Source organism: Lithobates pipiens, unplaced genomic scaffold, assembly GCF_037356315.1.
Source record: "Lithobates pipiens isolate NorthernLeopardFrog02 unplaced genomic scaffold, aLitPip1_a1.2 Scaffold_3, whole genome shotgun sequence".
Taxonomy (NCBI): Eukaryota; Metazoa; Chordata; class Amphibia; order Anura; family Ranidae; genus Lithobates; species Lithobates pipiens.
In genome coordinates this window covers 98753196-98897374 of record NW_027507790.1, presented here as the reverse complement: position 1 = coordinate 98897374, position 144179 = coordinate 98753196, and the positions used below count along the sequence as shown (strand labels likewise).

The following is a 144179-nucleotide window of genomic DNA, read 5'->3' as shown; positions in this document are numbered from 1 at the left end:
TACTTGCGTAGCCCCTGGAACGCCTACGGAGCACCGCTGGTTCTGAGGACAGAGCACTGGAAGAGGCCATGGAGGAAGAAGAAGAGTAGGGGGTGGAGGAGAGAGGTGTGTCACAACCAATAGTAGCATTTTGGAGGCGTGGTGGCGGAACAACCTCCAACACTACTGCACCTTGTCCTGCATCCTTCCCAGCTGCCAGAAGAGTGAGTCGTGAAAGACAGGTAACGTCCCTGTCCATGCCTGCTGGACCATGAGTCAGCGGTAATATGCACCTTACCGCTGACCGCCCTGTCCAGCGAGGCAAGGACATTGCCTTCCACATGCCGGTAGAGAGCCGGAATTGCCTTCCGTGAGAAAAAGTGGCGTTTGGGGACCTGCCACTGAGGAACCGCACATTGTACAAACTCACGGAAGGGAGCCGAGTCTACCAACTGAAAAGGCAGCAGTTGAAGTGCTAGCAATTTAGCCAAGCTAGCATTCAATCGCTGGGCATGTGGATGGCTGGGAGTGAACTTCTTTCGCCGGTCCAGCAGCTCGGGCAGGGACATTTGCCTGCTATAATCGGACGTGGGTGTACCACTAGCAGAGTTCCCGGAAGCACTGGGCTGTGACACACCTAATTCTACACCTTCATTCCTCTCAGAGCAGGTTTCAGAGAGGACTGAAGGTCTAGTGGGGTTGGAGATGCCAGCTGATGAGGAGCAAGGAGAGGTCCGCTTTGTTCTTTGGTGTGGGTCTTTGAGGTACGCTTGCCAACGAGCTGCATGGCAGGTCAACATATGTCTGGTCAAGCATGTGGTGCCCAAGCGGCTGATGTTTTGGCCACGTGAGATACGCTTGAGACATATGTTGCAAATAGCAGCGGTGCGATCTGATGCACTCGTCTCAAAAAAGGCCCACACCAAAGAACTTTTAGAATAACGCGCAGAGGCAGCGCTCTGCACAGGCGGAGCTCTGCGGTGTGATTCAGTCGGTGTGCTGCCCCTAAGCTGGCCCCCGGAGGGCATCCTGCCTCGTTTGACATGTGCCTCCTCCTCCTCCTCCTCCTCCTCTCTCTAGGCACCCACGTGGAGTCAGTGCCCTCATCATCCCCTCCCTCTTAATCGCTGTAGCAAACCTGGCAGTATGCTGCAGCTTGTGGAACATGACTGCCAGATTGCTGTCCTTCTTGAGCATCCCCTCTCTCTGCGCTCACGCTCTAGCTGAGTGTCATCATCAGACCCCACAAAACACTGGGCATCCTCCTGGAGCATGTACCCAACACTGTGCTCAAAGAGTTCAGGAGACACCTCAGGAGGATGTGGTGGGTCTAGGGAAGGAGTCACTGATGATGACATTGAGAGGAGGGAAGACGATGCGTTGGCAGCTGCTTTGCTAGTACCCTGAGACTGGGTGAGAGAGGATGAGGAGGATGAAGAGGGCTTGGTCATCCACTCTACCAAGTCGTTGGCATGTTGCGGTTCAACATGTCCAGCTGCCGAAAAGAAGGACAAGCGTGTCCCATGGCCACGTGCTGATGACAATGCACCGCGTCCACGACCAGCACTGTTGTCTCTAGACACAGAGCCTGCTTGCCCTCTTTTATTTATCGGCTCGCGCCTGTCTGCCTCTCCTTGCTGGCCTTCCAGACATGGTAATGGCCTGAAGGGAGTTGGGTAAAAAAGCAGTTGGGTAGTGTATATTGTGCTAGAGGCACACAACACCCCCTAACTCCTGCAGATGCCTTTATTATAGAACAACCGAGATAAAGGGGTATATACAGATGTATACTGTGCTGTGCTGGAGGCACACACAACTTCCAATAACTCCTGTAGATGGCAAGTGGTCTCAAATAGAGAAGAGCTATGTAGGTGGATATAGCGGTATGTACTGGGTACAGAGCACGCAGACAGCACGCACTATCTCCTAACACTACTGACTGCAAGCTCTATTATAAAAGATAGATCACTAGCTATATAGGTGAGGTGAATATAGCGGTGTATACTGCGGTCAGGGCACGCAGACAACAACCACTACACAACAGCAAGATCAAAAATCGTCCGAAAACGATCAGTGTGTACTGTGTTGAAGGTACACAGAACACCCACTAACTCCTGCAGATGCCTTTATTATAGAACACCAGAGATAAAGGGGTATATACAGATGTATACTGTGCTGTGCTGGAAGCACACACAACTTCCAATAACTCCTGCAGATGGCAAGTGGGCTCAAATAGAGAACAGCTATGTAGGTGGATATAGCGGTATGTACTGGGTACAGAGCACGCAGACAGCACGCACTATCTCCTAACACTACTGACTGCAAGCTCTATTATAAAAGATAGATCACTAGCTATATAGGTGAGGTGAATATAGCGGTGTATACTGTGGTCAGGGCACGCAGACAATAACCACTACACAACAGCAAGATCGAAAATCGGACGAAAACGATCGTGTGTACTGTGTTGAAGGTACACAGAACACCCACTGCTTCAGACGCCAACACACTACACAAGGCGGCCGCGCTGGCGGCCTTATATAGTGTGGGGCGTGCACTACACAGCCTGAGCTGTGATTGGCCACAGGCATCCTGCCTGTGGCCAATCATGGCTCTCCTCGCTGCTGGCGCTGCGATTGGCCAAGCATGCGGGGTCACAGTGCATGCTTGGCCAATCATGAGCCAGCAATGCACTGCGCCATCGCAGTGCATTGTGGGCCGTGAGCGCCACACGAATTTGGCGCGAACGGACCAAAATGTTCGGACTTTGCCGAACGGACGAACAGCCAATGTTCGAATCGAACGTATGTTCGACTCGAACACGAAGCTCATCCCTACTAGACGGTAAACAGAGCACACGTAGTCAAAATATAGCCAGAGTCCGGCAACCGGAATGGATAGCCAGACAAGCCAGGACATCAGGGAGCCAGGGATCAGCGTACTTCAGGACAAGCCAGGAAATCAGAAAACTGGAGAATCAGCGTAGTGGAACAGCAACCAGGATCAGCAACCAGAAGGGACGTCAGCCAAGCAATTTTTTCACAGGAACACAGGAAAAGGTCTCTGATATTTTGATCAGGCGAAGGCAGAGAGGATCTGGATTGAACAGCTTAAGTAGCCAGCAGGATTGATGAGCAGGATATCCTCACAGTGAGTCACTGTGGAAAAATTACAGCTGGCAATTAACCGACAGCTGAGCAACCATCTCTGAAAAGGAAGAGCTGAGCCCAGCCCTGACACTGGGTCATTCTAACACACAATCTAAACCATTTCATTGTAGCTCTGGCTTTATATTTAGGTTTGTTATCCTGCTAGAAGAAGGTGAACCTCCGTCCCAGTCTCAAGTCTTTTGCAGACTCTAATAGGTTTTTGTCTAAGATTGCCCTGTATTTGACTCTATCCATCTTCCCATAAACTCTGACTAGTTTAACCACTACAGCCCCGGACCAATAAACACCTTAAGGACCAGAGGTCTTTTTCCAATTTCGCACTGCGCTGCTTTAACTGGTAATTGCGCAGTCATGCAATATTGCACCCAAACAAAATTTGCATCCTTTTCTTCCCACAAATAGAGCTTTCTTTTGATGGTATTTGATTGCCTCTGCGATTTTTATTTTTTGCGATATAAATGGAAAAAGAGCGAAAATTTTGAAAAAAAAAGATATTTTCTTCTTTTTGTTATAAGAAAAATCGAATAAACTAAATTTTAGTCATACATTGAGGGCAAAATTTATTCAGCTACATGTTTTTAGTAAAAAAAATTTCAATAAGCGTATATTTTTTGGTTTGCGCAAAAGTTATAGCGTCTACAAACTAGAGTACATTTTCTGGAATTTACACAGCTTTTAATTTATGACTGCCTATCTCATTTCTTGAGGTGCTAAAATGGCAGGGCAGTACAAACCCCCCCCCCAAATGACCCCATTTTGGAAAGTAGACACCCCAAGGAAATTGCTGATGGGTATGTTGAGCCCATTGAATATTTATTTATTTTTGTCCTAAGGGATTGAATAATGACAAAAAAATAAAAAAAATGTACAAAAAGTTGTCACTAAATGATATATTGCTCACACATGCCATGGTTATATGTGGAATTGCACCCCAAAATATATTCCGCTACTTCTCCCGAGTATGGGGATACCACATGTGTGGGACTTTTTGGGAGTCTAGTCGCGCACGGCACCCCGAAAACCAATCACCACCTTCAGGATTTCTAAGGGTGCAAATTTTTGATTTCACTCCTCACTACCTATCACAGTTTCGAAGGCCATAAAATGCCAAAATAGCACAAAACCCCCCAAAATTACCCCATTTTGGAAAGTAGATACCCCAAGCTATTTACTGAGAGGCATGTTGAGTCCATGGAATATTTTATATTTTGCCACAAGTTGCGGGAATATTACAAACTTTTTTTTTTTTGCACAAAGTTGTCACTAAATGATATATTGCTCACACATGCTATGGGCATAAGTCAAATTACACCCCAAAATAAATTCTGCTGCTTCTCCCGAGTACGGGGATACCACATGTGGGGGACTTTTTGGGAGCCTAGCCACGTACGGGACCCCAAAAACCAAGCACTGCCTTCCGGATTTAAATATAAAATGCTACCAAAAAACTGTTAGCAATCGCAGGGATCAGGCCTGACTCTGCGATCGCTGCAGTTATGTGTTTAGTGTTTTGTAAGTGACAGTGATCGATCGATACTGCACTTGGGTGGGCTGGGCAGAGGGGCAAAACGCAGGTGCTAGCAGTTATCTGGGCTGATCCCGCTAACAATGCGTTTTTTTTGGAACCCTGAACTGCTGGGGACGCTAGTATAGATCTGATCAGATCAGATATTGATCTGTTCAGATTCTATACCACTACAGGAGGTTTATGCTTTGCGTGTGGGTGTTAGCGGTACTGGCACTAACCTAGCGCTGCCTGGGGCGACGCAGACCCTGACCCTAAAACCTAATTGATATCACCCGCCGGGTGATCAGGGGGTTAAACCTTTATTGGGTAATAAATGGTGGGTGCCCCGATGCTATAAAAAGCAAACTAACCAGAGTCACCCGTAACACTTATACGGTGATCAGTGGTGAAAGGGTTAACTAGGGGCAATCAGGGGGTTCAAATTTTTATTAGGTAGTATATGGGGGTCCCTGGCACTATATAAAAACCTGACGGGGAACCCAAATAACTAACTGGCTAACCAGCGTCACCAGTGACACTTATACTGTGATCGCTGGTGAAAGGGTTAACTAGGGGCAATCAGGGGGTTAAAACCATTATTGGGTAGTATATGGGGGTACCTAACGCTATAAAAACCTGGCGGTGAACCTAAAAAAATAACTAGCTACCTAACGGCACTAGTGACACTAATGCAGCGATCAGAAAAACGATCGCTTAGTGACACTGGCAAAAGGGGGTGAAAGGGTTAACTAGGGGCAATCAGGGGGTTAAAACCATTATTGGGTAGTATATCGGGGTACCTAGCGCTATAAAAACCTGGTGGTGAACCTAAAAAAAAACTAGCTACCTAGCGACACTAGCCACACTAATGCAGCGATCAGAAAAATGATCGCTTAGTGACAGTGGCAAAAGGGGGTGAAAGGGTTAACTAGGGGCAATCAGGGGCTTAATACCATTATTGGGTAGTATATCAGGGTACCTACCGCTATAAAAACCTAGCGGTGAACCTAAAAAAATAACTAGCTACCTAGCGACAGTAGCGCAGCGATCAGAAAAATGATCGCTTAGTGACAGTGGCAAAAGGGGGTGAAAGGGTTAACTAGGGGCAATCAGGGGGTTAAAACCATTATTGGGTAGTATATCGGGGTACCTATCGCTATAAAAACCTGGCGGTGAACCTAAAAAAATAACTAGCTACCTAGCGACACTGATGCAGCGATCAGAAATATTATCGCTTAGTGACACTGGCAAAAGGGGGTGAAAGGGTTAACTAGGGGCAATCAGGGGGTTAAAACCATTATTGGGTAGTATATCGGGGTACCTAGCGATATAAAAACCTGGCGATGAACCTAAAAAAATAACTAGCTACCTAGCGACAGTAGCGACACTGATGCAGCGATCAGAAAAATGATCGCTTAGTGACACTGGCAAAAGGGGGTGAAAGGGTTAACTAGGGGCAATCAGGGGGTTAAAACCATTATTGGGTAGTATATCGGGGTACCTAGCGATATAAAAACCTGGCGGTGAACCTAAAAAAATAACTAGCTACCTAGCGACAGTAGCGACACTGATGTAGCGATCAGAAAAATGATCGCTTAGTGACACTGGCAAAAGGGGATGAAAGGGTTAACTCTAGGGGCAATCAGGGGGTTAAATCTTTATTGGGGGGTGATAGGGGGCTACCCTGGACCTAACACTAACTGCCCTGACAGTTTTAACTGTTACAACTGACACTGAATGCATTGATCAGTAAAGAAATGATCAATGCAATCAGTGACACTGTGACTGGGGGGGGAGGGGGGCGGGGGGGATCGGGGAGCGATCAGGGGGGGGATCGGGGGGGGGGGGTTTGTGTACCTATGTGTACCTATGTGTCAGTGTAGTGTTTTGGTGCACTTACTTTTAGTCTTCTCCTCGTAGTCCGGTCAAAAAGACCGCCCCGAGGAGAATGACATCACTTCCTCCTTCCTGTGTAAACAATACACAGTGGGAGGAAGCTCGTCATTGGCCAGGAGCGATCCAGAGGGGGTGGCCAGAAACCAACGGCCATCCCCTCATCACGGATCGCTCCTGGAGGGAAACGGACTGCCGTATCCAGTGGGAGGGGGTCCGATCGGACCCCCCACCCGCTGGAAGGCAGGCACGTACATCTACGTGCTTGTGCCTGCCTGTGCCATTGCGATGACGTATAATGGCAATACGGCGGTCCTTAAGTGGTTAACTGTCCCTGCTGAAGAAAAGCATTCCCACAAAGTTATGTTGCCACCACTATGTTTCACAGTGGGGATGGTGTGCTCAGGGTGATGTGCAGTGTTAGCATTTGCTTTTAGGACGAAAAGTTCAATTTTGGTCTCATCTGACCAAAGCACCTTTTTCCACATGTTTGCTGTGTCCTCCACATGGCTTCTCGCAAACTGCAAATGGGACTTCTTATGGCTTTCTTTCAACAATGGCTGTCTTCTTGCCACTCCTCCATAAAAGCCAGATTTGCAGAGTGCACAATTAAAAAAATTGTCCTGTGGACAGATTCTCCAACCTGAGCTGCGGATCTCTGCAGCTCCTGCAGAGTTACCATGAGCCTTTTGGCTTCTTCACTGATTAATGCTCTCCTTGCCCGGGCTGTCAGTTTAGGTGGACTGCCATGTCTTGGTAGGTTTGCAGTTGTGTCATACTCTTTCCTCTTTCGAATAATGGATTGAACAGTACTCTGTGAGATGTTCAAAGCTTGGGATATTTTTTTATAACCTAACCCTGCTTTAAACTTCTCCACAACTTTATTCTTGACCTGTCTGATGTGTTCTTTGGCATTCATGATGCTGTTTGTTCACTAAGGTTCTTTAAAAAATCTCTGAGGTCTTCACATAAGAGCTGTATTTATACTGAAATTAAATTGCACACAGGTGGACTCTATTTACTAATTAGGTGCGTTCTGAAGGCAATTGGTTCCACTATAATTAAGTTAAGCTACTTTCACACTGAGGTGCTTTGCAGGCGTTATAGTGCTAAAAATAGTTCCTGCAAAGCGCCCTGAAAGAGCCGCTCAATTCACTCCAAAGTGAAAGCCCAAGGGCTTTCACACTGGAGCGGTGCACTTGCAGGACTGTCAAAAAAGTCCTGCAAGCCGCATGTTTGCCGCACTATAGGAGTGGTGCATTCACCGCTCCTAAAGCACCCCTTCCCATTGAAAACAATGGGGCAGCGCCACAAATCTACCGGCAAAGTGCCGCTGCAGCAGCACTTTGCTGGTGGTTTTAACCCTTTTTCAGCCGATACCGGGGGTTAAAACCACACTGCTAGCAGGCGAATAGTGGCGATAAAATGATGGCAAAGCGGCGCTAAAAATTTACCACCAGCACCTGTCCCAGTGTGAAAGTAGCCTTAGGGCTATCAGTGTATGGGAGGCTGAACACAAATGCATGCCACACTTTGCAGATATTTATTTGTAAAAGATTTCGAAAATCATTTATCATTTTCCTTCCACTTCACAATTCTGTTCCACTTTGTGTTGGTCTATCACAAAATCCCAATAAAATACATTTACGTATTTGGTTGTAAGATGACAAAATGTGGAAAATTTCAGAGGGTATGAATACTTTTTCAAGACGCTGTACATAGCTCAATCGCATTGTTTGCTGATGATACAAAGCTAAGCATGGCAATAAGTTTACAGCAGAATATAGAAACTTTTCAAGATCTCAATAACCTAAAGGGATGGGCAACAACATAGAAAATTAAGTTTAATGTTGAAAATTTAAAGTAATGTACTTGAGGACTTAAAGTATGACCGCAAGTTACTCTCTAGGGCAGTGGTTCTCAACTCCTGTCCTCAGGACCAACTAACAGGCCAGGTTTGCAAGATAACTGAAATACATCACACAGGTGATACCATTTGCTGCTCAGTGATTGCAGTATTCTAGTCTGCATCTCCCCAAGGTAATATTTAAAATCTGGCTTATTAGTGGGTCCTGAGGACAGGAGTTGAGAATCACTGCTCTATGACATGAACCTTTGGAGGAATTCAGTATGGAAAAATATCAGGGGGTCCTAGTAGACCATAGTAGACCATAGGTTCAACAATCGCATGCAGTGCCAGGCTTCAGCAAGAAAAGCTAGTATACTATTAGTGTGCATGAAAATGGTATTTACTCAAGAGATCAGACCATGATTCTACTACTTTACAAAACTCTGGTCTGGCCACATGTTGAGCATGCCATCCAGTTCTGGTCATCAGTGCTCAGTAAGGATGTGCTAGAGCTGGAGAGAGTCCAGAGAGAAGCAACAAAGTTAAAAAGGCAGTGGAGGTCCTCAGTTATGAGAAACAACTACAATAATTAAACTTAATCACCTGGGAGAAAAGATGTTTAAAATGAGATATGATAACAATATAAAAATATCTCAATAAGGATTCTAGCACAGGGAGAAAACTAGTCAGTCTTAGTGAGCTTAAGAAGACACAAGGCCGCTCAATAAAGTTGGAGGAGAAGCCATTTAACCTTAAACTTCATAGGGTGTCCATTACTGTCAGAGCAGTAAGGATGCGAAACTCCCTTCCACAATCGGTGGCGTCAGCAGGAAGTGTTGATAATTTCAAAAAACTCAATATACATGGATATGGGAAGTGGTATTGACATAAACACCCACACAATTTGAACTGAATGGAGTACTGTCTTTAATTAACCTTATTAACTACATAACTATCTGCTGGATTTAAGAGAAGGGATCCAAGACCGCATCCTGCATCTAAAAGGAATGGCATGGGAGTGTCTACTGCCAGCTCTGGCTAAGTTAAGACTTTGGCAACCCTTGTGATAATGTCACAGGGGCAAAGAAGAGAATTTAGGTGATATCAGAAGAAAGTAAGATACAAAAAGAAGAGAGGCTGAAGCTACAAGGGAAAATAGACAGATAAAAATTACAGAGATAAAAACAAGAATGTTTTTATCTATTTTATAAAGCTCAGCTCTAAAATAAGCTAATATTGTCTAAATTCAAGAGGGATGTGTATCTCTACTTAGATTGGGGTGTGCTTATTGTTGTCTGTTTTCCTGGTGCATATTCCCTCCGTTTCTGTCTAGTACGGAAACTAGAAAATACAGAAAATACTGCCCCTTACACATAAAGGAGAAATGTATCTAATAGAGCCCCATACAGAAGTGAACCTTGACAAGGTTTACATCCATAGTGAATCTAGGGCTCTGTTACACTGATAGTCAGTGTAATGTCCTTTTACATTTAGGTCAGTGGAAAAGTGACATTGGATATTGGATTGGATTTCCAGTAGTGGGACTTTATATTAGTAGTCAGTATTACCTCATCACATTTATAGTCAGTGGAGAAAAAAAAAACATAATTTGGATTTTAGTGGAAAACTGTCCCCTTATGTTGGGGGTCAATGCTCAGGGATGCCCTAGTGACCTCTAGAGGAAACCTGGCTGAGAGGACTTTTCATCTGTCATTAGATGCTGGAAAGTCAATTCATGTTTAACCTATTTATTAAAATATAGTAAAATATATAAATGCTGCATGTATTCATTTACCACTGACTCAATTGCTGTCATTGCCATTCTTTGCGTCCTCTTGTTTGGTGAACAATACAGTTTAACCAGTTTAAAGGTAGTTTCCTCCAGCAGCACATTCTAGCAGCCTGGGGACGAAACATGTACAAGGGCATTATTATTTAGGTGTGCCTAAGGAAGCATGGCATCCAATATGGTCTATTAGGGACACACTCAGCAATAAAACCGCCAATGGAAGTTCTAAGCCTTCCACACTTTATCAAAACTAAAGTTGTCCTTTAAGGGATTATTCCAGGGCTAAGCAACCTTTTGAGAACAGTGTGCCGAAAAATGTTTTCAAAGAAATTGAGCGTGCTGATTTTATAACAAAAAAATGTCAACTGCACACTCTTAATCACCTACCTCAATCAAGTACCTCCTTACACATTTGCCCCACTGCTGTACCCCCCTGCTCTTCTGTCCCACCACTGAACCCCCTTCTCCTCTGCCCCAACACTGAAACTCCCTGCTCATCTTTCCTACCACTGTAACCTCCTGCTCTTCTGCCCAATTGCTGAACACCCTTCTCATCCCTCCCACCACTTTACCCCCTGCACATCTGTCCCACCACTGTACCCCCTTGCTCTTCTGTTCCACCACTGTAACCCCGCTGTTCATCTGCCACATCAATGTACCCCCTTTTCTCATCTGCCTCACCACTGTACCTCCCTGCACATCTGCTCCACTTCCGTAACCCCATGGTCTTCTGTCTCACTACTAAATCACCTTCTGGTCTGTCCTAACACTGAACCCATATGCTCATCTGCCCCACCATTGTAACCTGCTTTCTCATATGCCCACCAATGTACCTCCTGCACATCAGTCTCACCTCTGTATACCCCCCCCCCCCCCCGCTCTCCTTCCACACCACTGTAACCAACTGCTCACCTGTCCCACCAATACAACGTCTTTCTCATCTGCCCCAACACTAAACCCCCTGCTTTTCCACCCCCCACCAATGAACTCCCTTCTCATCTGCCCCAACACTGAACCCCCTGTCTTACCATCACTCACCACTGAACCCCCTTCTCATCTGCCCCAACACTGAAAGCCCCGGCTTTTCTGTCCCACCACTGAACTCCCTTCTCATCTGCCCCAACACTGAACCCCCTTCTCATCTTACCCACCACTGTAACAGCCCTGCTTTTCTATCCCACTGCTGAACCCCCTTCTCATCTCTTCCACCTCTGTATCCCCCTGCACATCTGCCCCAATGCTGTACCCTCCTGCTCTTCTGTCCCACCTCTGAACCCCTCCTGCTCATTTCCCCCACTGCTGTACCCTGCACCCCGCACCCGCTCATCTGCACCCCGCTGTACCCTCTTCTCATCTATGATATGCAGAGTGGTGAAAGAATGCAGAGATGAGGCATCTATCTGTCCTAGCACACTCATCCTGCTGATCCACCTCTTGCATCCAGACCATGTGCTTGTATGTGATGTATGTGGTGTCACATACAAGCATCTGCAATGGATGTGCAATGATGAGCTCAGGCCAGGGGCATTTTCTGAAAAAAAGTGTAGTGCTCGGCGCCACAGCAAAAGTTGTGGGCGGTTTTCATTGCGCTGAATACTGGCTGTGGCTTAAAGGGACACAGAGTGCAGGGATTCAGTAGTAAGTGATGCATAGGTTCAGGAATAATTTCAACAAAGTTTCCAGAAGCTCAACAGTAATTCCACAAACTGCCACCTGATTGTGTTTTTCTCAATCACAGTGAAATCCGTTCTTTCTGAAATTGGTAGTGACAACCAAGTGAGTCATCTTCCTCCAGATGGTGGACAGGGCTAGCAGGACTTTGATTGGCTTTATCAGTGGCCAAGACAGTCCTCCTCCTCCTGGAAACAGGAACCACCACCCCCCCTGCACCCTATCTCTTCCCCATCACAAAAGATAACGATCGCAGCTACAGCAAAGTTAGAGAACCAATGTTTCCCATCTTTTACAATGTGTGGGGGCACAGTGCCTCCCGCTCAGTGCAGGGGCGGCATGGGGAACTCTGAAATTGGAATGCATGGAATGTCTCACTGACACTTCCCTGCACTGCTCTGCTGATGGGGAGGGAGTCGAGTGTCGGCAAAAGAGGTTTTGAGTACCACTTGCTTCACCCATGCCGGAGGTTGCCTACCCCTGGATTATTCCATCATACAAGTATCAATAAATACACTAACCAGCTAAGGTTTAGAATTTTGCAGTTAGGAATTATGTAACAATTATCCAATGCTTACTTTAGTAATCACTTTGAATATTATAACTTTCAGTTGACAATAAATGTAACATTCTGTCACAAACACTTTAGCAAGACCTTCTATTTTCCATAAAAATAAGAAACTATCTGTGCAGTTCTCTACAGTGCTTCCAAGCTGAGCTTTGTCAGCAGTACACAATGTATATTTATTAATCTAAAATTTCTGTATCAGAATACTGAATCACTGACACAAATATTTTGTGCCTCCTTTGTCCTGTGAAAAGAATACATGAATACAGAATTAATGGGTGTTTTTTTATAATGGCTTCTTGGAAAATGTTCCAAATAATTGGTTCAATCTGTACTGCTTATAGTTACTATAATGGTTGTTGCAGAAGTCATGTACCCTAAGTATTGTAAAGGGACACACACTTTTTCTATAGAAATATCTAAATCAGTTTATCTTGGATCTGAGATCTTTGCTGCATGCTTTTGATTCCTGAACATCATGCTATTAGCACAGAGGCTTTTAACGAGATGCGTATGCAGTGGTACAGGGCTTATTTAGTCTCAAGGCTTAGCTCAGATTAGTGTTACACTTAGGCCCCTTTCACACATGCTGTCAGATCAGGTCTGCCTATCTGTTTTTCAGGCAGACCTGATTGGAATCTGCAGTCTATCCTTTGGAGCAGCAGATTTCAGCAGACATCTGTCTCCATCTGATCTGATCCTGGTCACCAAAAACAGAGAGATAGTGGTCCTATTCCCCATACAGCCTGGCGGATAGGATGACATCAGATGGAAATGGTCAGGATGTCCATTTCCATCCAATTGCCCCATAGAGGAGAGTGGGACTGTGTCTGTGTCTGCTCTGCATAGCGGAGCAGGAATGGACCTGTCATCTGCCTGCTCAGTAGGTATCAGCGGAGAGATCCCCCAATGAGAAAGTGGATTCTTTACTAAAAAAAGTGCCTGTTGTTACTCAAGTTCATGTTAAAATTACACACTTAACCAAATGAATCACTTCCACTTCTCCTCTTCTTCCCTGCCTGCTTCTGAAGGCAAAAATATTCGTGCTGTCTCTATAGAAAATCCACAATGCTCTGTGAATACAGTGTCACAAGTGCACCCTGAATTAAATATTTTTCTGTAAAGCAAATATTACATATAAATCAAAAAAATATAGTGAATAAAGTGAAAAAAACTATAACTTTCACCTATAAGTTATTCTAAAGTAAAAACAAAAAGTGATTAAAGCAATGATGTGGGTGGCTCCCTATTTATTAATTTGATGTACAATGATACAGTGAGTACTTCTATTTTGAGTTGTTTCTGAGGATCTCAGACCATTATTAAAGCAACACTGTGTACATGCTGTGCTCCTTTCACTCCTATCCTTCTCACTCCTCTATTGGTGCTAATCGTAGTAGGTGGCCTCATAGGCTAATAAAGGGACAAGAGTGGGAGCTATGGACCTCAGCATGACGATGTAAGGTCTGGTTGCTATTTGCAAGTAGCACCCTCCTAGAAAGGTGTTAGGATTGGGTACATTGGAACATTGTCGCCAAGTGAACTACTGTTTTGATGTTAGGTAAATTTAGTGTTGCTTACTATAATGAATGTAGCTATGCTGATTATTCTGGTTTGTTTAGTGTCTCACTTGTAGGTTTGATTGTTCTCTCTGTTTTTTAGAGAACCATGGATCTCTTTGAAACATAGGTGTGGAGCAAGGCTAATGGGCATCATGAATATTTATACAATCCTAGCCAATCTCAGGGAGGGTGGTCCCGGAGGCTGCTGGGAGTCTGTATAAATACTATGAGACTCAGAGCTTCCAGGTCTTTTCCTGTAGCAGAGGAACACAGCCTAAGTGCGCTGGTGACCCTGTTAGGCAACCCTGCCATGTGGTTGCTCTTTGCAAGACCTCAGCTGGTCTACCTGAGGGCCTACAGTGCTGAAGTTTCAGCTGACTGAGGGGCTGTCTTCTGAAGATCTAGTCTGGTATACCAGGAAAAATGTTACATAGTTCAATAGTTAGTCAGGTTTAAAAAAAATACACAAATCCATCTAGTTCAACCAATAATAAAAAAAGGTGTTGCATGGATGTTGGAAAGAGGCAACCAACTTTCCAAAGACATTTATGAGTACAGACTGTGGGTTGCTGCTATCCATCTGGTGCTAGAGAGTCAGCTGTGTGTGTCAGAGGTGTAAGAGGTGTAACTAGAACCTTTAGGGCCCAGGTGCAAGAAACCATGATCCCAGGCTCTTTACTCCCATCTTGGGACCCTATAATATGGTTCTGCAGCAGGCCACCTTCCTGCCATCTTTGGGTCCCCCAAGTTGGTGGAATGCCAGAGTCCAGTTGCAAGTGTAACCTTTGCCACCCTGGTAGTTTCACCACAGGTGTCAGTAGTTTTTTTTTTTTTTACATTTTTGTTATTTTATTTTTTTACTATTTCATTTTATTTCTTATAATTTTAGTCATTTCTTTATTTTTATCTGACCCCCATTGGGGGGCTTTGGTGAAATATCAGGGTAGACCCCTGATGTCTCACTTTGCAGAGAAAGGGACTGAGGACAGATTCATCAGTCCCTTTCTCCGCAGCCTCAGCAAATGAAAATATCTCCGGTGGGAGGTGGGAGGGGGAAACCAGGCAGCACTGCAGAGGGGGGAGCAAAGGGGGGGACAGAGAAAAAAACAGGACTCTGGGCCAGCAGGACACCAATAGAGAGGTGGATGTGGGAGCGGCATCTGCTGGAACCGATGCCCAACAATTCCCTCCTGCAGCCGCTGTGGGAGGGAGAGGAGGGTAAACTCAATTCAGCAGCTACATGGAAGGATCAGTTCTTCTACATGCCGCTGGTCTCCTACCCAGGCATATGGGGGGGCGCATGGCCCCTGGAGAATGGGGATGGGTCACAATGGTGACCCTTGTACATACACCCCTGGTGAGTGTGTAAAGGAGACATCGCCTGGTTTCCTATAAAACTCAGTATATTTCTCTGTGACAGGACTCTGCTTTAAAGAAAAATCGTTTGTGTTTTTAACTGCTTCTACTACAAGGCCAAGTCCATGGTTTGCTTTTGCAAGAACTTTTGCTTCAGTTCTACAGAAGGAAATTTACTGTCCTCATTTTGTACATATTTCTTTTTGGAGCATCCCACTGAGTTTCTCCAACCCTATCCAAGTTTCTCAAAAAAAAAAAAAAAAAAACACCAAAAGAACAACCTCTAGACTGCTTATATGACTAAAGAGTGATTGTGACTATGTGCCTGGCTGCAGGGCAATTACTGGGTAAAGAACCCGGGCATATGTCCAGCAACTCAGATGGACTGTAGTGCTACATACTGTATATAACAGAGCTTGTCAGGATTTTGGGGTCCAGGAGTGCTATGAAAGGTAAATAAATTTGCATTCTGCAGCCAGGTATACTTTAAACTTCATTCATCTTAGCATTATATACAGTTTGTCACACACTATAACAGAATAATCAGAAAATAAAGCATACAGACTGCACACCTCCCAACATTTTACAATAGGAACGAGGTACACTGATTAACAAAAGTATGTAGGCATAGGACACCCCCATTGCCACGCCCCCTTAAAGAAGAATTATACAAAAATCTAAATGATTAGTTAAACCTACATGTGTGTTGTTTTTTTTAACCACTGCTATTCCTTTATACTGGCCTTTTAAATTTACCAACGCAGAGATTTAAACACTGGATGAATGGTCTAGCAATGGAATATAAATATATAGATCAGATCAAAATGAGGGACAAAGGTAGAGGAAAGGGGGACAGAGGGACTTTGTTCCAATCAGGGACAATCCCTCCAAATCAGGGACAGTTGGGAACTATGAGACTATATTTCCAGTTAAAACTGCATGTGTATGAAAGCACCTTAACATTCACTACACTTTCTTTTCACTTAAATACTAATTTCTTTACTACTTTCAAAACATTTTCTAACAACATAAAATACAGCATTTAAAGAAATGTATTTCAAAAGAGCTTTAAGCAATCTAGTTAATAGCAGCAGCTTGCCTTGATTTTGGCATTATTCATTTCTATACAGGATGTTCACTGCATTAGATGCTAGAGTGCATAACTGGAACAAACTCCTGCATATACAATGACTGAGCAGTTCCATGAAGCAGCACTAATATCGTTTTTACTGTTATTCTCTATATAAGTTACGGGACAAAAAAATAAATAATAACAATCAGCTACAGATAATACATTTAAATATTTTTGCAGAATATCCAAAAAGTCCATATTCTCCTTTTGTTAGCTGTACATATTTGCAGATTATCTGCATGCTAAACAGTACAGTCAGCAGCCTCACTGAATACCTGCAAAAAAAAAAAAAAAACAATTGAAGAATAATCCACCTAGCAATTGTGAGGATATTCAAACATGGCTTTCATTTTCTCTACATGCACCTTTGAACTAAAAGATCCCTTCTTGTTCAGGATTTCATACAGTTCATAAATGAAGAAGTGAAAATAGTTCAAATTCTGAATCCTAAAGTGACACTTAAGAATATCCTTATTTTCTAGAAAAAATTTCATAAACCTTCAATAGGGATGGTCCGGATGTTCAAAACGAACGTAAGTTCGACTCGAATATTGGGTGTTCATTTGTCCTTATTTTCCAAAAAATAATTCATAAACCTCCACTAGGGATAGTCCCGATCATCGGGTGTTCATTTGTCCACAAACTTATCAAACATGTGGAGTGTTTGCGGCAATTTTGAGCGAGTCCCCCCAACATGGGTAGAGGGGGAAGTGAGTGCCCTCAACATGGGGAGGGTGCTTTGGGGTCCCCCCCCAAGGCACCTTGTCCTCATGATGATGGGGACAAGGACCCTTTCCCGACAACCCTGGGCATTGTTTGTCTGGGGCTGCCGGGTGGGGGCTTGTTGTGAAAAAATAAAATGTCCAACGATGTTCATCCATCTTCAATCACACCACTCTACGGACCCGAAAGATACATGGGGGGCGGGATCTGGGGTACCCATGTTAAAGAGGGCTTCCAGATTCCAATAAGTCCCCCTACCCGCAGACCCCGACAACCAATGACCAGGGTTGTTGGGAAGAGGTCCTTGTCCCAATCAACATGGGGACAAGGTGCTTTGGGGAGACCCCAAAGCACTCTCCCCATGTTGAGGGCATGTAGCCTGGTATGGACTGGGGGGAAGCCACGCTTATTTTTTTCCTTGATTTTTCATCTATATTGCTGGGAGCCGGCAATACATTACAGCCGCGAGCAAGTTTACATTCATTTTTTTCATTTATAAATGTAATTTTGCTGCAGCACTGTTCTACACATCACACATATGTGCCACTTTACAGACTAAGGGGACCCCCCCCCCCGGCAAGATATTTAAAGAAATATTTACTTCTTATTGTTTTACTTTAACCACTTCAATACCAGGCACTTTCGCCCCTCCCTGCCCAGGACAATTTTGAGCTTTCAGTGCTGTCACACTTTGAATGACAATTTCATGGTCGTACAACACTGTACCCAAACTACAATTTTATTCCCACAAATAGAGCATTTTTTTGGTGGTATTTTTTGCTAAACAAACTAAAAAAGACCGACATTTTTGAAAAAAAATATGTTTTTCTTTGTTTCTGTTATAAAATTTTGTTTTCTCCTTCATTGATAGGCACTGATGAGTCAGGACTGATGGGCACTGATGAGGCGGCACCAATGGGCAAAGATAAGGTGCTACTGATGGGCACTGATGAGGAAGCACTGATATGTAGAATTGATGGGCATTGATAGGTGGCACTGATATGCAGTACTGATGGGCACCGATAGGTGGCACTGATATGCAGCACTGATGGGTATTTACAGGTTGCACTGATGGGCACTGACAGGCGGCACTGAGGAGCACTGGCAAGCGGCATTGATGAGCACTAGCAGGCTGCACTGATTGGTACTGATAGGCGGCACTGATTGGCACTGACATGTGGCATTGATGAACACTAATAGGTGGCACTGATGGGCAGCACTGATTGGGCAGGTACTGACAGGTGTTAATGCTGGGCACTGAGATGGACGCTGATTGACACTGTGGTGGGCACTGATTGGCACTGTGATGGGCACTGATTGGCACTTTATTGGGCACTGGCATGGGGTTATGATGGGGCACTGACTGGACACCAATTGTCAGCTTATGGGTACATTTGATGGATGCAGTGCTGATAATCAGTGTGCTGATTATCAGCACAGACCCCCCCCCCCCCCGACAGGGAGAGCCACTGATCAGCTCTCCCTGTCAGTGCGAACCAAGGAATGACGTTTAACGGCACTTCCTGGTTCACGAGATGGTCGGCTGTGATTGGACACAGCTGATCATGTGGTAAGAAGCCTCTGTGATTTGACGCCTCTGTGGTCAGACTGACATGCCACACTTGCGATCGCCACACTGCGCCCCCCCCCACTGTCACGCGCCAGTATGTTATCCTGCTGGACATCATATGACACCCAGTCAGGATAACAGAACCACTTCCCAGACGTCAATCTGTTATGGGCCAGGTGGGAAGTGGTTAAACATTATTAAAATCACTGATCCTGAAAAAACTGTTGTTATAAAAATGTTTTTTTTGCATTGATACAAGTCCCCTAGGGCAGTACCCGGGTCCCCATACACGTTTTATGGCAATAACTTGCATTTAAGCCTTTAAAATTAGCACTTTTGATTTTTCATGTTCGTGTCCCATAGACTTTAATAGGGTTCGCATGTTCGCTCAAACTTTTTGCCTGTTCGCATGTTCTGGTGCGAACTGAACCGGAGTGGAGGGTATTCGGCCTATCCCTAACCTCCCCTACTTAATAGCCCTATAAGCTATTTTCCATAATCATGATCATCATATCTTACTGTGTATTTCTGCCTTGTTGTAATGTCCTCCGCAAACTCCCAGATTTCTCCTTTTCTTCGTCCCATAATCCATAATTCCTAATTTATCTTGGGAACAAGCAAGAGACGGTGGATATGTTCCTACATAGAGCGGGATCATGGAGAACAATTGTAGCCAACCAATAATTGTAGCCAAGGAATTTGGAGATCTAGAGGAGGTTGAGTGCAATAGAAGGTACTTTTTAAAGTTACAAATGCATACTTTAATCAATAAAAGGGTGCTATACCACCCTAAAGTGAATGTAATTATAATGTGAAATGAGGACTGCAGAGATTAACCAAGTGATATAAACCAGGTAACATACATAAACAAAATAAAATCACGCTAGTCTAGGATTATTAATAAATAATACTTAATGTGCTATGACACACTAAATGTATTAAAAAAATCATAAAGTGCAAAATGCAAATGGGAAAAAAATATTGAAAACACTTCAAAGTCTGTGTATAAATTGAATCCTTTAATTGACAAAAAAAAAAAGTCCAAGAATAAAAAACAGATGTTCCACCACCAAGTGACATGATGCAAAGCCTTCTGTGGCACCCCACAGGGACTCCTACCAAATAGCTGGGACCACCTATTGCTACGATGGTCAAACAAGCAGGCAGAATAACATCTGCTATTGGCAATCTTATGGTAGATGGGTACTTCAAGGTAATCTCCCCTCACAGCGGAACATTCAAATCATCCAGAAACAGGAGATGAACCATATAAAGGAAAAGCTCCAATAGTGTAATACTATTAAGGTGATTTTATTGAGAGTAAAGCCAAATGGCTACTTACAATGAATACAATTTTAACATGCATAGAATAAAATTGTTTGCCAGCAAATAAAAGCAATCACCCGCACTTCCAAGGTCACGTGGGGTGCGACGACGTCAGCGTGTAGCTCCGCCCGACATGTTTCGTAACATGTGACATCTTCCTGGGATGCCTGCCTGTTTTTTATTCTTGGACTTTTTTAATCAATTAAAAGGATTCACTTTATAGACAGACTTTGAAGTGTTTTCAATATAATTTGTTCTTTTGCACTTTATGTTGCATTTTATATACATTTAATTTGTCATAGCACATTAAGTATTAGTTGTTAATAATCTCAGACTACCGCAATTTTATTTTGTTTACGAAAGCATACTTGAATAAAATATTTTCTTTTTAAACATGAGTTTAGCATCACTTTAAATGAGTTATAAGCTAACTGGATGACATTTAGTTTGCTAAAGCACTGTATCCTAAAATACTTGTTTACATCAGTTTTTTTTATTCATGGTTGCATCTCAGTGCTGCTCATCTCCTGTACCCTTTTTGCAGCCACTACCTATCTACAAGCATGCATTTCAGCAATGACTGCATATAGTTTTTCAGGGAGGGTTTCCAAATAGTGTCAACAGTGGGCCATGTCTCCATAATGTATGTTAAAATGGCCACTTCTCCTCTCCTTTGGAAGCCTGTGTGACAGAGGGAAAACACAGGAGGACAAATGGGATACATGGACAGAGCATGATCACCCTAAACTAGAAATTGCCTGAACTGGTGGTGAGTGCAGATTACTGCGCATTAGTTTAATGAAACCTGCCAATTTAAAAATGTTGAATGCCTTTAAACATTATTATGTTAAATCTTATATGAAAATTTAAATAATGTATAAACCCAACATTTCATATTCCTGACATGTGCCTGCTGTACCACATACTTGTATGACAAATAATTTTGTTTATTGCTTTCTTTGTGACCACACTAAGTAGGATAGCACAGCGTGGTCGGTAATCTAGCTGTGCTAGTATCCCAGTGTGCTCTCCTCCAGTGTTCAGGCTTGTCCTGACCCCCCCTTCACAGCTGTTCACTGGGAAATTCAGTGTGCTGCTGCTTCTCCTTTCCCCAGCTCTTGTGCTGCTGAGAACAGAGGATATGGGATCACTTAGCAAAAAGAAGAAAAAAAGAGTATTTATAATGTTTTTGTATCTATACAGAAATGTTTTGCCTTTCTGGCTACAACTGGTAGACCGCGGCCCATGGGTTGCTGACCCGGGCCATAGAGGCACTAGGTTCCTCTCAACTTCCTCCCCATCTGCATTGCCACTGTGGATGACTGCCACCTGCAGTGAAGAATATAGACTGCACCTGCCAACAATCTCATTCTATGGTTGCTGGCCAATGCTTTCTGCCACTCATGGGTGTTGTGGCAATGGTATAAATGTGGGTGGAGCCCCTGAACAGAGATGTATGAACCTTTCAGTGCTGAGGAAGAGAACAGAGGATGTTATTCCTTTTTAAATGAGCTCCACTCAGGAATTACAATGAAGGGTCAGAGAAATGTGGGGACTGCTCATGCTTGGGAGGTAAGACTTACATATAGCACCCCTCCACAATAGGATGGCTTGGACACATTCTGTTGGTAATGTGATGCAGGTCTTCTCATCGTTCTCCTCCAAGCATTGTTGTAACTAATCTAGTTTCCTTATTAAAAGACATATTGGAAGCTTATATTTTGTTAAGTATGGTGCCTCCATTAGTCTATATGGTTGACTATGAAGTAATTTTGTTAGGGAGCCTGATGTTGACTCTGTTTATTCAGTTCCAACTGGGGGCTACTTTTGGACATGGGCTTGTGCGCAGGAGGAATCAAAGCAGGTTGGATGCGACAGCAAACTAGAGTTTTTTACCCAGCTACTATGGGAAGCCTAGTGGGCCCCATGACAAGAAACCTCAGCGTACCCATGAATCACCAAAGCCACAAGAGAAAGGGTTAAAACATTCTACATGTGGTTCCGATACACTACAGCTTGGACTGAGTTTATTTTTCTTTTATAGTGGTTATAGAAGCATGCAAATGCCAGTCAACTGATTGGCAGCTAAAATTTCCCTTCAATGATTTCAGTCACTGACTTAAAGCAACTATGCAGATAAGGACTTCTTACTTTTTTGACATGCCCTTGTACTGGATCAGTGATTTGGAAAGTATTGATGCCAGTGGGTCCTGCCACTGCTACTGGGTAACTTGCTTTTACAGAAGGTCAGCAATTGCAACTTCTGCATTTTTCTTGAGAGAGGTTTACTTGAATATGATTATTTTATGTCTGCCCACAGCATTATTTTCACTAGTTTCCTAGAAAAGTTTACATTTCTGAAGCATTTTGCTGAATATTCTTGTTATATCATTTTGGGGATAGTGACATATGACAAAGTTATATGGAAATGAAAGATTTAGAAACCCCTGTGGGCTTTATTTGCAGTAAAATCTCCACATTGCTATTCTGACAAGAATAATTAATGTAAGTAATCATGTTTATAATTAGAGTTTTTGCAGCCTTCGGCTATTGCAAATCAATGTTTACAAAGTTAGAATTGTATGACCCTCTTACTGAAGACACATTACCCCAAATGCTTCCCCTTCATTGTCTTTTCTGGATTAACAAATAGCTGATACAAATTAAATATACATTTAGTATAATTAGTAGTCAAAAAACAGCATCATTGGTGATGTCATAGATGTAGCTTTGCTGAGCTTGATATAAATAAAGTCTTTTTAGTTACTCGAATAAAATCGAGCATGAAATAAGTAATTTGAAACAGAATGGCCTAGAAGTAAAATGGCAAACTCATGTTTAATTTAATATGAGATCCAGAACTGCTGGCAGTGGAGTTGAAAAATCAATGTACAGAAGCAGCCGTAGAGACTTCAAGTGAACAGAATGTGGGAGGGTCATTGTTTGTATGTGTACAGTGCACTGACAAGCTGGTGTCTATATTGCTCCCAACAAAGCTGGTACTGACAGATGTTAAAGCTGCTACTAGCTAAAACTTGGCATAGAATAGCACTTATTTGTTCTATAGGTAGATTAAAAAAAAAGAAAAAAAAGCTGACGCAGTCTAATGCCATGTATAGTGATGGACGAACTTCCGACGGGATGTTTCGGGAAAGCGGACCGCGAACGTTCGTGGCGGGCCCCATTGACTTCAATGGAAGGCAAACTTTGCAAACCTACAGGTCAAATTTGCAGCCATAAAATAATTAATAGCTGTGCAAACATAGTCCCACCACATGGCCAATGACATAACACATGTATGATGTGAATCTGGGACGAGGGGCAAGCCAACAGTTCGATTGCAAATTGGGCAAGCTCTGGCCAGAGGTCAAGCCTGCCCACCCAGTAGTCCAGGGGTCCATCACTCCTCAGAGCGACTACATCGGCCGTTAACCCGATGTAGTCGGACACCTGGCGGTCTAGGCTTTCCCTGATGCTGGATCCGGATGACACCTGTCGATGGGTCGGCTGAAAGAATGACCTCATATCCGAAGTCACCAACACATCTTCAAACCGGCCTCTTCTTGCAGGCGCTGTTGGATTGGTACCCGCAACTACTTCTCTGGGAGTGGGAATTGCTCCTCTGCCAGCGCACGCAAAAGCAGAATGCAGCATTTCTCGAAGCAAGGCCTGGAAGTGCTGCATTCTGACAGCCGTCTGTGACGGCGGTAGCATTTCCACCATTTTGTGTTTGTACCGGGGGTCTAAGTACGTTGCCACCCAGTACTGATCCTTGACCCTTATGCTTTTTATACGGGGGTCCCTATTAAAACACTGGAGCATGAAGGCCCCCATTTGCACTAAAGTGGAAGCGGTGTGGTAGCCTGGCTCCTGCTCATCATCCAGGATAATGTCGTCCTCTTCATTCTCCTCTCCCCATCCACGCACAACAACACGGGTCCCAGAAAGGTTTAAAGCATGCTCTTCTTGCTCCTCCTCATCCGCCCCGGCACCATCCTCCTCTGACTCCTCTTCAGACTCCTGTTGTTGACTTGTCTCAGATAGAGTAGCCCCCCCTGGGAATTCATCCAGCATTGCGACTTCCTCATCTTCCGGCTCCTGCTCCTCCACAGCTTGATCAATGACACGCCGCAATGAAGGCTCCATAAAGAAGGCATAAGGTACCATGTCATTGATGGTGCCATGGCTGCGACTGACCATTTTGGCGATCTCCTCAAATGGCCACAGAAGTCTGCATGCGTCGCGCATAAGCAGCCACTGGCGCAGTGAAAAAAAACCCAGCTCCCCAGAACCTGTCCTGCCGCAGAATTCATACAGGTAGACGTTAACTGCACGTTTCTGCTGGAGCAGCCTATCAAGCATATAGAAGGTTGAGTTCCATCGCGTCGGGCAATCGCAAATAAGACATCTGACCGGCAGATTGTGTCGCCGCTGAATGTGAGCAAGGCGAGCCATGGCCGTGTAAGATCTTCTGAAATGGGCCGAGATTTTCCTTGCCTGCCGCAAGATGTCCTGGACCCCAGGGTATTTGACAACTACAAGCATTCTTTTTTTATATGGGAAATTGTTGTGACAATTCAGGACTGTGGAGCGCATGAAGGCAATGGAGGAGAGGGAAGGTCAGGGTAGGCAAAGAAGAGGGTGCAGGAGATGATCACCAGCAGCGTGACATACAGCAATGACACCTGCACCGTGATAGAGTCATCTGACACCAGCACCGTGATAGAGAGCACTGACATCAGCAGCGTGACATAAAGCACTAACACCAGCACCATGATATAGAGCACTGACAGCAGCACCGTGATAGAGAGCACTGACATCAGCAGCGTGACATACAGCAATGACACCTGCACCGTGATAGAGTGATCTGACAACAGCACCGTGATAGAGAGCACTGACATCAGCAGCGTGACATAAAGCACTAACACCAGCACCGTGATATACAGCACTGACAGCAGCACCGTGATAGAGATCACTGACATCAGCAGCGTGACATACAGCAATGACACCTGCACCATGATAGAGTCATCTGACACCAGCACCGTGATAGAGAGCACTGACATCAGCAGGGTGACATAAAGCACTAACACCAGCACCGTGATATACAGCAATGACAGCAGCACCGTGATAGAGAGTACTGACATCAGCACCGTGATATACAGCACTGACACCTGCACCGTAAGCAGCCCCAGGAGGAAGTCAGCATAGCACAGGGATGGTGGGAGCCCCTCATAATGAGCATAGCATCGGGATGGTGGGAGCCCCTCATAATGAGCATAGCACAGGGCTGGTGGGAGCCCCTCATAATATGCACAGCAGAGGTACAGCCCCAGGAGGAAGTCAGCACAGCACAGGGATGGTGGGAGCCCCTCATAATAAGCAGCCCCAGGAGGATGTCAGCATAGCACAGGGATAGTGGGAGCCCCTCATAATAAGCAGCCCCAGAAGGATGTCAGCATAGCACAGGGATGGTGGGAGCCCCTCATAATAAGCAGCCCCAGGAGGAAGTCAGCACAGCACAGGGATGGTGGTAGCCCCTAATAATAAGCAGCCCCCGGAGGAAGTCAGCACAGCACAGGGATGGTGGGAGCCCCTCATAATAAGCATAGCAGAGGTACAGCCCCAGGAGGAAGTCAGCACAGCACAGGGATGGTGGGAGCCCCTCATAATAAGCAGCCCCAGGAGGAAGTCAGCACAGCACAGGGATGGTGGGAGCCCCTCATAATAAGCTGCCCCAGTAGAAATATGACACCGCTCAACCTCTTCAAACAGGAGGGTACGGGCATATAGTACGGTGTGCTTTTTTTGGACAAGGAAGTGAGCCAAATGAAGAAAGAAGGTCTGTGTGCTCGATTAAAAAAATTGTTTATAGACATATACATGGTCTACTGGTCACATGTGTTGAATTCCTCCGAGATCCATGCCTCATTCATTTTTAGAAATGTGAGGTAGTTAACACTGTCGTGAGCTAGGCGAGTATGCTTATCGGTCACGATCCCCCCTGCTGCGCTGAACGTCCTTTCGGACAGGACACTGGACGAGGGGCAAGCCAACAGTTCGATTGCAAATTGGGCAAGCTCTGGCCAGAGGTCAAGCCTGCCCACCCAGTAGTCCAGGGGTCCATCACTCCTCAGAGCATCCACATCGGCCGTTAACCCGATGTAGTCGGACACCTGGCGGTCTAGGCGTTCCCTGATGCTGGATCCGGATGACACCTGTCGATGGGTCGGCTGAAAGAATGACCTCATATCCGAAGTCACCAACACATCTTCAAACCGGCCTCTTCTTGCAGGCGCTGTTGGATTGGTACCCGCAACTACTTCTCTGGGAGTGGGAATTGCTCCTCTGCCAGCGCACGCAAAAGCAGAATGCAGCATTTCTCGAAGCAAGGCCTGGAAGTGCTGCATTCTGACAGCCGTCTGTGACGGCGGTAGCATTTCCACCATTTTGTGTTTGTACCGGGGGTCTAAGTACGTTGCCACCCAGTACTGGTCCTTGACCCTTATGCTTTTTATACGGGGGTCCCTATTAAAACACTGGAGCATGAAGGCCCCCATTTGCACTAAAGTGGAAGCGGTGTGGTAGCCTGGCTCCTGCTCATCATCCAGGATAATGTCGTCCTCTTCATTCTCCTCTCCCCATCCACGCACAACAACACGGGTCCCAGAAAGGTTTAAAGCATGCTCTTCTTGCTCCTCCTCATCCGCCCCGGCACCATCCTCCTCTGACTCCTCTTCAGACTCCTGTTGTTGACTTGTCTCAGATAGAGTAGCCCCCCCTGGGAATTCATCCAGCATTGCGACTTCCTCATCTTCCCGCTCCTGCTCCTCCACAGCTTGATCAATGACACGCCGCAATGAAGGCTCCATAAAGAAGGCATAAGGTACCATGTCACTGATGGCGCCATGGCTGCGACTGACCATTTTGGTGATCTCCTCAAATGGCCACAGAAGTCTGCATGCGTCGCGCATAAGCAGCCACTGGCGCAGTGAAAAAAAACCCAGCTCCCCAGAACCTGTTCTGCCGCAGAATTCATACAGGTAGACGTTAACTGCACGTTTCTGCTGGAGCAGCCTATCAAGCATATAGAAGGTTGAGTTCCATCGCGTCGGGCAATCGCAAATAAGACATCTGACCGGCAGATTGTGTCGCCGCTGAATGTGAGCAAGGCGAGCCATGGCCGTGTAAGATCTTCTGAAATGGGCCGAGATTTTCCTTGCCTGCCGCAAGATGTCCTGGACCCCAGGGTATTTGACAATGAATCGCTGCACGACCAAGTTTAAGACATGTGCCATGCATGGCACGTGCGTGATTTTGCCCTGTTTCAATGCGCTAAGCAGATTGGCACCGTTGTCACACACCACTTTACCAACTGTCAAATTGAGCAGTGTTAGCCACTGATCTGCCTGTGAACGCAAAGCTGAAAGGAGTGCCGGGCCAGTGTGGCTCTTGGCTTCCAGGCACAACAGATGCAGCACGGCATGGCAACGTCTCACCTGGCATGTCGAATAGGTTCTGGGGAGCTTGGGCGGCGCAGCGGTAGAGACGCTAGCAGCAGAAAAGGAGGAGTCAGCCGAGGAGGAGAGGGAGGAGGATGGAGTAGGAGGAGGAGAAGAAGAAGAGCCAGGCCTGCATGCAATCCGTAGCGGTAAAACCAAATCTACATGGGTGCCACGGGTTACATGCTTGACGGCCGTCAGAAGGTTCACCCAGTGGGCAGTAAAAGTGATATACCTTCCCTGCCCGTGTTTGCTAGACCACGTGTCTGTGGTCAGATGTATCTTGGCACCGACACTGTGTGCCAAAGATACATTCACTTGCCGCTGAACATGGCCATATAGCTCTGGGATGCCCTTCTGTGAGAAATACTTCCTTCCTGGGACCTTCCATTGTGGTGTTCCAATGGCCACAAATTTTCGAAAGGCCTCTGAGTCCACCAGTTTATATGGCTGTAGTTGGCGGGCTAAGCCAGCCGTCAACCGTTGGGCAAGAGGGTTATCCGGCGTCATCATTTTTTTACGCTCGAACATTAGGCCCACGGAAGCCTGCCTTTTTGCAGAAAAACGTGAGCTTGGCGTGATGGAAGGTGGAGTGGAGGACAATTGTGAGGAGAGAGGAGAAGGAGAAGTAGAAGACGAGGCTGGACGGTGAGAGCCTGCAGTGTGGCTTTGTGTGTTCTGTTGCTCCCACTGGGCTCGGTGATGGCAGCTCATGTGCCTTCTTAAGGCGGTCCTCCCTAGATGAGTGTTGGGCTTACCGCGACTAGATTGCAGATGGCAACGATATTGTTAGCAGCGGACACGTTAAAAAAAGCCCACACTGCGGAGCCATGTGCCGGTGTCCTGGGAGCGCCAGATGTGACCGTACATGGTCGATGACTGGCTCTTGATACATTTGCAGTCTGCTTTGTCCCTCCTGTGTAATGTAAGTTATTCCTGCTTCTCCTTCCTATCTGCTGGTCCATATCTCCCTCTGAACTCCCCTCCTCTTCCTCTCTTGTGGGCACCCACGTGACATCACTAGACACGTCATCATCGACGTCACCTTCCCCACCGCTATAAGTAGAGATCTCGGAGTAGGCAGCAACACCGGGGACCAACCTCCTCCTTGGGCTGATCTGGGTACTGTCGTCAGACTGCTGAGTAGCGGTTGTTGCCACCTCCTCTTCCTGATCCAATACCAAGAGTGGCTGCAAATCAGAAATGTCTTGATATGGATCGGAAAATAATTCCTATGACTCAAGCGGAAGGTATGTGGTGGTGTTGTTGGTGGTAGTGTCTTTGGGGGTGCACATAGCAGAGAGTGAAGAAGAGGGTGCAGATCGAGAGGATGAGGAGGGTGCAGAAGAGTAAGGCTGAGTGAGCCACTCAACCAAGTCTGGTGCATCCTTTAAAGTAATTGAACGCACCTTCTGCAACTTCCCACTTTGGCTCAAGCCTGTTGCTCCTGCCCTACCCCTACCACCCCTGCGGAAGGGCCTGCCTCTTCCTCTGCCTGTCATTTTTTAAATGACCCTGTGAAAAAACTCTCAGTCCCTATACTGATGAAGGACTGCTGCAGTATAGGGCAGCGGTCAGCAGTAGTGCACCTCAACCCTATGTATTATGGACCTATACCAGTCCTTATAGAATAGCAGACTGTACCTCACTCAACCCTATGTACTGTAGCACCCTACACCAGGTTACTAGTCCTTATAAGGACCTTTGTGGAACAAGTAGGTTGTGTGTGACTGATTAGCAGACTGTACGTCAGTCAATATACTGATGAAGGACTGCTGCAGTATAGGGCAGCGGTCAGCAGTAGTGCGCCTCAACCCTATGTATTGTGGACCTATACCAGTCCTTATAGAATAGCAGACTGTACCTCACTCAACCCTATGTACTGTAGCACCCTACACCAGGTTACCAGTCCTTATAAGGACCTTTGTGGAACAAGTAGGTTGTGTGTGACTGATTAGCAGACTGTACGTCAGTCCCTATACTGATGAAGGACTGCTGCAGTATAGGGCAGCGGTCAGCAGTAGTGCACCTCAACCCTATGTATTGTGGACCTATACCAGTCCTTACAGAATAGCAGACTGTACCTCACTCAACCCTATGTACTGTAGCACCCTACACCAGGTTACCAGTCCTCATAAGGACCTTTGTGGAACAAGTAGGTTGTGTGTGACTGATTAGCAGACTGTACGTCAGTCCCTATACTGATGAAGGACTGCTGCAGTATAGGGCAGCGGTCAGCAGTAGTGCACCTCAACCCTATGTATTGTGGACCTATACCAGTCCTTGCGGAATAGCAGACTGTACCTCACTCAACCCTATGTACTGTAGCACCCTACACCAGGTTACCAGTCCTTATAACGACCTTTGTGGAACAAGTAGGTTGTGTGTGACTGATTAGCAGACTGCAGCAGAAGGGCAGCAGTCAAGTATAATATTCTTTCTATATTTGGAAGAAAGAATATTATACGTGTACAAGCCTATTACCATACCACTGATACCAGTCCTGAAAAGAACCTTTGTGGACCTAATATAGTAACAGCTACTGATTAAACTGACCCTCACTGCCTCACACACAGCTTCCTGCCTGTCCCTATATAAACTGACAAAACAGAGGCTGCTGGAACAATAACTGGAATAGCACTTTTGTGGACCTGATAGTAACAGCTTCCATTGCTTCTCAGGCCACCTCATTGGACAGAGCATCAGCATTATTTGTCCATTATTTTGAAATAAGGTGAAATACCATGATCCAGTTCTGAACCCAGGACCTCTTCATTGTCTGGCTGTGGCTCTTCTCATTGTACTACCTGAAATAACCCGGTCCGGTGGACATTCCTGCTTTATACCTCATCAATGTTAAATCTTGAACTCTTTCCTCCCATGAGCTTCCCTTTTAAGCCATGTCCTGTGATATTGGAGTAATCAGTGGCGGTGAGCAGTTTCAATGAGTTGTGTCGGTCCAAACTTGTGTTTTGAGGCTTTCTGTCATACTTTCAAACAAAGAGAAAAGTTCAACACCTCAGTTGACCATGCAGGGGATTCCAGTTTCACTCAGAAAAAAAGTGAACTCTTTCCAGCAGCACCCGCGCTCTTGTCCCTGGCCTCTCAGATTTGGCTCTCTGGGTTTTCCTGGCTCAGCCTTTAGTTACAGCCCCCAGCTATACAGGAAAACTCCTGGGCAGGAAGGTTCTTCTAAGACCCAAGCTCTCTTACTCTTCTGAGACTTACAGACTCCCTCCAGTATCCTAGACTCACTAGTTGCATCAGCTTTTTCAGTCTCCCCAGACTTATGCAGCTGTCCTGACTCTCCCAGGGCTGTGGGCAAGGAATACCTGCAACATGAGGTGAAGGCTCTTGGCAGGAACACACATCAATGGCTGAAACACAACACTCTCTCTTGACAGGGTTCTGTCTCCAAATGGAAGCCCTAAGTATAGCTTGGTTTATAAATAATCTGCACAACTGTACACTCTCATGGCCTGCAGGTCCCCAGCAAGACCTGGACACAGGATTGAAGGCTACATCCCACCCAAGACATTTTGAAGACTTCAAGCTCCAGTCCCTGTTTTGGCACTGCCAATCCTGATAAGCCAGTCTTCTCTACTCAAAAATATTTCTCTGAAGCTTTGTACTCTGTCGTAATGTGAATCCTGAGTGAATGTTCCTATATTCACACCATGCACTTCCGATTTGCCAGATTATTGTGCTCTCTCCAGCCGATATCTTGCTCCTTGAATACCTGCTGCTGTCCTGTTTTGGCTACCACTGATTAGAAACACCTTTTTGTTCATCAACTATGCTTCTGCCTGATCCCATTCAGTTGCTACTGGTAATGACCTTTTGGCTTGGTTATCAACTATACTATAGCTGGTTCCCTATCTGCTTCATCCACTACCTGACCCTCACTTGCTATCTTTCTGCTGGTGCAATCCAGAGGGCTGCGACTCAGCAATAGCATGCAGTGAAACCCATCTCCGCCATCAGAAATTCTGGGGAAGAACAACTAGTGCTTAGACCCCACACCTAGAGTGAGCCCACGTCATTCACTAGGGGGATCTGCTTGTGTATTCTTCCAGCTGACTACTGAGTGAACCTCACTACTGGTACAGCCACTGTCCTCCATGACTGATTCCAGATCGTGACACTAAATAAAAGCAGAGTGACCTTAATGACTATTACAATAATTTATGAAATTATGAATAATTTATGAATAGGATTACAGGGATCATGTCAAATAACAAAATTCCTTAATTGAATTAGCCTATTTTGGTATTTGATCTATGTAAAGTTTAAATTTTATTAAACGAATGCCAATTTTCTCAAACCCCTAATTACCATTAGGACTTTGTTATTTCCTGCTCATTTTAAAGCAGAATTGAAGTTTAAAAACATAATGTGAGTCAGGATATAAAGGGTTATGATTGGGCCAAGTTGAACATTAGCAAAGTATAAAATTATATTTACAAATTTATGAGTGGCATTAGGTTAAGTTCTTGCTGTAAGTAAGGCCTAAGCATCATGACCATATACATTCACCTTAAAATTCTAAGCACCAATAAGTGTGTGGTAAGGGAAATAGGAAACTATAAAATGTAATACGAATTTACTCATAAAAACCCCACAATAACAGCTGTATACCCATAAAGCGTAATGTAATTGACACAGAACTCATTATCACTCCTTGATAAGATTTCAGTCCGCGCTTTTATTTCAAGCTGAAGAAACACGACAAACAAAAGTTTAATTTAGCCCAAAGCAAAATATTGAGTTGCTCATTAAACAGGGGGAAATTAAGTGATTGATGTCATCTCTGATGATATGATTATAAATTATTTGCATGTTACTCAATTCAATTTGTAGTAACCTGTATGGAAGAGGTCATCTCTACCTACCACAATGGTATAAAATATATTGGTAGCATGGAGTGACAATCAAAAAAAGTCATTTAAAGTGAGTTCCGGGTTACTGGGCCACATTCATAAACAGATTATGAGATCTACTTCTTTATTTAGCTTCAAGTGAAAATAAAACAATGTTCTAAGAAACAAAAAGATGGGTCTGTGCTCCATGTCTGGCTGAGCCGTGGTATGCGTCATTGTGTAGGTCTCACTGTAGTTCTCAAAAGATGGTACAAGTGATCATTGACCCTATATAAGCATTACACAGGCCATTTGCATGTCCATTTAGGAAAAATTAGTTCATGTTTTCTGAAGTAAAGTCATATAGATGTAGGAAACCTCATCTCTGTTCGGCTGAGCGCTCCACTAAATTTCCTCTTTGGCTGCATTCATCTGTACAGTCATCCAGTACATACAGTAGGCATTATAATTTCTTAATGTGACCTAATATTAGTTATCATGTATTTAACTATTGCACTACGACATCAGAAATGAAAGTGTGTATATCCAAAACCTAATTTTTAGGTATAGAGTAGGGAATGGACAAAACCTAATTTTTTATTTTTTTTTGCTCTCTGCATCTCTTGGTGGAGTTTTCTTTTCAATCTCTGTCCTAGACACAAAGTAAGTGGGAGAAAATCTGTACAAAGTGAGGTAACACCCATCTTGGAGAACTGGCACTGGAAGAGGTGTTTTTGTTGAAAGATTTCCTCTTACATTATTTTATTTTTTTGTTCTAGTGACAGCTGTAAAATATTGGATTTTCTCTCACTTTCTGTCTCTATGACAATGGTCACCAGAAAAATATAGAGGTTGAATCTACCTAGTGAGGGGACAACAATAAAAGCTTGATTGGATCCATCCCTATTCCACCCTAAATAGAAGAAAAATTTTTGACTATGCACACACTATCATGGAAACCAGTAATGAAAGAAATATGTAGCCTGCTGTTGCTGATCTTATTCTAAAAATGCAGACTGTATGGCTGTCTTTTATATTTAATATTTCTACAGTCACTGACCCAGAACAAGCAGCAGATTAAATCAAAACACCTTATCTTCATATTTGGTATTGGTCAGTAACCCTAAAGTATTGGAGCCATTGGACCAGAATGACAGCCAAGCTTTTCATAAGGACAGGCCAGCTATGCCAGCCTGTGCATTTCTGTTTTCCCTTTTATTCCGAATTTGAAACATATACATCTGCTCTGCAGAAGCAGTCAATCTTTTCAACAGAAACCTCCCTGCCCCACCTTTAATTGAGATTGTGACAAAAGTACACACCTCACATTTTTGTATGTAGCTCCGGTACTCCTATTGAGTACGCGCTATGTTCGTAAACTTAGTTTTTGTCCAAAACTATAGTTAAGTTTTGGGGTTAATTGTGCTAAATTGTGCTTTGGCATCAGTTTGGCTGGGCTTTATTAAGGTTCTGCCTGATCATAGGTGGGGTTCGCACCTGTGAGAGGCCTTAGAACGCAGTCTGGTTGGACACATTAAGTACCAATCTCTCTCTCTGAGCCAATCAGTGGGAGTTTGTCTCGCTTTGTATTCCGGGAGAGGGTACTAAAGGTGCTGAAGTCACGTGGTTCGGGTTCTGGTTCAGAAGTTGTTGCTCACTCCGTGGTCGTGGTCCTCCTGACATGCCACCAGGGGTCCTCATGGCCTGGGGAGGGGATCCATCCGTTTCCAAGCCTCTGAACTGGCTAGTCCAAGGCGCAGTAACTGGAAGGAGGATTCTAAAGTGTTCCAGTGCCATCTCGGGTTTGTAGAGGCCCAGCAACTCTACATGTGACCAGGGGAGGACTCTTCAGTAAGAGGGCCACGCACAAGGCTGAAGGCTGAGCTGCCTTGGACATTGATTGAATCCACAATTCTTACGGCATCGCCGGACCGGTTGAAAGATTCTGGTACAGTAAGAAAAGTTCCCAATTCTATGCTTCCAGTTACAACTACGTTTTTCAACCAAGTCTGTGAGAGAGACTTTGCAAAGCTAGAATTACCTGTTGGCTGCTAAACCCAAACTCAAGGATTTATCCAACAGTTAAAGAGTCCAGTTGCGAGTGGCCATTCCCTGGATTATGTACAGAGAGAGACTTTTATTGAAGTCAGCAGTTCCAAGCACCTGAGCTAAACTTTATCCTGATACCCTCTATTCCCAACTTAGAGACTGAGTTATTTCAACTGTTTTATGCAAACAAAAATCCTAACAAGGAATTCAAGTGTTGGTCTCTACAATTACTGGGTTATCAATCCTGGGAACCCCTAGACAAGGACAATGAGTATGAACTGGTAGTAGTAATCGGTAAGCCCAGGAAGCCCAGGAAAAATTCAGCAGCTCCTTCGGGGGTTAGTGCTACATGTAAATATTTTCTTATATCTTTTCATGTGACAACACTGAAGAACTGACACTTTGCTACATTGTAAAGTAGTGAGTGTACAGCTTGTATAACAGTTTAAATTTGCTGTCCCCTCAAAATAACTCAACACACATCCATTAATGTCTAAACTGCTGGCAGCAAAAGTGAAAATGTAAAAAATTGGGCCCAATTAACCATTTTTCCTCCCCGATGTCATGTGACTCGTTGGTGTTACAAGGTCTCGGGTATGAATGGGGAGCAGGTGTGTTAAATTTGGTGTTATTGCTCTCACTCTGTCATACTGGTCACTGGAAGTTCAACATGGCACCTCATGGCAAAGAACACTCTGAGGATCTGAAAAAAGAATTGTTGCTCTACATAAAGATGGCCTAGGCTATAAGATTACCAAGACCCTGAAACTGAGCTGCAGCATGGTGGCCAAGACCATACAGCAGTTTAACAGGACAGGTTCCACTCAGAACAGGCCTCACCATGGTCGGACAAAGAGTTGAGTGCACGTGCTCAGCGTCATATCCAGAGGTTGTCTTTAGGAAATAAATATATGAGTGCTGCCAGAATTGCTGCAGAGGTTGAAGGGGTGGGGGGTAAGCCTGTCAGTGATCAGACCATATGCCGCACACTGCATCAAATTGGTCTGCAAGGCTGTTGTCCCAGAAGGAAGCCTCTTCTAAATATGATGCAAAAGAAAGCCCTCAAACAGTTTGCTGAAGACAAGCAGACTAAGGACTGGAACCATGTCCTGTGGTCTGATGGGACCAAAATAAACTTATTTGGTTCAGAAGGTGTCAAGCGTGTGCGGTGGCAATAAGGTGAGGAGTAAAAAGTCAAATGTTTCTTGCTTACAGTCAAGCATGGTGGTGGGAGTGTCATGGTCTGGGGCTGCATGAGTGCTTCCAGGACTGGGGAGCTACAGTTCATTGAGTGAACTATGAATGCCAACATGTACTGTGACATACTGAAGCAGAGCATGATCCTTTCTCTTTCGGGGACTGGGCCGCAGGGCAGTATTCCAACATGATAATGACCCCAAACACGCCTCCAAGAAGACCCCTGCCTTGCTAAAGTAAAGGTGATGGACAAGCCAAGCATGTCTCCAGCCCCAAACCCTGTTGAGCATCTGTGGGGCATCCTCAAAATGAAGGTGGAGGAGCTCAAGGCATCTAACATCCACCAGCTCTGTGATGTTGTCATGGAGAAATGGAAGGACTCCAGTGGCAACCTGTTAAGCTCTACTGAACTTTATGCCCAAGAGGGTTAAGGCAATGCTGGAAAATAACGGTGGCCACACAAAATATTGACACTTTTGGCCCAATTTGGACATTTTCACTTAGGGGTGTACTCAATTTTGTTGCCAGTGGTTTAAACATTAATGGCTGTGTGTTAAGTTATTTTGAGGGGACAACAAATTGACACTGTTATACAAGCTGTACACTCACTACATTGTAGCAAAGTGCAATTTCTTCAGTGTTGTCACATGAAAAGATAGAATAAAGTATTTACAAAAATGTGAGGGTTGTACTCACTTTTGTGAGATACTGTATATACTGAAGAAATTACACTTTACATTGTAGCAAAGTAGTGAGTGTACAGCTTGTATAATTGTGTACATTTGCTATCCCCGCAAAATAACTCAATAACACACAGCAAATTGATGTCTAAACCGCTGGCAACAAAAGTGAGTACACCCCCTAAGTGAAAATGTTCAAATTGGGCCCAAAGTGTCAATATTTTGTGTGGCCACCATTATTTTCCAGTGCTGCCTTAACCCTCCCGCATGGAGTTCACCAGAGCTTTACAGGTTGCCAGTCCCCCATGACAACATCACGGAGTTGGTGGATGTTATAGACCTTGCGCTCCTCCTCCTATCATTTGAGGATGCCCCACAGAATAGGGTTTAGGTCTAGAGATATGCTTGGCCAGTCCATCACCTTTACTCTCAGCTTCTTTAGCAAGGCAGAGGTCGTCTTTGAGGTGTTTTGAGTCGTTATTATGTTGGAATACTACCCTGTGCCCAAAGGGATGGGATTATGCTCTGCTTCATTATGCCACAGTACATGTTGGCATTCATGGTTCCCTCAGTGAACATTTGCTCCCCAGTGCCAGCAGCACTCGTGTAGCCCCAGACCATGACACTCCCACCACCATGCTTGACTGTAGGCAAGACACACTTGTCTTTGTATTGCTCACCTGGTTGCCACCACACACGTTTGACACCCTCTTTTTTTTTTATATTCTTTATTTTCTCATTTTAATTTTGTTATACATACATTACACTTGTACATTTATAGTTCATCATACAATTATTTCCACCTTATCCCTACCCCTTCCCCCCCCCCTCCCCTAAAGGAAAAAAATAATTATTGGGGTGGATGGACCTACCCAGTCTTGCTCACTTCTTCTATTTCCTTTAGGTCTCTCTTTCCAGCATCCTAAGGTATCTCTCCATTTTCCTAAACTCACCCCATTGCTTTCATATCCTTTGGTGTTTCCTCTCAATATCTTCTATCTGAATCGACTCTTCCATAGTTCCTGTCCACTCCACCCTCTCTATCCATTCTTTCATGGATGGGGCATTCAGGCATTTCCACCAACAGGGGAACAGGGCCTTCGCTAAGTCCAATAGATAGGGGGATAAGGTAGACCGATATTGTCTCACTCCCATCTCTGTATCATGAAACAGGCATGCCAATGGTTGTTTTCTGACCCTTTCTCCTGTTATATACCAAATTAGTTCTATTACTTGGTCCCAATAGTTTTGTATTTCGGCACACTCCCACCACAAATGTGAGAAGGTTCCAACTACAGGACAGCCTCGCCAACAAGTTGGGGAATTATCTCCACTGTAGGCATTCGCTCTCTGTGGGGTTACATACCACCTCACTAAAAGCTTATACGACATTTCAACTGTTTGTGTATCTTTTGCCACCAAGTGGACAAGCCTTATTATCTTATCTCTATGTAGTTTGACACCTTCTGAACCAAATAAGTTTATCTTGGTCTCATCAGACCAGAGGACATGGTTCCAGTAATCCATGTCCTTAGTCTGCTTGTCTTCAGCAAACTGTTTGCGGGCTTTCTTGTGCATCATCTTTAGAAGATGCTTCCTTCTGGGATGACAGCCATGCAGACCACTTTGATGCCGTGTGCAGCATATGGTATAAGCACTGACAGGCTGAGCTCCCACCCCTTCAAGCTCTGCAGCAATGCTGGCAGAACTCATACATCTATTTCCCAAAGACAACCTCTGGATATGATGCTGAGCACGTGCACGCAACTTCTTTGGTCGAAAATGGCGAGGACTAGTCTGAGTGGAACATGTCCTGTTAAATCGCAGTATGGTCTTGGCCACAAAACCGTAAAGTTAGCCCAAATTTTTTGCATAATGTGAAAGATGAAGTTACGCTGAGTAAATCAATACCGAACATGTCACGCTTCAAAATTGCACATGCTCGTGGAATGGCACCAAACTTTGGTACTTAAAAATCCCCATAGGCGACACTTTAAATTTTTTTACTGGTTACGTGTTTTGAGTTACAGAGGAGGTCTAGGGCTAGAATTATTCCTCTCGCTCTACCAATCGCGGCAACACCTCACATGTGTGCTTTGAACAACGTTTTCATATTTGGGCGGGACTTACGTATGCGTTCGCTTCTGCGAACATAGGGACAGGGGCGCTTTAAAAAAATATATATATTTTTAATTTTGCATAATAATTTTAATTTTTACATAAAAAAACAAAAAAAGTGATCACTTTTATTCCTATTACAAGGAATGTAAACATCCCTTGTAATATAAATATGACATGACAGGACCTCTTTACAGTGAGATGTAGGGTCAATAAGACCCCATATCTCACCACTAGGCTGGGAAGCCGGAAATAAAAAAAAATATGTTTTTTGAACGCAGAGGCTGGGCGTGACGCCATAACATCGCGCCCGGCCTCCGACGATCATAGAGACTCCAGCGACAGATCTCTATGATCAACATCCGGGGGCCGACGGATCCTCTGTCCGACTCACTGATCGCTGCGGTGAGTCAGTAGAAGCACCGGAGGGCGGCGGGAGGGGGACGTCTCCTTTTGCCGCCCGTAAGAATGATCAAGCGGCGGAACAGCCACTATGATTATTCTAATGGTGTAGAGAATCTCTGGTTGAAAATTCCGATATTTGAATGATGTCTGTAGCCTCAGGCATCATTCAGATATAACCCCACAAAGCCGTCAACGTCATATGAGGGCATGCGGATACCAAGTGGTTAAAGGGGTTGTAAACCTACATGTTTTTTTAACCTTAATGCATCCTATGCCCAAAAGTGGGTGCAAATACCTGTCTTAGAAAGGTATCTGCACCCCCCTCCCACCTGAAAGGTGCCAAATGTGACACCAAAGGGGGGGGGGTTCCGAAAAGCGGAGGTTCAATTTTTGTGTGAACCTCCGCTTTAAGCTACTGGCCCCCCAAGCCTGACTCCAGACCATAACACAAGCTTTAAGTTCCAGTGCTTTGGGGCTCCATCTGGAAATGTTTTTCTAGACTTTACACCACCACCACGGGCACGGGGGGGGGGGGGGGGTGGCAGGATGGAGGAGGAGGGAGTGACAGTGTGATCGTAAGCTAAGGTGCCTCTCTCTTGCTTACCTCCATTCCCCACGATGATGGCTTGACCTGGGCGCCTGAAAGCCGAGTCTGTGTGCCTGCCCCGTCTGTGCAATCCTGCTGTGGGAGATGGGCATTTGAGCCCTTCGGTGAGCAGCTCAGTGGTTTCTTTTTGGTCTCGTCTTCTCCTGCTGGTCATGTGACGAGCTCTCTGACTCTGGAGAGTCAGTTGGTTCACCAAGCGGTGCCAGACTTTCCCGAAGCCTGAAGCCGGCGGGAGCAGCTGAATGGCACTCATCCTTCCTGTCCATCATGAGCATCAGGACCCATTTGATGGAGAAGCGCGCTCTTGGTTGTGTGGAGGAAGCTGACTGCTCTACCTCAGCAAGCCATCAGGTTTGATAGTCTCGGCAAGGAGCTTCAGGAGCCAATGCTCCCCGGTTCCATTAGCTGTGAACAGTAAAGGGGTGTGGGGAAGGAAGGGGGAATAAAGGACTGGAAATAAGATGTTGTAAGCGGCCAGTGGTAGTGTGCTTCCCCCCCCCCCCCATCCCATTAGCAGCACCAGCAGCATTAGTAGCCACCTGTACTGTGGTTAGAGTTTTGTATTTGGGGAGCACCAGAAATCAGGACTATAAATTATAATTACAATTACAAAAGATTTTTGGCTGAACGCTTGAAGGGAGTTGGCGAGTACTGGAGGGTAGTGCGGCTTTGGCACCCCTTTTTTTTTTAAAAAGAGAAGAAAAATTCTAAAGCAAAATTAGCCTTATTAGCCTTATTTGTTGGATAAACCCCCCTGCTTGGCTTGTACTTGGCTTGTACGACATAAAGGGACACTCAACCGGCCAGTCGGTATAAATTCTATGTACATCTGTAATGTAATCTAAGTAAAAGGGCCATTAAGGATATGCCGCACCATGAGGGGAGTCAAAAGACACGCTCGGCGAAAGAGAAAGAAAAATTAAGCCAGGGAGCTTTGGCAGCTGCGGCCACAAAGCTCGAACGCTTTGCCCATGCAACATTCAGCAGGGCAAGTCAAGCAGTCAGGTGTAGCATTAGATAGGAGAAGTGCCACTCATTTAGCAGCAAATCCTGCCACTGTGCCTACGACAGATAAATTGGATAAATTAGCCGTGGGGGAGGGTAGAACATCACACATTGTCACAAGCTTAGTTAGCCCAGGAGATAGCCTTTTGGCAGCAGAAGGCGAACCCACATTACGGGATATCCTGCTCGCAGTGAATGAATGCAAAGACTCTAGTCAGGCCTTGATAGTAGGCTGAATACCATTAATAAGGAATTACATTCATTGAGCCTAGTGTTGGGCAACACAGTGGAAAGAACATCTGCGCTTGAGGGGAGATTAAGCTTGGTTGAGGATGAGCTTTCTCCATTGCAACAAAAAATTATAGGATTACAGAAACAGTTTGCTTTGCAAGCAGCAAAAATTGACGAAATGGACAATAAAAGTCGCAGGAATAATGTACGCCTGATTGGTTTGCCAGAGGGGAGTGAGGGCCCGGATCCAATAGCGTTTTTGGAAACTTGGTTTAAAGAGATCTTTGGCAATACTGTTTTTACTTCATTATTCGCTATAGAAATGGCCCACAGAGTCCCCATTAGGCCTCGACAGTCTGAGGATCATTTAGGCCAGTATTATTGAAACTTGTTAACCATAATGATCGGATGATTCTGCTGCAAAAGGCCAGAGAATTGGGTGATATTTTCTATAAGGGGGCTAGAGTGTCATTTTACTCAGATTTTTCACCGGACCTACAGAAGCAGAGGGCAGAATTTATTCCTATTAAGCGCACTCTCCAAAAGTATAAAATTGACTATGCATTATTATATCCTGCTCGGCTCCGAATGACTGCTATGGGCTCAACTATGTTCTTCAATTCCCAGTCTGAGGTTGAAAAGTGACTGGAGGATCACAAAAGAGACTTGAAGGAACATTAAGTTGTGGAGTAATCTATATGATGAGGAGGGAATTGGTATAGGGGCTTGTGATTGTGGGGTATAGGTGGGGTGTTCAACCTCATCTTCCCCCCCCCCTTTTTTCCCCTTTTCCCTTGTCACTGCATGCACAGGAATATTGGGGTATAGCATGAGTTGAAGTATTCCTTATATATGTAGTAGCACTTTTTTTTGCACAGGAATGTTAGGGTACCAATGGTATAGATCGGGGTGATATTTCCCTTATATATATATATATATATATATATATATATATATATATATATATGTGTAGCAGAATACTGCATTAGAATATATGATTGGGTGTTACATAATTTTTTTTAGAGTGTTTACATGGGGAGAATAAATGGTTTATAAGGGGGACTGGTTCCCTCTTATTTTTTATTTTCTTTATTTTTTTTCCTTTTTTCTCTCTCTCCTTGTCACCGCATGCACAGGAATATTGGGGGTATAGCACGAGTTGAAGTATTCCTTATATATGTGGTAGTACCCCTTTTTTTGTTTTTCTTCTGCACAGGAATATCAAGGCACCAATGGTATAGATTGGGGTGATATTTTTTCTATATATATGTGTCGCAAAATTCTGCGTGGGAACATGTTTGGGTGTTACATTCTTTTGGGGAGAGAAAAAAAAATAGAAAATATATATTTTTTTTCTCTTCGATAGATTGGGGTATAGAATGGGGTGAGGTTCTCCCTATATATGTAGTAGAATTCTGTGCTGGAATATATTTTGGGTGTTACATCTTTTGGGTATTTCAGGGTACAACCCCCCTAATTGAGTGATAGTAGTTTGCATGAATGGGGAAATTATACATTGTATTTATATGGGTGTTAGGAGCGGGCGGGATTGGATCCCCCCTCTCTTTACAATTCCTTTTTTTTTTCTCTTTCCTTGTCACTGCACGCACAGGAACATTGAGGTACAGCATGAGTTGAAGTATTCCTTATATATGTAGAAGCACTTTTTGCACAGGAATATTAAGGCACCAATGGTATAGATTGGGACGATATCTTATATATGCAGCAGAATTCTGCATTGGAATATATGTTTGGGGGTTACCCTTTTTTTTTTTTCTTCCCTCTCTCTCCTCCTCGCTCTATAAGCTGCTGAGTTCCGAGAGAGGAATATACGCCTCGGGGCTATACCCTTTGGTATTAGTTATTAATTTTGCTTTTTTTTGGCCAGCATGGGGAGATTAAATTGTTTACAAGTGGGTGGTATGGGAACGGGGGGACTGGTTCCCTCCTTACCATTTTTTTTTCTTTCTCTCTCTTTCTTTTCTTTCTCCTTCTTCTCTTCTCTTCCCGACCATCCTGCTTTTAGCGCGGTGGAGGTAGGAGAGGAGATTTCTTGCATGCCTCTGGATTAACCCAACGTGAATATTATTCTTGAATTAAAGCCTGATAGTGGTTTAATGGGATTAGGCACGCAGTTGATTTTGATAATTAGTACGGGGCGGGGGGTAGTAGGGAAGGGCACCTTGGCGATTGTGGAAGATGAGTATGTATGAGCCACAAGAGAGCTACCTTGGGGTAGCTCAAACGGGCAAGTGTGGGTGGGTTAGGGAGGGGGGGTGTGTTTAGTTGGGGGGATAAAGCACACTGTTGGTACGAGGAGCACTGGGGCACTGCGGGGCCCGGGGGTGGGGGAAGGGGCAGGACTGCCAATGGGCGGTGGTGCCGCTCCCCCGGGCCCCTTTCTCTCTGGTATTGTATGCATTAGATTTATTATTAATTAAGCAAATAAATGGAATAAGCATCACCTCGTGGAATGTCAGGGGCTTGGGTAATCTAATTAAAAGAGCTACGGTCCTGTCAGTAATGGACAAGAGAGGACCTGGGGTATTGTTCTTGCAGGAAACACATTTAGTTCCAAGTTCAGCTGGATAGTTAGCTAGCCGCAAGTTCCAGGCTTCTTACCACTCTTTTCATTTCTCCTGTTCAAGAGGAGTGAGTGCTTTGGTTGGGAGGGGATTGGACTTTTCTTGCATTGAGTCCGTCATTGACCCTGAAGGAAGGTATATCTTTTTTTATTGTACAATTGGTAAACAATCCTATATCTTGGCAAATATTTATATCCCTCCCTCTTTTAAGTTGGAAGTTATGTACAGACTGCTCGAGTTCAGCTTGGCCAACCCTGGGATCCCAATATTAGCATTAGGTGACTTCAATTAAGTTTTAGATAGGAGTCTGGATAGGTTTCCTAGACCAGCCGCGCCAAGAGCAGAGGGTGAGACCCGTCTTCGGCGTTTTTTGTTGGATTACTATGAAATATAATATGAAATTGGATTATATGATCTCTGGCGGACTCGGTATCCACAAGAAAGTCAGTATTCCTGTCTCTCAAGCTCGTATGGCACTCTCTCAAGAATAGACACGGCCTTGGGGAACGAGGAGGCAATCCCGTTAGTACAAGGTATAGAATATGGTCCAAGAGGGGTTTCAGACCATTCTCCCCTCACCATAATTATAAGTGTAGGGAATAGATCTTACCCTAGGGAGTGAATCCCTGCTGGTTGGAACTGATTGAGAATCCAAATGTATTGACTGATAGGATAAAAGAATTTCTGCAACTCAATGGGAGCTCAGCCACACAGGGGGTTGTTTGGGACTCCTTAAAGGCTTACATTAGAGGATTGCTAATACAACAAGTGGCAATAATTAAGAGGAAGTCGAGGGAGCAGGAAAGAGCAGCAAGCAACAGAGTAGCCCAATCTCAGAGCGAGTATATAGCCGACCCGACCTCCGAAAAACAGGAGCTATGGTTAAAACATCAACAAGCCTATAAAGTGTTACTTATTAAGAAGGCCGAGAATAGGCGGATATTTCAACGTCAACATTATTTTGGTGAAGGGGAGAGGGTGGGGCGCACCCTCTCCCTCTTGATCAAAACCATTAACTCCCCTGTTGGGATCCAGGTGATTAAGGAACCTAACAGGGATCTCACTTCTAATCTATCTGAGATAATGATGGTGCTTGGTAATTATTACGAGGCTTTATATATATCAACCGAAAGAAGGAGCGCCCCAGCAATAGCGGAATTTCTGCACCAGTTGAAAATCCCGACCCTATCACAACATGATAAAATAGATCTTGCGTCACCATTAACGCTGGAAGAGTTAAGAAGAACAGTTGCGGGAATGTATAACCGGAAAGCTCCGGGACTGGACGGGCTGCCAATGGAAATTTACAAGCGATACAGTGAAGTTCTCCTGCCTGAGCTTTTGGAAACATTTAAATGGGCATTGGAAGTGGGCAAACTCCCCTCCTCAATGCTGGAAGCTAATATTACCTTAATTTTAAAGGAGGGTAAAGTCCAACAGGAAGTCTCTTCGTATCGCCCCATCTCTTTATTATGCTCTGATGTGAAATTCCTAGCCAAAGTGATGGCGACTCATCTAAATAAATACATCCAGAAATTGATACATCCAAATCAGTCTGGGTTTATCCCGGGTAGAACAACTAGCACTAACATTAGAAGGGTGTATTTAAATGTCCAAATTCCAACTGATAACGACACTCCCAAGGCTATTATGGCCCTGGATGCCATGAAGGCCTTTGATAGCTTGGAATGGGATTATTTATGGGAAGTGTTGTAGAGATTTGGCTTTGGTCCCTCCTTTATTGGATGGGTAAAATTACTTTATAGGGAACCCAGGGCTAAGATCAAGATGGGTACAGCTTTCTCCCAGATAATTCAGTTAGAGAGGGGGACGAGACAGGGCTGTCCCCTGTCCCCCCTCTTGTTTGTTTTAGCTATGGAACCCCTGACGATCCTGACGAGGTCTCATGTGGATATCCAGGGATTCCGACGCAGGTCAGGGGAGGAAAAAATTGCCCTGTATGCGGATGATGTCCTGTTTTTTATTGGGGACGTAAATTGTGCCCTAAATAAAGTAATATCTTTAGTGGGGGAGTTTGGACAACAATCTGGATTTGCAATTAATTGGAACAAATCAGCCTTACTCCCATTGTATAATACAGCGGATCAACCATTGCCTAGAATTATGGGCCTAGAAGTGGTGACTAAGTTGAAATATCTGGGTGTCTAGATCTCTGGTGATGTTAACTAGTATGTCAGCGATAATTTAATCCCATTATTGGGAAAATTTAGGAAAAAAGCTGATATTTGGTGTCGTCTCCCTCTCTCTGTGGCGGGACGCTGTAATTTGATTAAGATGATTTGGCAGATATTATATATTTTGCATAATTCCCCAATTTGGATTAACCAAAAATGGTTTAAGAGCCTTTAATCTTTATTTTGGGCTTTAATCTGGAAGAAGGGTCAAGCGTGGATTGGTTTGCATACATTGCAGCATCCCGTCAGGAGATGTGGGTTAGCAGTCCCAAACCCGAGATTATATTTCCTGGCAGCACAACTTCAGCATCTGGCTGGAGGCGGGATCCACGGGAGCGAGAACGTTAGCTTTAAAATGGAGATTGAGAGCGCATCCCATAAACTGCTCGTGGAGGTGCTGGAGGCTGAATAATTCGCCCATAGGTGCCCCACCAGCGACCTGATGAGAAGAGTGTGGTATGTAACAAAGTCGCTGTTGGGATACTTGGGTGTGACTCATTATACTCCTTTATGGAATAATAAGAACTTGGTTGAGATAACAGAAAGACCCCGGGAATGGGAAATGCAGGGGATTAATAGGGTGGCCCAATTATTTGAAGGTAATTATATAAAGCCATGAATTTAGCATATCAAGCAGGGTGTTTTATAAGTACCTACAGATCAGACATGGAATTCAGTCTCAATTCAGGTCTCTGACTATAGACAGGGTTAAAACACCCTTACTTGAAGGAATTGTTGAATGTGTGCAAAGGAAAGGTTTGATCTCCAAATTATATATCAAATTAGGAGAGAAGCTCCTGTGTGGAAAAGGGCCCGATAAGAGCAGGGAGGGTTGGGCCAGGGATATAGGGCCAATAACCCAGGAACAATTGGGGAAAATTATAGAGCAGGGGAGCCTGGTCTCAATATCTCCATCACAAAGGGTGTCCCACTTGCTCTTTATGTACAGGGCCTACTATACTCCCCAAAAAATGTTTAAATTTGGTAAGATATCTAGGGATGAATGCCCTAGGTGTAAAGCCCCAGGGGATCTCCTCCATATGGTATGGAAATGTCCAAAACTTTTTACATATGGTACTGGATGGAGATAGTCGAGAGGATAAATAGGACTTTTAAAACTACTTTGAAACCTGAAGCTAAGATATGTCTTTTAGGAATCTTGGAGGAGGGTAGAGCTTCTGTCCGGGTTAAGACCGTAGTATTGAGATGTCTATATGAAGTGAGATGGCTGATAGCCATGAATTGGCAGTCTAGGATCCCTCCCTCCCCAGAAGCATGGGCTGAAACCATCAGCTAAATGATCTGGTGTGAGAGGGCGATGTATGTCAGGCAAAATAATTTAAGGAAATTTGAGGATTTGTGGAGACCCTGTCTAAATGAGGTGGGCTGAAACCTTTGTATAGGGTCTGGGGGCGGCTGGACGGGTGGTAGAGTGCGGGGAGGGTATCCCCGCGGCTCCTTTTTTCAAACTGCCTTTCCTGGCTTAGGTAATGTGGGGGTCTGGGGGCGTCCATCCCTTTGGGCCCGGCGGCGTCTCCGTTACCTTGTTTAACTGATAGACTTTTTTTTTTTGTGTGTAGGGTACCAGCAGCGTGCATATGGGGGTGGGTTAGGGAAGGGTATGGGTTTGAAAAAGGGGTAGCGTTATTGGAATCTTGCGAGTTACTTCTTTGTATATTGCCGCTATGAAAAGCTGTATAATGTGCTTGTTTTGTGGCTGTGTAATTTGAAGCTTGAAATTTAATAAAAAGTAAATAATTAAAAAAAAGACTTCACACCATAGCAGAGATAGAAGAAGAAATGTTCTCTATATTTCACAAGAACCATTAAAAATTTACAAAGATTTGTTCTTGCTTACTTTACCTACTGTACAAACTGTCATGGAATATCCATGACTAATGGACATCTCCCCTTAAAACTAATCCTAACTTAACCCTCACCCCGTTTTTTTTCCTTTTCTTCTCACGCTCCTGCCCTAGTGACCTTAACCCCCCCCCCCCTTCCCCCCCTTTCTTCTCTTGTTTTCCACATCTCTTTCCCTTGACTTTATCTCTCCCTGGTAAACACCTTTAGTGGACTATCTGCCGGATTGCTAGTTCTACCATATTCAGTGTCCTGCCCGACTGACATTTACTATCAACTTATACCTATGAGCCATCTTGCCTCAAGGCTGACACCCTTTCTGTAGCATCAGGAATTTATACTCAGTACACCCTATTCGTTACATTCTGTAATCACTCTTAGTATTGAGCAGAGAAGTTTTCAGATGACAATGCACTGAAAGCATGCATTGCATTTTGAGAACTGAGCTCTATGTCTTGGTTCAGACCTTTTAGCTTTGACACACAATAAAGAAGAGGCCATAAACAGGAACACAATTTCATTTTTTTTTCATGTTTTTTCAGTTAACTTATGCAATGTGGCCAAGTTTAAAGTCAAGTATTGCTTAACAGAATCTTTAAGAAGTTTACTGGTTAATTATCATTTAAGTCAAATTAAATAAAAAACACAGACACATCCCATTAAAGTTTATAAATATTTAATCTCCATAGTTTTAGCATGACAAACAAATGAAAAAGAACACCCCTTAAAATCGAATATACATACAGACCTAGTTTATTTCACACACTAGGTAAGCTAATTGTATATGTCATTCCACAGTGCACAATGGAAAAGCTCAGCTTTTGTGATCACAAGTAAAGTATACCAACAAAAGTTAAAGAGCATGTAAGACCTCAAGAATATGCATTTGTGCTGCAAATTGGTCTGCTATTTTCTGAAATTATGACTTGAGTGGCTTATTGTAATCATTGTTTACCTGTAAACTGCTTGTATAGGCCTTGCTTCACAACTTGACATGTTGTTGGGAACAGACCTATATTTAAATGCCCTTGTGACTGTTGCTTTTCTTCAATAATGTTTAAATTAATTTGTAGTCTTGTATGATAATTTTGATCTTGAAGTCATGAAATAATACAATATTACTTCTTAAAAAATGTAAACTTAAAGAACTTCTTTCTATTCATTTTTTTTCAGCATCAGACTTCGCATTTGCAGAGTTAGGATTATGTGGTTTAGTGGGTTCCTGCTTTAGAATATGTAATCACCTGCATACCTAGCATGGTTTGTTCATATAAATAATAATGAACCTATCCTCTACTTCTATTTAGGATTAGATTTGTCTCCAGTCAATCACAGACAGCCTTTTTGTAAAAATGGCACACCTATTTCATAAAAAATATGTTCAGTATACAGATAAAACTAATGTATTTCTTTTTTTATATTGGTAATTGTTCATGTGTGCCTACATATAAAACACCAATCCATATTACCAATTAATCAAAACAGACCTGCCGTTACTACAGCTAAAGCCTATCTAGTGCATTTTGTTCCAGATGTTGTCTATAGTTGTGGAGATCCAAAAAATGGTTTATATTGTAAAAGGAAACATATGAAATCAAATCCACTGGGTCACTAATGCAACTGTGTATGGAATACTAGAGAGACTCTCCAGAGAATATTTCAGATGACAAAGTTTAGGAAGAAGCGACTTCTTGGGGGTCAAGAGACAGCTCATAGGTATATGTGTCATCTCCTTGCTGGTGGTACGGAGGGACCAGAGGAGCCTCAATAATAAGAAGACCTTCTGGAGAAAGTGAGGCAAATACTGTCAGAGGATCCACTTCTGGAGGCAACCTGGAAGAGAAGATACAGAATATGCAACTTAGTAGTATTCCTATAACAAAAATACAAACATTGTATAGCATTGAAAGAAATACTTAGTGGTGTATTTTAGCTGCCTATAAACAGTTTTTAAGAAAATGTAATAATAATTTTTCAAACTAAAAATATGTAACCAATGACGTAAATTAGCAGTGAACATACAGTATTTATATGATGAAATAGGGCAAGATATGTAGAGGCTTACGAGATTCCTTCAGTGATACTATATTTTGTAACTGTTTGCATAAAGCACACCTGTCAGTAACAGGCTGCGTTTACAGACTAAGCAGTTCCTGTAAATACTTTTTGTTGCTTTCCTCTGAAAACCTTTCCTAAAATCCAAGGTTAGGAACTTAGAACCAGAATCCCAGGATGCTCTAATCTGGTTTGCCTCTGCTATGAGATTGTAATCATTAAACCTTAATGCTCTTGCCTTCTCCATGCTCTGAAAATCACAGTAATGGACCAATTGAATCAAGAAGAAGGTAGGAAAGGTAGAGCCAACAATCAATTCTGCCAGAAGTTATTGAATCTTGCAGATTACAGTGGCCTATGATTTAAGGCCCCACCCTTCATAATAAAAAAAACAACTAGTTGTGTGGTGCCTACTTTGCAATGCTCAAGTCTGAGGGTACCCAAAGGCTAGAGGCTACACTAGTTCTTTTGTTTCTTAATGATCTTTGCTATTCCCCATAGATGTGTCTTCAGAATAGCCTATAGCAGAAGTGCGTGCAACAGGTACAGCTGTTGCTGTAGATCTGAGGGGGGACATGCAAAGAAAATAAAAAACAGCAGTTTTGCTTGTACATGATTGGATGATAAAATCAGTAGAGCTTCCCCTCATTTCAGATCTTCCTCTCAGATCTAAAACTATTGCACTTCCAAGTGCACTTGCAATGCACTTGCAGTGCAAAGTGGATTTGCCTTTATTAAATCAACCCCATTGTTTCCACTAGAGGTACTATAACATTTTACCAGGTTTTAAAATAAGAGCTTTGTAAATTATATCTAGAGCATTGTATACAAATCCATAAATTGGGTTGCAATTTTATTTTGCCTTATTATGGGGAGAACAGATGGGGACACTTACTATGTAGCTGATGTTATTAGTTTTCTTTGCTTTACATTGCTTTGGACAACACTTTTGTACTAAAAGATTTTCATCAAAAAATTGTTTCCATGTCCAGTAGTAAGATATTTTTAGTCTTTCCACACAGACATTTTTAGTTTAGTTGATGGAGTATTGACATTGCATTATCAGCCCTTTTTATTTTAATATATTACAATTATTTTTGCATTTTTGATATTTTATATTATCATTGTAATTTATAGCTAAAGACTGCCACAGAGAGACAGCTTTTTTAATTTGGCGAATGGAATTCAATGCCTCCCCTTTTTCTTGTAGATACGATACAAGGAAGTGGATACGATACGAGGAAGTGGATACGATACGAGGAAGTGGATACGATACGAGGAAGTAAAGGAAACGGTTCCAAAAGTGAGTCTATGCATTAAGTTTTGAAGTACACATTCTACTTAAGAACAAACTCCACCATATGCACGTAATTACTTTCATTACCCAGAAAAGGCTCATCTGTTCTCCTTTCCAGCTGTACTTTGTTACTGGGGCTTGACCTCCTTTGACTTCATGTTTAAGTTCTGCCAGTTGCCCTCCCAGGGACCCATATGAGTTTCTAATTGGCCAGTAAATGCTGGACCATATGGGGAGCTTAGGTATGAAATCCAGCCCAGTAACAAAGTGAAACTAAGATAATGAAGGCAATAGTAGGCATTGTATAGTGTACATTCACAGGCAGGACATTTACTATTAAGATTTTAAACTTGAGTAAGCTTATTTATATTTTAAGTGGACTCTCAGGGAGGAAAAAGTGGCTAATGACACTATGGGGGTTATTTACGAAAGGCAAATCCACTTTGCACTACAAGTATGCTGCAAGTGCACTTGGAAGTGCAGTCGCTCTAAATCTAAGGGGTAGATCTGGAATGAGTGGAAGCTCTGCTGATTTTATCATCCAATCATGTGCAAGCTAAAATGCTGTTTTTTATTTTCATTGCATACCCCTCTCAGATCTACAGCAACTTTCCTTCCAAGTGCACTTTCAGTGCACTTGCAGTGCAAAGTGGATTTTCCTTTAGTAAATAACCCCCATAGTCTCCAGTGCAGCCCCTCCTTCTCCCAGTCTGAGAGTTACTGTAAAGAGGATTACAAGAGTTTGATACCAAGTTGACTTGCATTACTGCATTATGCTACATATGTACAAATGCTACATACAAAACCAATGTCTTTAATAAATGAATTCCCTACAAATCAGCAATTTTTTTTTGTTTTTCCTTGCATCTCCCCCTCGGATATACAGCGATTTTACTTCCAAGTGCACTTTCAGTGCAAAGTGGATTTTCCTTTAGTAAATAAGCCCCAGAAACTGAACTATGTGTGGCTAGGCCAGGCCTGTATTGAACTATGAACATTTGTATGGCTGTGTGATTGTTAGATTATGTGTATTCATCTGTCATGACATAATGGACTGTTCTAAATCACACAATGAGCCCTATGTATAACTACAGCAATAATAATGTGTCTTGCCACATTAATATGTCTCTCTTACTAGTCACATAGACTTAAAAGGTGTTTCTTTTGCACTTCTGCATGATAATATTTATTTTCACTCAGAGGTACAATTTCCATTTAAATATATGAATCATGATCCTGTCTCCATTGTAGAAACTTCAATGAAACCTATCATCTACTCCTTGTTCTTTGTCTGCTGACTGCCAGTTTCATACAAGTGTAATTGTCTGATGAATCCATATTATAAAGTTTTATGGCATATGCTTGGCATAGATTGTTACTGACAGTAAAGAGGCAGATTATGGAGACTTTAGTGTAAATGAGCATTGAAATGCAGAACATTTTTATGTGGTTTAGCTGAGATATTCATAGTATGGGAATGGCGAAAATGAATTCCTTTTCCAATTATTTTCAGATTGTTTAGGGCAGATAAAAAAAAGGAATGGCCATACACCAGCAAATCCAGCTATTTCACCGCTGGCAGACAAATCTTGCTGATAGCCTGCCACATGTAGAGATTGCAAACAAATCCTCACCCAGCCACAATGTAGGAAATCAGCCATTTTCTTATTTTTACAATACAGTATAGAACAGACCATTTCACTAGCAAAAACATGTTTTCATGAAATGCCAAAAGTACATCATATCCTTTTCAAAGCAGATAAATATTTGAAGTTTGTACTCTCATATGAATATAATAAAGTGTATATATGGTTTAATTCTCATAAGACAGTTGGTTACATGTTAAAAGACCAACTTGGAGCTCTAAATTTATTTCCATTTGCCCCCTCATATGAGCACTAGTGCAGCCTTCAATAAAAATCTATTGGTGGGAAAACGTTCCCAAAAAGTCTACAAAACCATTTTTTTTTCTACTCCTAAAAATAAATAAAATAGTGTGTGTAGACACATAGGATAAAACTATTAGCTTCTAGGAGCAGAAGAAAAATGCTCATAATAGCTTTTAGGAGCTTAAAAAAATGCCAGTGTGCAAGGCTTCACTACCAGTTTCCCTTAGTGGAGATGACAGCAGCAGCACCCGACAGCCGATCTGAAGATTGTCTGGGGTGCCGACATTGCGGGCTCCCTGGACAGGTAAGTGTCCATATATTAAAAGTCAGCAGCTACTGTATTTGTAGCTGCTGACTTTTATTTTTTTTTCTCCCAAGCTGGAGCACCTCTTTAACCACTTCAGCCCCGGAAGGATTTACCCCCTTCCTGACCAGAGCCCTTTTTGCTATACGACACTGCATCGCTTTGACAATTGCGCAGTCGTGCGACCCTGCATTTAAACAAAATTGACGTCCTTTTTTTCCCCACAAATAGAGCTTTCTTTTGGTGGTATTTGATCACTTCTGTGGTTATTTTTGTGCTATAAACAAAGAAAGAGAGACAATTTTGTAAAAAAAGCAATATTTTTTACTATAATAAATATCACCAATAAATAAATAAAAAACACATTTTTTCCTCAGTTTAGGTCGATATGCATTCTTCTACATATTTTTGGTAAAAAAATCACAATAAGCATATATTGATTGGCTTGCGCAAAATTTATAGCGTCTACAGAATAGGGGATAGATTTATGGCATTTTTGTTATTATTTTTTTTATTAGTAATGGCGGCAATCTACGATTTTTATCGTGACTGTGACATTGTGGTGGACACTTTTTCTATAAAAATGCACTGATTACACTGACATGGGCAGAGAAGGGGTTAAACACTAGGGGGCGATCAAGGGGTAAACTGTGTTCCCTCACTGTGTTTTAACTGTAGGGGGGATGGGCTCACTAGAACAAGACAGAGAGCACTGCTCCCGATGACAGGGAGCAGTAGATGCCTGTCATGTTGCTAGGCAGAACAGGGAAATGCCTTGTTTACATACGCATCTCCCCATTCTGCCTCTCCACAGTCACAGTCACGGGCCACCAGCGGACATCAGGTCCGCAAGCATGCTCACGCAGTGCGCACATGCCCACTAGCCCACAATCTAAAGGGGACGTACAGGTATGCCCATTTGCACAGCGGTGCCATTGTGCCGACATACATTGTCGTGTGCTGGTCAGCAAATGGTTAAAGTGGAGGTCCACCCTAAAATAAAAAATGGCATTAAAATTCTTAAAAAATATATATATTACAATTTTTTTTTAACTTACCTGAAACCGCTGTTGCTAGGCAGTCTTCCTAATCTGCCTCTTTTTCGGCAAGTGGCCCCGTTGCCTTCTGAGACATGTGTGTCCCAGAAAACAACAGGGCCATTCACAAAGCGCCGCGCAACTCACACATGAGCAGTAGGAAAGGGCAGTGAAGCTCCGCTGCCTGTTTCCCTTCGTTAAGATGGAGGTGCCGGCAGTCGATCCGATGGATGGATCGGCCTCGAGTGGCCGACATTGCGGGCTCGCTGAACAGGTAAGTGTCCTTATTAAAAGTCAGCAGTTACAGTGTTTGTAGCTGCTGACTTTAAACAAAAATAGTGGCCGGAACGCCCCTTTAATGTATCCATTTGTGTTTATGTTTTACACATTTTTTTTAGTGTGCAGTTTGTAATTAAATGTGTAAATGATGGCAGCCATATTTGCTCAATGCATATGCAGGATGCCATTGACTTAGCCATGCTGAAAAATGGTGGGAACTTGGTGCATGCTAAGTTCTCTGCCCCTTCTCTGCACGTGAGTGCACTGTCAATACATCGTTCATGCATCTATGTGCATGCCAATGTGCATTCCGCTATTAATCTGCAATATACTCACCTGGTCTTAAAGACATCAGAAACAGGTAAGTAAAAAAAAAAAACATAACAAACTAGTAAAGGATGGGAGGATAGGGTGGAGCCCGAAGTTGGCGTTTAAAAACTTTTTTATCTCAAGAGTAAAAGCAGATCAGAAAGCTGCATCCAGAGACACAACTCACCAGATCATATAAATAAGTAAATGATTACGGTCTTCTTTCTCAGTCTAGCAGTCAGATCTGACTGATCTAAAATCACAGTTTTTTTTCGTTTTTTTTGTCTCGGTTGTCACAGAGGTAGACTAATGCCCCATACACACGATTGGATTTTCCGACAACAAAACCGTGAATTTTTTCTGAAGGATATTGGCTCAAACTTGTCTTGCATATACACAGTCACACAAATGTTGGGCAAAAATTCTGAACGTGAGAACGCGATGACATACAACGCGTACGACGAGCCAAGAAAAAGAAAGTTCAATAGCCAGTGCAGCTCCTTCTGCTTTATTCAGAGCATGCGCAAACTTTTGTGTGTCAGACTTGTGTACACACGATCAGAATTTCCAATAACAAATTTTGTTGTTGGAAAATTTGAGAACCTACTGAAATATTTGTGTGTGAAAATTTCGACAGCAAATGTTCGATGGAGCATACACACAGTCGGACTTTCCGACAACAAGCTCACATCGAACATTTCCAGTCGGAAATTCCGATCGTGTGTATGCGGCTTAAGAATGATCAAAAATAGGCAAGGTAATCTGCCAATCCATAAGCCAATTGTTAGAATGCCAGGAGCTACCATGAGTCTCACCTAATGATATCAGTGGCATATACACACTATTTCATTCCACTACATAAATTGGCCAGTTTTACGCAAAAGCTTGCACTACATATTTTGTAGTTAGCCAAATAATGGTATCAAACCAAAGTATATATTTTTTTTCTACTTTTGTCAATGGCTACCATGGTATATCATTTGCTGTTGCTCCTGACATCTGTAAACAGTCAGGTCAACTAGCAGGGAACCAGAAGGAAAGACTATTGGGACTGTAAAGTAGGATACTTCTTTAAAATAGCCTGAGCATTAAATTAGTGAATGCTTATACGTCTCATTATCCTCCTGTGCTGGGTTTATAGGCTTAAGAATTGTCAGCTCTGCCTAGTGGGTTGCAGTAACATCACCCTATTATTAAGCCTTTATAAACTTGGTCATAGCATCTTATAATGTATATCTAATGCTTGCAAAATATGTTGATACATGCAGTAAAGAAAATCTATAAAGGGCACACCAGTATGCTATTTAAAATTGAAGCATTCTATATAGCTTTGATGTTCCTATATCCTTTAACAAAATTGCTTGTACTGATGATTATAGAATGTAGAATATAGATCACTTTTCTTATGGACATACAAAGTAAAGTAGAGGTGGGGTTGGTAATCCCATATTGTGAATATGTTTGCATTTTGCAGCAATAACCAAATTTTGACCCTATAATGACTTTCAGATGTAGGTAAAAGGGTTCACGTGGCTTGTAAATACATTACCATCACTTAAAGTGCCTATACAAAGAATAGTGGTATATATCAATCCACCATATTGACTGGTTTGTAAGCAGAGTGACAAAACTTGTTTGGTGTTGGCTTGTTGTACCTTGTTGTACCTTTTAGCCCTTGTACACACGGTCAGAGAATCCATCGGAATGTGTCCTATCGGATCGTGTCGTCGGATAATCCGACTGTGTGTGGTATGCATCGGACTGATTCCGTCAGAATATCCGTCGGACCCAATTTTCCAACATGTTGGAAATATTTCCCGACCAACTGGGCCGATCGGACATACTCCGATCATGTGTAGAGAATTTTGATCGGACCAAGTGCCACGCATGCTCAGATCGAATTCCTACATCAAAGCTATTGGCTACTAGCCTGATGGTAGTCCCATCGTAATGAAATTACGTCATCACGTTCTGAAAGATCGGATTTTTCGACAACTTTGTCCGACCATGTGTATGCAACAGTTTCGGACAAGATCCGACGGACAAAATCCGACGGGCAAAATCCGACGGATTTGGTTGTGGAAATCTCCGACCGTGTGTACAGGGGCTTACACTGCTCTTGATGGTTATTTATTGTTTCTCACATAAGCTTTATCTATCTATCTGTGTATATATACTGTGTATATATATATATATATATATATATATATATATATATATATATATATAGAGAGAGAGAGAGAGAGAGAGAGAGAGAGAGAGAGAGAGAGAGAAGATCCACAACATTCCCCATTGTGCAGTGTTCAGCTAAAGCCAAGAACCAGTTGCAAATTCCTGAGAAAAGATTAATGATGGTGAGGAGAGTTCAGTGATAACATCCATCAAGGTTAACAAGGACTTCCAAGCCTTATGGATAGATGGACTTCATCACAGTAGTTCACCTTTGCATGACATGAAAAATAGGGATAATTTAGAAATAGAACATTTAAATCCATGAAAAAAAAAAACATATAAAAGTTTTCTTTGATCACAAGAGCCAGAGGAAAAACTCTTATATGCATAAACTTTTGAACAATGTCTGCAGTAGGTCTATGCTGGCACAGAGCTGATATGAAAAGAATTCCACTAAACCAACGCTCGGCTCATCTGCATGAGCTCAAGGTCCTTTAGAGGAGGGAAACAATTATTGTTATAAACATGTCGTCTAAAGCTATTTTGCTGCTGTGTGCATGATGTAGAGAGCTTTTTCCTCCCCCTTTTCAGTAGCCGTCAAACACATATCTTCCCACGTGAAATCCTACCTTTTTAATAAAGCATTCCAGTCACTTGAAGTAATGACTCCAAACCTATTTTTCTAATGTCTATACTGCAAATCACTGGATTTGTACTTTACAGATACAAGCAAGAGTCATACAGAAAGTAGTGATTCAGCTGCTCTTCAGCATAAAATACAGTATTGTAACATTTACTAGATTAATGGATGTTTGCATTCCCTTTCAGACTAAGAGCCATATTATATGAAACCACAATTTCGTGCTGCATTTTGCACCCTTATACCTTGGTGGCTAATGAGGTTCCCTAGGTAGCTTTGCGGGATAACATCTCAATCTCAAGGTCTGATCCTTGTTGTATGATGGGGCAGAATTTAAGTTGGGTACCAATTTTTTTTGTATTTTTTACTTTTTTTTGTTAAACTCAAGTTTTGGAAAGAGGGTTTGGGGATGAAAGATACGAAACAACAGCACACATAGGACAAGTCTGGTGAAGTTGTAGTAGTAATAACATGGACCTTTGAGGGAAGCCTTTTGGTAATTACTGGCCCTATGAGAGCTATCAAAGTTTCCTGAGTCTGTAATCAAGGAATCCTTTTTACGATGGCAGCTTCTAGCCATCTACTTTGTGACACTTTTCAGCAAAAAGATAATTTTTCAGCCCAGCTTCATTCAAGTAGTTGGTCCATTACTAGCTCAAGTCCTTGGGCCTATAGCTCATGCCCCTGGCTAAAGACAAACTGCAGAGACCTTCAAACATACATGCTGCCCAAGAAAATTCAAGGAGTAAGAGAACACTCTGGAAAGGTGACCCAAACCATATTCTTTTGAGAGCAATGTGCAATTTGACTATAGAAACTTTTTTTTTGATCTTGAAGTCTATGTGGTACCTTGATGATACTTGTAGCAGCCCATGCACTCCCCTTCCTCTTCAGTCCCACTGCTGAATTTACCCCCAAGTATCCCAAGATGGCCAGATAGAGGGAAACAACATTTTGCTTTGGTGCTGCCCCTCTTGCTCTGTTGTCCCAAACACTGGTCCATCAGTGCCGTTTGGTTAGCACTGTCCTGCCCACAGACATACATCAGGCTTAGTACACTAAGCTAAAACACATGTTTTTTTGGGCTATAACAATTACAATAAGTATTATTTACACAACTGAGATGAAAGGTGGCAGGGGTCACCACAGTTTATGTACTCCGAGAGTCTAAACACATGCCAAATCCAAATGCTATTTGATGCACAAACCTCAAGTAAACAGAAAACTTTCCAAATCCTCCTTCATTTATGCCACACATTCTTCCCCCTCCCACAAACTGCAACTTACAGTGAGAAGATTTCAGCAGCAGAGTCAAAAAAGAAAGCAGTGCTAGGTGTGTCAGTATGCTAACTAACATGATAAAGTCTTGGAGGTCAACAGTGGCAATACTAGCCATGCCCCATGCAAACCCTTTCTCACTGTTGTGCAAGCAGACACAGCCCAGATGAGAGTGGCGACTCTGCTCTGTGGTGCAACGCAGCATCATTGCCACACCATCTCAGAAAGTTGCAGATATCCTTCAACGGAAAGCAGAACAGGTGGGACTTTGTAGGAGGACTTAGAAAAATGAGTAAGTCTGAAGGACACCATTAATTAAATGCTGCATCACATACTTTTTTGATAGGAGGTCAAAGTTCTACTTTAAAAGCTTACATAAGAAACTTCTTCCACCACATCTAAATGATAATAACCTATGGCTGTACTCTAACAACTGCTTGTATTTCATAAGACCTATCCACCAAAACAATATTCTAGTTTAGATCCAGTGTTGTAGCCTTCTGCCTTTAGTTCAGTGTGTGAGTATTAAACAGACCTGGTCTTCCCAGCAGTTTGATTTATACATGCCTCTGTGTACAACAGATGCATCCTATGGTGTGTCAATGCAGTTCTAAGGTATTTAAATCACTTTTATCTTCCTCTTTTATGGCTGCTCTTGTGAATGATGTCCTATTTACTGTTGTAACTAGAAATTGAAACAGATGGATTGAAATCTTTTGCTGTTAACTCTTTCAGCCCTGCAGCCTTACAGAGAGGCCAGTAAACCAATCAGGTCTATATGCTTGCTGCACTGCGCTGTACAGATCTCGCAAATGGCATATGTTTTATACATGGCAGTGTTCTATACAGCAGGAATAAAGGATATTCACATTTGCTGATCGGAGCCTTTAAAAATAAGCATTGTGTGTCTCTCCACTGTCCCTGGCCCACCCCCTTCATGGATAGTAAGGGTTAAATCAGGGATCTCCAAACTATGGCCCTCTAGCTGTTGCAGAACCACAAGTCCCATGAGGTATTGTAAAACTCTGACATTCACAGACATGACTAAGCATGATGGAAATGTAGTTCCAGAACAACTGGAGGGCCATAGTCTGGAGACCCTTGGGTTAAATCATGGGCGGATCTAGTCTGTCTGATCTGGGGGTGCAGAAAAAAAAGTCAGGGGAGCGTAATGTCAACACTGTGTATGTCATGACAGTCTGTCAAAATGTTAAAGAGATGCAGGGTGCCAGTGTTCCTTGCTCACTTGGAGTGCTTCTGTACCACAAGCCACAAAAGGTAAGTAACATATAACATTACTTATAGGTAGTTCAGAGATGGCGCAGAAGTGAACAGGGAATTCCCTGCCTGTATATGTGACTGCTACAAAAGTGCACGTACTAAGCTGTCATTAGATTAGGATGACTAACCATTTCAGCCCCAGAAGATTTGGCTGCTGAATGACTGGGACATTTTTTGTGATTAGGCATTGCAATGCTTTAACTGACAATTGCGTGGTCGTGCAACGCTGCGCCCAAACAAAATTTACATCCTTTTTTCTCCACAAATAGAGATTTCTTTTGGTGGTATTTGATCACCTCTGCAGTTTTTATTTTTTGCGCTATAAACAAAAAAAGAGCAACAATTTTGAAAAAAAACACAATGCGGGTTATTTACGAAAAGCAAATCCACTTTGCACTGCAAGTGCACTTGGAAGGGTAATCGCTCTAAATCTAAGGGGTAGATCTGAAATGAGTGGAAGCTCTGCTGATTTTATCAACCAATCATGTGCAAGCTAAAATGCTATTTTTTATTTTCCTTGCATGTCCCACTCGAATCTACAGCGACTTTACTTTCAAGTGCACTTTCAGTGTAAAGTGGATTTTCCTTTAGTAAATAACCCCCAATATTCTGTACATTTTGCTATAATAAATATCCCCATTTTTTTTTTTTTAAAGAAAAAAAATTTCTCAGTTTAGGCCGATATGTATTCTTTTACATATTTTTGGTAAGAAAAATCACAATAAGCGTATATTGATTAGTTTGAGCACAAGTTATAGCTTCTACAACATAGGGTATAGATTTATAGCATATTATAGCATTTTTATTTATTTTTTTTTACTACTAATTTTTATCAGGACTGTGACTTTATGACAGATACATCGGACACTTTTGACACATTTTTGAGACCTTTGGAATTTATAGAGCGATCAGTGCTATAAAAATGCACTGATTACTGTAAAAATGTCCCTGTAGAGAAGGGGTTAACCCTAGGGGGTGATCAAGGGGTTAACTGTGTTCCCTGCTACGTGTTTCTAACTGAAGGGGGAGGGGACTAACTAGAGGAAGTGACAGAGCTCATAGGAACACATGATCTGTCACTCCTCTCAGAACAGGAAAGTGTGTGTTTACACACACTCGTCCCAGTTCTTTCTAGCGTGCTCATGATCACTTGTGTCTGGTTTGCCACTGCCAGACACGAGCAGCGGCACCCCCGTTGTGCAGCAGGCACGCATGCCGCGAGCCTACGTATAGCTACGACGGTTTCTGGGATCGTGCCAATCTGCCGCAGTAAAATGACGCTGGCTGGTCAGCAAGCGGTTAAAGAGAGCCTGTGCTCCTATATATTAGATGTTACTCTCAGAATTCCCACATTACATCAAGAAGCACTCATAAAAGCCCCTCCACTAATTAAGGTCTATCCACCTTAACCAATTTAAGAAATTACATTTTTTAAATTTTTTTACTGGATATGTATGATAGCAGAATGTAAAAAATATTGTTTTTTTTTCTAAATTATTGGGCTTTTTTTAGCGCAAAAAATGAAAAAACACAGCGGTAGACAAATACCACCAAAAGAAAGCTCTATTTGTGGGGAAAAAATGATATACATTTTATTTGGTTACAGCGTCGTGCGACTTTGCCAGTTAAAGTAATGCAGTGCTGTATCACAAAAAATGGACTGGTCATTAAGGAGGTAAAACCCTCCGGGGCTGAAGTGGTTAAAGGAGTTATATGGTCACAATATACTCTTTCATTTATAACATTGCATTACCTTCACAAGTAAAACAAAGGGATTGAAGAGCAGGAGATGTTAGGAGCAGTCAGAAGGCTCTTTACAGTTCAGAAAACAAAACATCATCCTATAATCTGGTGGTCTGCATAGTACATAGTCCTGAATCTAAAGAAAACGATATGTCACCAGCAAACCAGGAAAATTCATAAATGATCCAGCACTTACAATATATATAGAATATAGAATGCTCACATCACAGCAAAGAATAGCAACGTTTTGAAGCCACGCAGGACCCCTTCATCAGGCATGGATATCACTGTCATGTGATCATTCAATAAAGGACCCTTTATGGAGTTCCCTGGTGTGCTGGTGACATATCCTTTGTTCTGAGTTATTCTGCAGTAAATAATATGTGGCGCTACCTAACCCAACTAAAATGAAATTAATGAACACTAACTCCACAAATAAAACATTCAATGCGAGCTTCAAACACATAAGCTTCATATAAATTAAAAGTGCATACAGGTGTTATAATGAACTTCGGTGAATACAATATAAACAAAGGCACAGGTGTGTCCTTCCAAGAAACTTTCCTCTTCTCCAGTCCCGGCCACACATCCCTTCCTCCTCCTTCTCACTATTGGGACACCTGAGGAGGGAGCCCCCCGGGAAATGGCCGCCCTGTCTTCCTCTCACTTTGGGTTCCCAGCTGAAGTGGAATGACACAGAGCTGGGATTGTTTGGTTTTCCCCTCCCTCAGCTCTCCTCCTCCTCTCTTCTTGTACCATGTCTCCTTCTCCTCCTTCTCCTCCCTCCATTCTGGTCTCCAACTGGTGGTCGTTTCAGCACCCACTTACTTTATAGCCACTTTTAGGAACAGGTGCATTGGGAATATTGTCTTGGACTTACTGAATGTAAAGCAGACACCATTATGCCATGTTCCAGAATTTAAAGTGATTCTATAGCTTTTTTTTTCAAATAACAAACATGTCATACTTATCTCCACTATGCAGTTCATTTTGCACAGTGTGGCCCCAATCATCCTCTTCTTGGGCCCCCCCCCCCCCGGTGGCACTATGGGCTCCTTCCTACATTGTATAACCCCCTAGGAGTAGTGCTCTATCGGGGGGTTACCTTGCGGGTTCACTCCCGAATCCAGCATTTGCGTTCATAGATGCAGGATGTAGGACTCGGCCCTGCCCCTTGGTGCCCGTGTCATTGGATTTGATTGACAGCAGAGGGAGCCAATGGCTGTTCTGCTATCAATCTCTCCAATCAAGAGCCGAGAACCCTGGGCACAGAGGTTCAGCTTGTCTCTGCTGAGGGATTGAGGGAGGTCAAGTGAGTAAAATAGGGGGGCTGGGGGGCCAGATAGTGTCAGAAGTTTTTTCACCTTAATGCATAGGATGCATTAAGGTGGAAAAACATGAGGGTTTACATCCCCTTTAATTTTTAACAAAATAATTACAAGGCAAAAAGGGTGGAACCTGTACAAACTGAGTGCCTTCATTCAAGTATGTCCAGGGTAGCACCATGTCTAAATACAGCCTTGATAAAAAGGTTGATGGATCAAAACTGAATATACTAAAATACCTTTTATGCCCAAAATATGCCTTCATAACCAAGCCTTATTTCAATGTTTAAACAGACAGGTGAGTCAACCAAACACACTCACTGAAGAGACTGGATTAAGGTTGATATAGTTTTAAAACATATTCCCCTTGCCCGCAATAAGACAGTGTTGGAACCTGGTGATTGGCTGGTCAGGGCTCAAGCATTGCATTGTGGAGAAGCATGGGACATGTGGCATGCTCCCTTATGCCTCGATGTACCAGGATGTTGACTTAGGTATTGAAATGAGATTGGAATGTAAGGCACTGGGGATGTGAGGATGGGTTTGGCTTTTAGTTTACAAATTGCTTTCTGCAACGCCTCCCTAGAAAGCCACAGATCTGGTGCAGATTTTCATTATTTCAATATTTACCTAAATATAATTTCTGACATGACTTGTAGTAACGTTGTATCCTAGCCTAGGCCTACAAGGTCAAGGCCTAGGGCAACACTTTGCAGGGGGGCAGCACAAAAAGAGTCCCGCCGGCTTGCGCTACAATTTTAATGTAGCACCAGCCTTATGGGGTGGACTGAGCTGAGAGGTAAATTAGTCTAGCGCCCCCATGAAGCAGCCGCACTGCTTCCGGTATGCAGGCGGCCAGCAATCTGCAACTGTGGGGGGGGCACCGCTTCTAATTTTGACTGTCCTATCATCCTGGACCACAAACCTTCCTCATGGTGCTATGTTTTCTGCTGCACCATTGGAATGGTTATATCTTCTTAGTCCTCTCCATAAAATTATCATTATTATAATTTGTGCTTACAGTAGAACTATAGGCAACACCTTTTTTCATTTTTGATAGAGTAAGGAAGGGTTATAGCCCCTGACAGTTTATTTTTTACCATCCCTGTCCCATTGCAGAGATTTCCCTTCACTTCCTGCCCTCACATGGGTTATACCGTATATACTCGAGTATAAGCCGACCCAAATGTAAGCCCAGGCACCTAATTTTACCACAAAAAACTGGGAAAACTTATTGACTGGAGTATATGCCTAGGGTGAGAAATGCAGCAGCTACTGTAAGTGAAAAAGAGGGTCAACAATGCCCATCGGCAACCTCATTCTGCCCATCTGTATACCTCACTCTACCTATCTGCATGCCTTTACTCTGCCCATCTGCATGCCTCACTGTGTCCATCTGCATGCCTCACTGTGTCCATCTGCAGTCCTCTCTCTGCCCATCTCCCTGCCTCACTCTGCTCATCTCCCTGCCTCACTGTGCCCATCTGCATGCCTCACTCTGCCCATCTCCCTGCCTCCCTCTTCCCATCTCCCTGCCTCACTGTGTCCATCTGCAGCCTCATGTACCTAATCTCCAGAACATTGGTGCTGTGACATGCAGTCTAGTCGGTGGCCATCCAGTGTAACAAAGCCCCACCTCCTCCTTGTCCGTGATGGAACACTGATCCAGTTTCCCAGCAGTCAGTCAGTGTTCCACCTATCACAGAAGAGGATAATGAGAAGGCGAAGCTTTGTTACACTGGACGGCTGCCGACTAGACTGCCTGTTACAGCGAGTATAAGCCGAGGGGGCTTTTTCAGCACAAAAAAATATGCTAAAAAACTTGGCTTATACACGAGTATATACGGTAACTCTTTCTTACTTTATCCAAAATGTGAATAAAAAGTTTTCCTTCGTTTTAGTTTCCTTAGTCTTATTACTAAAAATGTAATTTCCTTTTCATTCTGCAGACACTGAATTTTGCAAAATTCAATGCAATCTGGCAACCTCAAGTCGTTCGGTACACAGTTAGTGTACAGAACTCCCCCATAAATAAGTAAGTTCCAGCTTGTGTGATTGGCTCACAAATTTTCACAAAAGTCTGCACTAAGAGCCAAGTCAGATTTTAGGCATCACCTGCAATATAAATTATATTTTTGATGAGATACTCCCTAGGGATTAAATACTTCTAAAGAAATGCAGACCCTGCAACTTACCTCAGCTGATTACATTGAATACAGGCATTCCCAATCAGGAATCCATATTCAGAGAACATAGGTAAACATACAGTATTATCTAAAGAAGAGAAACAGGTAGGACTCTGCTACAAAGTTTGTTAAAATCCTTGCATTGTACATAGATCCCCAAAGGAGGATTGTGTTTTTCTCAAAAGTGAAGTTGCTCTTTAAGCTCACCAAACACAATGCAAACTCGTTTAAATCTACCTAAAATTATGTAGTGCAAATGCCAGCCCGATTGTATAGAAAATGATTGGATAGTTTAGGTAGGAGCTCTTGTTACAATGTTTTAATAAATTAAATAAAATTGTGTATTATGTAGTGAGCATTAGACAGATGACAACAGATGTTCCTATTTAAGGATTCCCCCTCTATTACTGCTGTGTCATATTTTACCCTGGCACACTATTCAAGTTTAAACATTGCTAATAAGATGTCAATCCATGCAGGCTTATAGTTATCAAAGATAGACCCTGGATAATGGTTCCAGTGTTGGACAGAGGTTAACATTAAATCTAGACACTGGATATTGGTTCCACAGTTGGAAAGAGGTTAAACTTAAAGCTAGACACTGGATATTGGTTCCAGTGTTGGACAGATGTTAACATTAAATCTCAACACTGGATATTGGTTCCAGTGTTGGAAAGAGGTTAACATTAAAGCTAGACACTGGATATTGGTTCCAGTGTTGGACAGAGGTTAACATTAAAGCTAGACACTGGATATTGGTTCCACTGTTGGACAGAGGTTACAATTAAAGCTAGACACTGGATATTGGTTCCAGTGTTGGATAGAGGTTAACATTAAATCTCGACAATGGATATTGGTTCCAGTGTTGGACAGAGGTTAACATTAAAGCTAGACACTGGATATTGGTTCAAGTGTTGGACAGAGGTTAACATTAAAGCTAGACACTGGATATTGGTTCCAGTGTTGGACAGAGGTTAACATTAAATCTCGACACTGGATATTGGTTCCAGTGTTGGACAGAGGTTAACATTAAAGCTAGACACTGGATATTGGTTCCAGTGTTGGACAGAGGTTAACATTAAAGCTAGACACTGGATATTGGTTCCAGTGTTGGACAGAGGTTAACATTAAAGCTAGACACTGGATATTGGTTCCAGTGTTGGACAGAGGTTAAAAGGTTAAAACTCTGTCAGTCTAATACGGTGGTCTTTATCCTCACTGGGGAGTTTTTTGAGTGGTTACTATTACTCTCACTATCACTCATAAGGAAAACTAAAACAAAAAGTGGCATATCCTATCAAAGACTTATGGAAGACATTTGACATGAAGACTTTCAAGGTAATGCACATAATATTTCGCTGCACAATCTGTCAGCAATATTACATTGGCCCATCATGTGTCTGGTTGCTTAGAAAAGTGATATAGACATTACTGCTCGAAAAACAGCAAGAAGATAAGACATATTGAGGGAGCACAGATTTCTCTAAAGACTAAATTAAATAGATTTGATTACACAGCCCGAATCTGCTGCCAACAATCTATGGGGTTTATTTAATAAAATCCAGACCAACTGGAGCTAAGCTAACCACCATAGATGTCATTCAGCAATCATTTTACACTTTACATTGGAAGAACAGCTTGAACTTAACTGACTGCTTTGGGTAACACCTCCCTCCAATTTGTATTACCAGGCTCAAATAAAAATGTAGCATGTAGTAACTTGTCTGGTTTATGTATCCCTCCAGATCTAAGCTAAGTTACAACTGTTTATTATACGCAAGTCTGCTTATATTTATATCCAGATAAAGTTTAAAACAAATGTAAAAAAAAGGGGCAGACTCAATGGTCCATTTTGTCTTTTCTCTGCTGTCACTTTTCTATGTTTCTATTAAAATATTCTTAGTTTTCAGACTCATCCTCATGAGGATACATTACCATGTTACACCAAAGAAAGAAAAAGTGTATGCAATCTCAAAATCTATATTCAGTATGTTTTTCTTCGTGCTTCATGCATAAGGTTCTCTTTTAAATTTTTTCTTTTTGTGAATCTGTTGCAAAGCTTCCCAAATGGAGATCCTTCAGTTGGCCAAACCTAAACAGCAGGTCAGTGGCCAATTGAAGGAGCGCACACAGTAGGGTTGCCACCTCATCTCTTTAAAACCAAACACATATTAATTACACAGGTTCTGTGGCTGATTAAGGTTGTAATTAAACTCACCCGGTGCCTTATCTGCATTAAATTAGCCTCAGAACCTGTGTAATTAATATGTGTTTGGGTGTAAAGGGATGAGGTGGCAACTTTAACACAAAGAAGGATGACAAAACCACTGCTAATTGGGAGGCATTGTCAGCCTGCAACAGGAAGTTCTGTATTAGAAAGATCTCCAGGTAGAACACTTTTTTTCTCCTCTGTGTTAAAAGCCTTGTGAGATTTTGTTTTCTTTTCTGCTGTTTATTTCCATTTTGGGAAAGCCTCATACACATGGTTGGATTGTCGTACGACCAAGTGTCTGATTCTTGTCAAAAGGGCATGTGCAGGATTTTGTCTAGCATACTAACTATCCGTAAATTGTCGTTCGACAAACATGAATGTAGTGGTGTACTGCGAGAGTATATAGAGGAAGTTTATTTCTCAAGTGTCACCCTTTGGGCCCCACCTGCACAATAAAAAAATAGTGTAGAATAATACTTGGCTATGTTTTTTTTCTTCAAATGACAGTTTGGGAGTAGGCAGTTACATTAACCACTTGAGGACCGCCGTATTGCCATTGTACGTCAGCACAATGGCACAGGCAGGCATAATCACGTACATCTACGTGATTGCCTTCCAGCGGGTGGGGGGTCCGATCGGACCCCCTCCCGCTGGTTACGGCGGTCCGATTCGGTCCAGGAGCGCTCCGTGATGAGGGGATGGCCGTTGGTTTTCGGCCACCCCCTCTGGATCGCTCCTGGCCAATGAGAAGCTTCCTCCCCTGTGTATTGTTTACACAGGAAGGAGGAAGTGATGTCATTCTCCTCGGGGCGGTCTTTTTGACCGGACTACGAGGAGAAGAGTAAAAGTAAGTGTGCACCAACACTACACTGACATGTAGGTACACACAGGCACACAAACCCCCCCCGATCCCCCCCCCGATCGCCCCCCGATCCCCCCCCCCGCCCCCCCTCCCCCCCCAGTCACAGTGTCACTGATTGCATTGATCATTTCTTTACTGATCAATGCATTCAGTGTCAGTTGTGACAGTAAAAACTGTCAGGACAGTTAGTGTTAGGTCCAGGGTAGCCCCCTATCACCCCCCAATAAAGATTTAACCCCCTGATTGCCCCTAGAGTTAACCCTTTCACCCCCTTTTGCCAGTGTCACTAAGCGATCATTTTTCTGATCGCTGCATGTGTCGCTAGTGTCGCTAGGTAGCTAGTTATTTTTTTAGGTTCACCGCCAGGTTTTTATATCGCTAGGTACCCCGATATACTACCCAATAATGTTTTTAACCCCCTGATTGCCGCTAGTTAACCCTTTCACCCCCTTTTGCCAGTGTCACTAAGCGATCGTTTTTCTGATCGCTGCATTAGTGTCGCTACAGTCGCTAGGTAGCTAGTTATTTTTTTAGGTTCACCGCCAGGTTTTTATAGCGCTAGGTACCCCGATATACTACCCAATAATGTTTTTAACCCCCTGATTGCCGCTAGTTAACCCTTTCACCCCCTTTTGCCAGTGTCACTAAGCGATCATTTTTCTGATCGCTGCATGTGTCGCTAGGTAGCTAGTTATTTTTTTAGGTTCACCGCCAGGTTTTTATATCGCTAGGTACCCCGATATACTACCCAATAATGGTTTTAACCCCCTGATTGCCGCTAGTTAACCCTTTCACCCCCTTTTGCCAGTGTCACTAAGCGATCGTTTTTCTGATCGCTGCATTAGTGTCGCTACAGTCGCTAGGTAGCTAGTTATTTTTTTAGGTTCACCGCCAGGTTTTTATAGCGCTAGGTACCCCAATATACTACCCAATAATGGTTTTAACCCCCTGATTTCCGCTAGTTAACCCTTTCACCCCCTTTTGCCAGTGTCACTAAGCGATAATTTTTCTGAACGCTGCATCAGTGTCGCTAGTGTCGCTAGGTAGCTAGTTATTTTTTTAGGTTCACCGCCAGGTTTTTATAGCGCTAGGTACCCTGATATACTACCCAATAATGGTTTTAACCCCCTGATTGCTGCTAGTTAACCCTTTCACCCCCTTTCACCAGCGATCACAGTATAAGTGTCACTGGTGACGCTGGTTAGCCAGTTAGTTATTTAGGTTCCCCGTCAGGTTTTTATATAGCGCCAGGGACCCCCATATACTACCTAATAAAAATTTGAACCCCCTGATTGCCCCTAGTTAACCCTTTCACCACTGATCACCGTATAAGTGTTACGGGTGACTCTGGTTAGTTTGTTTTTTATAGCATTTTATATTCAAATCCGGAAGGCAGTGCTTGGTTTTCGGGGTCCCGTACGTGGCTAGGCTCCCAAAAAGTCCCCCACATGTGGTATCCCCGTACTCGGGAGAAGCAGCAGAATGTATTTTGGGGTGTCATTTCACATATGCCCATAGCATGTGTGAGCAATATATCATTTAGTGACAACTTGGTGCAAAAAAAAAAAAGTTTGTAATATTCCCGCAACTTGTGGCAAAATATAAAATATTCCATGGACTCAACATGCCTCTCAGTAAATAGCTTGGGGTGTCTACTTTCCAAAATGGGGTCATTTTGGGGGGTTTTGTGCTATTTTGGCATTTTATGGCCTTCGAAACTGTGATAGGTAGTGAGGAGTTAAATCAAAAATTTGCACCCTTAGAAATCCTGAAGGTGGTGATTGGTTTTCGGGGTGCCGTGCGCGACTAGACTCCCAAAAAGTCCCACACACGTGGTATCGCCATACTCGGGAGAAGTAGCGGAATATATTTTGGGGTGCAATTCCACATATAACCATGGCATGTGTGAGCAATATATCATTTAGTGACAACTTTTTGTAAAAAAAATTTTTTTTTTTTTTTTTTTTGTCATTATTCAATCCCTTAGGACAAAAAAAATAAATATTCAATGGGCTCAACATACCCATCAGCAATTTCCTTGGGGTGTCTACTTTCCAAAATGGGGTCATTTGGGGGGGGATTTGTACTGCCCTGCCATTTTAGCACCTCAAGAAATGAGATCGGCAGTCATAAATTAAAAGCTGTGTAAATTCCAGAAAATGTACTCTAGTTTGTAGACGCTATAACTTTTGCGCAAACCAAAAAATATACGCTTATTGACATTTTTTTTACTAAAGACATGTGGCTGAATAAATTTTGCCCTCAATATATGACTAAAATTTAGTTTATTCGATTTTTCTTATAACAAAAAGAAGAAAATATCTTTTTTTTTCAAAATTTTCGCTCTTTTTCCATTTATATCGCAAAAAAAAAAAATCGCAGAGGCAATCAAATACCATCAAAAGAAAGCTCTATTTGTGGGAAGAAAAGGACGCAAATTTCGTTTGGGTGCAATATTGCATGACCGCGCAATTACCAGTTAAAGCAGCGCAGTGCGAAATTGCAAAAAGACCTCTGGTCCTTAACCACTTCCCACCCGGCCAATGCACATATACGGCCGGGTGGGAGCCGCCTACTCCTGATATGACGTTCAGGAACGTCATTCAGGAGTAGCGGGATCGCGCGCGCGCGCGCCCGCGCAGCGGCGCGATCCCGATGCGCCCGTGTCACCCGGACACGGCGCATCTCAGATCGGCAGGAGGGCTCTGTGATTGGCCCTCCTGATCACATGACGGCCGTGTCCAATCACGGCCGTCATGTGATGTAAACAAACAGCCGGTTGCTAGGCAATCGGCTCCTCCTCTCCTCACACAGAAGTCATCGCTGTGGAGAGGAGAGCAGATCGCTGCAGCCGGCTGCTGATCAGTGAGTATGAGCTGCTTTTTACAGCTTTTTACTCACTGATCACCAGTCTAGTGTACACAGTAAACACACCACACAGTAAACACATCACACAGTATAAACACAATGTCCCCACACATGTCCCCAAAACATACATGTCCCCAAATAATAAAAACACATGTCCCTAATAATAAAAACATGTCCCCCACATATGTCCCACTAAAATCACATGTCCCAATGATTATCTGCACACATATGTACGTGATCACCTGCACACATATGTACATGATCATTTGCGTACATATGTCCGTGATCACACAAACCAATTATTATACACTTAACGGATTTTTTTTTACCAAAAACATGTAGCAGAATACATTTTGGCTTAAATTTATGACAAAATTTGATTTTATTGGATTTTTATTGAAGTAGAAAAAAGAAAATATTGTTTTTTTTTCCAAATTTCCGCTTTTTTGCGCTTATATCGCAAAAAATAAAAAACGGAGTCGTGAATAAATACCACCAAAATAAAGCTCTATTTGTGCGAACAAAATGATAAAAATTTCATTTGGGTACAGTGTAGCATGACCGCGCAATTGTCACTGAAAGCGCTAGAGCGCTGAAAGCTGAAAATTGGGCTGGGAAGGAAGGGGGCGAAAGTGCCCTGTATTGAAGTGGTTAAGGTGTTTATTGGTCCGGAGCTGAAGTGGTTAAAAACAATGAAAAATTAACAAGGGACACCAATATAGTTGTGTCTTTGATCTTAAAAATTCAGGGATAATGGTGTTGTGTTAACTTCCCCAAACAATATAAACAACCATAATAATATTATTTATATCACTACAAAACAAATGCCTTTTAATCAATTAAGCCCCGGACCAATTTGCAGACAAAGGACCAGGCCCCTTTTTGCGATTTGGCACTGCGTCGCTTTAACTGACAATTGCGCGGTCGTACGGCGTGGCTCCCAAACAAAATTGGCGTCCTTTTTTTTCCCACAAATAGAGCTTTCTTTTGGTGGTATTTGACCACCTCTGCATTTTTTTTTTTTTTGCGCTATAAACAAAAATAGAATGACAATTTTGAACAAAATGTAATATTTTTTACATTTTGCTATAATAAATATCCGCAAAAATGTAAAAAAAAAATTTTTTTTCCTCAGTTTAGGCCGATACATATTCTACATATTTTTGGTAAATCGCAATTAGGGATTATTGATTGGTTTGCGCAAAAGTTATAGCGTTTACAAAATAGGGGATAGTTTTATAGCATTTTTCTTTTTACTAGTAATGGCGGCGATCACCGATTTTTATTGTGACTGCTACATTATGGCGGACACATCGGACATTTTTGACACATTTTTGGGACCATTGTCATTTATACAGCAATCAGTGCTATTTAAATGCACTGATTCCTGTGTAAATGACACTGGCAGTGAAGGAGTTAACCATTAGGGGGCAAGGAGGGGTTATGTGTGCCGTTATGTGTTTTTTTTTATTGTAGGGGGGCGTGGCCTGGCATGTGACGTCACTGATCGTCTTTCCCTATAACAGGGAACAGAGGATCGGTGACAGCCACAGTAGGAAGCATGGGGAGAGGTTTGTTTACACAGACCTCTCCTCGTTATTCAGCTCTGTGGCCCGATCGCGGGACACCAGCGGCGGTCGTGACCGTGGCCTCGGGACCAGTAGACCCGGAGAGGCGCGTTACCAACCAACGGCTGGGCACTTAAAGAGCCACGTACAGGTACGTGCTTGTGCCCATCTGTGCCATTCTGCTGATGTATATGTGCAGGAGGCGGTTCTTAAGCAGTTAAAATATGTTTGGCATACCTACATCAGTATCACCAGCAAAGCAGCTTCATTATTATCCCATTAAAGAAAATGAGAATTTTGACATTTCATTAGAAAGTTAATTCTAGATTATGAACAGTAGTTTACACGACCAGTCGTTCTTTGATTCCGATCATGCGTGTTTGTACTTTCGACTTCTGTGTGATGATTACTGTACTGAACATCCGAAAATTGGACGCTGAGTTCACATCCGTCAAAAATGTTATAGCCTGTACATTCAGCTTTTGTCTGATGTAAAAGTCAAATCATCTGTCGAAAGCACCGTACTAACGTTCCAAAATTCTACGGACAGCTCGTCTTATGAATTTTTCCATCTGATTTTTGTATCGTGTGTATGGGTCTTTAGACAGTTATCACAGTGTCCCCATTGGTAAAGATTCCCCTCTGTTGGTGTTCTGGTGGCAACTGAATTTTTTAGATTTAGCCTCATTTTTATTCCCAATCACATTGGAGATCAGGACAATTAGAGAGCGTAAATATCTCTAATTGGAAAAAAAAAAAACAGCAATAAAAACTGTTATAATCTAAACAACAACAAAAAATACCTTTAATTTTAATTTAACATACTTTTTTTCTGTTTAAAAAATTGTCATATCTACTTGTCACTTACTTTTCCATTGCTTTAACATAACATATACAATAGTTAAAGTGATATTAAACCCAAAAATAAAAATGTAATATATTGTTGCTTAAAAATCCATTGATGTGATGGCTGCATTGGCTTTGTTCCATTTGTTTTCACCTGGTGATCTGGCCAGTAACATACCTCCTGCATTAAAGTGCCCTTACTCTGGAAGAGGGAGCAATAGAGACAGCCTTGAAGAGCAGCATTGTCAGTTTGGGGGGAGTGGAGTGTTAGATGTACTGGCAGATTAAGTTGGACTAAAGTCCCAGTCAACACCTTTTAAGCAGTTATAGTAACTGTTTCTTTCCTTTTGAAATAACGATTTCACATAAATAAAAGTTAATCATTGTAAGCACCCCTGTCAGTGGTAAATGGTCTGTCTCAATCCTCTAACTTCTGCATCTGCAGGACAGCATGTTCTTTTGAAAAACAACAGACTTACCAGATAGATCACCAGGTGAAAACAAATGAAAGAAAGTCAAAAAAAACAAAACAAATGCACCTATTATATCTAAGAATTGGTCACCTGCAATGTAATTAGTGCTTGCTTTTGGGTTTAAGACCCCTTTCTCACTGGAGGCATTTTTTAGGCGTTTTAGTACCTGTAAAGTGCCTAAAAAAAGCCTCATCTGCAATCTCAGTGTAAAAGCCCAAGTGCTTTCACACTGGGGTGCTGCTCTGGCAGGACGTCAAAAAAAGTCCTACAAGCAGCTTCTTTGATGTGCTGTATACATCGCTCCTAAAGCGCCCCTGCCCATTGAAATCAATGGGCAGTGCCACCGAAGCTGCTGTCGAGGCACTTTGTAGGTGTTTTTAACCCTTTCGACTGATAGGGTTTAAAAGTGCCCCGCTAGCACCCAAAAAGTGCAGCAAAAATGAAGGTAAAGCGCCGCTAGTTTGGCAGAGTGTGAAAGGGTTCTTAGCCCTTGTACACACGGTCGGAGATTCCGACAACCAAATCTGCCGGATTTTGTCCGTCGGATTTTGTCCGACGGATTTTGTCCGAAACTGTTGCATACACACGGTCGGACAAAGTTGTCGGAAAATCCGACGTGATGGCGTTATTTCTTTGCGATGGGACTATGTTCACCCTAGTAGCCAATAGCTTTGGTGTAGCAATTTGATCTGAGCATGCGTGACACTTTGTCCGATCGGAATTCTCTACACATGATCGGAGTATGTCCGATCGGAGCATTTTGTCGGAAAATATTTCCGGCAAGTTGGAAAAGTTGGTCCGACGGATATTCAGACGGAAACAGTCTGATGCAGACCACACACAGTCGGAATATCGCTCCGATTGGACACATTCCAACGGAATCTCCGACCGTGTGTACAAGGACTTAGAGATATCAAGTGTTAATAGACACACCTTTCCCAAAACACGGTCAGCTGAGGAGGAAAGGGTAACAAAGGGAGTCGATGGCCATTTGGGATCTATACTTTTATATCAAGCAATGCCAGGACTTTATTTACTTTATGTACTAAATGTACTGGGGGAGATTTACTAAAACTGGTGCACACAGAGCAGCTGCGAATAGTAACCAGCTTCCAGGTTTTATTGTTAAAGCTTAATTGAACAAGCTGAAGTTAGAAGCTGATTGGTTAATATACACAGCTGCAGCTTATTCCATGTGCACCAATTTTAGTAAATCCCCCCACTGTTTTTTTTGTAATGAAATATACATACAATGTTTGCAATCAAAGTTTATTTTTACACTATCTCCTCTCCCCTGTATATGTATAGAAAACTATGAATGAACCCTGACTCGTGAGTCATCAAGAGACAAGCAAGTATAAAAATGCCCCTACAATTTATTTGTAGCTGGCGTCTGTACCTTACCACATATCATACATTTTTAATTACCTCCTTTCAAGTTCCAGATTCTGTAAAATCACATAAAGCTTAAGGGAGCAACTTGGAAACTGCGTACAGTACAATGATAGCAGCCAAAATATTATGAATCATTCTGGTTTTTAAGCATCTTACTATGACGTACAGGTCTCTAGGGTATATTTCATGACAGCGAGCAGAGGTAAAGATATGCAGTAAACAGTAGCATCTAATCAAAGATCAGGCTTCAGCAATTTAGTGCAGTCTCAGTGATGACCTGTGATTTCTGGTTGGTTGCGTTTACTTTTTCCATATTGTTCTTCGTACTTATTAACACAGAAATCTGATTTAATGAAGAGGCAGGATATTTAGAGTAGGTGCTAATGCATTATCTAAATGCTCCCAGTTAATATTTTTAATTATTTTCTGTACAATGGAAAAACTACCAAGTTTTGGTGCCTAATACCCTTTGAGACTTCATATCACAGAACTAGGTCAGCAATGGTAGCCACCATAGTTCACATCATCTATAACATTTGTGGTGCCACAAGCAATTGGTGTTATTATTGTTTGTGTTGTATTTAGTATGTTCTGTTCCCTGCTTCAATTCTCTTGCTCTTCTGTCTAGCTTGCCACCCCAGCCCCACCCTGCTATTAGCTCAGTTTTGTTCTTGCTTTTGCGAAGGTCTTTCTACTTCTTCTACTAAATGTTCTATAATGAATATGCCAAGCTGAAATAAATTATGTTAAATTCTACATCTGAATCTTTTCGAGGCGTTAATACTGTCTGTGGATCTTGTTCAGTCATCATATAGCCTTACTGTGCATTATGACTGGGTCTAGGGACATGTATTTTATGTAGGCACTCTGTCATCAAAGGTGTCAAGTAAATGTAGTTCTTCTCGGTAGTAGGCTAATTTGAAGTGTTTCTCATTTGGTTTCTCCCCTAGGATCAGTATTGTTGAAGTTCTTTGCTGCTGCCACTAGGTGTAACTGGCACTCAGGGCAAAAGTAATGGGGGCAGTGACAATCTTGTGCTATTGAACATTTGTGTCTCCTCTGGCAGCCACTAGTAGCTTCGTGGCAACTGATACATGTTTAGGGAGTGGCCTAATGAGCTGTCTTCTTCCAGGCTTTAGCCTGGGGAGGTGCATGCAATACTTTCTGTTGGGTAGGCTTGGGACCTGTACAGGTCCTAGCAACGAATTCCTCAAGCTGCCCTGCCTGGTCGAGGAGGGCATAGTTTCTAGATGGAAGAGCCAGAGAAAATAAATCCTGCTGGAGTGGTTGCTTGTCTTCCCTCAGGACCCTGGCACTCCCTTGGATTGAGGAAAATGTCTGGCAGAGTCTGGAGCCCTGCTTCTAATGGAAACCTATATCCTAACCCCCTCTCCCTGGTAGTCTGAACAATGAAACCTGAAAAAAAGGCTAAAGTGACTGATGCCTATCATTGTCGTGACTCCGCTATGGCCACAAATCTACCCTGGGTTAATGTCAGCCCTCTACCTGTGCCGGAAGCAAGTTATCCTCCACCCCAGCCAAGTAAGTGATATACAGTATCTGACAAAAGTGAGTACACCCCTCACATTTTTTAAAATATTTTATTATATCTTTTCATGTGACAACACTGAAGAAATAACACTTTGCTACAATGTAGTGAGTGTACAGTTTGTATAACAGTGTAAATTTGTTGTCCCTTCAAAAAAACTCAACCCACAGCCATTAATGTCTCGCAAAAAAAGTGAGTACAAGCCTAAGTGAAAATGTCCAAATTGGGACCAAAGTGTCAATATTTTGTGTGGCCGCCATTATTTTCCAGCACTGCCTTAAGCCTTTTGGGCACGGAGTTCACCAGAGCTTCACAGGTTGCCACTGGAGTCCTCTTCCACTCCTCCATAACTACATCATAGAGCTTGTGGATGTTAGAGACCTTGTGCTCCTTTACCATCCATTTCAGGATGCCCCACAGATTCTCAATATGGTTTAGGTCTGGAGACATCCTTGGCCAGTCTATCACCTTTACCCTCAGCTTCTTTAGCAAAGCAGTGGTCATCTTGGAGGTGTGTTTGTGTTCATTATCATGTTGGAAAAATGCCCTGCGGCCCAGTCTCCAAAGGAAAGGGATCTGGTTCAGTATATCACAGTACATGTTGGCATTCAAGGTTCCCTCAATGAACTGTAGCTCCCCAGTGCCGGCAGCACTCATGCAGCCTCAGACCATGACACTCCCACCACCATGCTTGACTGTAGGCAAGACACAATTGTCTTTGTACTCCTCACCTGGTTGCTGCCACATAAGTTTGACACCATCTGAACCAAATATGTTTATCTTGGTCTCATCAGACCACAGGACATGGTTCCAGTAATCCATGTCCTTAGTCTGCTTGTCTTCAGCAAACTGTTTGCGGGCTTTCTTGTACATCATCTTTAGAAGAGGCTTTCTTCTGGGATGACAGCCTTGCAGACCAATTTGATGCAGTGTGCGGCGAATGGTCTGAGCACTGATAGGCTGACCACCTGCAGCAATGCTGGCAGCACTCATATGTCTATTTCCCAAAGACAGCCTCTGGATATGATGCCAAGCATGTGCACTCAACTTCTTGGTAGAAAATGGCGGGGCCTCTTCTGAGTGGAACCTGCCTCTTAAACCACTTTATGGTCTTGGTCACCATGCTGCAGCTCACTTTATGGTCTTGGTCACCATGCTGCAGCTCACTTTCAGGGTCTTGGCAAACTTCTTATAGCCTACGCCATATTTATGTAGAGCAACAATTCTTTTTTTTAGATCCTCAGAGAGTTCTTTGCCATGAGGTGCCATGTTGAACTTACAGTGACCAATATGAGAGAGTGAGAGCGATAACACCAAATTGAACACACTTGTTCCCTATTCACACCTGAGACCTTGTAACACTAACAGGCCACATGACAACAGGGGAGAGAAAAAGGCTAATTGGGCCCAATTTGGAAATTTTCTCTTAGGTGTGTACTCACTTTTGTTGCCAGCATTTTAGACATTAATGGCTGTGTGTTGAGTTATTTTGAGGGAACAGCAAATTTACACTGTTATACAAACTGTACACTCACTACTGCATTGTAGCAAACTGTAATTTCTTCAGTGTTGTCACATGAAAAGATATAATAAAATATTTACAAAAATGGAGAGGTGTACTCACTTTTGTGAGATACTGTATATATATATATTTTTAAATACTGTTTTCACCTTTCATTCATCACCTTCAGCCTCTTTGTAGCCACTTACTATCTACATACATATATCCCAGCATATCATCAGGTTTACTGATGGTGACAGCAGTAGACCATACCTGCATAATGCAAGCTGAAAAGGCCACTTGTAGTCTTCACTGGAAGTTCATGTGGCAGGGACGTGGGAGCATACGCGGGAGACAGGGACAGAGTATTGTCATCCCTTAACCGGAAGCACTTGAAAAAGAATTATCATAGCAGGATCACCAGGTATTATTTTAGGGAAAGCTACAGATTTAAAACTTTTTTACATTTCTTTGGAAATGATATTAGCATGAAAGTATATGAGATTGGGTTTATGTACTCTTTAATTAAATGTGTAAATGAGTCCATGTAATTTCTCTTTCAAAATACACCAAAGTGCAGTTTGATGTAAACCTTCAAAACCAGATGTCCAGCACTCTGGAACCCTGGTCCTTTCACACAAACGCCTCTGCTAAGCAGAATCTGCTTGCTCAGTGGGAGATCCCCGCTGAACCCCGCTGAGCAGGTGGATGACAGATCCGTGTCCGCTCCACTATGCAGAGAGGATATGGACACAATCCCGCTTTCCTCTCTGGGTCAAACGGATGGAAACTGACCGCCTGTCCATTTCCATCTGATGCCATCCGATCCCCTGGACCGATGGGGAATAGGACCACCATCCGTCTGTTTTTGGCAGACAAGATCGGATGGCGGTGGGTGTCAAGGGACATGTGTCTGCTGACTTCTGCCACTCCGTAGAAGTGACTGGAGTGTCCGATCAGGTCCACCTGAAAAACTGACAGGCGGACTCGATCGGGCAGCTCGTGTGAAAGGGGCCTTTGCATGCACAGCTATATAGAGTTCACTTTGCTTAGCAGTTCACTTTGCTTAGCAGAAAATCACATGAACAGTAATGCAATGACTTAGCGCGCCTAAAATGCCCCTGCCCATTGCCTGAAAAGTGCTTAGAAAGCACCGCAACACAGGCATTTTTAATCCCTTCTTTGGGGGTTAAAAGTGCACTGCTAGTGGCCGAAAAGCTCCACTTAAACAGCGCTGAAGTGCAATTAAAAAGAGCGGCGCTTTGGCACTAACACACATGCGGCCCCAGTGTGAAAGAGGTCTAACTGGACACACTGAAGAATGCGTTCGCGAGCTCGTCGGAACGGGGCGCATTTAAAAAAAAAAAATGTATTCTTATTTATTTTACCTAATATTTTTTATTTTTACACAGTTTAAAAAAAAAAAAAAATGGTGTCACTTTTATTTCTATTACAAGGAATGTAATAGAAAAAAAGCATGAGAGGACCGCTTAAATATGAGATCTGGGGTCAAAAAGACCTCAGATCTCATAGTTACACTAAAGTGCAATAAAATAAAAAAATTGTCATTTAAAAAAATGAAAAAAATGTCCCTTTAAGAGCTATAGGCAGAAGTGACTTTTTGACATCTCTTCTGCTCTGTAATGATATGGAGGCGGTTGGGGGCCATCTTCCCCACACTCGTCTCCATGTCAGGCTACAGAAAGGATCCGATCGCCGGTAAGTGGCGGGAGGGGGTCCCCTCTCCTGCCGCCACCGATAAAAGTGATCTTGCGGCGAATACGCCTCAGAGACCGCTTTTATCTTAAACTGGACCGCTCACTGAAGAAGAGGATACCGAGGTTATAGCAGCTAACTGCTGCCATAACAACGATATTCCTCTTCAAACAGCTGACATATAACACCGGTGGGCAGTCCGGAAGAGGTTAAACATTGTTTAGGTATAACACTTTAAGCAGTATTTGGTCTAAAACCAACATTTAATATATTGCAGTTTGCCATTCCTTACAGTATGTGCTACGGCTGAATTTGTTTTATTTTTTTTTAGGCTTTTTCCTTTTTATTTTTACCTGGTGATCCAGCCAGTAACACATCTCCCTTATTAGGGTGTCTGCATTCTGGATGGAGAAGCAACAGAAATACCATTTGGAAAGCAGCATTGTTAATCTGGGTAGAGAGTAGTGTTACTAGCAGATTTGAATTTACTAACAATTTTAAACCAAACTAACACTCTTTAAAGCGAAGGTCCACCCTAAAGTGGACCTTCCGCGGGGGCGTGGCCTAGGTGGTCATGTGAGCGGACGTCTTTCTGAGCAGCTCCGTCTTCTCCCGCTACAATCCTGCTCCCTCCTGGGTTAATCCCGCGCCAATCGCCGACCGAAAGACACCGACTGCACCGGAGGACCCCCCCGCTTCCCTGGCAGGTGATATCGGCGGATGGGCAAACGCAGAAGGCAGCCGCCGGCGCGAATGTCTGCGCACACACGCTCGGGCCAAGATGGCCGCCGGACCACCACCGCGGAGCTCTGTGATTCTCCGGCCTCCACGCCGGATCTCTTTGGGGAATCCTCTCCGTCGTCCTCCCCGGGACATCCGGACCCCCCGATCCTGGAGTCACAGATCTCGGAGGGAGAGGAGGCGGAAGGGAGCGGCCGGGACCCGACGCTTGCCGATGTGCTGCACACCATTAAGGTAAACCATGTGGCTCTAATGGGGACTGTGGCTGAAATAAGAAGTGACTTTACATTGCTGAGACAGGATGTTCAGAAAATACGCGGAAGGGTGGATGAGACTGAGAAACGTATTAGTGACTTGGAGGATGCAGTTGACCCTATCTGGCCTAAACTTAATACGGCGGGGGGTAAAATTGCCTCCCTGGAAAACAAGATGGACGACCTCGAGAACCGCCTCAGACGTAACAACCTGAGGCTGGTTGGTCTTCCTGAGCGGGTAGAGGGGTCTGACCCAGTGGCCTTTCTGGAAAGTTGGCTTGAGCAGGAATTTGGCCGTGACACCCTGTCCCCCTGCTTTGTGATAGAACGGGCTCACAGAGTCCCGGGCAGACCTCTCCCCACGGGCAATCCACCACGTACCATGGTAATTAGGTTGCTGAACTACAGAGACAGAGATGCTATACTGCGGGCGGCCAGAGTGAAAGGCAGCTTGAAGATCAATAATGCTGCTGTGTCACTGTATCCAGATTATTCGGTGGCGGTTCGCAACCAACGGGCGCAATTCCAGTCTGTTAAACGCAAGCTGAGAGTACACGCAGTGAAGTATTCTATGATATTCCCGGCTACCCTACGTATTGTCTATCAGGAGAAGGTTCTTTTCTTCCAGTCACCCAAGAACGTCCTTGCATGGTGGGAATCCCTACCCCAACCCCCTCAAGATCCTGTCTGAAGAATAATGGCCTGGATGGTTATCATTCTATTTTCTTCTTTGCCCCCCCTTTTTTCTTTTTTGCAACTGCCTCGGTCAGGGAGGCGGGTCTCTGCTGCTCTTATTGAAACATGTTGGGACTAACAAGATTTATTTTTTTATGTTGCGGGACTCTTTTTCTCCTCCATTTCTTGGATGAGTACCTGGGAGCTGCTCCAGGCAGAACGATTTTGAGCCACATTGTGGTGAAGTTATCTAGTTGTGGATAATTGCATGGCTATCAGGCCATGCGCCCCACGCATGGCCCCAGTTTTGGGTACAAGCCCGCTCCATTTCCGTGGGAGCAGGGCAGGGTTGTTGCTGCTACTTGGCAGCCCTTTATTTGTTGTCTGTTGTATGGGTGAGGAGTGTGTGGTGTGTGGATGGATGGGAGTATGTATGTGTCACCTGTCCCCCTGGAGGTACTGTGGCTCTGGCTGTCTGGTGAGGGACTGTTTTGGGGTTCCTGGGCGGGCTACACCCGCTTGTTCACGTTCTTGTACACTATTCCCAGCCCGTACATGGCTGAGGTAAACATATGCTCCTGGAATGTTCGGGGGCTAAATTCTAAATTTAAACGTGCATTGGTGTTTGAGCAGATTAAACGACTGCACCCGCATATTCTTTGTCTGCAGGAGACTCATCTGGTGGGCTCAAAAATCCTTGCGTTAAAAAAGTGTTGGGTGGCTCACAACTTTCATTCCACTTACTCCAACTATGCTCGTGGGGTGGCCATCTTAATACGCAAAGGGCTACAGTTTGAGTGCCATCAGGTGGTCTCGGACCCCGGGGGTCAATTTTTAGTGTTACATGCCACGGTGCTAAGAACTCCTGTCATTCTGGTCACAGTTTATGTTCCTCCGCCAGCCACGGCCACGGTATTCTCCGATTTGAGTACTAAGTTATCACTGTTACCTGTTTGCCCTACGTTTATTGTGGGTGATTTCAACTCGGTGCTACAGCCTGATCTGGATCGGTTGAAACCCCATGGAAGCGAATCAAGAATGTTTAGTAAATGGTGTGAGGCCTATGGATATGTTGATATTTGGCGTTGGAAATTCCCGGGGGTAAAGGTATTCTCATGTCAATCCAAAACGTATGGCTCTTTGTCCAGACTAGACTATGCACTGGCCACCGGGAGTTTCCGGCCGGTCGTCAGGGCGATTAAATATATCTCTCAAACAGTTTCGGATCACTCAATACTGCAGGTTACCCTTTCCCTGGGGCACTGTCCTTCATTTAGGGTGTGGAAACTTAGTCCCTTGTGGGTGTCCACACCGGGGATATAAGAGGCCATTCCCTCAGATATGTCAGACTACTGGTCCACGAACACTGGCACCACAGCAGCGGGACCTACCTGGGATGCCTTTAAGGCGGTATTGCGTGGATCGTACATATCCCGTATTAAGCATCATAGACGAGCGGGGAGGGCCCAACAACTGGATCTCGAACGTTCCCTTGAGGAGGCTAAACGTAGACATATACTCAACCCGACTGAGACTACTCGAGGTGACCTGACGAATGCCCACAAGCTGTTACAGTTACATCTTGTGGACACGACTAAAATACAACAACTACACCTGACAGCAAAACTACACGAACACGGGGGTAAGAATGGGAGGCTATTAGCCTTCCTCGCTCATACGGATTATCTGGATAGTTCCATCTCTGCCATACAACTGCCCAATGGTTCTACTACTGAAGACCCGGGGGCGATAAATCAGGAATTTACCTCATACTACAGCAAACTTTATGACGATCCAGTGCCCCCATCGGAGGCTACATTTCAGGGTTTTTTCTCGTCGTTGGTGTTTCCTGGACTGGAGGAGGCCCAGCGAGACCTCCTTGAGCAGGAGATTACTCTTGAGGAGGTGGAGGCAGCGATAGGTTCCCTACCGCCTTCGAATGCCCCCGGCCTTGACGGTATCCCTTCGGCGTGGTACCAGACCTATACTGAATTGGTAGCCCCTAAGCTACTCCTTACGTACAGAGCATCTTTGAACATGGGATCTCTTCCTGACTCCATGAATGAAGCCCTGATAGTGGTCTTGCCCAAGCCGGGCAAGAACAAATTGCTATGTGAGTCCTACCGTCCTATCTCCCTCCTAAACCATGACGCAAAAATTTTGGCCAAGATATTGGCTCTTCGTTTGCAAAAGCTTATACTCTCATTAATCTCGCCAGATCAGGCTGGGTTTATGCCTGGACGTAGCACTTTTGACAATATACGCAGATTATATCTACATATCCATAGAGCATGTAGGGATAAACAAAGTAGTTTGGTATTGTCCTTAGATGTGTTAAAGGCATTTGATACGGTGCGTTGGTCATTTTTGTGGGAGACAATGGCTAACATGGGCTTTGGCCCACTATTTACAAAATGGGTCCGCCTGCTATACGCTAAGCCGAGTGCGAGGGTGAGAACTAATAGAGATGTCTCATCACCATTTCGGCTGTTTAGGGGGACTAGACAAGGGTGTCCCCTGTCCCCGCTCCTGTTCGCCATCGCCATAGAGCCCCTGGCACTGGCGGTGCGGCAGGCTTCGGGGATAGGGGGCATCCGAGTAGGATTACTGGAGGAAAAGATATCTTTGTATGCAGATGATGCCTTGATTTATTTGGATGGTAAGGAAGGCTCCTTTCATGGTCTCATGCGGGTGGTTGAGGAATTTGGAGATGTGTCTGGTCTGAGGGTAGGTTGGGACAAGTCGATAGCTTTCCCCATCGGCCCGCGCTGCTCCTATGATTACTTGACCGCTTCTAAACTTCAGACGTCCCAGTCATTTAAATATCTGGGCATTCAGATACATAACGAGCTCCCCAAATATGAAGCCTTGAATATTACCCCAATCACAAAACAGATGGTTGACAGACTTCAAGCGTGGGCAACTCTCCCTCTCAACTTAATAGGTCGTATTAACATCTTTAAGATGATATTCCTCCCAAAATTTCTATACTGTTTTCGAGCTGCCCCGGTCTATCTCCCAAAAAAGGTATTTATGAAAATAGAATCCAGTGTGTCCTCCTTTATCTGGCAAAACTCCCATCCGCGATTTGCCAAGACATCTTTGCAATCCTCTAAATTGAAAGGAGGCCTGGCCCACCCGAACCTAGGCAAGTATTTCCTTGCCTCCCAACTGACATATATCTATGATTGGTTGCATTCCAACCCCCAGCCCCCCTCCGCCATTCTCATGTCAATCCTTCATGCCCCGTTTGACTCGGTTAATGACGTACTGCACAGGGCCCTACATTCTAGATGCTCTAGATTTTCCCCTATGGAGGTGGGTCTACTGGCCTGGAGAGAGGGAGAGAAACTTCTTTCTATTTGTACCCCGGGCAGGTCACCACAAACACCGATATGGGACAATCCCAGTGTACCTGAACTACAGGGGCACCCAGACTCCCAATGGTGGGCTAGGCTGCATGTTCTGCGCCTGTCCCACATCATCAAGGGAAATGAGTTTGAATCCTTTGAAAACTTACGGGGTACCTTCTCGATAGATAATAAATTTTTCTATAAGTATCTACTTCTTAGACATGCCATTCGGGCGCAGTTTGGTTCCTTGCACATAGAGCTTCAGGAGTCCCCTATGGAGGACCTAATGTCTTACCCGGTTCTTACTAAACAGGTTACAACTTTTTATGATCACCTCTCCAGGGCAGGAGCAGACTCATTTTGTAATTCCTTTGTGAAGTGGAAGCGTTTGATACCTGCCCTGGTAGAGGAGGGGTGGGAGGAAACTACTGAAACCTGCTTCCAGGATATTATCAGCACTTCCGACCAATATGTTCAGTTTAAGTTTATTCATCAGCTGCACTACACACCGGCTAGACTGGCTAGAATGGGTTTGAGAACTGAGGCCTTGTGTCCTAGATGTACTCACAATAATGCTGATCTATTTCATATGTTTTGGAGTTGTCCTGGACTAAATGTGTATTGGACGGACCTGTTCGCATTCTTTGATGATCATCTTGCTCTCCCGGTGCCTCAAACCCCTGAGGTGGGGCTGCTGGGTATATTGAATGACTTTGTCCACAGGGCGTCAGAACGGACTCTTCTGCGTACCATTTTATTTTATGCACGTAAAGTGATCTTATTGCACTGGAAAGACAATGTTCCTCCCAAAATTCAATCACTGTATGGTATTATTAATGGTGAACTCCCTAAATTTAAAATAGTGTATAAACACAGAGCTTGCTTGAAAAAGTTTCATAAGGTGTGGCAACCATGGTTGGATGTCTCTGGTTCATTTTGGGGGACGGTCCTATCCTCGCAGGACCCCCTGGGGGGGGCTGCGGGGGTAGGGCCGGAGGTTTGGGCTTTGTGGATGGTGGTCCCGGGTATGGGGGGGGGGGAACGAAACGGGGTGGTAATTTGCTACTGTATGACCTTATATGGCGGCTATTTATGTTGAAATGATACTGCATAGGGGGACGGTGACAGGTGTGAGTGTGATGGATGTGTGTGCGCGAATGTTGGCATGTCTGTTGTTGTGTCTTTGTTTTGTTGGGGTTTCTCTGTGTTTTTGCATATAATGGTAGCAGTTTGGTTTACTCCAACGAGGCGTCTTTATTGATGCCTCTGTATTCACCTCTGGAGGGAGACTCCTTGACTTGTGTACTGTTTGCCTTATATGCTGTATGTATGTTCAAAAATATTTTAAAATAAACACCTTTTAAAAAAAAAAGTGGACCTTCCGCTCATTGGAATCCTCCCCCCCTCCGGCGCCACAATTGGCACCTTTCAGGGGGGAGGGGGTTGCAGTACAGGTATCTTCACCCACTTCCGGCATAGCTATCTGCGGAAAGGGGCATAGATCTACGCCCCTTTCCGAAAGTCCCCCGCTGCCTGCTGGGAAACAAACAGATCCCAGAGGCAGCGGGACCATCCTTATTGCGCAGCGCGACTCGCGCATGCGCAGTAGGGAACCGGGAAATGAAGCCGAAAGGCTCCACTTCCTGATTCCCATACCCAAGATGGCGGCGGCAGCACCGGAGAGACGATCGAGAGATCGGCTTCGGGTGCCGACATCGCGGGCGCGCTGGGCGGGTAAGTGTCCTTATTTTAAAAGTCAGCAGCTGCAGTATTTGTAGCTGCTGGCTTTTAAAAAAAAAAACGGCGGAACTCCCGGCGGACTCCCGCTTTAAGCAGATACAGCAGCAGTTTTTTTTTTCATTGTGATAAAGGGTTTCCAAAAAGAAACAAAAGCTTATAAATGTAAGCACCCTGTCAGTGGTAAATGGATTGTCTCAGCCCTCAAACTGCTATATCTGAAGGACAACACGTTATTTTTAAAAGCAACAGACATAGCGACCAGATCACCCAGTGAAAATTTAAGAAAGAAAGAAAGCCAAAAAACTGCATTTAAGAATTGATAAGCTGCAATATATGTTTTCTTTTGGGTTTAATACTGCTTTAAACTATAATGTTCATAATACTTATTAATAAACTACCCACAGCACCCTAATAATCCACCACAACTTGCAGGAGCAAACTACTCCATGACACGTATTTAAGCCCTGTAAATCTGTATAAATAAACTGACAAACTGTCTGCTTTACACATCCTTGTAATTTTTTGTTTAATCTACACCGCATGCCTTGGAGTTCTGTTCTGTAAGCAGAAGAAAGGGGAATCAGCTAGGATCATGGCAAGAAGCCAAATTTGTCATCACACATTTTCAACCATACAAGGAATTCTAGAAAGATTCCCTGCATTCAGAAACTTTACAAAAGAAATGATTTACAATAGAAAGTAATTTATACTGTGTGTAAACTGTGCAGATGTTTGCATAAGGCAGCAGGCCATAGTAATCGGTCAGAAACTCTTTTCCTTTGTTCAGCGGTTCTTTAATGAAACATAAGGTCAGACTGGTAGCTGTAGGTAGGGATTTTGTGACTTGTTGCAGGTATTTAACACTTTGGGTGGATCAGCTACCCCTGCTGCACACTGTGGTTCCTTCCTGCTGTTTTGTACTTCCTGTAGTAATGTAAGAGAAGTATGGGAGACGTATGGGAGAGAGCACAGCTTGTGGCGGGGGGGGAGCAGTTATTTTACACACATGGAAGCGTGGAATACGCACAGCGGCCAGGGAGCAGCAAAGATGTGGCTTTTCAACATATGGGCCACCAGAAAGGTTAGTATATATTCTCTTCTATTATAGGCTGTGTTTTTTGTAGTAGTGACCCTGTGGGAACTGGATCATTATTACTATTTTTTACAGTCTGTTTTTTCATGTATGTAAAAAAAAGGGTTTTGCACAGAGCAGCCCAGATCCTCCTCTTCTCGGATCCCCTGCAGGGCCACTCTCCCTTGTTAAGTTCCCACTCTTGCCATAGGGACACTCGCTCCTGCTTGCTCCCAAGCCAACACTCTGTGTTCATAAGACACAGAGAGCATGGCTGAGCCCCGCCCCCTGTTCCCTTCTCACTGTCTGTAATTGGCTCCCGCTGCTGCATCCCAGCCCATGAGGAGGGAGAGACCTGGGAGAGTCGACCAAGCTTAGGTATATATTAGGAGGGGATGAGCGGGGAGCTGCACACTGAAAGTTTTTTACCTTCATGCATAGAATGTATAACGGTAAAAAACCTTCAGCCTTTAGAACCACTTTAAGCACTTGAGACTTAGTTATATAGTTATTAGGTTAAAAAAGGCCAATCTCTCTAGAAGCTTCTTTCCAAATTAACATTCTGGATTCTCCAGACCTTTTAACCAGACCACCGGGTAAAACTCTTGACAGATTTGTTTGACCTCTCCTTAGAAGATAGTCAAACAGGGCTTTATAATAATGCTAGATAGGCCTGAATGGTGAATTTGGAGCGAACTAGAGAGATTAGGACCCTCAAGGTGGGGAAGGTGTTTTGAGACCTATTTGGTGTATAGGTCATAAAGTTGGGGAGAGAAAATAATTTGACTGGTGGTGGTGAACATGTGGTGATTTGCTTAACATAACTAAGGACCACAAGGACACTCTTAAAGACTTTACTGTACGTGGACATTATTTTTTCCTGCATATATGGTCACATATTCAGCGATTTAAAAACATTTTATTTTGGACTTGCAAGAGCCCCCCCATCCAAAAGCAACCCCCCATGTTGAGCGCAAGTGGCCTGGTATGGTTCAGGAGGGGGGTGCTTTCTCACCCCTCCCCCGACCTTGTAGCCTGCATGCTCGAATGCTCGCCTTTTTATTTTATTGTAGCGTGGGGTTCCACTTAAAATCCAAAGCAAATGTTTGGGTTTTTTACTCAGCTGTCAGCGAAGCCACAGGAAGGACATGGTGGCCAGATTCCCGGCTAGGCTCCTTAACAACCAGCTTTTACTGCGCCTTGATTGGGCAAAGCTTTGCCCAATCAGGGAGCAGAATGCACTGTGCATCACATAGTGCATTGCAGGCTGTTTGGCGGGGCAAATGTGGGTGTTCCCCGAACAGGGCGAACAGCCAATGTTCGGCCCTAAATCAAGCTAGGGCCGAACCAGTCGCCCAACGCTATTCACATGTAATGATTTTGTAGTTTTGTATAATTTTGTGTTTTTTTTTTCACATCATATGTTTATTGATTTTACATATATGTACAAAGGTGAGATACCCTATCCCACCCTATCTGATGTACCCCATATATATCATTTATCATTTATCATATATATATATATATATATATATATATATATATATATATATATATAGCTTCAAAACATACACAAGCACAAAAACAGCACAAATAGCATGAAGACCCTTGTAGAGCTAAAAACTCCGCTTGAACACTCAAATGAAAACATACTGTATGAACTTTGAATGCACGGCTGTATGAAGGAGCCTTTACTGTGTTGCATGAGGAAGAAAAAAAAATATTGATGTCTATGGTCTATACTTTACTGTTCTTTTATGTTTTTGATACTTTTAAGTGCTGTCAAGGGATCAAGTTTAATAGAGATTTTGGAAGAGCCACTTTTATGTTCCTAGTTTTAAGCTTCTGTCTATTTCAACCATGTTCTCTTAAAAATTGTAGCATCGGTGATCTAATGAGAAAGAGCCTAGACAGGAGACGGGCAGACATGTCAATAACCACCCCATTTACCAGGATGTTAATGGAAGGAAATGATGATGTATAGCTTTTGTATAGTGCTGCTAGCACATGACCTGCTGTCATCTTAATACTTCATATAATCGTGAATGCAGCTTTAAATAGCACAAGCTGATAGGGATCATTTTTGGCATTCACTAAATGACACTGAATATGGAGTCAGCCGCTTCTACTAACTGTGATCAGCCAACAAAGTACTCACTGAATCTTCTTGGTAAAGTTCTTTGAGACTATCCCTCCTTCTTTCTGCTGTTCTTCATGGTTACCTAGAAAAGGAAACATCAATAGACAGATTTAGCCACACAGATAGAAACACCAGCTAACAACTGACTTAGACACCTTTCACACTGGGGCATTTTTCAGGCATTTTTCAGGCGCTTTAGCATTAAAAAAAGCGCCTGTAAAGCTCTTAAAGGAAGCCTCATCTGCAATCCCAATGTGAAAGTCCAAGTGCTTTAAGAGCCCTTTCACACTGCCAGCGCCCGAAAAATGCTCATAAAGTGTTGCTTAAACTAGCGGCACTTTGCCAGCGTTTTTCAAGCGTTAGTGGGGCACTTTTAACCCCTGCTAGTGGCCAAATAAAGGGTTAAAAGCACCCACAAAGCACTGCTGCCAAAAGCGCTTTGCAGGCGCTTTTCAGGCACTTTGCAGGCGTTTTGCAGGAGCTTCCTATTGATTTCAGTGGGAAGGGGCGCTTTAGGAGCACTGTATTCACCGCTCCAAAAGTGCTGCAAAAAAGCTGCTTGCAGGACTTTTTTTCACGCCCTGCAAGCATAGCACCTCAGTGTGAAAGCACTCGGGCTTTCACATTGGGATTGCAGTTGAGGCTTCTTTCAGGCGTTTTACATGCGCTCTTTTTAATGCTAAAGCGCCTGAAAAACACTATAGTGTGAAAGGGGTCTCAGTGTGAAAGCACTTGGGCTTTCACATTGGGATTGCAGATGAGGCTTCTTTCAGGCATTTTACATGAGTTTTTTTTTAGCACTAAAGCACCTGAAAAATGCCTGAAAAACGCCCCCAGTGTGAAAGGGGTCTTAGTTTATACAGTAGCTTTAGAAATAATGAAACTATGGGAAATGTATTCTTTTAGCATAATTATGTCTACTTTATATTTTTTAAACATAAACTGGCTTAATTTATAAGGCAAGGGCAATAAAGGCAGTTAATGGTTTACAAACAAGGTTCTGTAGGTTTGTACTTAAGTTGATTTTGGATATAAGTTGGAACAGGTACATTTTTTAAGTGTAACTCCATCCAAAAAATTTTTTTTACATTTTGGATAGCATTGGGAAGGGTTGACTGGCCATGCAGTGATGTGGGATTGCTGACAGTCCCACAGTACAGTAGGTGGCAGTATGCAGTGAGCAACAAGAGGGCCTCCTGGCAGTGTCTGGGACCAGAGCGACGACACGCTGCCTCCGTTCTTAAAGTGTTACTAAACCCAGGACCCTGAATTCACTATATCTGGTCTCCTACAGTGCACAGAAAATGGAAATGCTGTTATTTTAGTAAGCATAAAATGCTAAATACCTTTTCTCATCAGCAGTATATAGAAGTCTTGTGAGTCTGGTTAAAGCTTGTAGGAGGAGTTTTCATTCTGCACTGACTGTTCTATCAGGATGCTGGACCCCTGACCCTCTATCTGGACAGTGCTGATTTGCCCTGTGCTGATCACATACACCCTCCAAGGAAAAAAAAAAACACACACCAAACTAAGCATGTGCATCCTGTCCCCTGGCTCTGTATTATTAGCAAATATATTGGGGGAACAACGAGGAGGATTAACCCCTTAGGTTCCACAGTGAGTATAACAAGCATGCTTTACTGCATATACAGACTGATTTTACTGTTGTGGGTCTGGTAACACTTTAAGTATGAGTCATATGTATATAAAACAAGGACACACTTACTCTTTCCCTCCATCTATTGTGTATCACCACTGCGCTAAACAAAACACTATACACTAAGCCGCCACTTTAAAAAAACGAAATGTGTGCAGTATTCCTTATCTAAACAATAGAAGAAGCGGCGCTAAATATAAATCCACACCAGTGAATTCAAAAATATTAAAGATAATAGACCCAATCCAGTGAACATGAATTACTAAATGTTACTACACTGTGCAAGCCCTGCCCCGAGCATACAGAAAATAGAAAAAATTAATTAATAGTTTGTATCGAAATTAATTAACACAAATTATATAGTTACATATTACCAGAAGAATAATGATAACAAATATATATACGATCTGTTGAAAAAAATATCCTGTGACTAAATATTATTCAACACTAAAAATAAATAAACAAGTAACGAGAATCAAATGAATTGTTTCAAGTTCTATCAAACAATGTCCACTTCCCAAGAACATTGTTACCAACACCACTGTGAAAAGCTCCTGAGAATATAATGTATCCCAGTAAAATCATAGTCCATACGTTGAATCTTCAGATCATAATCCAAATAATGGAATAGTGAAAAAAAACGTTTAACCAGTGTCTCTTGAATAAACAGCAGATTACATCTACACTCCTCCACCACACCGCTCTAGATGTGACTCCTCTCCCCTTATGTGATTACACTCACCCGCTGTATATGCCTCACACTTTCGTGTTTGGCTGGATGTGCTTTTTCCCTTTACAGGGTTTAAATGGGGTATCCAGGTTTCCACTCCAGAATGCAGGGCTAGTACCATGGCTGTTCTCATAGACGCCACGGATGTTTCCATAGGTGTCACGGCTGTTCCCATAGATATACTCTCATGCAACAAAGAAAAGATTTGCTTCCATAGCGTGATACAGTATAAAACTTTTTAATCACACATAAAAATCTCTCACATTGCACTCACATCAAAGGATGAATAAACACGCCAAATGTAAAAATTCACAGCACTCTTGAGTAACCCATACTGAAGCATAGGTGGTCACGGCGGACCCAGGATATGCAGGAATAGTGGATAGTCTCTCACCGCTCCTTAAGGCCGCGTACACACGCGGGGACTGTTCGCCCAACTTTGTCCGTCAAACAGTTTCAGCAAACAGTCCGCTCAAAATTAGCATGGACGGACATGGCCACACACGACGAACGAACAGTTTGCTGAAACCGTGCGCGATGACGTGAACGGCACGTACGACGGGACGAAAAATACGACGTCCTATACACTGCATTATAACTTTTGGCGTGTAAATCCTTTCTGAGCATGCGCGGAACTTAGTTTGACGAACAAGCCTACACACGAGGGGACTGTTTGCTGAAACAAAGTTTCAGCGGACAGTTTTTCGGAATTTCCGAAAAACCTTGTTCAGCGGACTGTTCGCTGAAACTGTCCGCTGAAAGCCCACACACGAGCGGACTGTCCGCCGAAACACTGTTCAGCGGACAAAGTTGGGCGAACAGTCCCCGCGTGTGTACGCGGCCTAACTGTACCGCCGCTTTACAGGGATCAATGTAAGATGTTCAGCATCCTATATGCATCTCTCTCATTCGCCTAGTAGCCAAAATCCGACATGTTTCGTCATAAAATTGACTTGGACGTCCAAGTCAATTTTATGACGAAACATGTCGGATTTTGGCTACTAGGCGAATGAGAGAGATGCATATAGGATGCTGAACATCTTACATTGATCCCTGTAAAGCGGCGGTACAGTTAAGGAGCGGTGAGAGACTATCCACTATTCCCGCATATCCTGGGTCCGCCGTGACCACCTATGCTTCAGTATGGGTTACTCAAGAGTGCTGTGAATTTTTACATTTGGCGTGTTTATTCATCCTTTGATGTGAGTGCAATGTGAGAGATTTTTATGTGTGATTAAAAAGTTTTATACTGTATCACGCTATGGAAGCCAATCTTTTCTTTGTTGCATGAGAGTATATCTATGGGAACAGCCGTGACACCTATGGAAACATCCGTGGCGTCTATGAGAACAGCCATGGTACTAGCCCTGCATTCTGGAGTGGAAACCTGGATACCCCATTTAAACCCTGTAAAGGGAAAAAGCACATCCAGCCAAACACGAAAGTGTGAGGCATATACAGCGGGTGAGTGTAATCACATAAGGGGAGAGGAGTCACATCTAGAGCGGTGTGGTGGAGGAGTGTAGATGTAATCTGCTGTTTATTCAAGAGACACTGGTTAAACGTTTTTTTTCACTATTCCATTATTTGGATTATGATCTGAAGATTCAACGTATGGACTATGATTTTACTGGGATACATTATATTCTCAGGAGCTTTTCACAGTGGTGTTGGTAACAATGTTCTTGGGAAGTGGACATTGTTTGATAGAACTTGAAACAATTCATTTGATTCTCGTTACTTGTTTATTTATCTTTAGTGTTGAATAATATTTAGTCACAGGATATTTTTTTCAACAGATCGTATATATATTTGTTATCATTATTCTTCTGGTAATATGTAACTATATAATAATTTGTGTTAATTAATTTCGATACAAACTATTAATTAATTTTTTCTATTTTCTGTATGCTCGGGGCAGGGCTTGCACAGTGTAGTAACATTTAGTAATTCATGTTCACTGGATTGGGTCTATTATCTTTAATATTTTTGAATTCACTGGTGTGGATTTATATTCAGCGCCGCTTCTTCTATTGTTTAGATAAGGAATACTGTACACATGAGTCATATGTAAGTCGGATGTTTTGTAACTCAGGGACTGCATGTATACCCATAGCAGCCAATCAGAATTTAGCATTGCTCATGGCTTTTTGCCTTACCAAAGGGTAATCCCACCAAACCGAACAGTTTACTTAGTTGGAGCGTGATAAGCTGTATTGGTTGCTGCAAAATCTACTTACATAATTCCTGACTGTTCCTCTCCACTTCTCGATGCTGAATACACCATTACATAAAATAAATATAAGATCCAAGGAGGGCAGACAATCTGAATTATATGACAGCTTGGTGGGAAAAGACCTGCATGCATTTTGGTGCATTGACATGCATTTTTCTATTAAGCCCCTTGCACACGGGTGTCATCATTTACTGATGTTTACTCAGGAACTTGTGACACTTGTGTGCAAAGGGCCAAAACTGTGGGGTTGATTTACTAAAGGCAAATAGACTGTACACTTTGTGAAGTGCAGTTGCTCCAGATCTTAGTAAATGAGCATAAGCTCTGTTGACTTCCGCCATCCAATCACATGCAAGCAAAGATTTTTTTATTTATTATTTTCCTTGCATGTGATTAGGTATTCTTTACAAAGTGAAATTTTACCACATTTACTAAGCTCTGGAGCAACTGCACTTTGCAAAGTGTGCAGTCATTTTGCCTTTAGGCCCCATTCACACTTGTGTGACTTGCCCCGTGACTTGGCACTGCAAAGTCGCATGACAAGTCATACCCCATTATTTCGAATGAGTACCATTCACAACTGTGCAACTTTAAGTCACAGTGACTTCAAAATAGTCCTTTCACTACTTTGGTCCAACTTTGATGGGACTTAAGAAAGAATCCAGGCCTTTCTTAAAACAATCTACCAAGCTCTTGAGGGAGACTATTACACATTTTTACAGCTCTTACTATGAAAAAGCCTTTCCATATTTGGAGATTAAATCTCTTTTCCTTCAGACGTAAAGAATGTCCCCCTGTCCTCTGTGATGACCTTAAAGTCAACAACGCAACATCAAGTTCACTATATGGACCACTTATGTATACATGTTGATCATATCTCCCCTTTAAAGCGGGAGTCCGCCGGGAGTCCGCGTTTTTTTTTTTTTTTTAAAAGCCAGCAGCTACAAAAACTGCAGCTGCTGACTTTTAAAACAGTGACACTTACCTGTCCAGCGCGCCCGCGATGTCGGCACCCGAAGCCGATCTCTCGATCGTCTCTCGGGTGCTGCTGCCGCCATCTTGTGTATGGGAATCAGGAAGTGGAGCCTTTCGGCTTCATTTCCCGGTTCCCTACTGCGCATGCGCGAGTCGCGCTGCGCAATAAGGATGGACCCGCTGCCTCTGGGATCTGTGTGTTTCCCAGCAGGCAGCGGGGGACTTTCGGAAAGGGGCGTAATCTACAGCCCTTTCCGCAGAGAGCTATCCCGGAAGTGGGTGCAGATACCTGTACTGTACAGGTACCTGCACCCCCCTCCCCCCTGAAAGGTGCCAATTGTGGCGCCGGAGGGGGGGAGGATTCCAATGAATGGAAGGTCCACTTTAGGGTGGACCTCCGCTTTAATCTCCTCTTCTCAAGAGAGAATACATTCAGTTCCTCTAATCTTTCCTCATAGCTGAGTAGTGATGGCCGAACGGTTCGCCCGGCGGTCGTTTCGCGGCGAATTTCCGACTTTCGCCGTCCGCGGGTTCGAACGCCTTTTTCCGTCGTTCGCCCCGGCGGACTTACGTGTTTAATGTATACAAGAACTTTAACCTTTCGTGACACGTTTATCATGTGTTACAGGACAACCAATTGAGACATGACAGCTCATGGACACTTGGACATTCCCCCTAACCTATAAATACACCCGATCCGGTGGCCATTTTACATTCTTTCTTCTGTCACTGTAGGGAAAGGATCCTGTGTGGAGTAGGGACAGAGAAAACGCTAGCTATTTGGTACACAAAAGTTCTTTTCAGGACTGGTATAGGTGTTAGGTCAGCAGCCTGAGTTTCTTTTGTCAGTTTAGATAAAGGGACAGAGCGCTGTATGCTGCTATTTTAGGGACAGCTCAGCCAGATTAGTCTTTCTTCATCATCATCATCATCATCATCATTAGCTGTTACTATCAGGTCCACAAAAGAGCTGTTCCAGCTAATCGTTCCAGCCTACTCTTTTTTGCCAATTTGTATAGGGACAGGCAGGAAGCAGTGTGTCAGGCAGTGAGGATAATTTTAAAGACTTGCTGTTACTATTAGTTCCACAAAGGTTCTTTTCAGGACTGGTATCAGTGGTACGGTAATAGGCTTGTACACGTATAATATTCTTTCTTCCAAATATAGAAAGAATATTATACTTGACTGCTGCCCTTCTGCTGCAGTCTGCTAATCATTCACAACTCACTTGTTCCACAAAGCTCTTTATCAGGACTGGTAACTTGGTCTGTCTAGGGTGCTACGGTACATAGGCTTGGGTGCGGTACAGTCTGCTGTTCTGTAAGGACCGCTATCGGTCCACAATACATAGGGTTGCCGTGCACTACTGCTGACCGCTGCCCTATACTGCAGCAGTCCTTCATTGGTATAGGGACTGACGTACAGTCTGCTAATCACTAACACACAACCTGCTTGGTCCACAAAAGTTCTTATAAGGACTGGTAACTTGGTATAGGGTGCTACGGTACATAGGCCTGAGTGCGTTACAGTCTGCTGTTCTGTAAGGACCGCTATCGGTCCACAATACATAGGGTTGCCGTGCACTACTGCTGACCGCTGCCCTATACTGCAGCAGTCCTTCAGCGGTATAGGGACTGACGCACAGTCTGCTAAACACTAACACACAACCTGCTTGGTCCACAAAAGTTTTTATAAGGACTGGTAACTTGGTATAGGGTGCTACGGTACATAGGCCTGAGTGCAGTACAGTCTGCTGTTCTGTAAGGACCGCTATCGGTCCACAATACATAGGGTTGCCGTGCACTACTGCTGACCGCTGCCCTATACTGCAGCAGTCCTTCATTGGTATAGGGACTGACGTACAGTCTGCTAATCACTAACACACAACCTGCTTGGTCCACAAAAGTTCTTATAAGGACTGGTAACTTGGTATAGGGTGCTACGGTACATAGGCCTGAGTGCGTTACAGTCTGCTGTTCTGTAAGGACCGCTATCGGTCCACAATACATAGGGTTGCCGTGCACTACTGCTGACCGCTGCCCTATACTGCAGCAGTCCTTCATTGGTATAGGGACTGACGTACAGTCTGCTAATCACTAACACACAACCTGCTTGTTCCACAAAAGTTCTTATAAGGACTGGTAACTTGGTATAGGGTGCTACGGTACATAGGCTTGAGTGCGGTACAGTCTGCTGTTCTGTAAGGACCGCTATCGGTCCACAATAGATAGGGTTGACGTGCACCACTGCTGACCGCTGCCCTATACTGCAGCAGTCCTTCAGCGGTATAGGGACTGACGTACAGTCTGCTAAACACTAATACACAACCTGCTTGGTCCACAAAAGTTCTTATAAGGACTGGTAACTTGGTATAGGGTGCTACGGTACATAGGCTTGAGTGCGGTACAGTCTGCTGTTCTGTAAGGACCGCTATCGGTCCACAATAGATAGGGTTGACGTGCACCACTGCTGACCGCTGCCCTATACTGCAGCAGTCCTTCAGCGGTATAGGGACTGACGCACAGTCTGCTAAACACTAACACACAACCTGCTTGGTCCACAAAAGTTTTTATAAGGACTGGTAACTTGGTATAGGGTGCTACGGTACATAGGCCTGAGTGCGTTACAGTCTGCTGTTCTGTAAGGACCGCTATCGGTCCACAATACATAGGGTTGCCGTGCACTACTGCTGACCGCTGCCCTATACTGCAGCAGTCCTTCATTGGTATAGGGACTGACGTACAGTCTGCTAATCACTAACACACAACCTGCTTGGTCCACAAAAGTTCTTATAAGGACTGGTAACTTGGTATAGGGTGCTACGGTACATAGGCCTGAGTGCGTTACAGTCTGCTGTTCTGTAAGGACCGCTATCGGTCCACAATACATAGGGTTGCCGTGCACTACTGCTGACCGCTGCCCTATACTGCAGCAGTCCTTCAGCGGTATAGGGACTGACGCACAGTCTGCTAAACACTAACACACAACCTGCTTGGTCCACAAAAGTTCTTATAAGGACTGGTAACTTGGTATAGGGTGCTACGGTACATAGGCCTGAGTGCAGTACAGTCTGCTGTTCTGTAAGGACCGCTATCGGTCCACAATACATAGGGTTGCCGTGCACTACTGCTGACCGCTGCCCTATACTGCAGCAGTCCTTCATTGGTATAGGGACTGACGTACAGTCTGCTAATCACTAACACACAACCTGCTTGTTCCACAAAAGTTCTTATAAGGACTGGTAACTTGGTATAGGGTGCTACGGTACATAGGCTTGAGTGCGGTACAGTCTGCTGTTCTGTAAGGACCGCTATCGGTCCACAATAGATAGGGTTGACGTGCACCACTGCTGACCGCTGCCCTATACTGCAGCAGTCCTTCAGCGGTATAGGGACTGACGTACAGTCTGCTAAACACTAATACACAACCTGCTTGGTCCACAAAAGTTCTTATAAGGACTGGTAACTTGGTATAGGGTGCTACGGTACATAGGCTTGAGTGCGGTACAGTCTGCTGTTCTGTAAGGACCGCTATCGGTCCACAATAGATAGGGTTGACGTGCACCACTGCTGACCGCTGCCCTATACTGCAGCAGTCCTTCAGCGGTATAGGGACTGACGCACAGTCTGCTAAACACTAACACACAACCTGCTTGGTCCACAAAAGTTTTTATAAGGACTGGTAACTTGGTATAGGGTGCTACGGTACATAGGCCTGAGTGCGTTACAGTCTGCTGTTCTGTAAGGACCGCTATCGGTCCACAATACATAGGGTTGCCGTGCACTACTGCTGACCGCTGCCCTATACTGCAGCAGTCCTTCATTGGTATAGGGACTGACGTACAGTCTGCTAATCACTAACACACAACCTGCTTGGTCCACAAAAGTTCTTATAAGGACTGGTAACTTGGTATAGGGTGCTACGGTACATAGGCCTGAGTGCGTTACAGTCTGCTGTTCTGTAAGGACCGCTATCGGTCCACAATACATAGGGTTGCCGTGCACTACTGCTGACCGCTGCCCTATACTGCAGCAGTCCTTCAGCGGTATAGGGACTGACGCACAGTCTGCTAAACACTAACACACAACCTGCTTGGTCCACAAAAGTTCTTATAAGGACTGGTAACTTGGTATAGGGTGCTACGGTACATAGGCTTGAGTGCGGTACAGTCTGCTGTTCTGTAAGGACCGCTATCGGTCCACAATAGATAGGGTTGACGTGCACCACTGCTGACCGCTGCCCTATACTGCAGCAGTCCTTCAGCGGTATAGGGACTGACGTACAGTCTGCTAAACACTAATACACAACCTGCTTGGTCCACAAAAGTTCTTATAAGGACTGGTAACTTGGTATAGGGTGCTACGGTACATAGGCTTGAGTGCGGTACAGTCTGCTGTTCTGTAAGGACCGCTATAGGTCCACAATAGATAGGGTTGACGTGCACCACTGCTGACCGCTCACCTATACTGCAGCAGTCCTTCAGCGGTATAGGGACTAAGAGTTTTGTCACAGGGTCATTTAAAAAATGACATGCAGAGGAAGAGGCAGGCCCTTCCGCAGGGGTGGTAGGGGTAGGGCAGGAGCAACAGGCTTGAGCCAAAGTGGGAAGTTGCAGAAGGTGCGTTCAATTACTTTAAAGGATGCACCAGACTTGGTTGAGTGGCTCGCTCAGCCTTACTCTTCTGCACCCTCCTCATCCTCTCGATCTGCACCCTCTTCTTCACTCTCTGCTATGTGCACCCCCAAAGACACTACCACCAACAACACGACCACCACCACCACCACCACATACCTTCCGCTTGAGTCACTGGAATTATTTTCCGATCCATATCAAGAGGACATTTCTGATGCGCAGCCACTCTTGGTATTGGATCAGGAAGAGGAGGTAGCAACAAGCGCTACTCAGCAGTCTGACGCCAGTACCCAGATCAGCCCAAGGAGGAGGTTGGTCCCCGGTGTTGCTGCCTACTCTACTTATAGCGGTGGGGAAGGTGACGTTGATGATGACGTGTCTAGTGATGTCACGTGGGTGCCCACAAGAGAGGAAGAGGAGGGGAGTTCAGAGGGAGATATGGACCAGCAGATAGGGAGGAGAAGCAGCAATGACTTACATTGCACAGCAGGGACAAAGCAGACTGCAAATGTATCAGGAGCGAGTCATCGACCATGTACGGTCACATCTGGCGCTCCCAGGACACCGGCACATGGCTCCGCAGTGTGGGCTTTTTTTAACGTGTCCGCTGCTGACAATAGCGTTGCCATCTGCAATCTTTGCAGTCAACGCGTTAGTCGCGGTAAGCCCAATACTCACCTAGGGACGACCGCCTTAAGAAGGCACATGAGCAGCCATCACCGAGCCCAGTGGGAGCAACGGAACACACAAAGCCACACTGCAGGCTCTCACCGTCCAGCCTCGTCTTCTACTTCTCCTTCTCCTCTCTCCTCACAATTGTCCTCCACTCCACCTTCCATCACGCCAAGCTCACATTTTTCTGCAAAAAGGCAGGCTTCCGTGGGCCTAATGTTTGAGCGTAAAAAAATGATGACGCCGGATAACCCTCTTGCCCAACGGTTGGCGGCTGGCTTGTCAGAACTCATAGCCCGCCAACTACTGCCATATAAACTGGTGGACTCGGAGGCCTTTCGCAAATTTGTGGCCATTGGAACACCACAATGGAAGGTCCCAGGAAGGAAGTATTTCTCAGAGAAGGGCATCCCAGAGCTATATGGCCATGTTCAGCGGCAAGTGAATGTATCTCTGGCACACAGTGTCGGTGCCAAGATACATCTGACCACAGACACGTGGTCTAGCAAACACGGGCAGGGAAGGTATATCAGTTTTACTGCCCACTGGGTGAACCTTCTGACGGCCGTCAAGCATGTAACCCGTGGCACCCGTGTAGATTTGGTTTTACCGCCACGGATTGCATGCAGGCCTGACTCTTCTTCTCCTCCTCCTACTCCATCCTCCTCCCTCTCCTCCTCAGCTGCCTCCTCCTTTTCCGCTGCTAGCGTCTCTTCCACTGCACCGCCCAAGCTCCCCAGAACCTATTCCACATGCCAGGTGAGACGTTGCCATGCCGTGCTGCGTCTGTTGTGCCTGGAAGCAAAGAGCCACACTGGCCCGGCACTCCTTTCAGCTTTGCGTTCACAGGCAGATGAGTGGCTAACACCGCTCAATTTGACAGTTGGTAAAGTGGTGTGTGACAACGGTGCCAATCTGCTTAGCGCATTGAAACAGGGCAAAATCACGCACGTGCCGTGCATGGCACACGTCTTAAACTTGGTCGTGCAGCGATTCCTTGTCAAATACCCTGGGGTCCAGGACATCTTGCGGCAGGCAAGGAAAATCTCGGCCCATTTCAGAAGATCTTACACGGCCATGGCTCGCCTTGCTGACATTCAGCGGCGACACCATCTGCCGGTCAGACGTCTTATTTGCGATTGCCCGACGCGATGGAACTCAACCTTCTATATGCTTGATAGGCTGCTCCAGCAGAAACGTGCAGTTAACGTCTACCTGTATGAACTCTGCGAAAGAAACGGTTCTGGGGAGCTGGGTTTTTTTTCACCGCGCCAGTGGCTGCTCATGCGCGACACATGCAGACTTCTGCGGCCATTTGAGGAGATCACCAAACTGGTCAGTCGCAGCCATGGCGCCATCAGTGACATGGTACCTTATGCCTTCTTTCTGGAGCGTGCATTGCGTCGTGTCATTGATCAGGCTGTGGAGGAGCAGGAGCGGGAAGATGAGGAAGTCGCAATGCTGGATGAATTCCCAGGGGGGGCTACTCTATCTGAGACAAGTCAACAACAGGAGTCTGATGAGGAGTCAGAGGAGGATGGTGCCGGGGCGGATGAGCAGGAGCAAGAAGAGCATGCTTTAAACCTTTCTGGGATCCCTGTTGTGCGAGGATGGGGAGAGGAGAATGAAGAGGACGACATTATCCTGGATGATGAGCAGGAGCCAGGCCACCACACCGCTTCCACTTTAGTGCAAATGGGGGCCTTCATGCTCCAGTGTTTTAATAGGGACCCCCGTATAAAAAGCATGAGGGTCAAGGACCAGTACTGGGTGGCAACGTACTTAGACCCCCGGTACAAACACAAAATGGCGGAAATGTTACCGCCGTCGCAGAGGGCTGTCAGAATGCAGCACTTCCAGGCCTTGCTTCGAGAAATGCTGCATTCTGCTTTTGCGTGCGCTGGCAGAGGAGCAATTCCCACTCCCAGAGAAGGATTTGCGGGTACCAATCCAACAGCGCCTGCAAGAAGAGGCCGGTTTGAAGATGTGTTGGTGACTTCGGATATGAGGTCATTCTTTCAGCCGACCCATCGACAGGTGTCATCCGGATCCAGCATCAGGGAACGCCTAGACCGTCAGGTGTCCGACTACATTGGGTTAACGGCCGATGTGGACGCTCTGAGGAGTGATGAACCCCTAGACTACTGGGTGGGCAGGCTTGACCTCTGGCCAGAGCTTGCCCAATTTGCAATCGAACTGTTGGCTTGCCCCTCATCCAGTGTCCTGTCCGAAAGGACGTTCAGCGCAGCAGGGGGGATTGTGACCGATAAGCGTACTCGCCTAGCTCACCACAGTGTTAACTACCTCACATTTCTAAAAATGAATGAGGCATGGATCTCGGAGGAATTCAACACATGTGATCAGTAGACCATGTATATGTCTATAAACAATTTTTGGAATCAAGCACACAGACCTTCTTAATTCATTTGGCTCACTTCCCTGACCCAAAAAAGCACACCGTACTATATGCCCCTACCCTCCTCTTTGAAGAGGTTGAGCGGTGTCATATTTCTACTGGGGCTGCTTATTATGAGGGGTTCCCACCATCCCTGTGCTGTGCTGACTTCCTCCTGGGTGTTCTTATTATGAGGGGCTCCCACCATCCCTGTGCTGTGCTGACTTCCTCCTGGGGGTTCTTATTATGAGGGGATCACACCATCCCTGTGCTGTGCTGACTTCCTCCTGGGGCTGCTTACGGTGCTGCTGTCAGCGCTGTATGTCACGGAGCTGCTGTCAGCGCTGTATGTCACGGAGCTGCTGTCAGCGCTGTATGTCACGGAGCTGCTGTCAGCGCTGTATGTCACGGAGCTGCTGTCAGCGCTGTATGTCACGGAGCTGCTGTCAGCGCTGTATGTCACGGAGCTGCTGTCAGCGCTGTATGTCACGGAGCTGCTGTCAGCGCTGTATGTCACGGAGCTGCTGTCAGCGCTGTATGTCACGGAGCTGCTGTCAGCGCTGTATGTCACGGAGCTGCTGTCAGCGCTGTATGTCACGGTGCTGCTGTCAGCGCTGTATGTCACGGAGCTGCTGTCAGCGCTGTATGTCACGGAGCTGCTGTCAGTGCTGTATGTCACGGAGCTGCTGTCAGCGCTGTATGTCACGGAGCTGCTGTCAGCGCTGTATGTCACGGAGCTGCTGTCAGCGCTGTATGTCACGGTGCTGCTGTCAGCGCTGTATGTCACGGAGCTGCTGTCAGCGCTGTATGTCACGGAGCTGCTGTCAGCGCTGTATGTCACGGAGCTGCTGTCAGCGCTGTATGTCACGGAGCTGCTGTCAGCGCTGTATGTCACGGAGCTGCTGTCAGCGCTGTATGTCACGGTGCTGATGTCAGTGCTCTGTATTACGGTGCTGCTGTCAGTGCTCTGTATCTCCTGCACCCTCTTGTTTGCCTACCCTGGTCCCTGACCTTCCCTCTCCTCCATTGCCTTCATTAGCTCCATAGTCCTGAATTGTCAGAACAATTTCCCAAATAAAAAAAAAATGCTTGTAGTTATCGATCCCAAATTCACCTCATACATGTATTATGCTATTGTCCAGGTGGTGGGACTACGTGCTACCCCCTAATAATTACCCCGTGGCCGCAAATTCGACCTAAAGGTTTGCGAAATTCGCCTCCCATTGAAGTCAATGGAGCCCGCGGCGAACGGTCGTTTTCGCGAACGTTTGTGTCCGTTCGCGTTTCGCGTTCGCGAAACGTCCCGTCGGAAGTTCGTCCATCACTATAGCTGAGCTCCTCAATGCTTCTTATTAGTTTGGTTGCCCTTCTCTGCACTTTCTCCAGTTCCCCAATATCCTTTTTGTGAATTGGTGTCCAAAACTTAACTGCATATTCCAGATGAGGTCTTACTAAAGATTTGCACAGGGGCAAAATGACATCTCTCTCTGCAGTCCTTACCTCTCTTGGTACAAAAAAGGACTTTGCTCGCTTTGGAAATCGCAGGAGGATAAACATTTTTAACTGACGTATGGGTACTAATCCTGCAATGCATCAGTGTAGTACTAATGCCTTTTTTCTTCAATGCCAGTCTGTGATTTTTACCAGACAGAAATCTCAGCTTTGGCTCCACTGTTTCATCACATCAGTCGACTACTTGGCCAACGTGTACAAACAGTGTATATTTTTAAATTTCCTCTTATTGGCCTGCTGAAAAATGGAAGCAGCAGTGAAATACTCAGAGAGCTAGTCTGTATAATTTTCATTCGACTTTTGAACATTCCATGTTTCATTTGAAGAAAACGCACTTTATACGTGGCAGTAATGAGGCAGTACATTAGTTATTTTAATGGATCTTAATTATAAAAATGATCTATGCTAGCAGTCACTGTCCTGATTCTCCCCTCCCTGTCAGCTGTTTCTTGGTTTATTCGCATCCTCAAAGTCCTTTGATGCAGCTGTTACATGAGGGTCCAAGAAAGGTCATTTACCACCAAGAATACCTTTCACACTTCAGTTTGTTAAAGATGTTAAAAAAATCTTTCTTTTTTTGAGCTCTAATAATAGTTATTTTGTGGCATTCAGTAATCTACAAGAGACACCACCATTTCGGGTTTCAGACAGTTGGCCTGAGCATGGGTTGACTGGATCTTGGGTCACAAATGACTTTTCAAAACTTTTATATCCCTAGCGGGAGTGACGTCATCGCGGCTTCGCCAAATGACAGCGCCGGAGCAGCGAGACCCACGAGAAGATGGAGGCTCCGTACACAAGGGGACAGCGGTGATATCGCTGGCTCCTGTGTCAGGTAAGTGACACATAATGGACTACTATGTGATGCATAGTAGCCCATTATGCTTTACCTTTGCAGGGAATCAAAGAGGAAGTAAACCCATTAGGGTTTACTTTCTTTAAGCTTTGATAATAAAACCCGGAAGCTGATTTGTTTCTGTGCAGAGTTGCACCAGATTTTGCACACTCCAGTTTTAATAAATCAACCTCTATGTGTCTGCACATATAGACATTTAGAGGAGTTTAGCGGTGGGAGCGTTTAGAGCAGAAAATACTCTTGATGTGCCTAAACACGTCTAAATGTGTGTAAACTCACCTAAGCGATAGGCATGTTTAGTGATTTAGTGTTGATGCATTTCAATGGCCAGAATCAATTATTATTCTGGCCAATGAAATGAATTAACACCCAAGTGCTTGATGCGCCTAAATGTGCCTAAACGCGTTACATGAGTTTACAAGTGTGAAGTGTTTTTTTTCTGACAAAACTCTGCTGCCAGGAAGAAAGGTGTCTAGGAAAGTTAGCAAAACATCCAGTGTGCATGAGGCCATAACTTGGTGCTCATTGTTACTGACAACATTATCCTGTTAGTAGTGTCGACAACGCAACAAATATGCGGCCTCTTTGCAGGTGGGCCTTGACGCTGAGAGGCCCCATATTTGCGTACCAAAATGTTAACAAACATGTGCCGAGAGCGCGCACTCCTGGCACAGTTACCGGCGCCTAAAGGAAAGCTCCCAATTGCTACTAGGGATCTGGGAGCTTTCCGATCATGCGACCGATGTGATAGACAATCATGGCGGTCACCAGGGGCGGTCCATCCCATAAAGGTGTACGGTCGCTGCCTCCCCTATCCTTACCGCTGCCACACCCTATTCATGCGTCCGACCCCTTTCAGGACGTTGGGCACATGAATTACAGTGGTGGGGGGTGTTTTTTTGAAGCACCTGATTATAGCCAGAGGCTCTAATAGGCTTCAAAATAGAGTGGATTCCGGGCGCAGAGCATTGCACTCAGAGCCCACCCGGATGTGCTAGAAGAGCGAATGAATATTCACTATTCTCACACTGAATCACCTCTCCGCTAATCAGGAAGCACGGCTCTGAGACACGTTTCCCAATTGGCCGAAAGTAGAAGCATTCCAATTGGCCTAGGAGGAGGAGGGAGGAGACGTACGGCCGCCGCGAGACTTAAATGGAGAGCAGGGGAACATGCCACAAGTCAGGAAGTGCTGCCCACCATAGAGGGGAAGGAAAAGCCGTAGTGATGCCAAGGAGGAGAGCAGAATGGACTGAAATCACACTGCACCCTGTTTGTACGTGAATTGCACAGGAATGCACAGTGGGGGTTATTTACGAAATGCAAATCCACTTTGCACTACAATTGCAAACTACAAGTGCAAAGTGTACTTGAAATTGCACTGAAAGTGCATTGGAAATCAGAGGGGTAGATCTGAAATGAGTGGAAGCTCTGCTGATTTTATCATCCAATCATGTGCAAGCTAAAATGCAAAAAAACATGTTTTATTTTCCTTGCATGGCCCCCTCGGATCTACAGCGACTGAAATTCCAAGTGCACTTTCAGTGTAATTTCAAGTGCACTTTGCACTTGTAGTTTGCACTTGTAGTGCAAAGGGGATTTGCCTTTAGTATATAACCCCCATTGTGTTCATGTGCAATTCATGGTGTAAACTGACCCTAAAGCAGGTTTCTTTTGTACCTGGCACGTGTGCATTACAGTAGGTACAATTTATCCAAAAAATGCATTTATGGTTAGAATTTAGTTTGCTCTGATTTACATACATGTATGCACCTGTACACGCCTATACGCAAGGTCTTTATGGAACATTTGCCCAGGCTCTTTCTGGCAGCAAGCTTTTGTGCATAAACATCAATAAATGATTATGTTGACGTGCAAAAGGCCTTTAGAAAAATGTACAGGAATCTGGCTTGAAGCAATGGTCTTGTAAGGACTAAAAAGTCTAGAAGTTTAACGTTAGCAGTGCGTTGGTAATATTTAGCGAGAGACATGCTCAATTTATATCTAAAACAGCGCATCAAAGGGACTAGTGGATTGATGTGAAAAAGACTTTAAAATGTCATTTATTAAATGTAAACAATGAACAAAGACATCTGATCCCTGCAGGATCTAAAACACATAAAAAACACCAATCATAAAACGGACAGAGGTTTGATAATGAAAAGCTCCTCAGATCTCTCAATTAAAACTTTGGAAAGGTGAAAACCAAAGACCAATGTGTACAGCTATCGAATGCCTAATGAATGCAATCAATCATCTGAAAGAACCCAGAGCGTTGTATGAAAAGTCAGTGTAAACGAATGGAACAACGTTCCTAGGGACACTCACTTCATAGGTGTTCAATGGGCTGCAGAGCTGATGAGTCCAGTCTGATGACCGAGGGGGAGGTGTTTATTTCAGCTCCATCTGAAGCGTTCGGCTTGGAGGCAGAGGTGTAGTGCTGCACGCTGGGTGGTAAGGATCAAGCTTAGTCACCAGATGATATCAGCTTTGACAAAGCGCAGGAGCGCGAAACATGTAAGCAGGAGAGTCGGCATAGCAACCTTCCCCTTCACAGCCTTCCACGTGACAAGCCTCTCATGTGATCCACAGCCGCTCGGACAAGCGGCGCTGCAAGCAGTGCAGCATTCTCTAAGCTGCCTATGTGTACAGCTGATATCATCTGGTGACTAAGCTTGATCCTTACCACCCAGCGTGCAGCACTACACCTCTGCCTCCAAGCCGAACGCTTCAGATGGAGCTGAAATAAACACCTCCCCCTCGGTCATCAGACTGGACTCATCAGCTCTGCAGCCCATTGAACACCTATGAAGTGAGTGTCCCTAGGAACGTTGTTCCATTCGTTTACACTGACTTTTCATACAACGCTCTGGGTTCTTTCAGATGATTGATTGCATTCATTAGGCATTCGATAGCTGTACACATTGGTCTTTGGTTTTCACCTTTCCAAAGTTTTAATTGAGAGATCTGAGGAGCTTTTCATTATCAAACCTCTGTCCGTTTTATGATTGGTGTTTTTTATGTGTTTTAGATCCTGCAGGGATCAGATGTCTGTGTTCATTGTTTACATTTAATAAATGACATTTTAAAGTCTTTTTCACATCAATCCACTAGTCCCTTTGATGCGCTGTTTTTGATCGTTTTTTCTGCTGCATCCATTTTTTGCCAAGTCCATAATGGGTTAACAGCCGCACATTGAGACCATCTACAGGACATTTATTTAAATAAACGAACATCCCACGAGATAGCCAAGCGCTCTTAAAGAGTCCAGTCATTTGTGCGCCAACTTTATATTGTTTTGTTCAATTTATATCTATGAAGCTGTCATTCACACACAGAGGGAATGTCAGTTCAGCATTATGCTGTGCATTTATTAGAAAAAGAATATTGAATGGTGCAGGAAAGACCAATATGCTCTAATGGTACGCACAAATTACAAACCTATCAGTTAAAGTCCAAATGAGATAAGTCCATATATATATATATATATATATATATATATATATTTATATATATATATCATTATTATTATTCAGGATTTATATAGCGCCAACAGTTTGCGCATCACTTTACAATATGAGTGCAGACAGTACAATTACAATACAAATCAATACAGGAGGGATCAGAGGGCCCTGCCCGTTAGAATTTACAATCTAGAAGGGAGGGTCAAGTTGAAGCAAAAGGTAATAACTATGGGAGATGAGCTGGTGGAGAAAATGAAAATACAGTTAGGTGTGCGTAGGGTAGGCTTCTCTGAAGAGAAGGGTTTTCAGGGATCGTCTAAAAGCTAATAAAGTAGGAGATAGGCAGACAGATTGAGGTAGGGCATTCCATAGGATTGGAGAGGCTTTGGAAAAGTCCTGGAGGATATATATATATATATATATATATATATATATATGGCTGTGCAGCCTCAGTGGCAGCTTCCCATAAAGAAAAGCAAACTCTGTAGGAAAACACTAGGGGGCGACAGACTGGGTAGCAGGTAGAACAAATGGATTTATTAAAAGCCAAATGACTACTTACATAAAGGATAAAATAAGTAGACATATGAAGAGGTCTATGGCCGATGTAACGGGGGGCTTCCTTACGACCTCAGGAAACTCAGTTACACAGACCTCTTAATATGCCTGCCTATATAATCCTTTATGCAGTTGCCATTTGGCTTTTAATAAACCCATTTGTTCTACGTGCTACACTTAGTCTGGCGCCCTCTTGTGTTCCCTTTTGTGTGTTCCCGTTTGGCTGCTCAGGCAGTGCAAAGCTGGCCCTACTGACTATTTGCATATAACGTCTCATTTACAAGACCAGCAAATTTTGCAAATGTTTCCAGTTTTGAATCAAATAAATATAATGTTTAGAAATGTTAAAGTGAATATGGTTAACAAACACTTACGGTACTTCTACATACATTTAACTGTGTTGTACATGCAGTGTGACATTTTTGTTGGATTTGTTTTTGAAAACAAAATGCAACTGATTTTAACACATGTAAATAAATAAAAATTTAGGAAAACACATTTGAATAATTAGAGATGCGAGTAAACTGAAATTAATATGCAAGAAAACTAAAGTAAAAAAAAAATGAAAAAACTGTGAAATAAAACTGCTTTACTTCCATTAACATGCTTCAGCATGCTGAGGAAATCTACTTGTGAGTGAATAAAATTTGTTCCCTATAAAAGTAAACAGCTACAAAACAATGCCTTTCCCCCACAGTCAGTCATTCATCAAACCTACACGGAGACATGGGCTCATTAAATACATAGCAGATTGCAATGTACAATTGCACTATATTAGCATAGCTATTTTAAAATGTAAAGTGGTTGTAAACCTCAGGCATGAAATATGAACAAATCATATTCCCTCTATAGTGTGTTCTTGCCTCAATTAAGAGCACAAAGTGTCATTTCTGTCTGCTGCTTCATTCCTCTATCAGCATGAATCACTTCTGGCAAGTTTTCCTGACACCAAGAGAAAAAATGGTGACAGGGAGGGACCTCCAGCTGATTGGCAGCCTCAGCTCTGTTCCTGTGCGCTGTGTGAAGGGGGGTGTGTCCATTCCCTCCAATCAGCTCTCAAAACTCTCAGAGTGTAGTTTCAGCTCCCTGCCCCCTTTTTGTCTGAACTCTCAGGCCGCGTACACACGAGCGGACTGTCCGCTCAAACCAAGTTTCAGCGGACAGTTTTACGGAAATTCCGAAAAACTTTGTTCGTCAGACTGTCCGCTGAAACTGTCCGCTGAAGCCCACACACGAGCGGACTGTCCGCTGAAACACTGTTCAGCGGACAAAGTTGGGCGAACAGTCCGCGCGTGTGTACGCGGCCTCAGACAAGCTTTATAAATGATAGACTTTGAACAGATGTAGAGAAGAGAAGACTGCAAATAAACCGCTACTGTACATCTTATGTAGCAGGATTTGTTTCATCTTTGTGTATCACCTGAGGCCAGTCACTTCACTGGGTATATGGAATGGTTTACAACCACTTTAACACCAAACACTATGCCAGGGGTCTCTAACCTTTTTAATGAAAGGGCCAGTTTACAGTTCTTCAGACTGTAGGGGTGCCAAACTGTGCCCGGTGAGAGTAAACAATGTCCAATCTGGTGTTGTTGGGAGGAATAGTGCTCCATTTTTGTTGTCAGTGGAAGGAATTATGTCCCACCATTGGTGTCAGTGGAAGGAATAGTGCCCCGTTGTTGGTATCAGTGGCAGAAATGATGCCCCATTGTTGGTGTCATTGGTAGAAATAATGCCTCAAGGGCTGGATAAAGGCAATCAAAGGGCCACATCTGTTCCCAGGGCCACAGTTTGAAGTCAGCTGCTCTAGGCTAACAAAGCTGTTTAAATACATATAAGAGATCTGTTTATCTATCCAACCAGTCCTGATCCTGGCAAAACCCCTAAACCAGAAAGTTCAGCCAGAATTGGAACTTGCCTTTCCTCTTCTGCAGTTAGAGCAATACAGCCTAGTCACTTTCCTGCCCCACGAAGCATACTGATGAGTCTATCCCACTGCTCACACTACCCTTTCTTTTAGCATTTTTCTTCTCAGTACATGCATAGTCTCCAGTGCGGCCCCTCCTTCTCCCAGTCTGAGAGTTACTGTAAAGAGGATTACAAGAGGTTGATACCAAGTTGACTTGCATTACTGCATTATGCTACATATGTACATATGTTGCATACAAAACCAATGTCTTTAATAAATTAATTTCCTACAAATAAGCAAATTTACATTGTGTGTACTCGTATATTTGTGTCCTACAGGAGAAGAGTTGGTCTGTTTCAGAAGACGCAACAGTGATAAATCTCTCAACCAGGGAATGCCAGCCAGTGACCTGAACAGGCCTAAAAAGCATGAAAACGTTACTTAATGCAACCATAAAGAACCAGATCAGTTGCATATTTAATGTCTGTGGATTTTTATCCATTTTTATTTCATGATGAAGCTTCAGAATTAACGTGGTATTAGGTTGGCCATAGATGGATCGAAATATAGCCAGTTCAGCAAAGACTCCACACATTTTGATCCATATAAGGGCTCCCTGATTGTAAAGAAGTCTGTACAACTAGTCTGATCATTGTGCAACCACCGATCATTGGTTCTCCATCATCAGAACACAGTAGCACAATGAGAAGAGTGAATGTGTGGATGGAGGAACTGGATGATTTTTTCCTTCAACCCACTAATTGAACAGAAAAAAATATGACTTTATTGGCTGTTTTAAACCCAAATGCAAAAATTTAATATATTGCAACTTACCGATCATTAAATGTGGTGGCTGCATACATTTTTTTTTTTTGGCTTTTACCACCTCTGTTTTCAGCTGGTGATCTGGCAAGTAACACACCTCCTGTATTAGAGTGATATACTCTGGATGAAGGAGAACAGGGGCACCTTTGGACAGCAGCATTTTCATTCTGGGGGGAGGGGAGTATTAGATGGACTAGCAGATTTTGATACACTAACAAAGTAAAGCCAAACTCTAGCTCACACTGCAGTTACCAAAACAGTTTACATTTTGAGATAGGTTTACATACATTCCCACACTCTAAGTCATTCACAGGCAACCCCACGCATCTGCAAATGCTGCACGTTTTCCAGTTCGGGAAATTGCATGGTGCGAGAGTGAAGAACCACGCGATTTCTGTGCTGCGGCAATTTTAAAAAGGTGCAGGGGTCTTTTTCCTGCAATTTCCACATGGAAAAGCAGCCCATTCAAAAGAATGGGCAGCTGTGCCTACGTAAACGCGAGCCACAACAATTGAATAGGCGTGAACTTAACCAGGGCCCAGACAGGGGGTGGGCGGGAGGGGCAGTTCACCGCAGTGCAATGGCTTACTGTAGGGATGGAGCACCTTTTTTCTCTTCCAAGGCTGACAGGAGTAGTGGCAGCAGCAGTGACTTTAACAAGTGAGTGCCTGCTGAGTGTAGGATCCCCTAAGCTTGCACATCATGAATGGGGGAGGGGGGGTCACAGTTTGGCATCTTTGGCCTTGGCACTAGATGACCATGTCCCAGCACTGAACCTAGCCTTACATGAATAAATAAAAGCTGATCATTGTTAGCACCTCTGTCAGTGGTAAATGATTTCTCTCAAAACTTTTAACCGATACATTTCCAGGACAGTTTGTTCTGTTGCAAAACAACAGACTTACTGGCCAGATCACCAGGTGAAAAAAAAAAAAAAAAAAAGAATGCCTGAATGCCTTTAAAAGAAAACGTATGCAGCCATCACATCTAAGAATTGGTAAGCTATAATATAGTAAATGTTCGCTTTTAGGTTTAATACAACTTTATTCTTACAGGCCAAGCTGCCAGGGACTTTCTGGCAAATTACATGAACATTATGGATATGTTACCTATGTTACAAATATGTTTCCTTTAAGCAGGGGCGTTGCTAGGTCTACAAAAGATCTGGGGCTAGAGCCCATAGTAAAGAAAGTCATATGCTTGGGCGGACATACACATGTATATAATGTGTGTGTGTCTATACATGTCCCCAGAGAGCCCCCGCTCATTTATATCAGGGTCCCCAGAGAGCCCCCCCCCCACTTATATCAGGGTTCCCAGAGAGCCTTCCCCTTAAATCAGGGTCCCCAGAGAGCATCGCCCTTAAATAAGGGTCCCCAGCGAGCCTCCCTCCTGCATCAGGGTCCCCAGAGAGCACCCCAGTTACATCAGGATCCCCCGAGAGCCTCCCCCCTGCATCAGGGTCCACAGAGAGCACCCCAGTTACATCAGGGTCTCCAGAGAGCCTCCCCCTTAAATCAGGGTCCCCAGAGAGCCTCCCCCTTAAATCAGGGTCCCCAGAGAGCCTCCTCCCTGCATCAGGGTCCACAGAGAGCACCCCAGTTACATCAGGGTCTCCAGAGAGCCTCCCCCTTAAATCAGGGTCCCCAGAGAGCCTGCCCCTTAAATCAGGGTCCCCAGAGTCCCCAGAGAGCCCCCCCCCCCTGCATCAGGGTCCCCAGAGAGCCCCCCAGTTACATCAGGGTCCTCAAAGAGCCTCCCCACCCCTTGGGGACCCCTGCAGAGACTCCGGGCTATGGGCCCCAGACATTTTCAACCACCACAGTCTATTGTATTATGAAACACATTTTGTTCCAATCACCTGCATAAATTACTTTCATAAGACACTGCATTTTATTCTATTAATACTTCACTATGTGAGTGTTCTTTGTTTTTCATTGCATTATTCCAGTATTTGCATAGCATTGTTTTGCATCCAATTGTGTGGGATTGTATTCCTTTATCCTTGGCAGATGGTGTGGTATAAGGTATAACAATTGTACATAAAGCACTAGGCACTTAATACTCCTACACTTAGGTGAACCATGACTGATTCTGTTTGATTAAAGTTTCTACATTCCCTAGCCCTTATCTATATGGAGGTTGTATTTATTTATTGTCTTTGTATTTGGATGGGTTTATTGCCACAGTACAAAAATATAAATGCCTAAAAATGCATAACATAACTATATATACACTATATTACCAAAAGTATTGTGACACCTGCCTTTACACGCACATGACATTTAATGGCATCCCAGTCTCAGTCTGTTGGGATCAATATTGAGTTGGCCCACTCTTTGCAGCTATAACAGCTTAAACTCTTCTGGGAAGGCTGTCCACAAGGTTTAGGAGTGTGTCTATGGGAATGTTTGACCATTCTTCCAGAGGGATTATAGTGTGGGGTTGTTTTTCAAGGGTTTGGCTTGGCCCCTTAGTTCCAGTGAAGGGAACTCTTAAGGTGTCAGCCTACCAAGACATTTTGGACAATTTCATGTTTCCAACTTTGTTGGGAACAGTTTGGGGATGGTCCCTTCCTGTTCCAACATGACTGCGCACCGGTGCACAAACCAAGGTCCATAAAGACATGGATGAGCATGTTTGGGGTGGAGGAACTTGACTGACCTGCACAGAGTCCTGACCTCAACCCGATAGAACACCTTTGGAATGAATTAGAGTGGAGACTGTGAGCCAGACCTTCTCATCCACATCAGTTCCCAACCTCACAAATGCGCTTTTAGAAAAATGATCAAACATTCCCATAGACACACTCCTAAACCTTGTGGACAGCCTTCCCAGAAGAGTTGAAGCTGTCATACTGCAGCTGCAAAGGGTGGGCCAATTCAATATTGAACCCTACAAACTAAAACTGGGATGCCATTAAAGTTCATGTGCGAGTAAAGGCAGGCATCCCAATACTTTTGGTAATATAGTGCATATATATATATATATATATATATATATATACATATATACACACTATATTCAGTATATACTATATACCAGTGATGGCGAACCTTGGCACCCCAGATGTTTTGTAACTACATTTCCCATGATGCTCTAGCACTCTGCAGTGTAGTGGAGCATCATGGGACATGTAGTTCCAAAACAACTGGGGTGCCAAAGTTCGCCATCACTGCTATATACAATGCTGTGAAAAAGTATTAGCCCTCTTTCTGATTCAGATCATCAAACAAATTGTATTATTACACAAAGATAACCCGAGTAAATGCAAAATGCAGTTTTTAAATGATGGTTTCATATATTAAGGCGAAAAAAGCCGTCCAAACCTACGTAACTTTATGGGAAAAAGTAATTGACCCCTAAATCTAATAACTAGTTGTGCCACCCTTGGTGACAACAACTGCAATAAATTGTTTGCTATAACTGGCAATGAGTCTTTCACATTGCTGTGGAGCTATTTTGGTACACTCATCTTTGCAGAATTGTTTTAATTCAGCCACATTGGAGGGTTTTCCAGCATGAATGTAAGATCATAATACAGCATCTCAATTGTATTTAGGTCCGGGCTTTGACTAGGCCACTCCAAAACCTAAATTTTGCTTTGTTTGAACCATTTGGAGGTGGACCTGCTGCATAACCCACGAACTGAACTGATGGCCAGACATTCTCCTTTAGACCCCTTTCACACTGAGCCGCCCAGGGCATCAGCGGTAAATCGGCGCTATTTTTAGTGGGGCTATTTTTAGCGACACTTTACCGGTGTTTTAGCAGAGCTATTCGGCCGCTAGTGGGATGGTTTTAACCTCCCGCTAGCAACCGAAAAGGGGTTAAATCCACCCGCAAAAAGCTGCTGCAGCGGCGCTTTGCCGGCGGTATAACGACGCTGCCCCATTGTTTTCAATGGGCAGGATCGGTGGAGGAGCAGAGTAGGAGCCGTGTATTCACTGCTCCTACACCGCTGCAAGGAAGCTGCTGGAAAGACTTTTTGTGACCTCCTGCCAGCGCAGCGCGCCAGTGTGAAAGCACTCAGGGTTTGCAGCTGAGGCTTTTTTCAGGCGCTATGCAAGCGCTATTTTTAGCGCTGTATCGCCTGAAAAATGCCTCATTGTGAAAGAGGTCTAAGAATTTTCTGGTAGAGCTCAGAATTCATGGTTCCATCAATTATGGTAAATCGTCCAGATCCTGAAGCTGCAAAGCCAGACCATCACGCTACCACCACTATGTCTGACTGTTGGTATGATGTTCTTGTTATTAAATGCTGTATTCGTTTTATGCCACACCTTCCAAAAAGTTACATTTTTGCCTAATCAGTCCACAGAATATTTGCTTGAAAGTCTTGGGGATAATCAAGATTTTTTTTGGGGTAAATGTGAGATGAAGCTATGGGGGTTATTTACGAAAGGCAAATCCACTTTGCACTACAAGTGCAAACTACAATTGCAAAGTGCACTTGAAATTGCACTGAAAGTGTACTTGGAAGTGCAGTCATTGCAGATCCGAGGGGGACATGCAAGGAAAATAAAAAACAGCATTTTAGCACATAATTGGATGATAAAATCAGCAGAGCTTCCCCCCATTTCAGATCTACCCCTCAGATTTACAGCAACTGCACTTCCAAGTGCACTTTCAGTGCAATTTCAAGTGCACTTTCTTTACACTTGTAGTGCAAAGTGGATTTGCCTTTAGTAAATAACTCTCTTTGTGTTCTTTTTGTTCAGCAGTGGCTTTGGCCTTGGAACTCTTCCATGGATGCCATTTTTGCCCAGTCTCTTTCTTATTGTTGACTCATGAACACTGATCTTACCTGAGGCAAGTGAGGCCTGCAGTTCTTTAGATGTTGTACTGGGTTCTTTTATGACCTCCTGAATGAGTGGTCGTCATGCTCTTCGAGTAATTTTTGTAGGCCGGGCCACTCCTGGGAAGGTTCACCACTGTTAAAAGTTATCTCTATTTGTGAATAATGGCTCTCCCTGTGGTTCACTGGAGTTCCAAAGCCTTATAAATGGCTTTGAAACCCTTCTTAGATGGGATTCATATACATTACTTTGTTTCTAATCTGTTCTTGAATTTTTTTTAGCTTGTGGAATGACGTGTGGCTTTTTCTGATCTGTTAGCGTGCTTCACTTTGTCAGACAGCTTATATTTATGTGATTTATTGATTCAACAGGTCTGGCAGTAATCAGGCCTGGGTGTGGCAAGTGCAATTTAACTCAGCTTTTCAAAAAATTGTGGTTAATCACAGTTCATTCACGATTCAGCATGGGCAATTACTTTTTCACATATGGTCAGGCAGGTTTGAACAGCTTTAATAAATGAAAGAATAATTTAAAAACTGCATCTTGGATTTAGTCATGTTATCTTTGTGTAATATTAAAATTTGTTTGATGATCTGAATCATTTAAGTGTGAGAAATGTTAAAAAAATAAATAAATAAATAAATCAGGAAGGGGCAAATACTTTTTCACAGCACTGTACATATTTTTACTTAATATCTGAATGTGTGGGGTTTAGCCTACGGAGGGCCTAGTAATATTATTATTATTAAAATGGATTTATATAGCGCCAACAGTTGCGCAGCGCTTTACAACATGAAGGCAGACAGTACAGTTACAATACAATTCAATACAGGGGGAATCAGAGGGCCCTGCTCGTAATATCTTTTCTGGTTTCCTTGAGTAGGGCTTGAAATGTGTTCAAATTAGCCAGAAAAGTGGAGAATTAAGATTTTGGTTTCCCTGCATTGTAATTTTAATCTGTAACCCTTTACTATAAATAAAAAATCGGATTTTAAATGTTAAATGCAATCATTGTCTTTGTTTTAGTTCATGTAAACTGTCAGTAAAAGTGTTTTGTGAAGCCAGTCTTTTAACTGCAAACAGTATTTTAGAGACTACCGTAATTAAGGAGAAATTATATAATGAAGAAATCAGGGCCCTCTGAGATAAAATCATGTATGATTGGCTGACTCTTGTTCAGCATCAAAATTCTAGCAGCTATGCTAAGGGGAAACATATGTTTATGTAGGTTGTGTTTACCTACTGTATATTTTAACTAGAGTATTTGTCTTTTCATTAACCACTAGACATTCGCGCTATAGCCAAATGATGGCTACAGCGTGGACCTCCTTTGCCGGGACGACGTCTATTGACATCGTCCCCTGAGGGGCACGCGCGGTGCGCTCTGTGATCAGCGAGTCTATGAGACTCGCCTGATCACAGATCAGAGCAAGGGGTCGATCCCGACCCCTTACCACGTGATCAGCTGTCAGCCAATGACAGCTGATCATGTGATACAACGGAGCCGGTAATCGGCTATTTTTCCTCCTCGCGCTGACAGCGCAAGGAGAAAAAAAAAGAGCCGATCACCGGCGGCCGTGGTCAGGACATCAGTCCCGATCACGGCCAGCTTACCAGTGCCCACCTGCCCCCTGCCAGTGCCACCTCAGAAATAAAAAAGTGCCCCCCATCAGTGCCACCCATCAGTGCCCATAGTGCCACCCATCAGTGCCAACAGTGCCACCCATCAGTGCCCATAGTGCCACCCATCAGTGCCATCCATCAGTGCCCACAATCTGCCTCAACAACGGTGCTGCACCCCAGTGCCACATATCCGTGCCCATCAGTGTCATCTACCAGTGCCCATCAGTGCCCATCAGTGCCACCCATCAGTGCCCAGCAGTGCCACCTATCAGAGCCACCTATCAGTGCCACCTATCAGTGCCCATCAGTCCCATTTATCAGTGGTACCTATCAGTGCCCCTTAGTGCCACCCATCCGTGCCACCTTATCTGTGCCCATCAGTGCCGCCTTATCTGTGCCCATCAGTACTGCCTTATCTGTGCCTATCGGTGCCACCTTATCTGTGCCTATTAGTGCCGCCTTAACTATGCCTATCAATGCCCACCAGTGCAGCCTATCAGTGCCCACCAGTGCAGCCTATCACTGCCCACCAGTGCCGCCTCATCAGCGCACTTCAATGAAGGCAAAAAATGACCTGTTTGCAAAATTTTATAACAAACTATTAAACATGATTTATTTTTATTTTTTTATTTTGCATATTTTTTTGTTTGTTTAGCAAAAAATAAAACTCCCAGCTGTAATTAAATACCACCAAAAGAAAGCTCTATTTGTGGGAAAAAAATGATAAAAATTTCATTTGGGTACAGTGTTGTATGACCGCGCAATTGTCATTCAAAGTGCATCAGCGCTGAAAGCTGAAAATTGGTCTGGGCAGGAGGGGGGTTTAAGTGCCCAGTAAGCAAGTGGTTAAACTCTTAGATTTTGATCAGAGAATACCACCGAAATATTACACAGTCAACTCGATTAGCAAAAAACAGGAGAAAAGTTATGTTATCTATGATACCCATTACTCATAGTAACCCAATACATTTCCTACTTCAAGATTAAACTTGATTGCTTGCTGTTGGCATATATTTAATTTGTGCTGCAGTTTTGTTTGCTCTAATTTTATATTAGGAGGCCAAGCCAAAACTCGACCCTCTGGGCTTTTAGTTATCTCTGCACAGTATGCTGTACTTCCCACATTTCAGAATTTCTGGAGCTTAAGCTACATGTTAGTGCCAGTAAGGCTAGCTACAGCCTACATGCAAGAAATAAATGTTAAAGCGGAGTTCCACCCGTTTTTTAGTTTATTAAAAGTCAGCAGCTACAAAAAGCATAGCTGCTGACTTTTAATAAACCGACACTTACCTGCCCCATGGTCCAGCGATGTGGCCGCCCGGAGGCTAGCTCCTCTCCCCCTCTTCTCCTCCTCTGGCATGGTAACTGTGGGCACCCAGCTGTGACAACTTACGGCTTCACGGCCAGGCACACACTGCGCATGCGCGAGTCGTGCTGCGCTCTCCCATAGCCCAGACCTGAGTTGTGTCCCAGAAGATTGCTGGCAGGAAGGGAAGCGCCTAGGGTGAGAGGAGGAGTTGCCTAGGCGGCCATTGATTGGAAGAAGTAAGTGGGACAGGAAGTTCCACGAAAAAAGGGTACACACTCCCCCCCCCCCCCAAAAAAAAAACCACATGCCAAATGTGGCATGTCAGGGGGCAAGGAGTGTTTAAAGCGGAAGTTTCACTTTTGGGTGGAACTCCGCTTTGAGTAAGCTGTTTGAAGACCAATATATAGCAACCCTATGGTTCAATTCTGTTTAACAATTCAAGTTTTTAATTAGCAAAAATATGTCATCATATGAAAAACATTAGGGCCTTATTCACACAAGTACATTTTTAGTACAGCTCCTATCATATAAAGTATAGCTAGTAGCTTTCTATTTAATATTCCACACCAGAGTGAATGTTCTGATTTGTGCAAAGGCCATTAAGCCTATGGCCTAGGGTAGCAAATCTTAATACTGAATTCCAGGCAGACAGTTGTATGGAAATGTGCACACTTAAAGTGAATATTTTCATCTGCCACAGTATTTTTAATTGTGTGCAGCCAGTCTTGTGAACATGCCAGACACAACAACTAGATCCTAAACCTAAAATCAAGCACTATTACAGCTTTGTCAAGAATACACCCCAAGTTGTGTATTGGATAATAGAGTATAAGCAGCTAAGAGATACGTTATCCCTCTGCTCACTTTATTCTACTCCCTTGTAAGAATGTTTCTTTTCAGTGCATGTATGCATATATGCTCCAACAGAGCCTGAGTAGCAAACAGCATGACACCCCCCGACCGCCAGTCAGTTGGTAACACTTACCCCATCACCGGCGGCTTCCCCCTGCTCGGTGGTGGTGGACTTTCGCTTCTCCTGTTTTCCATCACCCCTGGTCAGCGGTCTCTCGTTCTCCTGCTCTCCATGGTGGTAGTGGCTTGCATTTCCTCCAATCGCTCTCACATCCGCTTCTAATTGGCTGGATTGAGGATCGCTGTTCTAACACACCTGGGTGGGCTCGGGTCGCATGCTCTGGGACCTGAGCCCACCCTAATATGTATTGTAACTGCATGGACAGAAAGCAAAGGTTCCCCATTCAGGCTTTTGCAGATTTCCAGCCCCATAGCTCCCAACTGTCTCTGATTTCAAGGGACTGTCCCTAATCTGTCCCTCTTTACGCCTCATTTGTTCCTCATTTTAGTCTGATTTAAATAGTTGATTATAAAATGCACTTTTTATCTTTCAAAAAGTGTCTCCCGGTGCTAAACATTTCATCCAACGTCTAAATTGTTGCATTTTAAATTTCAAAAGGCAGTATAAAGGAATAGTAGTGGTAAATATAAAGCACTTGTGGGTTTAACTAATCATTTTTATGAATAATTCTCCTTTAAGAGAGCGTGGCAGGGAGGTGTCCTATGCCTAGATACTTTTGCTAATGCCTATCCCTCATTCTCATCTCAAAAAGTTGGGAGGTATGCATACCTCCAGTAACTGGTTTAGTAGAACATACATGAGTGGAAAACATCACTAGAAAGAATTTATAGGGGAAGACATGATAACCGATTATAAGTTAATTTCCATTTATTATTAACCTAGAACTGAAGTGACCGTACCATATGACACCACTGATGAAGTTGGCTTGGACTGGAAAGACAGCTGTGGTTATGTTGGGAACATGGAGGTATTCCCTACTGACACTGCACTTAACAGCATTGACAGCTGTCGCTGTATCAGCCTTGCCTTTTTTCACAGCCATTTGACTCATTTGACAGCAGTCTTACAAACTGAACAAATAAACACCTTCTACAATTTTTCACATCACACATCAGCAAATTTGCACTTTCTCCGAAGATGTTGTTGAGTATCATGAACACATGTATACAAATACATCTCTCTAATCACCTACTATACTCTATGCTTTTGAATTTGGATATATCATTAGTGATCAACTGCTTATAAATGCAAGACTGATGTCTTTCTATAAATTTGGGTGCTGTTGATACCATCAACTGTCTTTTAAACTGTGGCTCATGGGACAGTGAACTGAGCCCATGTTTACATCGGGCCATTTTGACATGCAATTTGACATGTCAAATCGCCGCCTATTGCTCAAAATGGCACGTCTGAACCGGTGCGACGCCGACTTTGCGGCACCGCGCGATTACCAAAAGTAGTTCCTGCACTAATTTTGGCAACTTAGGGGGCAATTTCAATAGACATCTGTGCAGGAGCCCACACAGATGTCTCTGGAATTGCTCCCAAAGTCGGACTGAAATGTGGGTTTGAAATTGTGCGAGTTAAGCTGAACGTGTGAACCCAGGCTTGATATCGATATGTTTTGCTGTTTGATACTCAGGACCATGACTCAAGCCTCTCTTATAAACTGTAGGGGATTCTGTGGCATCAATATTTAGGCTTCATGTAGACTATTATGATCATCAGCTGCAGGAAAACGCGCCAAAATCGCATTGTTACCATGATTTTGAAATGATTTCACTGCGTCAAAACGTCAAAACTTTCCTATCCTGAATGTGATTCTTCTGCCTTCAGGAAAGCGAGATTGAACCTGACCTAACCGCAGCTGCTCCTAAACTATCCTAAAAGCCTATGTGTAAGTGGATGCATAGGTTTTTATGGAGTTGAGTTTAGGAGCTTTGGCAAAAAAATGCCAAGTTTAGGAGCTGTGGTGTACATGAAGCCTTACAGTACAGGCAGTCCCTGGGTTACAAACAATATAGGTTCTATAGGTTTGTTCTTAAGGGGTTGTAAAGGAAGAAGGTTTTTTTATCTTAATACATTCTATGCATTAAGTTAAAAAACCTTTTGTGTGTAGCAGCCACCCCAGCGCCCCCTAATTACTTACCTGAACCCCTTGTCTCTCCAGCAATGTCCACGTGTCTAAGCCGTCCGGGACACTCCTCCTGGTTGGCTGAGACACAGCAGCAGCGCCATTGGCTCATATGGCTGCCAATCATAGTCGCCCATAGGCCAGGAGCAGCAAAGAGGGACCCGAGAAGAGGAGGATCTGGGCTGCTCTGTGCAAAACCAAATGCATGGTGGAGGTAAGTAGAACATGTTTGTTATTTAAAAAAAAACAAAAAAAACAAGACTTTACATTCACTTTACTGTAAGTTGAATTTGTATATAAATTGGAATAGGTACATTTTTTAAAGCAAAGTTCCACCCAAAAGTGGAACTTCCACTCATCTGATTCCTCCCCACCTCTGGTGCCACATTTGGAACCTTTCGGGAGGTAGAGCGGAGAGGATACTTGTCTTTCACAGGTATCATGTCCCCACTTCCGGGAGCCTGCACTGCGGCCCTTGACATCACCGCTCGGCTCCTTCCTCCTTCCCAGGCCGCCGGGCTAATACGAGAGAGAAGCAGAGCCTCGCGCATGCACAGTAGGCTTGTTTTGCAGTCTGTGCCCCTGTTCAGTCCCTATGACAATTGAATTTTGACAATTTCGGGTTGTCATGGAAACAAGGATTGGCGATAAAGCTTTAGTGGAGACACTTTTTCCCATGATAACTCTTACAGGAGTGAATTTCCTTTCCTAGGGGTAGATTTCCTCTAGTGTGTTATTCCTAAGAATTACAGGCCTATAATATAAAACACCAAATTTCCATGCAAAACATTGTACCGATTTGAGCATCAAAAATCTGACATAATCATACTGCCAGGGAGTTTAAATTCAAAAAGTTGTTTTCCAAAGCCAAACCTGAAAAATAGTTAGCTTATTTAACTAGCACTATTATGATGACTTTGGCTCTATTATTATGATGATAATGCATTTAAAGGAATAGTATAGAATAGCAATTGGTGGCACTATCCTGTGTTGCCTCAAATAGCTTTGAATTACATGTACATTTGGCATTTCTTTGTTCCAGATCAGACCAAACAGCAGTATGCCCCACTAAGCAGTAATAAAACACACTTCATCTATGCCCTTGTACACACGGTCGGATATTCCGATGGAAAATGTCCGACCGTGTGTACAAGGGCTAAGACAAAGGTGTTTTTCTAGTCTCTGAAAGGGCTGAAAGTTCACTAATCTTGGGTAGAGACTAATCAAATGTTCCCAATTTAGAAAGACATTTGTTAATTCAAATCTACAACCATCTTTTTTAATCATTAACAATTTAATTGTAGTCATTATTTGTTTAAACTCAGTTAAAAGAGTTAGTGAACAACATGCTTTTCAAATTTCCTGATGTTTTACTAGAACATTTATCACATAATGTTTAGTTGTGAATTGTGAAGTGTAATTCCGTTGTCTGATAAAAAAAAAAAAAGTGTGATTATGAGAACTGTAAGGTATTTTCACAAGAATAACAACCCCAGTAATAAGTATCACAGTCACGTTTTTTTTTTTTTAGTGAATATATTCTTTTGAGTCTAAGGAAAATTTACTTTTTATAGTTAGTGCCCAATCTGCTCCTAAGCCATATTATGCAGCAGCATGGACAGGCCCCCATGTCCCTTTTGTACTGCTACTGTTTACATTGCAGGCTGGGCTTAAGTCCAACAATTTACCTGCAAAAGGATGCTCACAGAGTTTTGTGATAAATGTATGATCCTGGTGACATATCAGCTGTCACCCAGAGACAAATTAAGGTATAAAGGGGCCCCAGGCAAAGTGTCAGCTTTTGACCCCCATTATTTTGATTGGCATTGACGAGAATAGCAATAGGTACCAAGAAATGCCTCATTTGCATTGTTTACAGGAACATTGACGGATGTGACTGCTTTCATGAACATCCACCAGGCCCTAAGCTCCTATCTAGGTTGCCTTGTGAAGAATGCTGCTTTCACCAATGGATGGTATCTGAAGTTGCAGTTTCAGTTTCGAGTAGGGCCAAGATAGGGACTGGAGATTAAGACAAATGGAAGTTCTACTGGAAGGCCATGAATCCAACATTGGCCCTGACCCCACATAAATGACAGAAACAGATTAAACAATGATAACTAAAATGTCAGTGAGTAACCCTTTATAGCCTTTCATGAGCCAGTTACAAAAGAAGTAGATGAGTCGTATCATCTCGAGGCTTGTTGAAATCCCTTGTGATTTATGAAGAACAAGTGTTGACTTGCACAGTTGCACACTAGCAGACACATTACAATCATGTGGTGAACACACTAGTGAATCGCTTCCATTTTTAGCTGATGGCATAATGTCCAAAAATCACCTGTGAGGTTTAGCCTCACAACTTGTTAACTATACTCCTTGGCAGAGAGCTGAGCTTCCATAAAAACTAGAGAACAGAACTTCTAGAAATGTTCTAACACCTCCCAGCAGTAAAGTGATTTTAGCAATAAAATAACAAAACTATCTATAGATTAGGAATAAAGTACAATTGAAACTGAATTGTATGCCTTGCATGTAACACTCCCTGTGTAGACACCGAACAAATCTTTTACTTCAAGTACAATACATGTACATATTCCAAGGTTTATAGAAGTAGACAAACAATGTATAAAAAGAAAAAAAAAAACTGAATACATTTAATACATATAGTCCATTTTAACCACTTGATCTCTAGAAGGCATTTAGCACTTGCGCTACTTTAACTGGTAATTGCACAGTCATGCAACATTGTACCCACATGAAATTTGTTTTTTTTCAAATTGAGCTTCCTGTTGATGGCATTTGATCACCACTGGGTTTTTTTTTTGTTTGTTTGTTTTTACTATATGAACGAAAAAACACTGAACATTTTTAAGAAAACAAATTTTTTACTATTTTTTTCAATTTAAAAATAAAAAATTACTGACACAGTCCACGCATCATCAGTGCTGCATATTAGTGCCATGTTATATGACATTAAAAAAGTATTGGTAAAAGTATCGGCGAGCACTTGAAAAAAGTATCGGTACTTGTACTCTGTCTTTAAAAAGTGGTATCGGGACAAAATAGTGCAACCATTCCTCTAGTACATATCACAAACCTCACAAAAATGTTCACTGATAATTTCGGTAGCCATGGCTGCAAGCTGGTAGTGAATGCAAGATTATATGTCAGAATTGATAGTCCCTTAGGTTTGCTGTTGCTGTATGTAGCACCACATACATTGTAAGGTTGTCACACAATTAGTCTGAATTAGTCTCAAGGGACAGAAAATCGTACAAAAGATATCACTTTTGAACCAATCGTACGATAATATGATCGTCAGTACACAGCTTTCCAGAGACATGCAGGTAGGTTAATTGGCTTCTGTCCAAAATTGGCCCTAGTATATGAATGGGGACCTTGGATGATGGGCTCCTTGAGGGCAGGGACCGACATGAGTGTGCAATGTACAGGGATAGGGACAATTGTAGACACTCACTCAGGTTGAACTGGATGGACTGGTGTCTTTATTCAACCTAACGAACTATGAAACTATGAAACTATGAAGCTTTCGTCTGAAATTTTTCGGACGATACCAGATCATACATTTTTCGTTTAAACAGTACAGTTTTCATCCAAAAATATACTACAATGAATTATATCACTTAAAAAATGTTATTCTGTCATGCAAGAATTTTGGTACTTTAGTAACACCTTCATTTTTCTATATGGAGACTAGCATGCAAAAAAAAAAAACGGCTGATCATTCGTCCCATACTCTCATTGTGTATACTAGGCTTCAGTCTTTGTGTGAGCACTTGAAGCCACTGATAAAATAAAATAGCGCCAGGCATATCTTTATTGGCTAAAGAAACAACATAAAGGTTCCTAATTTCCAGGCCATCAAGGTTATTTACAACTTAACCTAATGCTAATCTGTTTTGTATGACTGTGCCCTTTCTTCAAGGTTGTCACGCATCTTCTTACATATTAAAATGTTGTGGCATTCACTATGGCCACGTGTACTGTCCTCACTTGGCCACAGTTATTGTTCCCCTCATAATTCAGAAGTTTAGCACACATGGTCAGTCAGAGGAAACCAGGACTGTAGAAAACCAAGAGCTCTGGTATGGGGGATTTTGAGATCCTTTAAGGTTAGTGTAAAGTTGGTTTGTGCTTTGTTTTTATTCCTTCATCATGTCAATATGAATGCAAGGGAAAGAAATGTCAAAAGCATCTCCTTCTCAAACACTGTGTACACCAGCCCTAATTTTGCCCATACAATTTAGTGGTAGGTTAGATGTATAGGAAAGGCCTGATTACTCTCAGTACTGCAAATCATTTGAGTACTGCCAAGTGGGCTATAAACCTGCAGGTTAGCTCTGCTGACCTAGCAAGAATATGCGAATGGGGGAAGGGACAGGAATGCAGGCAGATGCTGTCGGTGCCACTTTTCATAGGCAAGAGCAAAGCAAACCGGGCAGGATTTTTAATCTGCCCTTCAATGTTCCTCTACAGTTTTTGACTGGGGGGTGTCTGCCTACCACCATAGACATTGGAAAACAGCCAAACTGGGCAAATGTCACATCATGTCTATGATATACTTAAATCTATTACATTTCTACCTATTATTGTACCACATGCACGACATTTATGGTAACAAGTTTATGCTTCCTTGCTTAATTACAAGACCTATGGTGTCTCAAAAGAATGACATTAATCTCTTACATTAGACTTTTAACTCTGTTTTCTTGTTTCAAATGTGTGTTCTTAGGGATTAAACTGTACATGATTTATTATTTCTAGGATCTTATTTTAGCATAACACATTTTGTAAAGGTAAATTAGCTAGAAAAGACTGTCAAACGTCAACGTAATAGCATTTATTTTCCTTTCTTCATCACTCACCTGACACCTCTACGAATCCATCTCTGGTTTTCACTGTCAGCTCCTCTGGTTTGAAACTTTGTACATTAACACACACCTTCCAGGGTTGGCTGGGTACAGACACAGTATTACGGCCTTCGGGGTATCCTGTATAGCGGGCACTATATCCAGGAGGGGAGACACCAGCAGTCCTTGCTAGGCCTGATCTCAAAGGACCCGACCAGGAGGCAGTGAGTCTGGGCCTTGCCCAGTCAGGCCAGTCCATGGTTAAATCTTCTGGAAATCCAAAGTCATCATCCAGGAGACGAGATGACAGACCCTGATCACGGAAAGGATCACGGACTCCCCTGGTTCTGTTTGCAGGGTAATGACAAGTGAAAGGTAACTGACTGTCAGCCATATCGCAACAACGATGTAGGAGATGTCAAAGGAGACAACGTTCTGTTATTTCCAAATTATATTGCTGACGGTCAGATAATGTTTGAAGCTGAGGTCGTATATTTCCAATGAATGAATAAGAAAAGGAGCGAAGTTGAGCCAAGATAAATTAAAAGTAACCTGGATTCTTCAGGGAATTAAGCAGAGTCATTGGGAGTGAGTACAGCTTCTTGATCTTCCGGCTTCAGACTGCAAGTGCCTTGCACTGGCTAAAATAAACATCACAGCCATCAGCCGAGAAAGTTCTGTAAACTTCTGTGCTGCAGTGAATGGCTCCTATTTATATCTTCTTCTAATGCTTGCAGCCTGTGCCCTGTCAGCTGGGTATTTGGAGCCTATGAAACACCCTCCAAGAATCTGCTTTTGTAACAGCTGATGACTCCCAGAAGGGACTGGACCTGTTACTCAGGGTGTCCAATTTTAGACGGCCTTCTCTTGCAGGGCCCTCCTTCCTTTTTCCTCCCCCTCTCCTCTCATCCATTTTTTTTTTTGCTCAGCAGGGATGTGTCTGAACACATTAGTATGAGTGTGCATCTGCATTCAGAAGATGGCATTCCTTGAATTATGATTTCATTACTGGAATTAAACTTAAGCCATTTAGATTTGCTAATTTCTCTCTCTCTCTCTCTCTCTTATGTATTTGGATCCTGTACATAATAAAGTTTTTATGCTTCATATTTTTATTTTCAACATCAAGGATCATATGTATAATATGCTGCATATGGAAGACAGATGCTAGAAGGATATTGTGGTCACTTTTTCTATAAAACACTAATGGCCTTCTTGTTGTCATTGCCATATAAGCCATGACATAATGACATAGCTCCGAACTGTCCCTGATTTCGGGGGACTGTCCCCGATTTGGAACCAATTCCCTCTGTCCCTCTTTCCTCCTCATTTGTCCCTCATTTTGGTCTGATCTATATAGTTTTATATAAAATAAACTTTTGAATCTTTCAGATAGTGTTTGCCAGAGCCAAACCTTTCATTCAAATTCTAAATTGCCGCATCTGTAAATTTCAGAAGCTAGTTTAATCAGGTGAGGCCGTCATAGGAGGTCCTCCTCGCGTGTCCTGCAGGACGCGCGGAGAGTGCGCTGTGATCACCGAGTCACGGAGACTCGGCTGATCACCGATCCTAGTACCATCACCGGCCCCTTACCATGTGATCAGCTGTCAGCCAATGACAGCTGATCACATGATTTAAACAAAAACTCGGTGATTGTTTTTTCTCCTCACGCTGACAGCGTGGGGAGAAATTAAAGCCGATCACCAGTTCATGTTAAAGGGACATCGGTCCCGAAGAGGGAGGAGGTAAAGATGCCTCCTGTGTGCCATCCAGTACCCCATGCCAGTGCCACCTAATATTGTCACCTGCCAGTGCCCACCAGTGCCATCTATCAATGCCCATGAGTGCCACCTATTAATGCCCACCAGTAATCAGTGCCACCTAGCAGTGTTGCCTGTCAGTGTAAGCAATCAGTACCCATCACTTCCACCCATCAGTGCCAATCACTGCCACCTATCAGTGTCCATCATTGCCACCCCATCAGCGTACATCAATGAAGGAGAAAAATTACCTGTTTACACAATTTTATAAAAAAATATTTTAAAAAATTAAGAAATTTGATCTTTTAAATTTTTTTTAACAAAAAATAAAAACCGCAGAGGTAATCAAATACCACCAAAAGAAAGCTCTATGTGTATTTATTTGGGTACAGCATTGTATGAACACACAATTGTCATTCAAAGTGCAACAGCGCTGAAAGTAGGTCTGGACAGGAGGGGGGTTTAAGTGGCCAGTAAGAAAATAAGAGGTGGTAAAAAAAAAAAAAAAAACACTTGTATGTTTAACCACTACAATACAGGGCACTTTCGCCCCCTTCCTTCCCAGCCCAATTTTCAGCTTTCATCGCTCTAGCACTTTCAGTGACAATTGCGCGGTCATGCTACACTGTACCCAAATTAAATTTTTATCATTTTGTTCGCACAAATAGAGATTTATTTTGGCGATATAAGCGCAAAAAAGCGGAAATTTGGAAAAAAAACAATATTTTCTTTTTTCTATTTTAAAAGAAATCCAATAAAATCAAATTTTGTCATAAATTTAAGCCAAAATGTATTCTGCTACATGTTTTTGGTAAAAAAAATTCTGTTAAGTGTATAATAATTGGTTTGTGTGATCACGGACATATGTACGCAAATGATCATGTACATATGTGTGCAGGTGATCACGTACATATGTGTGCACATAATCATTGGGACAAGTGATTTTAGTGGGACATATGTGGGGGACATGTTTTTATTATTAGGGACATGTGTTTTTATTTTTTGGGGACATGTATGTTTTGGGGACATGTGTGTTATGGGGACATATGTGGGGACTGTGTTTACACTGTGTGGTGTGTTGTGTGTTTACACTAGACTGAAGATCAGTGAGTAAAAAGCTGTAAAAAACAGCTCATACTCACTGATCATCAGCCGGCTGCAGCAATCTGCTCTCCTCTCCTCAGCGATGACTTCCGTGTGAGGAGAGGAGGAGCCGATTGCCTAGCAACCGGCTGTTTGTTTACATCACATGACGGCCGTGATTGGACACGGCCGTCATGTGATCAGGAGGGCCAATCACAGAGCCCTCCTGCCGATCTGAGATGCGCCGTGTCCCGGTGACACGGGCGCATCGGGATCGCGGCGCTGCGCGGGCACGCGCGCGCGCGATCCCGCTCCTCCTGATGGACGTTCCTGAACGTCCTATCAGGAGTAGACGGCTCCCACCTGGCCGTATATGTGCATTGGCCGGGTGGGAAGTGGTTAAATATATATATATTTTTTGGGATAATTCTACTTTAACAGGGCATGTCGGGTGTGTATCCTATGCCTACATACTTTTTTTAATAGGTGTCCCTTGTCCCCATCTCAAAAAGTTGTTGAGTTATGCATAATGATGGTTTAGAAGATGACCCTCCCCTGTAAAATATACATGTGGTCAAAACTTTTCTTCTTTTTTAGTTTTGTATAGAGTAGGGAAGGGTTAATATTTTTTTTTGCTGTATGTGTTCTTTTGTGGAGATTTCCTAACTTCCCATTACTTTTTGTCCTAGAGGTGCAATAATGGTAAACCTCTACAAAGAAAACAGTTCTCCTGTTTTAGACAGTTGTAAATATGTTCACAACTGTAAAATATGGGATTTCCCATCACTTTCTGTCATTACTAGGACAATAGAGAGTGTGAAGTGGTAGTAAAGCCCAAGAAATAAAATTGAGCCCCCGTCAGTTTAAGTCATAATGTGCTATTATGTACCGCAAACTATCATATTATGACAGACTTACCTTAAAATAAAGCCCTCCAGAGGCACACTGTCACCACTATTATCACTTTCATTTGCTTGTCTTGCTTCGGGGTTGGCAGGCTCCAGCCATTTGAATGGCTGGGCCGCAATGAAGTCACTCCCACTCATGCACGCTGGAGTCATGGTCACAGTACAGCGCTCTCAATGGATGGCATACTCCAGTATGCCCTCCATTCAGAGTGCAGTGCGCATGCGCCAGTGATGTCACTGGCCTGTACAAATGTAAATATCTCCTAAATGGTACATGTTTAGGAGATTTTTATTATACTTGTATGCGCAAGTCTTAAAGCGAACGTTAATACTTCTTTAACAAGGGTTCTAATCTTATGCTAAGTAATTAAAAAAGTTTTGCCTACACATACACTTTAAAACAAAGTCTATAATGTCCAGGCCACTAAGTGGCTCATTTAAGTTGGAATAATGTATCCCTACACAACATTATAAAAAAAAAAAATGCATAGCCATTCGTCCAGTGAATATTTCCAGAGAACGCTAGAGGTAATTAGTAAATAAATGTAACTCTTGGGGAGGGAATTTACATTTGTTACTTGTATCTTTTACTTCCCTCTAGCATTCCATAGAACTGTTTATATTATATTATTTATTTCAGGTACTTATATACAGCGCTTTTACATATACGATGCACATTCACATCAGTCCCTGCCCTCAAAGAGCTTGCAATCTAAGGTCCCTAACTCACATTCATACATGCTAGGGCCAATTTAGACAGGAGCCAATTAACCTACCAGCATCTTTGGCGTGTGGAAGGAAAATGTAATATCCAGAGAAAAAACAAGCAGACACAGGAAGAACATGCAAACTTCAAGCAGGTAGTGTCTACATTGTATCTCTTATTACATAAACATATGGATTTCCTATGCTAATAAGCTTAAGCTAGTGGCCATAATGCAGTATTTTGTTACTGCCCATAATAAAAGAGCTTTAGTTCAGAAGAAAAAATGGCCACTTCACACAGGTGATGTTACAATAAATCGAATATCAAATCCAAATGGAAATTTGGCAAGTCTTTCATTCAACAGAAATAAATATTTGAAGGTAACAACATCCACAAAATCACTAGAAGCGAATGGAAAACTGCCTCATAATGTTGACCAGAGGTGAGAAGACTTGGGCGTCTATGTATAAAATACTCGCTGTGCTGATGTCTTAACCTTTCCCACTGGCACTGCCAATGTTTCCTGTATTTTGTAATATAATTATCTCCTATGATCGTTAGCTCTATCTAGTGGCCATAATGCAGTATATTTCCCAAAATGCCTTAATCCATAAAAAATAAAAAAAATAAAAAAATAATAATTCTACATTATGATGGAGTTGATGATCATATGATATAATTATATTACAAACAATACAGCAAACATTCACAGTGTCCATGAAACTGGTTAAGACATCTGCAGAATGGAGTCATACATAGACCTCTTGGTGTGTCCCAGGCAAATAAAAATATATCAGAAAAATTTGTATATCAGTAGAGGGGGCAATTACATGTTTCTGTTATAGCAGTGGTCTTCAACCCTGTCCTCAGAGCCCACTAACAGGCCAGGTTTTATGTATTACCTTGGGGAGATGCAGACTAGAATACTGCAATCACTGAGCAGCAAATTATATCACCTGCATGGGTGTGCCAGGCGTGCCTGGGCACCCCCTAATCACCCCGTGTGGGGCAGATCCTGCCTGTTTGGACCCCTGAAGTTTCAGCAAAGCCCCCCAACAAGGCTTCTAATAAAAAAGAATAATTTTTTTAAACTAATAAATAAAATAAAAATATAAAAAACAACTACTGACACCATCCGTTGCCCTACTGACACTGTCAGTATATATACACACACATGCATATGTGTTTGAGCTTTGGGGTGCACACACTAACGCAATATGATGTGCACGCCCATGACCACCTGTGACCAGTTATCTTGCAAATTTAGTGGGCCCTGAGGACAGGGTTGATGACCACTGTGTTATAGGGTGACAACACTGTATCACTGTATCCCAATTGTTTTCTTGTGTTTTCTCCTTGTCAAACACTCCAAAAGGGACTACACATGGCAGAAACAACCTAAATTACATAGGCCTGTTCTGCTGTTATCACTGTCAGGAAATTCTCAGTGCATCCTGAGAATTTCAGTGCAGCCATCTCTGTGGTACATATAGGCATAAAAAAGAGTCTGCAGGAGATCAGAATCATTGAGTTACAAGAAACAAATAGAAAAACAAACAAACGTTAAAACAAGTATTTAATTAAAAAATAGCAACTGTTTATGGTACACAGTGCTTTAGCAAACTAAATGACATTTAGTTAGGGTTTGCATATACCGATACTTAATGTTTCTAGGTCAAGCCAACTGTCACTTATTATGAGTGGGGTGGGATCTTACTTTCCACATTGAAGTTACATAGAATTCAGCAGTGGGAGTAGGCTCCATGGTTGTTGAGGGCAGTATTTTTAGTTCTAGAATCATAAAAGTTAAAAAAGCCAAGTTCTCAGCCTACAAGACCCGGTAATAGTTAAAATATTAGATACGTGTGGACTGACCCTTTGTAACTGGTAATAACTGTTATTTCAGAAATCAAAATAGTTTTTTATTTAGGTACTCAACTCCCCCCAACCACACCTATGTTTTTTTCCTTATTACATGTAGTGTTGCATTCTTATCAAACCACTTACCTGCACACACATTACATAGTTACATAGTTACATAGTTAGTCAGGTTGAAAAAAGACACAAGTCCATCTAGTTCAACCACAAAAAAAAAAAATAATAATAATAACATTGTCCTGCTGCAAACTGCTGTTCAGGTGCCATACAACTGGTCCTCTTCAGCTAGCTGTCTCTTCTAAATGCAGGCAGCTAACATCAATGACGCACTGGACTCACCCACAACCATCTAATCAGTCACTCTGGGTGCTAATCCTGCAGCCTCCTGGGAGATGTGATGTAAGCATTCCAGGACGCTGCAGGGCCAGATATGTGTCATTCTAGCCTAGGCGGGAATGGCGGTAGGGAGTGGGGCCAAAGATTAAAAAAAAGTTAAAATAGGGGAGGGGGAGGGAGTGTTAAAACTAAACGAACTTTCTATGCATTAAGATAAGAAAGGGTTCAGTGTGCAGCAGCCCCCCTCAGCCCCCCTAATACTTACCTGAGCCCCATCTTGATCAAGCTGATAATACTGCTGTTAATTGTGAAACAGTGGCTTAACATCGTCAATCTGTAACAAGAAGTGCTGATGCTGACAGGATCTCCAGGTAAAAACTTTGCAACAGATTCTCTAAAAATGATTTACTGTGAACTGGCCCTTACTTCAACCACTTGCCTACCAGGCACTAACACCCCCTTCCTGCCCAGGCCATTTTTGAGCTTTCAGCGCTGTCGCACTTTGAATGACAATTGTGCGGTCATGCTACACTGTACCCAAACAAATTTTTTTATCATTTTCTTCACACAATTAGAGCTTTCTTTTGGTGGTATTTAATCACTGCTGGGCTTTTTATTTTTTACAAAAAAAAGACCAAAAATTTTGAAAAAAAAAATTATTTTACTTTTTTCTGTCAGTAAATTTTGTAACTAAGTAATTTTTTGTCTTCACTGATGTGCGCTGATGTGGTTGCACCGATGGGCACTGATAGGCTGAACTGGTGGGCACTGATGAGGTGGCACTTATGGGCACTGATGAGGCGGCACTTATGGGCAATGATGAGGAGACACTAATATGCCGCACTTATAGGCAATGATAGGTGGCACTGATGAGCACTCATAGGCAGCACTGATGGGCACTGTTGGGTGGCACTGATGGGCACTAATAGGCAGCACTGTTTGGCACTGATAGATGGCACTGGTGGGCACTGATAGGTGGCACTGGTGAGCATGGATAGGCGGTGCACAGGTAGGCGGCACGTATAGGTGGTACAGATGGGCACTGATGGGTGGCATTGATGGGAGACACTTATGGGCATTGATCAACAGCAGTGATGGGCATTGATGAGCAGCACCTGATAGGCGTCACTTATTGCCAGCACTGACTGGCATGTCTAATGGGCACTGATTGCTGCCACTGGTGGGCACTGTATGCTGGCATTGGTGGGCAATGGTGGGCACTGTATTGTGACACTATATTCCTTTATTGTAATCAGGGCATTGATGATCAGTGCCCTGATTACATTCCTAGATGTCCCCCTGTGAAGAGATGCAGCTGATCGTCTCTCCTCGCCACCCACTCTGTCAGTGTTAGGTGAGCAAAGCCGATTACTGCCATCTCCGTGTTTACATGTGACCGGCTGTGATGGGACACATCCAATCACATGGTTAAAGAGCTGCGGACGCGGCTCTTTACACAGATCTGGGTCACGCCATGTCCTAGCAACACGTCGCGGCCGCGATTGCCACGATGCACATCCCCGTGGGTGCGCGAGAGCGGCCGCTCTATGACCGTGTCCCAGAATGAGAGCGGCACCACTCCGCCATCATTTGACGGTGTGATTGCCAGATCAAATACAAATTAACTGCAACAATTTTCCAATAAAATTAAAAATAATGCTAGGCTAATTTCACTTTTAACCTTCCAACAACCTTCCATAAAAACTGTGCACATTATTACTTAAAAAATCATATGTTATCTTTAACCTTCTTACAATGTTGTATTGTAAAGCTTTATGGCAATACCCCTATTGGTTTCTAATGACAGAAAATCCATTATCCAGTAGCCTGTGATTATTGAAAACTAAGAATTAAATAAAAGGCAACCATGGGACTAGCAGAAATCACCAGCGAGAGAATAGTGCAGCTATACAGGTTAAATGACTTGAATCACAATATGTAAATGAAATCCCTGTTGTGAGATTAGTCCAAAACTGCACTATTAATTGCCACACTGGTCTCATTATAGAAATAATGAAATGTCTGCTCTAATAAATGAAGATTTTTTTGTGATATATTAGATGTTTTGTTGCTTATAGAATGTCAAGCAAATAAATGACAAGGCCTAACCTGTTCTGAGGATTTAGAAAACAACAGACTTAGTAATAATGTGCATAATCCAGGTACAAGGTGTGCCTTCATGGGAGAAGGGTTTGTTCAATTAAATGTGTAAACCAATGATGTAATGTTTTCTCTGAATCTACCTGAACATAGTTAAAGGGAACCTGTCAGGATAGAAATATATAGGAGCCGCCATTTCTGATATATAACCCTTTTCCCTTGCTTCAATATGTGGGGCCTGATTTATAACAGATAACAAATATCCCTAGCCACATTTCACGTTTGATTGCAATTTTGGTCCACACTGCAGCCTGTATTTTACAGCCCATTCATAAAAAACAGGGTAAGGGTAAAAAAGAGGAAAGAGCAAGACTATCCGAGGCACCACCCCACTCCAAAGCTGTATTCCCTCTATCTTGATGGATACTAGATGGTTCACAAGGAATTTTCACCTGAAAAACAATGAGTAATCCAATGGGACCAAACCTTTTTAACCACTTCCCGACCAGCGCACGACGATGTACGTCGACAGAATGGCACGGGCAGGCATATTGTCATACAGGTACGTCCAATATTCAATGCCGCCCTGCCATCGGGAGTGCGCCGCCGGCGGCGCGCTCCCGCGCTGGTCGGGGCCCCCGTGAGTCCGGTCGCGGGACCCGCGGACTCGATCACCGCGGACATCCCCGCGATCGTCTCACGGAGCGGCCGAATGGAGGAAATGCTGTGTAAACAACATTTCTCCATTCTGCCTAGCAACTAGTGACGCTGATCTCTGCTCCATGTGATTGGAGCAGAGATCAGTGTTCACTAAATGAAAGCCCAACCCCCCCACAGTTAGTAACACACCCCTAGGAACACTTAACCCCTACACTGCCACCCACTGGTTAACCCTTTCACTGCCAGTGTCATTTACACAGGAATCACTGCATTTATATAGCAGTGATTACTGTATAAATGACAATGGTCCCAAAAATGTGTCAAGAATGTCCGATGGGTCCCCCACAATGTCGCAGTCACAATAAAAATCGCTGATCGCCGCCATTACTAGTAAAAAATAAATAAAAAAAAATTATTAATAAAAATGCTATAAAACTATTTTGTAAACGCTATAACTTTTGCGCAAACCAATATGTAGAAGAATATATCGTATATATCGTATCGGCCTAAACTGAGGGAAAAAAATGTTTTTTTATATATTTTTGGGGGATATTTATTATAACAAAAAGTAAAAAATAATGCGTTTTTTTCAAAATTGTCGCTCTATTTTTGGTTATAGCGCAAAAAATAAAAACCGCAGGGGTGATCAAATACCACCAAAAGAAATCTCTATTTGTGGGAAAAAAAGGACGTCAATTTTGTTTGGGAGCCACGTCGCACGACCGCGCAATTGTCAGTTAAAGCGACACAGTGCCGAATCACAGAAAGGGGGCTGGTCTTTGACCAGCAAATTGGTCCGGTCTGCAAGTGGTAAAAGTTCTTAACTTGATCATGAAGAACAGCCACCAATTTTGCATTCACTAGGTACCATGCAGTTTTGTTGATTAACTTGAACGTTGGTGTACTGGCCCACGAGGTTTTGACCAGAGTTTGGCCACCGTGAAAATAAAGGATGTAAGTTTAAATTGATTAGCGCAAGTAAACAAATTAATTAGGAAGGTCTACATTTAGGACGTGTGTGAAGGTTGCAGCCTCCCCAAAAAAAACCCGTAAGAGGGCTCTAGGATATAGAAAGCAAGAAGATGTAAAGGGGCAAGTGGCGCTATCTATATGTCCAATAGTGCTCTACCAAATCACTCTATAGTGACTGAGTGTTAAAAGACACAGTGTCATTGTGGAATAAATTATAACAAAACAGATACCATAAAGGTGATAGTGTAATAGTTATCACACCTCACCTACCCCAGTAGGTGAGTACTAAAACCCTCTAGGTGTGGACACCAATCCTACACAGGAGAAGTTATCACCAAAAATATAATGGCTTACAAATTGGTGTATAAAGCATCCAGACATGAATATAGTGATCCACTGCTTGTAGCAGTGCGTATAGTGTCCAAACCCAAAATACAGGATTTGAGTGAACCCAAAGACCAAATCCAAATAACAATGCAAAGAATCGCACCAAAAAACAAAAAAGTTCTAAAAAAACTTGCATCAAAGTCGCACCAGAATGTAGTTATCGCACCATTTACAAAAGCATATAGGTATATACATAAAGTGTCGCAATCATAAATCAAAGTGTATATAAACCCAAAATGCCCAAAAAAAAAAATTGCACAAAAAAACTGAAAAAAATGTAAAAATCGCGCCGAAATAAAAAATTACACCAAGATGCAGTTTATCGCATCATGTACAGAAAACACATAGGTGCATTCATCCCAATAAAGGTAACTGTTCGTGTTTAGAGGAGTTGTAGCAGGCGACTTTAGTGATCACATGATCTTGACAGGTGACTTGCGTGCTCCCCCTCAAGGGTCCCCACTCACCAGATCCTACTACCCCTACAGGGGTAATGCGCATGTAGCTCCTTAGGTTGGCAGGTAACCACTGGTGTCGGCCTTTGCAGTTCCTCAAGCAGCCTTGGGATATCCGGGTTGTGATAGATGTAATTTTCATAATCCTCATAAAAAAAAAAACTTCTGTTTATTAAAAGATTATTTTAAAAAGATGTATAAAAACAAACAGACAAAAAATGCAGTTCATGCAGTGTAATGGCTAGTCCCATAAGGTCTGCACTTGCCGGTATAAAGCTAGGCAACCGAGCTATAGGTGGACAACACGCACTCTGGTTGCGTTCCACCCCCTTGCTCAGCTTCCCGGAAGTCACGTGATGTGCATAGTGACGCGTACGCGTTTCGTCATCGACGTCTTCAGCGGCGATGTCTTACCACTGCATGTCACGTATTTTATAAGGGAGAGCGAGTTATAACCCTGCCCACTTAACACCAACCCGCCCAGCAAATACTGGGAACCAGGAAACCCATGCATTGCATAATGATGTTAAATAGGTGCCCATCCCGGGGCGAACCAAATATGGTTTCAGGTGAAGGTAGATAATAATACACCCGCTCTCCCTTGATAACACCATAGACTTCATAAACACAAATCAGTTAATACAGAGACCGGGGTAAATATAGCAGTATAAGATAAATTTGTACCATTAGTATATGATCTAATTGCTCCAGTATCCTCCTAGTGGCTAAGGAAAAAAATCAGTTTTGTTATACTTTATTCCACAATAACACTGTGTCTTTTAACACTCAGTCACTATAGAGTGATTTGGTAGAACACTATTTGATATATAGGTAGCACCACTCACCCCTTCACATCACTCTTTCTTTAAATTGATTAGCGATGCACCTCATTGGTTTAAGGCTTATTATAGCTTCATGAGGATTCTTAGTAGTGCTATTTCCCAATACAGAATGTATTAATAGATAGACTCTAGTCCAGAAACACTTAAATCTAGGATAATCTCACCAAATATGAACTAGTGTACCCACTCTTCTGCAGCCCCGAAAACAGAGATCCCAGGTACCCTACTTGAATCTAGTCAGTCTTTGAGGTACCATGTAGAATAACATGTTATAATTATCTTCACTGAATATGGAGTTAAGCAATTTGTAAGCTATCACATCCCAAATTTAGGATCATTGTTGTGACTCTAGAGATCCACCAAGGTACATCTCCTATATGTAAACATAAGATGAGGGATGTTGAGAGTCTTATAAATCATAGAGATGATAGAGATGGACAACAGGCCATGGAGACATATATGTTTAAAGAGAGTCACCCCTGCTTTTTCAATATGGAATTTTTATATTTCACTAGAAACATGCTTGGCCTGGGTCATTTGCCATGCTAGATTGTCTCAGATCTGGATACATTTGCTTATGTTTGCTATCACTGATTACCACATTACATAGCAGAAAATGTGTTTGGTTAATATGCTGCAAATCTTTTAAAATGGCAGCGAATGTAGAAGGCATACTGTTTATATCCTAAGTTGAGAAAATTTGTTCTCTTCCTTCGTTCCAGACTATTTTGCTGTTTGTACCTTCTTGTTTTGGTTACAAGCATTTTCTCCAATTCTCGTCCTGGTGTCACATGGACATAAAGTACAGAAAACTCTTTCAATAAGGTCACTGGGAGAAAAAAAAAATATTACAGCATATTAGAGCTGTCTATCATTACAAGGTAGCAAAGTATCCCCTGCAATAAGGCATTCCTATTATACATTACGCTTTTCTTCAAGAGCATATAACCTACCTCTTCAAAATAAAAAAGTGTGCCCCTCATCCCCACAACACTAAATATGTCAACATGTTGTCCTTAACACTGGACCATAGCATTTAGATTAACACTTTACCCCTTCGCCCCAACATTCGATTCCTAAAACTCTAAACCCCTTTGCCTAACACTAGCCTAACCCCAAAATGAATACCTAAAGCTGACCTTACACTATACAATATGATTGTACAATCGTATTTTGCTCTCCCACTAGTTATGTAATTTAAGGGCCTACACATTGGATACAAACTAAACGGATTGTGTTAATAACAAGATTTGCTGTATTCTAGGCACAAAAAGGACCAACAGAAATAGATAGAAGTTGAAAACTATTCTTTTCATATGGTAGCCTTGGATACAAACCGGTGCATTATGATTCATAAGCAGAAAACAAACTGGATCCCTAAATCCCCTTGTCCAGTAAAGCTTTCATACACTAGTAAGCTGAAATTAGCAACCTTCTAGGAATGTGCCAACGTAGCTCCAGCTAATGACCCTGTGAAATCCTTGACGTTCTAGCACTAGAGCTTGTAAGAAGCAGGAATTCTGCCATTAATGCTTTAATATGACCCACACATCTGAAAAGATGAAACATGCTGAATGACATAATTTAGAATAGTATTCAGATTACTAAAGCACAATAGTTATAACAGTATTGTATGTTATTTTTAAAGTGGTTGTAAAGGAATAAGGTTTTTTTTTTTAACTTAATGCATTCTATGTTTAAGCAGATGCTCCCAAAATGCAAAAGCGTTTTCTTCTATCTGGGTATATACTATGAGTTTGCTCATTTCAAATGTAGTTGTGTATAAAAGCTATTTGTTACAATGTAAACAGATTGCACTGTGTCCTTGCTTGACCTATGGGCTTGGGATTCCTGAGCAAAAAGGCTTAAAGCTACTGGCCAGGTTTTCACACTCTTTTCAGGAAGGTCACTGCCCCCTACATGTCACTTTATATAAATAAGGGCTCATCAGTGCCTTGAGAGGTCAATTAGGGGAAAGCCTGCCAAAATGTAGATGTTACTCTGCCTGTTTGGACCACCTCTTGGGGGGGGGGGGCAAGTCAGGGTTCCCTGTGGGGTGGGAAACATATGGACTTACATGGACTTGTGCTACCTGTTGCCTATTATCACTACCTCATGTGGATTACTGTTAGTTATAGACTTTTGCATTGGAAAGGAATATTTTATGGACTTACTACCTAAATAGGGTATGACTACCTCATCATTCACACTTAGAACTGTGTTAGGAATGTGTTGAAGATGTTATCAAGTACTGCTCAAATGTCTCATTCCACTATCTCAGTAAAAGATTGTTATTGTTCTTCTAAATTGCCTAGTCTGAAGTACTTAAGTGCATGTAAGGCGTATAAAAAGAAAAGGGCTTACAACAAGGGACTGAGGAGACGATAGAGTAGATACACAGAAAATACAGTATATGGGTTTAACAAGCTGAGAAATTGTCCTAAGTAGAGATGGCCTTGCGGTTCGCCCGGCGGTCGGTTCGCGGAAAACTTTGCTCATTTGCGATCCGCCAAACCGGCGGACTTCTGGCACTGTTCACAGCGGACATATTCATTTACATTGTGAAGAACTTTGACCCATGACACATCCATCATGGGGTACAGGACAGCCAATTGAGACATTTCAGCACATGGACATACCCCCTACCTTATAAATAGACCTGAGACTGGGACAGTTTGGTGTTTGGAGCAGGGACAATCTGCAATTCACTAGCTACTAGCTAGCTACTATTAGGTCCACAAAGGTCCTTTTAAGGACTGGTATAGGTGTACAGTATATAGGGTTGTAATACACTTATAATATACTTTCCTTCAAATATAGAAAGCATATTATAGTGTACTGCATGCAGTGCTGACCGATTCTGCAGCTGTCGTTTCTCATTGTAGGGACAGTTTGGTTTTTGGAGCAGGGACAGTCTGCAATTCACTAGCAACTAAGTCCACAAAGGTCCTTTTAAGGACTAGTATAAGTGTACAGTATATAGGGTTGTAATACACTTATAATATACTTTCTTTCAAATATAGAAAGCATATTATAGTGCACTGCATGCAGTCACTATTTATCACTCTCTGCTGTGTGCACCCCCAAAGACAGTAGCACCAACACCACCACCACCATATACCCTCCGCTTGAGTCACAGGAATTATTTTCCGATCCATCACAAAACATTGCCGATGTGCAGCCATTCTTGGCATTGGATCAGGAAGAGGAGGTAGCAACAACTGCCACTCAGCAGTCTGACGACAGTACCCAGATCAGCCCAAGGAGGTTGGTCCCCGGTGTTGCTGCCTACTCCGAGATCTCTAATTATAGTGGTGGGGAAGGTGACGTCGATGATGACGTGTCTAGTGATGTCACGTGGGTGCCCACAAGAGAGGAAGAGGAGGGGAGTTCAGAGGGAGATATGGACCAGCAGATAGGGAGGAGAAGCAGACGGAACTTACATTGCACAAGAGGGACAAAGCAGACTGCTAATGTATCAGGAGCAAGGCATCAACCATGTACGGTCACATCTGGCGCTCCCAGGACGCCGGCACATGGCTTCGCAGTGTGGGCTTTTTTTAACGTGTCCGCTGCTGACAATAGTGTTGCCATCTGCAGCCTTTGCAGTCAACGCATAAGTCGCGGTAAGCCCAACTCTCACTTAGGGACGACCGCCTTAAGAAGGCACATGAACTGCCATCAACGAGCCCAGTAGGAGCAACGGAACCCACAAAGCCACACTCCAGGCTCTCACCGTCCAGCCTCTTCTACTTCTCCTTCTCCTCTCTCCTCAGAATTGTCCTCCACTCCAGCTTCCATCATGCTGTCCTCACGTTTTTCTGGAAAAAGGCAGGCTTCCGTGGGCCAAATGTTCGAGCATAAAAAAATGATGATGCCGGATAACCCTCTTGCCCAACGGTTGACCTCTGG

General features: G+C 43.3%; 1 protein-coding gene across 1 annotated transcript; it reads right to left on the bottom strand.

Moving 5' to 3' along the window:
* Positions 1-48044: 48044 nt before the first annotated feature.
* HSPB8 (heat shock protein family B (small) member 8) lies at positions 48045-129003 on the bottom strand. The gene is made up of 3 exons (XM_077462078.1): positions 128196-129003; positions 90164-90227; positions 48045-49218 (listed from the first exon to the last, which is right to left on the bottom strand). Exons 1-3 carry the CDS (start codon positions 128572-128574, stop codon positions 49059-49061), a joined length of 603 nt encoding a protein of 200 aa, XP_077318204.1. The 5' UTR covers positions 128575-129003; the 3' UTR covers positions 48045-49058.
* Between the last annotated feature and the right edge of the window lie 15176 nt (positions 129004-144179).

Excerpts from the sequence above, each read along its gene's own strand:
- HSPB8 (XM_077462078.1), bottom strand. The coding sequence starts at position 128,574 with ATGGCTGACAGTCAGTTACCTTTCACTTGTCATTACCCTGCAAACAGA. Across the intron at positions 90,228-128,195 it reads TGGATTCGTAGAGGTGTCAG|GTAACCATGAAGAACAGCAG; the intron begins GTGAGTGATGAA and ends TTCCTTTTCTAG. Across the intron at positions 49,219-90,163 it reads AACTTTACCAAGAAGATTCA|GTTGCCTCCAGAAGTGGATC; the intron begins GTGAGTACTTTG and ends CTTCTCTTCCAG.